This window comes from Heptranchias perlo, unplaced genomic scaffold, assembly GCF_035084215.1.
Source record: "Heptranchias perlo isolate sHepPer1 unplaced genomic scaffold, sHepPer1.hap1 HAP1_SCAFFOLD_49, whole genome shotgun sequence".
In the NCBI taxonomy this organism is placed as follows: domain Eukaryota; kingdom Metazoa; phylum Chordata; class Chondrichthyes; order Hexanchiformes; family Hexanchidae; genus Heptranchias; species Heptranchias perlo.
The window spans coordinates 1,144,895-1,289,073 of NW_027139505.1; the positions used below are offsets into that span (position 1 = coordinate 1,144,895).

The 144,179-nt window shown below is 43.4% G+C and overlaps 2 protein-coding genes and 1 pseudogene across 2 annotated transcripts; all 3 read left to right on the forward strand.

Annotated features, from left to right (window-relative positions):
* The first annotated feature begins 30,742 nt into the window (after window positions 1-30,742).
* LOC137313869 (probable G-protein coupled receptor 139) lies at window positions 30,743-43,551 on the forward strand (annotated as a pseudogene).
* Window positions 43,552-43,801: 250 nt separating this feature from the next.
* LOC137313870 (probable G-protein coupled receptor 139) lies at window positions 43,802-44,659 on the forward strand. The gene has a single exon (XM_067979607.1). It carries the CDS (start codon window positions 43,802-43,804, stop codon window positions 44,657-44,659), a length of 858 nt encoding a protein of 285 aa, XP_067835708.1.
* Window positions 44,660-45,257: 598 nt separating this feature from the next.
* Window positions 45,258-73,528, forward strand: LOC137313871 (probable G-protein coupled receptor 139). Its single transcript, XM_067979609.1, has 3 exons — window positions 45,258-45,306; window positions 50,267-50,443; window positions 72,624-73,528. The coding sequence occupies exons 1-3, from the start codon at window positions 45,258-45,260 to the stop codon at window positions 73,526-73,528; spliced, it is 1,131 nt and encodes a 376-aa protein (XP_067835710.1).
* Window positions 73,529-144,179: the final 70,651 nt, after the last annotated feature.

Genomic DNA, 144,179 nt, shown 5'->3' on the forward strand with positions numbered 1-144,179 from the left:
TTGCCTCTCCTCATTCTTCCCACCAAAATATATCACTTCACACTTCTCTGCATTAAATTTCATGTGCCATGCGTCTGCCCATTTCACCAGTCTGCCTATGTCCTCCTGAACTCTGTTATTATCCTCCGCATTGTTTACTATTTTTTCCGAGTCTCGTGTCATCTGCAAACTTTGAAATTATACCCTCTATACCCAAGTCCATGGCATTAACTTATATCAAAAAGGGCAATGGTCCAAATACTGACTCCTGGGGAACACCACTGTATACGTATCTCCAGTCTTAAAAACAACCGTTCATCGCCACTCTCTGCGCTCTGTCCTTCAGCCAATTTTGCATCCACGCTGCCACTATCCCTTGAATTCCATGAGCTTTAATTTTGCTAACAAGTCTATTATGTGGTACTTTACCAAATATCGTTTGAAAGTCCATATACACAACATCAACCGCATTATCCTCATCTAGCATCTCCGATAATTCATCAAAGAACTCAATCAAGTTAGTCAAACACGATTTTCCTTTAACATATCAGTGCGGACTTTCATTTATTGGCCCATACTTTTCCCAGTGCCAATTAATTTTGACACTGATTATTGTTTCTAAAAGTTTCTCCATCACTGACGTGAGACTGACTGGCCTGTAATTGCCGGGTTTATACCTCTCCCCTTTTTTACACAGAATTGTAACTTTTGCAAACCTTTAGTCCTCCGCCACCGGCCCCATATCTAATGAGGGTTGGAAGATTGTGGCCAAACCCTCCGCAATTCCCACTCTTACTTCACACAGTATCTAACTATCTAATCGATTCTTAAATGTTGGCAATTTCTGATACATTCTCTGATGTGACCATTTGCTGCCTTTCCAATTTGTCACAAGAAGATCGTGGTGGAACTTCTTGAACCGCTGGTTATAGTTTGATACAACTGAACAGTTTGTTAGGCCTCTTCAAGATCAGTTAACAGACAATTACGTTGATGTGGGACATAAGGCAGTTTGCCTCAGAACGGAATTTCCTTCCCGAACGGACACCAGCGAACGATTTGGAATTTTTACGAAAATCCAGCAGATTCACTTTTAATGATTCCAGCATTTTTTTTTCAATTGCAGATTTTGTTTAAAACTTAATTCAAATTCTCACACTACCTTAGTGGGATTTGAATTGACGTTCGCCAAATTATTAGTTCACACATCTGGGTTACCACTCCAGTAACAAAACTACTGCACTACTCTCCTCACTTCACAAGGGTTCTGCCTCAATCACTAAACCTGAACCTGCATTCCATGACCTCACAACTCTCTTTGCAATAAAAATTCACCTTTTCTCCCTCCTCACTCCTGAGCATTAAATCTTATATCTATGTCCTCTCATGTCATGCTCCTGAACCAAAAGGAAAATCCCATTTCTATATGCTCCGTGCAATCTTTTTTCAGAACATGAAACATCCCCATTAAATTACCCCATAGTGTGTTCTGTTCGAACGAGAACAGGCCCGATTATTCATGTCATTCTTCGTAGTTGCATTTCTTCATACCAGGCAGAATCCGAATGAATCTGTGCTGTCCCCTCTCTATTGCCTCAACATCCTTCCTATAATGTGTAACCCAAAACTGCACACATTACTCCAGCTGCGGTCTCACTAATCCTTCACGCAGATTCACCATTACATCTGTACTTTTTTTTAGTCCATAACCTCTTGCCATAAAACCCAGTAGTTCTTTAACTTTGTAATGGGTGTATCCAGTTGAGGTGATGCTTTGAAGCTCTCCTTGGAATAATCCTCTCCCCCACTCCCTCCAATCCCTCTGTTCTTTCAAATCATCCAGCTTTCCCCAACCAACGAATAATTAGCATTAATTCTTTGACAAAGATGCCAGCTTACATTTAAAGACACTAATTTCCATCTGACCCTTTCTTTCCCATTCCGCCATCTTAACAATATCCCTTTACAGCTCCCTATATTTCTCAGATTGATTTACTGTTCTTTCTATTTTAGTATCCAGCACTCTCTCAAGCTCTGTATCCAAATCACTCTGAACGATCCGGATGGACGACTTCAAGAGCGCTCCTGGCAGCACTGTGCGTCCATGGGAATGGGCATTGCTCCATGTTTTACCTTCACATCGTGATGATTGGAGTAAATCCAGTGTCAGCCCTAGCTCAGTGTAAAGCTTTCACAGCGTGATGATTGGAGTAAATAAGTGTCAGCCCTGGCTCCGTGTCGCCCTTTCGCACCGTGATGATTGGAGTAAATACAGTGTCAGTCCGGGCACAGTGTAGCCATTTCACACCATAATGATTGGAGCAAATACAGTGTCAGTCCTGGCTCAGTGTAGCTCTTTCACACCGTGATGATTGGAGCAAATACAATGTCAGTCCTGGCTCAGTGTTGCCATTTCACACCATAATGATTGGAGCAAACATTGTGTCAGTCCTGGCTCAGTGTCGCCATTTCACACTGTGTTGATCGGAGTAAATATAATGTCAGAACTAGCTCAGTGCAGCCCTTTCACACCGTGATGATTGGAGTAAACACAGTGTCAGTCCTGGCTCAGTGTAGCCCTTTCACACCGTGATGATTGGAGTAAACACTGTGTCAGTCCTGGCTCAGTGTCGCCATTTCACACTGTGATGATCGGAGAAAATATAATGTCAGACCTAGCTCAGTGTAGCCCTTTCACACCGTGATGATTGGAGTAAATGCAATGTCAGTCCTGGCTCAGTGTACCATTTCGCACCATGATGATTAGAGTATCTACAGTCAGTCCTGGCTCAGAGTCGCCCTTTCACACCGTGATGATTGGAGTAAATGCAGTGTCAGTCCTGGCTCAGTGCAGGCGTTTCACACCGTGATGATTGGAGTAAATACAGTGTCAGTCCTGGCTCAGTGTAGCTCTTTCAGACCGCGATGATTGGAGTAAATACAGTATCTTTCCTGGCTTAGTGCAGGCGTTTCTCACCGTGATGACAGGAGTAAATACAGTGTCAGTCCTGGCTCAGTGTAGCCATTTCACACCATAATGATTGGAGTAAATACAGTGTCAGTCCTGGCTCAGTGTAGCTCTTTCAGACCGCGATGATTGGAGTAAATACAGTATCTTTCCTGGCTTAGTGCAGGCGTTTCTCACCGTGATGACAGGAGTAAATACAGTGTCAGTCCTGGCTCAGTGTAGCCATTTCACACCATAATGATTGGAGTAAATACAGTGTCAGTCCTGGCTCAGTGTAGCCCTTTCAGACCGTGATGATTGGAGTAAAGGCAACGTCAGACTTGGCTCATTGTACCTCAATCACACCGTGATGATAGGAGTAAAGACAATCTCAGGCTTGGCTCAGTGTCGCCCAATCACACCGTGATGATAGGAGTAAAGACAATGTCAGGAGTGGCTCAGTGTAGCTCAATCACACCGTGATGATAAAGTAAACACAGGTCAGGCTGGGCTCAGTGTCGCCTTTTCGCCTCTATCTCAGAAGGGGGTTGGATTCAAGTCCCACTCCAGAGACTTGAGCACAAAATCTAAGCTGTTGGAGCTGCGGTTTATCCGAAGGACTTGAGACCGGCGTTAACATGAATGACATCTCGGCAGGATGTAAAGATCCCACAGCACAATGTGGAAGAAGACCACGGGTGCTCTCCCCTGCATCCCGGCCAATATTTATCCCTCAACGAACATCATTGAAGCAGATTATCTGGTTATTATCACATTGCTGTTCGTGGGAGTTGCTGAGTGCAAATTGGCAGCCGCGTTTCCTACATTACAGCAATAACTGCAATTCAAAAGCATTTAGTTGGCGGTAAAGCGCTTGGGACGTCCGGATGCCGTGAAAGGCGCTATAATGGAAGTCTTTCTTTGATACGAAAAAAATACAGAACTGCTGTGGAATTGCATCGGACGGACACGCCTTACAGTGAGCATTTAATGAATGATGATGTGAATGAGGAGAGCTGGTACACTGAGCACTGTGGAGGAGCAACCAAACAAACAGAGGAGTGATTTATGTCATCCAATCCACATGACCTTTCAGGCTCTCATACCGCAGCTGTGAAGTGAACCAGTGAGGACTGACCCTGGGTACTGACCTGACTTCTCGTCACCCCTGGTAGAAGGGTAGAATCCACCGCCGAGAGCGGGGTGGAAAGGAACCACTCAACCGAGTTCCAGAGTAAAAGGACTTGTCCAGCAGGAAATGACAGGGAAAAGTCACATTGTTCAACCTTGAGAGGTGGCGGAAGAACATATAAACAGGGAAATTCCCACAGGTAAAAAAACAACTGGTTCCTCAAGCCAGCTCCAAAATCATGATGCCTGCAGCAACCCGACTAAACACTATCTACCTCTCCGAGCCTTGTAATTTCCTGGGTCGGGCAAAATACCAGAAAAATAAACGGCCAACAAGTGGAAAAGCGCTGGAATATCCCGCCTGCACCTCCTCAAGCGATGGAAACCAGTCCAGTGGATGACATGGACCAAGCGTACATTAACTGTTAATCCAATTACCTTCCAAGTGAAGCGATCTCTTCCCCAGCCAAGAACAAGTCCAGCTCCCTATTAAAGGTGTGCCGAGAGTCAGCTCACACCGCACAAACTGGGAGCGCATTCCACAGGCTCACTACTCTCTGGGAAAAGTAGAGCCCCCGAACTTAAGCATAATGCAAATGCAAGTCCCCTAGTCCTCCCGAATCTGTCAAACTGAATTAATCTCTCACCAGGCAGGCTATCCAGTCCTTTCATTATTTGATATACCTCATTAAGGTGGCCTCGAACAATCTGGATGCTGTAGATTTAGGCAAAGCACTGGGAGGAGTAAACAAGATTTATCGGAAGCAGGATAAAGGTTAAAGAGGAGTAAAGGGCCAGGTCTTGGACTAGGAGACACTTCTTCATACTTGAGTTGAATGATACCTGAAGTGATATTTTGGGTTGGGGGTAGAGGGGAGAATGTCGAATCATTAAAGGAGCAGTCAGAGGTGGTGATGTAATTGTGGATCCCAGTGAATTGATAAGCTCGATGGACCGAATGTCCTGCCTCATCCTCACTGACCTGAGTGAACTCGGGCATCACCAGAACTCGCAGCACACAAGGGAGAGGTGGAACGTTAGCCATAGGATCACTAATTATTGCACAGGACGTTGCAGTAAACGGCTAACACGAGGTTTGATTACAACTAGTTAATGAATAAAACTGCACCTCTAAGGATTAGCCATAATTTTGATTATAGTTTGATAATAACTAGTTACTGTTTTGGACAGAGGACTGTGCTACATTAAGGATTAATACGATGTTTGTTCTAGTCACTGTGAGCCTGGGCATTGAAGAGTTAATCCTGGATTTCATTTTATCTTTTAAATTAAACACCGATAAATTAACAAAGACTTCAAATATACCTAGTTACTGAATTCGACATGACAATAAGGGGTTAATAAATGTTTGGTTACAACAAGCATTAAACAGAATATTGAGAACTGAACAACAGGTTTCGTTTCACCTGCTTCAATTAAACAGAACACAAAGCGTGTCGAACCCAGTCAGCTGCTGGAATGCGGCGCGGGGATTCATGGTCCTGTTGGACAGGGGCACTGAGGGATGAAACAGATGATATGAGCCGGCTCGCACACATGCTCTGTCACTGACACATGGATTTAAAGCTCCACCTGCTTTACCGAACGTGCCAGTATTTTGGCTTGGCCAGCTATGATCCTGCCTGTCTCAGGTCAGACTGAAGGATTCTGTGGTGCTCCCAGCACGGACAATGTCAGGAAGCCTCAGGCTGCGATCCTCTTCGAACCCCTTAGAAAGTGGGAGCCTCTCCATTAATGAGAAGGTCCTCAGGGAAGGTCACTTGCTCTACACGGACTCAAAGCACGGTAAGCGTTTTGGGGGCAGTGTTGAGATGTATTTTCAACACAAATTTACAGCGCACAATCCAGTCCCTCCCCGCGTATGTGAAAGGCAGCAACTGACAGGTTTATTTCCGTGTTGCTGAGTCATTTGACTCTCAGGTTTCAATCAGCCTGAGTTGGCACCGATTCAACTTTGAGATGTTGCTTTCAGATCTAACTCTCAGAGCTCTGTTTGGGTGACACCTTTCTCTTTCAAACATCTGTAAATATCTATAATGCTTTAGTTCCATATATATATATATATATATATATATATACATCATGTTTTATATATGTATCTATAATATACATTTGAAACCCAAGCTCACTGGTTTACTCCACCTTTAAGGATTATTTTGGCTGACACTGCACTGGCTCCCTCTGGGACAGGGACAGCAGGGCAGCAGAAAGAGGAAGGATCGGAGTGAAATTTACAGTGAGGGAATGGGAGTGAGATTTCCCGAGTGAGATAATGGGAGTGAGATTTACAGAGTGAGAGAATGTGAATGGGATTGAGATTTACAGAGTGAGTGAATAGGAGTGAGATTTGTGGAGTGAGGGAATGGGAGCTATGTTTAGAGCTTGAGAGAATGTGAACGGAAGTGAGATTCAAAGGGTGAAAGAATATGAATGGCATTGAGAGAGTGAGGAATTGGGAATTGGACTGAGTTTGACCGAGTGCGAGAATGGAAATTAAATATAATAATATGAGGGCCTGAAGGGTAGCCTTTGTGCGAGAAGGCCCAGAGGGATAAGTCACGTCACGACAGACCAGCCCACCTGTCGTTTCGTGGACCGACTTCCAGAATCACTCCTGAGATCAAAATTGACGTCAGTGGAAAAGTAAATCGGATGGAGACCGAAGCGGGCTGCTGATTCACTATCGCTCCTTTTGTGAGCGTTTTGTGACGGTGAGACAGTTGGTCGCCGCAGGGGAAACAAGGAGTTATCGCAAATGGGGATTGCTTGGTTTGGAGAAGGGTTGGAAATGTTATACTCCAGGCGGCAGTACTGGGTTCGTTTTTGCTTTCGGTGCATAGAAATGATTTGGAATTGAACATCGGGAGCACAGTCTCAAAATTTACTGATGAGACAATTCCAGCGATTTGGGAAATAGAGAAGGTACAGAATACAGGAAAGGGCACCTCATCAGAGGAATTCATTGAAACGCAGATTCCCGAGTATGATGCATTCACTATGAAGTCTTTTTTATTCGTTAATGAGTTGTGGGCGTCGTTGGCGGGGCGAGCAAATATTGCCCATCCCTAATCACCCTTGAGAAGGTGGTCGTGAGCCGACTTCTTGAACCGCTGCAGTCCGTGTGGTGAAGGTTCTCCCACAGCGCTGTTAGGAAGGGAGTTCGAAGATATTGGCCCAGTGACGATGATGGAATGGCGAGATATTTCCAAGTCGGGATGGTGTGTGACTTGGTGGGGAATGTGCAGGTGGTGTTGTTCCCATGTGCCTGCTGCCCTTGTCCTTCCAGGTTTTAGAGGTCGCGGGTTTGAGAGGTGCTGCCGAAGAAGCCTTGGCGAGTTGCTGCAGTGCATCCTGTGGATGGTACACACTGCAGCCACAGTGAGCCGGTGGTGAAGGGAGTGAATGTTTCGAGTGGTGGATGGGGTGCCAATCAAGCGGGCTGCTTGGGTGGTGTCCTGGATGGTGTCAAGCATCTTGAGTGTTGTTGGAGCTGCACTCATGCAGGCAAGTGGAGAATATTCCATCACACTCCTTCCTTGTGCCATGTAGATGGTGGAAAGGCTTTGGGGAGTCAGGAGGTAGGTCACTCGCCGCAGAATACCCAGCCTCCGACCTGATCTTGTAGCCACAGTATTTATATGGCTGGTCCAGTTCAGTTTCTCGTCAATGGTAACATACAGGATATTAATGGTGGGGGATTCGGCGATGGTAATGTCGTTGAATGTCAAGTGGATTTGGTGAGACTCTCTGTTGTTGGAGATGGTCAATGTCTGGCACGTGCCTGGCGCGAATGTTACTTGCCACTTATCAGCCCAAACCTGGATGTTGTCCAGATCTTGCTACATGCGGGGACGTACAGCTTCATTATGTGAGGGGTTGAAAATGGAACTGAACACTGTGCAATCATCAGCGAACATCCACATTTCTGACCTCATGTTGGAGGGAAGGTCATTGATGAAGCAGCTAAAGATGGTTTGGCCAATGAGACTGCCCAGAGGAACTCCTGCAGCAATGTCCTGAGGCTGAGATGATTGGCCTCCAACAACCACTACCATCTTCCTTTGTGTTTCGTATGACTCCAGCCACTGGAGAGTTTTCCACCTAATTCCCATTGACTTCAGTTTTACCAGGGCTCCTTGATGCCACACTCGGTCAATTGCTGCCTTGATATCAAGGGCAGTCGCTCTCACCACACCGATCGAATTCAGCTCTTTCGTCCATGTTTCGACCAAGGCTGCAATGAGGTCTGGTTCCGAGAGGTCCTAGCGGAATCCAAACTTAACATCGGTGAGCGGGTTATTAGTAAGTAAGTGCCGCTTCATAGCACTGTGGAGGACACCTTCCATCACTTTGCTGATGATTGAGAGTGGACTGATGAGGCGGTAATTGGCTTCATTGGATTTGCCCTGCTTTTTGTTGACAGGACATACATGGGCAATTTTTTACATTGTCGGATAGATGCCAGTGTTGTTGCTGCACTGCAGCAGTTTGGATTGAGGTGCGGCTAGTTCTGGAGCACAAGATTTCAGCACTACAGCCGGGATGTTGTCGGGGCTCATAGCCTTTGCTGTGTCCAGTGCACTCAGCCGTTTCTTGATATCACGTGGAGCAAATCGAATTGGCTGAAGACTGTCTTCTTTGATCGTGGGGATATCGGGAAGAGGCCGAGTGGGATCATCCACTCAGCACTTCTGGCTGAAGGTGGTTGCAAACGCTTCACCCTTGTCTTTTGTTCTCCCGTGCTGGACTCTGCCATCATTGAGGATGGGGATCTTTACAGAGCCTCTTCCTCCCGTTAGTTGTTTACTTGTCCATCACCATTAACGAATGGATGCGGCAGGTCTGCAGAGCTTTGAACTGATCCGTTGGTTGTAGAATCGCTTGTCTCTCTCTATAGCATGTTGCTTCCGCTCTTTAGCATGCAGAGAGCCCTGTGTTATCGCTTCACCAGTTTTGCACGTCCATGTTAGGTAAGCCTGGTGCTGCTCCTCGCATGCTCTAATAAACTCCTTGTTGAACCAGTTTTGATCCCCTGGCTTGTTGGTAATGTACAGTGAGGCCATGATGTTACAGATTGTGCTGGAATACAGTTCTGGTGCTGCTGATGGCCCACAGCGCCTCATGGCTGCCCAGTATTGAGCTGCTAGATCTGTTCTGAATCTATTCCATTTCGCAATGTGTGGGCCATACAACACGATGGATGGTATCCTCAGTGTGAAGACGTGACTCCATGTCCACAAAGACAGTAGTCACTCCTACCAATACTGTCATGGACAGATGCATCTGGGACAGGTAGATTGGTGAGGAGGAGGTCAAGTTGTTTTTTGCCTCGAGTTGGTTCGCTCACCACCTGCCGCAAGACCCAGTCTGGCAGTTATATCCTTCAGGACTCGGCAAGCTCGGTCAGTAGTGGCGCTACATTGAAGTCCCCCACCCAGAATGTATTCTGTCCGCTTGCTACCCTCAATGAGTCCTCCAAGTGGTGCTCAACATGGAGGAGGACTGATTCATCAGCTGAGGGAGTGCGGTAGATGGTAATCAGCCAGAGGTTTCCTTGCCCATGTTTGACCTGATGCCATGAGATTTCATAGGGTCCGGAGTCAATGTTGAGGACTTCCAGGGCCAGTCCCTCTTGATTGTATATCACAGTACCGCCACCTCTGGTGGGTCGGTCCTGCTGGTGGGTCAGGGCATACCCACCGATGGTGATGGAAGTTTCTGGGACTTTGGTTGTAAGGTATGATTCCGTGAGTATCGCTATGTCAGGACGTTGCTTGACGAGTGTGTGAGACAGACTCTCCCAATTCTGGCAGAAATCACCTGTTGTTGGTGAGGATGGTCGCCACGTCGACTGGGCTTGGTTTGCCTTTGTCGTGTCTGGTGCCTAGTGGTCCGATGCAAGCTGGTCCGCCCGGTTTTATTCTTATTATGACTTTTTGTCATGAGATTTGAACAACTGAGCACAATTATGAATTGGTTTGAGCGGGTTGACATCGAGAAAATGTTTGCGATTGAGGGCACATCCAAAACTAGGAGTCATAACCATAAGATAGTCACTAATAATTCCAATAGCTCGTGCAGGAGAAACTTCTTCAGAAGCTAGAATGTGGAACTTGCTGCCACATGGAGTAGTTGAGTCGATCAGCAAAGATACATTTAAGGAGACGGCTGATAAGCACCGACGACCCGTCACGACCCTGGCTCAGTGTTGGGGAAGGTCAAATCAGATATTAACCTGTCCGGAGTCAGTAAGGGCCCGTGAAGGCAGAGCAGTGGCTCAGCGGTAAATCTTCAGAATAAAGAGCGTGGGTTCAACCCCTGATCGGGCCCCTGTTAGTTTGGAATATTTAAGGTGATGATTGCGCTGCACCCCCTCCAAGGACAATATATCCTTCCTGATGTGCAGTTCCCAAAACCGAATGAAGCACTCCTGATGTGGTTTGACAGAGGCTCTACACAACCGAAGCAATGCTTTGCTCCCCAATGTGTTCCAGACCGTTTCAAATAAAGGCAAATATTCAATTACCATTTTAGACTGGGCCGCGAGCAAGTTATTCAAAAACATCAAATCGAATGAGATCCTGCAGTCCACTCACGGCATTTATTTTTAGCGACTTTAAATGAAGTTGAGTGTGTTCGTAAGTGATATTTCCACTGTGAGATTTCAATAACAGGACACGACTGCTTTTTTATTATACACAGGGCAAAGAGAGCGGCTGAGAGATTCCGAATTAAAATATTATCTAAACCACTGAAACTGTTGAATTGTAGCTGACCTTAGCATCAGCAGTTTAATTCCCCTTTACGTGTTAACAATCCTCTGGCAAACATTCAGAGGCCCCAGGAATATCCAGGACCTGAGTGTATGCGAGATATTACGGTTACTCCACGATATAACGTAAAAAATGACAAGCTGTTTCCCCTTGTCCAGAACAGTAGAACCAGAGGACACGACCTGCGCTTGAACTAATCGGCAGAAACAATGTGTCAGTGAGCGAGTGGTCGATCCATGGAACAGGCTCCTTTCCTAATCTATATAATTAAAATTAGAGGATAGTGGATTTTAGAGGAACACAGTAACTGCTTAATTAGAAATAGAGTACAGAGTAATTGAGGGGTACACGAGCTGCTTAACAATAAATGGGAATTTATGGTTGTAAAGTAACGGTTTAGTTAGAAATAGAGAACAGGGGAAGTTAGGGGAACACAGTAACTGATTAATTAGAAATAATTCACAGCGGAATTGAGGGGAATAGAGTCGCTGTTAAATTAGAAATGCACAACAAAGGAATTTAGGGGAACTCAGTAACGATTAAATCGGCAATAGAGGTCAACGGACTGAAAGTGACTATGGCAACTTTTTAATTAGAAATAGAGGAAAGAGGAGTATGGGGGAAACACAATAACTGTTCAATTAGAAATAGAATCAAGTGGGATCACAGCAACTGTTCAACTAGAAATTGAATGAAGTGAGATATAGGGGGAACACAGTAACTGTTTAATTAAAGATTAAGAACAGAGAAAATAAGGAGAATACCACAATTATTTCATTAGTAATGGGGACAAGCGGAACACAACAAACATTTATTTAGAAGTAGGCGACACGTGAAGACTGTAACTGTTTAATTAGAAATAGAGGAGACAGGAATGTCAGGGAAACACAGTAATTGTTCAATTAGAAATAGACAAATCGAGAAACTCAAGGGGGCAGTTAATCACATTTTTTTTTATTCGTGCCTGGGATGTGGGCGTCGTTGCCGACGCCGGCACTCATTGTCCATCCCTTATTGACCTTGAGAAGGTGGTGGTGAGCCGCCATCTTGAACCGCTGCAGTCCGTGTTACGAAGGGAGTTCCAGGATTTTGACCAGCGACGTGGAAGGAACGGCGATATATTTCCAAGTCGGGATGGTGTGTGACTTGGAGGGGAACGTGCAGGTGGTGTGGTTACGATGCAACTGCTGCTCTTGGCCTTCTAGATGGTAGAGGTGTTGGGTTTGGGAGGTGCTGTCGAAGAAGCCTTGGCGAGTTGATGCAGTGCCTCCTGTGGATGGTACACACTGCAGCCACTGTCCGCCGGTGGTGAAGGGAGTGAATGTTTATGGTGGTGGTTGGGGTGCCAATCAAGCGGGCTGCTTTGTCCTGGATGGTGTCGAGCTTCTTGAGTGTTGTTGGAGCTGCACTCATCCAGGCAAGTGGAGAGTATTCCATCACACTCCTGACTTGTGCCTTGTAGATGGTGGAAAGGCTTTGGGTAGTCAGGAGTTGAGTCACTCGCCGCAGAATACCCAGCCTCTGACCTGCTCTTGTAGCCACAGTATTTATATGGCTGGTCCAGTTGAGTTTCTGGTCAATGGTGACCCCCTGGAAGTTGGTGGGGGATTCGGCGATGGTAATGCCGTTGAATAGCAAGGGGATGTGGTTAGACTCTCTCTTGTTGGAGATGGTCATTGCATGGCACTTGTCTGGCGCGAAACTTACTTACCACTTATGAGCCCAAGCATGGTATAGAGGGTATATAAGGGTACAGAGTAACTGTTAAATTAGAAAAGTAAAACAAAGGAATTCAGGGGAATACAGTAAGGATTAAATCGATAATAGAGGTCAGTGGAATTTAAATTAATATGGCAACTGTTTAATTATAAATAGAGGAAAGTGGAGTATCGGGGAACGAAATAAATGTTCAATTAGAAATAGAATAAAGGGGGATCACAGTAACTGTTCAACTAGAAATAGAATCAAGTTGAATGTATGGGGAAACACAGTAACTGTTTAATTAAAGATTGAGAACTGGGAAAATAAGGAGAATACAACTATTCTTTCATTAGTAATGGGGACCAGTGGAACACAACAACCATTTATTTGGCAGTTGGCGACACGGGAAGACTGTAACTGTATAATTAGAAATAGAGGAGACAAGAATGTCAGGGAAACACAATGATTGCTCAATTAGAAAGAGAAAAAGAGAAACTCAAGGGGGCACTTAATCACAAATAATAATTGAAGGACATTCACATTTAAAGTACAAAGGCTAATGTAAGCGAAATGTTTTCAATAAGGTTCTTGAACATTAAAGTGAGGTGTCATAAGTTTATTAAGCACACAGTACATACAATAGTACTTAAACATACACTTAAAATGTTGTGCTTACAACCACACCTGATGATGGTTAGTTGGGGAAAGAACCGTTTTACAGTTCTGAGCTCAGTATCTTAGCTCTTTACGAATCCAAATACTCATTACAAACAGACGCTTTTTATACATTTTCCAACTCTCTATACCTAGAATTAATCACAATTATGGATCACATAATTATATGGAAAATAAACTACAACTCCACATAAGGAGAATGGAATTGACTTGTCCTTTATCTATAACGATAGATTTCTTTCCAAACCCAGCTCTCTTTCTATTGGGCTAACAAGTATAATTCCCTTACTTCGTTATATCATCGATAGTTTCACCCTTGTTCCATATACATGCAATTCTATCTATAACAATAAGTCCATTATTGTTTCTGTATCATTCGGACCAATTAATTTGGTTATTTATGCTCAGATGTTTTCCTTTGAAGAATTACCTGTTTTCCCACACTGTTAAGAAATGAGTAAAGTTCTCTGAAATTTATGTATTATTATGTAATGCTCCGTCTTTAATTAAGTTTCCTAATATGCAATCCCGAAACTGACCATTGCTGCACGGTCAGCCCTGGCCAAATAGACCAGTGGGACTTTAAATTGACCTCTCAATCCCTGCCAATAGGCAAAGGCTAAAGGTTAACATTAGGACAGTATAAGGAGAAACCAATACAGTATCACATTTTCACCCTTCAGGACAGTGTGATTTACCATTTCCTTGAAGTGCCCCTTTGTTGGTATTAGGGTATTTAAGGCCAACACTAAACAATATTTCATCAGCATTCTGTATCTGTCTCGCACTATTATATTGCACAAATCTCAGCCCGTTGGTTTTACATGCTGTCCAGTGCCACATTAAGCATTTCATGTAGTGGTATTGTTAGCGTTACTGACCATGTCTTGGATCCGTTCTTCAGTGCATCTTCATCACAGAATTAAATAGAATTATATCGGACACATAGCGCAGAAACAGGCTGTTCGAACCAACTGGCACATGCTGGTCTTTATGCTTCACAAAACCCCCCTTCCAACCCTCTTCGTCTTACCCTATAAGCATAACCTTCTATTCTTTTCTCCCTCATATATTTATCGAGCTTCCCTTTAAATGCATCTATGCATATCGCATGCTGGTTGCTTCACGGACAACACGTCACTTCTGTGAACACAGCGATATCCCAAGATCATGCAGCACCAGACATCGGACACAAGGCATTCCTGCCCTTCCTGGCTCTCTCTCAAAAGATCGTGGAGTCTGGAGGTGTTTGAATAGAATCTCCCCCTGCACGGTCTCAATGTTTCGGGTAGTGGGCAAACTGTCAAACACATTTTTCTCATTGTTCGGTATAAGCAAGGACTCGACCATCTCCAAGAGAAAGATATCAATTAACTATATTAACTACACTTTCCTGACTTTCATTAGATTGTCTATTGATAACAGATTGATATCTTGTGGCGAGACGTGGTCCATGTGATTTCAGCTAAAAAGGGAAGGGGCCGGATAGATAGAAGCAGACTCATCCATCAGTTGGGCAATCAGGAAATAACAGCCAAAATACCAGAATACGTGTAAGAGATTTAGAACTGAGTTTGGGCGAAACCTCTGGTGGGAGAACTCTCTCTTCATGGAGAGTTGTGAAGAGGTGGAAATTACAGAGGCAGAAATTTTGACAATATTCAAGATGGATGAATAAAATTAGGTTGAAGAGATTTTGAGACAGGGCGGATAAAGTGATTGGAACTATTTCTCCGTTGGAGGGTAAACGCCGACAAGGACTGGTTGGGTCGAATGGTCTGTTTCCCTCGTAAAGCATTCCAACATTTTGATGATCAATTGAATTTTAATAAATATCAATTAACAGAGATGCTAAACGTCACATTGACGAGTCAAGTTCCTTCTGTCGGCATTATTACATCACTTATCAGGAGACGGGTCCCGTTCTATTGGGCCAGGAGACAGTGGGGAGCGGTGTCTGACGGGGAGACCAGCGCCTGCAACATTCACACTAAGGTTACAGAATAATTACAAATAACCACGATAATAACAACCTTCATTGTTTCTGCACTAAAGAAACATTTATCTATTAATTAAACAGTTTACGCTGACGCCACATGTTCGACTCCATTGCTGAATATCAATCATGACTGTTCGCTTTGAATCTTGGGCGGGAAGTGCGCTGTTTTAGCAGGAAACAATTCTGTTCACCCTGGGAAAGCAGCAGGCATCAAACACGGGGCACCCAATGGAAGAAATGGTTTCTGATTCCTGTTCATTTCCACAACAACAATCCATTTTCGTCGTAACGGAAAGCGGGCCATTTTAACAGGAACATGGACTGTAATTGAGCTCAGGACAGGAAGCTTTGGTTTGACTTTTCATTGCTTTAACCAAAATCAGAATAAATGTCCAAGGAGATTTCACCACCTTCTTCAGCTCGTCCCTGCATTTCGTTTGGGTAGCGGCATAAATACACGTGATGTACAGGAACTCAAATACATAAGCATATTTCCGATTTCAGAGGCGATATATGCAGGAGCTGTATAATCGGGTTGGTGATACACGGCCAGTCCGCTCGCTAAAGTACTCACGGTAGCTGTCAGCCACAACATTATAAAACAGCCCGATACAGTGAACAGTAAAATAATAGATTTCCTTCTGTTCTCCATCTCTGGATCGCTCTGATTCTCACTGCTGTGACTCCGGAGGCCCCTGCGGGCTCTGCTAGCCACTAAAATGCGTCTGACTGTCAAACAATTAAACAGTAATATTAAAGCAAAAGGAATCATTGTAATTAAAATACTTTCGAACCACATGTACACTACACCTGCAGGCGATAAGAAAAAGGCCAATCTGGGGCGGAAACCCGACTGAACATTGTTAATTATTTGTTTGTGTTCAAATGCAAACCAAAAGGGAATATTTTCTGAAAAGATCAGCACAGCCACCGTTATTATAACCGCAACCGCTGTTCTCACTGTGCAATATTTTGGTTTAAACTTCTGACAACATAGTGATACAAATCGGTCAAATGTGAACGAGACTGTAAACCACACCGACATATCCAGGTTGGTACAACTCATGTACATCATGAAGTTACAAACGGCAGTGTAGGACAGGAATGAAAGTGGAAAGATTTTTCTGAAAATTTCATACTCTATAACATTGAAGATAATAACCAGCAGATCTGCAATTGCCATGGCAACCATATAGATAGATATACATTTGGAAAGGCCGCATTTTTCTCTGAAGAGAATCACAATTGTCACGAGGTTCGCTGTAAGAAAGAGGGACAAGAGGTAAGTAACGGGGATACTCAGATAAATCTCACAGCATATTGAAGGGAAATGTTCCAATGTGTTCCAACCGAGAGTTATGCACGCGGGTTCTTTTTTAATTTAGACAAGCGATGACGCAATTTTATTTTTAAAAAAGAAAACATGAAACAATCATTTTAGAGGGACATACAATCCGCCGTTCTTCCGGTATCCTTCAGTCAAACGTTGTCAAGACAGCGGAGGGAGTGTCGCTCGGAATCAGTCTGGGGAACGGTAATGCCGAGTGACCCCACTGCAACCGACACCCAGGAGCTGATGAGTCAACGGGAGATTTTGACTTTGGGCGATAGTGTAAAACAGTCGTCCGTCATACATCTCTCCCGAATGTAATTTCCATCTCTATCGCCACTAACACTAGATTGAGGTTCCACTCACGATATAACTGCGCGGTCCAAACTAACCTGCAACATCTCGTAGGGACGGTACAGGTGTTGATAAAAGTCCCTTAAAGGGAAACCTTGCATGTAGCTGCATCGGATGTCAGCAGCATTAAATATAATTTCACAGCAATTAGTGGAAACATGTGAATTCAAATCAAACATTGGGCTGAGAGAAAGCGTTTAATTTAGGTTGAAACTCTGGGCTTCTTCTGTTTATAATCGCCAGAGGGAGCTGCTCGGGAACAAAGCGGTGAAGGTTGTTTGCAGCCGAGGAGAGGGGAGCCGCTCCCTTAGCGGCAATTAGTTCTACAAATATCTTTCAAGGGCTCATGTTGGGTGAGGTGACTGCAGTCCGAAGAATTATCAACTGAAAGTAGACAGTGAACAACGGTACAAATGAGATGATGTCCACGGATACGAGGCAATATATCCTTTGGTGATCTAAGCATTGTTAGTGGGGCCGTCCTCTTCGTCCCTCAGTGTCGGGAGGAAAGTTCAGCGCTGACCAACCGATCAGAACAGCACCTCACGGCCGTGACGACTGTCGGATTCCCGCTGATATTCACCAACTTATCCCGGTGGACGTTTTCGGAATCTGTTACATGATCATTAACAGTGAGATAGTCAACAGGCTGGTGACCCTACCCTAACATTACTGGTGGTGACCCTTGTCTAACATTACTGGTGGTGACCCTTGTCTAACATTACTGGTGGTGACCTTTCTCTAACATTACTGGTGGTGACCCTTGTCTAACATTACTGGTGGCGACCCTATACTAGCATTACTGGGGGTGGGCCTGCTCCAACATTAATGGTGCTGACTCTACTCTAAAATTATTGGTGATGCATCTACGCTAACATTATCGTGATGACTCTGTATTATCATAAATAATGATGACCCTACCCTAACATTACGAGTGATGACCCTACCCTCACATTACTGGTGGTGACCCTACTCTAACATTACTGGTGGTGACCCGACTCCAACATGATTGATGGTGACACTAATCTAACATTACTGATGATGATCCTACACTAATATTACTGATTGTGAACCTACTCTAAAATTACTGGTGGTGACATTACTCCAACATTACTGTGGGTGATCCTGCTCAAAAATTGCTGCTTGCTACCCTACTCTTACATTACTAATGGTGACGCTGCTGTAAAATTAATGGCGCTGACACTGCTCCAACGTTACTGGTGCAGACACTATTCTGACATTACTGGTGGAGATACTATTCTAACATAACTGGTGGAGATCCATCAGTAACATTAATGGTGGTAACACTACTTCAACATGACTGGTGGTGACCCTCCATGAACATTACTGGTGGTAACACTGCTCCAACATGACTGGTGGTGACATGACATTAACATTACTGGTGGTGACCCTACATTATCATTACTGGTGATGACCCTACATTAACATTACTAGTGGTAACACTGCTCCAACATTAATGGTGGTGATTCTACTCTAACATTAATGGTGATGAATATACGCTAACATTACTGGAGATGATCCGACTTGAACATTATTGGTGGTGACACTACTCTAACATTACTGGTGTTGACGCTACTCTAATATTAGTGGTGGTGACTCTACTATAACATTTCTGTTGGTGACTGGACTCCAAAATCTTTGAGGGTGACCCTAATCCAGCATTACTGGTGGAGACTCTACTCGAACATTACTGGTGGTGACTCTTCTCTAACATTACTGGTGATGACTCAATTCAAACATTACTGAGGGCAGCCCTACTCTAGCATTTGTGCTGGTGACTCTACTCTCGCATTACTGATGGTGACTCTACCCTAGCATTACTGATGGTGACTCTACTCCAACATTATTGGTGCTGACCCTACTCTAATATTATTGATGCTGATCCAACTATAAAATTACTGGTGGTCACCTTACTCCAACATTATTGATGGTGAAACTAATCTAACATTAGTGATGATGATCCTAATCTGACATTTTTGATGGAAACCACCTGTAACATTACTAGTGATGACCCTACTGTAACATTAATTGTGGTGTCCTTACTCCACGTTAGTGGTGGTGACCCGACTCCAGCATTACTGATGACGATCCTACACTAACCTTACTAATGGTGACCCTAATCTAACGTTACTGCTGGTGACCTGATTTTCACATTATTGGTGGTGACGCCACTCTAACATTACTGGCGGTGACACTGTTCGAACGTTACTGCTAGTGACCCGATTCTCACATTCCTGGTGATGACCTTACTCTAGCATTACTGGCGGTTACCGGAATCTAACATTTGTGGTGGTGACCCTACTCTAACATTACTGATGGTGACCATACTGTAACATTATTGATAGAGACCAAACTGGAACATTACGAGTGACGGCAATATTCTAACATTAATGGTGGTGACAGCACACCATCGTTACTGATGGTGACCCTCCTAGAACATTAATCGTGGTGACCCTGCTCCATCATGACTGGCGGTGACCCTACTCCAGCATAACTGATGGTGATCCGACTGTATAAATATTGGTGGTGTCCATACTCCATCATTACTGGTGGTAACCCGACTCTAACATTACTGGTGGTAATTCTACTCTAACATTACTGGTGGTGAGTCTACTCTAAAATTACTGGTTGTCACCCGACACTAACATTACTGGTGGTGACCCTACTCTAAAATTACTGGTGGTCACCCGACGAGAATATTACTGGTTGTCACCCGAGGAGAATATTACTGGTTGTCACCCGACGAGAATATTACTGGTGGTGAACCTACTCTAACATTATTGGTGGTGACCCTATTCTAACATTACGGGCAATGAAAGTACTCAAACATAACTGGTGGTTACCCTACTCTCACATTAATGTTGGTGACCCTACTCCAACATTAATGATGAGATTCTACTCTAATACTACTGGCGGTGACACTTCTCTAATTTTACTGATGATGAACCGACACTAAAATAACTGCTGGTAACCCGACATTAAAATTAACGTTGGTGACCCGACTCTAACATTAATAGTGCTGATCACAGTATAACATTAATAGTGGTGATCCTACTCTAACATTAATAGTGGTGATCCTACTCTAACATTAATAGTGCTGATCACAGTATAACATTAATAGTGCTGATCACAGTATAACATTAATAGTGGTGATCACAGTATAACATTAATAGTGGTGATCACAGTATAACATTAATAGTGGTGATCCTATTCGAACATTAATGGTGGTGACCTTCCTCTAACATTTCCGATGATGATCCTTTTTTTTATTCGTTCATGGAATGTCGGCGTCGTTGGCGAGGCCGGCATTTATTGCCCATCACTAATTGCCCTTGAGAAGGTGGTGGTGAGCCGCCTTCTTCAACCGCGGCAGTCCGTTTGGTGAAGGTTCTCCCACAGTGCTGTTAGGAAGGGAGTTCCAGGAATTTGACCCAGTGACGACGAAGGAACGGCGATATATTTCCAAGTCGGGATGGTGTGTGACGTGCAGGTGGGGGTGTTCTCATGTGCCTGCTGCACTTGTCTTTCTGGGTGGTAGAGGTCGCGAGTTTGGGAGGTGCTGTCGAAGAAGCCTTGGCGAGTTGCTGCAGTGCATGCTGTGGATGGTACAGACTGCGGCCACAGTGCGCCGGTGGTGAAGGAAGTGAATGTTTAGGGTGGTGGAAGGGGTGCCAATCAAGCGGGATGCTTTGTCCTGGATGGTGTCGAGCTTCTTGAGTGTTGTTGGAGCTGCACTCATCCAGGCAAGTGGAGAGTATTCCATCACACTCCAGACTTGTGCCTTGTAGATGGTGGAAAGAATTTGGGGAGTCAGGAGATGAGTCACTCGTCGCAGAATACCCAGCCTCTGACCTGCTCTTGCAGCCACAGTATTTTTATGGTTGGTCCAGTTAAGTTTCTTGTCAATGGTGACCCCCAGGATGTTAATGATGTGGGATTCTGCGATGGTAATGCCGTTGAATGTTAAGGGGAGGTGGTTAGATTCTTTCTTGTTGGAAATGGTCATTGCCTGGCACTTGTCTGGCGAGAATGTTACTTGCCGCTTCTGAGCCCAAGCCTGGATGTTGTCCAGGTCTTGCTGCATGCGGGGTCGGACTGCTTCATTATTTGAGGTGTTACGAATGGAACGGAACACTGTGCAATCATCACCGATCATCGCCATTTCCGACCTGATGGAGGGAAGGTCATTGATGTAGCAGCTGAAGATTGTTTGGCCTAGGATCCTATCCTAACATTTCTGGTGATGACGCTGCTCCACCATTATTGGCGGAAATCCTATTCTGACATTACTGGTAATTACCCTGTTCTAACATTGATAATGGTGAAACTAGTCGAACATTACTGGTGGTGACCCAACTCCAACATTACTGGTCGTGACCCTACTGTAACATTACTGGTCGTGACCCTACTGTAACATTACTGGTGGTGACCCTACTGTAACATTACCGCTGGTGTCCCAACTCCAATATTGCTGATCGTGACCCTACTCCAACTTTACTGGCGGTGAACCTACACAAAAATATCTGGTGGTGACCCTATTTTAACATCACTGCTGGTGACCCGACACTAACATTACTGGTGGTGACCCTGCTCTAACATTAATAATGTTGATCCTACTCTAAATTTACTGGTGGTGACCCTACTCCAAGATTACTGGTTATGACCCTGCAATAATATTACTGATGGTGACGCTACTCTAAAATTACTGGACGTGAAACTGCTGTAACGCAACTGGTGGAGACACTATTTTGACATTACTGGTGGAGACACTATTCTACCATTACTGCTGACCTTACTCTTGCATTTTAGGTGGTGACCAGACTCAAACTCGACTGTTGGTGATCCTCGTCTAACATTTCTGACGTTTATCCTCCTCTAACATTGTTGGTGGTGAACCTACTCTATCATTAATGGTGGAGACCCTATTCTGACATTATTTGTAGTGACCCTACTCTAATATTATTGGTGGTGACCTTACTGTTACATCACTGCTCGCGACCCTACTCTCTGATTATTAGTGGTGACCCTACACAAACAATACTGATGGTGACCCAACACTAACATTAATGGTGTTGACCCTGCTACAACATTACTAGTGGTGACTCTACTCTAACATTATTGGCAATGAATCTACGCTAAAATTACATGTGATGATCATACTATAACAATACTGGTGGTGTCCCTACTCTAACATTACTGGTGATGATCCTACACTTACATTACTGCTGGTGATCCGACTCGAACAGTACCGGTGGTGACCCCACTCGAACGTTCCTGGTGGTGACCCTTATATAACATTACTGGTGGTGACCGTACTCCAACGTTACAGGTTATGACTCTACTATAACATTACTGGTGGTGATCCCACTCTAACATTACAGGTTGTGACTCTATTCAAATATTACTGGTGGTGACTCGACGCTAACATTACATGCGGTGACCCGATTTTAAAATTACTGCTGGTGACCCTGCTCGAACATCACTGGTAGTGACCCTACGCTAACATTCCATGTGATGACCCGACTCCAACATTACTGGTGGTGATCCGACTCCAACATTACTGGTGTTGACCCAACTTCAACATTAATGATGGTGACCCTGCTCTAACATTACTGGTGTTGTCCTTAATCAAACATTAGTGTTGGTGACCCCACTCTAATATTGCAGGTGGTGGCCATACTATAAAATTACTGGTTATGACCCTACGCTAACATTACATGCGGTGACACTACACTCAAATTACTAGTGTTGACGCTACTCTAACATCGAAAAATAGAGCAGAATTAGGCCAATCGTGCCTTCGAGCCTGCGCTGCCATTTAATATGATCATGGCTGACCCTCTATCTCAGCACCATGTTCCTGTTCCATTCCCAAACCCCTTGATGTCCTTTGTGTCTAGAAATCTGTCCAGCTCCTTGCTAAATATATTCCGTGACTTGGCCTCCACAGCCTTCTGTGGTACTGAATTCCACAGGTTCACCACCCTCTGAGTGAAGAAATTTCTCCTCTCAGAATAAATGTCCTACCACGTATCCTGAGACTGTGACCCCCTCGTTCTGGACCCCCCAGCCAGGGTAAACATCCTCCCTGCATCCAGTCTGTCCGGCCCTATCAGAGTGTTATATATTTCAGTGAGATCCCGTCTCATTCTTCGAAACTCGAGTGAATACAGGCCGAGTCGACCCAATCGCTCCTCATATGACAATCCTGCCATCCCAGGTATCAGTCTGGTGAACCTTCATTGCACTCCCTCCATGGCAAATATATCCTTTCTTAGGTAAGAAAACCAAAACTCCACGTGTGGTCTCATCAAGGCCGTGTATAACTTCAGTAAGATATCTTGCTCCTGTACTCAAATCCTCTTGCAATGAAGGCCAACATACTATTTCCCTTCCTAACTGCTTGCTGCATCTCCATGTTTGCTTTCAGTGACTGGTGTCCAAGTACACGCATGTCCCTTTGTACATCAACATTCCCCAATCTATCACCATTTACATAATGCTCTGCCTTTCTGTTTCTCTTTCCGAATTGGATAACTTCACATTTATCCACATTGTACTGCATGCATGTATTTGCCCGATCACTCAACTTGTCTAAATCGCCTTGATACCTCTTTGCATCTTCCTCAAAACTCACAATCCCACCTAGTTTTGTGTCGTCAGGAAATTTGGAAATTTTAGATTTGGTTCCCTCATCCAAATCATTGATATATATTGTGAAAGGCTTCGGCCTAAGCACGGATCTCTGCGGTACCCCACTAGTCACTGCCTGCCACCCCGAAAAAGACCCATTTATTTCTACTCTCTGTCTCCTGTCTTTTAACCAATGTTCAATCCATGCCAATATATTAACACCAATCCCATGTGATTTAATTTTTGCACACTAACCTCTTATGTGGGACTTCATCAAAGGCCTTCTAAAAATCTAAACAGACCACATCCACTGATTCTCCCTTATCTATTCTACCAGTTACATCCTCAAAAATCTCCAGTCGGTTTGTCAAACATTATTTCCCTATCATAAATCCATGTTGATTTTTTCTAATCCCGTTGATATTTTCAAAATGTCCTGTTATCACATCCTTTATAATAGATGGTAGCATTTTCCCTATGACTGATGTTAGGCTAACCGGTCTTTTGTTCCCTGTTTTCTCTCTCCCTCCTTTATTAAATATTGGGATTACATTTGCCACCCTCCAATATTCAGGATCTGTTCCATAATCTGTAGAATTTTGGAAAATGACAACTAATGCATCCACCATTTCCATGGCTACCTCTTTTAGTACTCTGGGATGCAGATTATCAGGCCCTCGGGATTTATCGGCTTTCAGTCCCATTAATTTCTTCAGCACTATTTTTTTACTCATACCAATTTCCTTTAATTCCTCTTTCTCCCTCGTTTTTTGGTTCCCCAGCATTTCTGGGAAGTTATTTGTGCTCTCTTCCGTGAAGACAAAAGAAAGGTATTTGTTTAATTGCTCTGCCATTTCCCTGTAGCCCATATCAAATTCTTCCGTTTCTGAATGTAAAGTACCTAAATTTGTCTTCTCTAATCTTTTTTTCTCTTTACATACTTGTAGAAGCTTTTGCAGTCCACTTTTATGTTCCTTGCAAGTTTACTCTCATACTCAATTTTCCCCTCTTAATCAATTTCTTGGTCCTTTTTTGCTGAATTCTAAACTGTTCCCAATCCTCAGACTTGCTACTTTTTTTTCTGGCAACTTTGTGCGACTCCTCTTTGGATCTCATACTAACCTTAATTTATTTTGTTAGCCATTGTTGCGCGGCATTTCCTTTCATTTTTTTTGCGCTAGAAAGGAATGTATAATTGTTGTAATTCATGCATTCGTTTCTTAAAAGTTAGCCATTGCCTATCTACCGTCATGCCTTTTAATAAAGCTTCACAATCTATCATAGCGAACTCACTCCTCATACCTTCGCAGTTTCCTTTGTTTAGATTTAGGACCCGACTTTCGGATTGGACGACTTCACTTTCCACCTTAATGAAGAATTCTATCATGTTATGGTCGCTCTTCCCTAAAGGACTCCGCACATCAAGATTATTAATTAACCCCTTCTTATGGCACGATACCCAATCGAGGATAGCCTGTTCCCTGGTTGGCTCATCAACGTACTGGTCTATAAAACCGTCTCGTACACACTCCAGGAATTCAACCTCCACAATATTATTGCTAATTTGGTTTGGCCAGTATAAATCCAGATTAAATTCACCCATGATTACTGTAGTACCCTTTTTACATACATCTCTAATTTCCTGTTTGATCCCATTCCATACATTACCACTACTGTTGAGAGGCCTATAGATAACTCCCACCAGTGTTTTCTGCCCATTGGTGCTTCTTAACTCCACCCAGACTGATTCTACATCTTGATTTTCTGAGCCAACGTCCTTCCTCACTATTGCTCTGATTTCAACCGTTACTAACAAGGCCACCCCGCCTTCTTTAACTTTTTTCTGTCCTTCCTAATATTGAATGTCCTTGGATATTCAGCTCTCAACCTTGGTCACGCTGCAGCTATGTCTCTGTAATTACTGTCATATCATATCAGTTTACATCTATTTGCGCTGTTAATTCGTCTAACTTATTACGAATTCTTCGTGCATTCAGATACATTGCCTTTAGATATGACATTTCAACACTTTTAGACATCTTAACCTTTTTTTTACTGTGTCCCAATTTGTCTTATTACCATTTTTTTTCTTACCTGGACCCTATTTGCTCTCTTTTGTTTGTACTCTCTGTACCTCCCTGACACAATCTGTTTTTTCTTACCCCAATCACTTTCCTGCACTGCTTCATTGTCTTTTCTCTTTAGCATTCTGGATTGCTCACCGCCGGGAACCCACCCCCACCCCACCCCGCCACACGACTTATTCAGTTTAAAGCCCGATCTACAGCCTTAGTTCTTCGATTCGCTAGAATTCTAGACCCATAATGGTTCAGTTGTAGTCAATCCAAACGGAACAGCTCTCTCCTTCCCCAGTAGCGGTGCCAGTGCCCCACGAATCGAAACTTTACTGGTGGTGACGCCACTCCAACAGTACTGGTAATGACCCTACTCTAACATTAACAGTGGTGACCATACTCTAACATTACTGGTTGTGACCCGACTCTAACATTACTGGTTGTGACCCTACTCTAACATTACTGGTGGCAACGTGGGGAGGATATACTGGCCTTGGAGGGGGTGCCGCGCAGACTGATACTGTGGCTTAGCGGGTTAAATTATGAGGACAGATTGTATAAACTAACCTAGTATTCCCGTGAGTAGAGAAGATTGAGGAGTGATATGATCGAGGTATTTAAAATGTAAAAAATATTTGATAGGACAGATACGGAGAAATACTTTCCTCTGGTGAGGGAATAAAGAACCGGGGAAGAAATCCTATAAATTACTCGGCCCTTCAGTATCGAAATAATCGGATCATAGAATCATAGAATCATAAAACACAGAAGGAGGCCATTGTCTCTCGCCATCTTAGCTGTAATATCAAACTCCACGTGTATTTGGTGGGAGGGAGAGTATTTGTGAAGTGAAGCCTGTAGAAGGCAATCAGTCTGGATGTAGGAGAGAAATGCTCTGTACAGGTAGGGATTAATGCAGAATCAAATGAAAATGTGGCTGGTGAAATGTTCCATGCCAGCCAGTGAAGGTCACTGTGTGATCCAACTCAGCAAGAGCAGGGGAAACTCAGTTGGATCAAAGATCCAGTTTCCTTTTCAAACGCTGCTTTTCATTCGAAATTCTCAATTCGGAATATCCAACAACAGCCTAAACTTGAAGCATTTCTCACTGATCTTTCCTTCTGCCTCGCAAAAATTGATCAATGCATTTAGCAAATTTGCATGGAAGTTATTCTCCTTCATATTCTGAACGCCTTGAGATAACGTGGAACATTCCGTTCGCCATTTTATTGGTTTTTATATCGATCTACCAGCTTTTCATGATTGTGTACTTGGACTCCCAAATTTCTTTGCTCCTCCACAGCTCCGAGCTTCTCACCATTTAGAAAATGTTCCGATTTATCTTAATTACTTCCGAAGTGGATAACTTCTCACTTGCTCATAATGAACTCCATTTGCCATCGTTTTGCGCACTAACTTCACCTGTCTTTGTCCCTTTGTAACTTTCCGCTCCCATTTGTAATACATACTGTCCCTCCTAACTTAGTTTCACCTTCAAACTTGGATATACAACTCTCTATTGCTCCATCCGAGTCAGCAATTGATTTGATAGAAAAGTGGAGACTCCAGTACAAATCCCTGGGGAACATCACTTGTCGCGTTTGACGCCACTGTTAACGAGCGTGTAGCTGGTGGGAGGGTGAGTATTTTTGAAGTGAAGCCTGTGGGAGGCAGTCAGCCTGAGTATGCGAGAGAAATGCGCTTTAGTGGCGGGATTACTGCAGATGGAAATGCAAAATATATCGAGGAGTGTTGGGTGATAATGTTTCATTTCAGCCAGTGAAGGTCACTGTGTGATTCACTATTGTTAGAAGCCGGATAGGTCAATAGATAGAGCGTCAGACTTTTAATCTGAGAGTCCAGGGATCAAGTTCATTCTGGGGCGATATTTTAAAATCAAGATTCTACATTCCCACTCTCCGTTCGGCATCATAAGATCGAAACATTTCTCAATAATCTTTCCTTCTGCCTCAAAAAATCAGGATCAATACATTTGGAAACAGTTCTTCTTAATTACTCTGTCAAAAAACGCATGGTGAAATCTAATGTAATTGTAAGGGTATCACTAGTACAAAAGGAGCACAGAAAATGTTTCGCACACGTGGAGGGTACCACTAGTACAGGAGGTGCACGGTCACCTCTACTGTAAGAGCAGTGTACCACCCGTTCCAGAGGAGCACACTCACATCTAGAGGAAGTGCAGTGGCATCCAGTGCCAATGTAGCATGGTTACCTCCAATGTAAGTGTAGGACCCACTACTACTGGAGGGTCACGGTCCACTCTAGTGCAAGTGTAGGGCTCCACTAGTACTGGAGGTGCACAGTCAACTGTCGAGTAAGTGTAGAGTTCCACTAGAACTGGAGGATCATGGTCACACTTAGTGTAAGTGTAGGGCCTCACGAGAAGCCCAGGATCATGGTCACATCTAGTGTAAGTGCAGGGAGCCACTGGAACCGCAGAATCATGGTCACATCTAGTACCAGTGTAGGCACCACTAGAACCGCAGGATCATGGTCACATCTAGTGTCAGTGTAGGGACCACTAGAACCACAGGATCATGGTCACATCTAGTGCCAGTGTAGGGACCATTAGAACCGCAGGATTATGGTCACATCCAGTGTAAGTGTAGGGACCACTAGTACCGAAAGATCATGCGTCACATCTAGTGTAAGTGTAGGGACCACTAGCACAGTTATCGCTAGTCTAAGTATAGGGTACGACAAGTACCGAAAGAACACGGTTATACCAGGTCTAAGTGTCGTGTACCAATAGTACACAAGGAACACGGTTAACTCTCGTCTAAATATAAGCTGCCATTAGTACCGGAGGAGTATGGTCACATCCAACGGTGAAAGACTGAGACAGTCACCAATACTGAAGGATTACGTTCAGCGCCTGTACTGGAAGAGTTGGAAGAGTTGGAGCACTCGGAGTGAGTCAAAGGCCGGGTCTGGGCAATTGCATCAAATGTAGCTGTCTCCACACATCGTATAGGAATAGTAAAGTATTCGACAGACATTTAAATAACAAAGGAAAATCAGAGTAGGGAAAGGGCCACCATTGGATCAACACGATAAACTCACAGGTAATTACAGCGAAATGGCAGAAGTAATAAATAATTGCTTTGCCTCAGTATTTATCAGGGATACTAACATGGTGGGCATGACATTAGTAGAAATGATCAAAAAAGGTATAAAGCTATTATGATAGAAAGAGGGGCGATAATTGGTAACCTAACCAAACTTAGACAGGATTAAACCTCTGATCCAGATCGATTGCCTCCGTGCGTTTCAAAAGAAGTTAGGGAAGAGATATGAAAGGCTCCATTACATCTATATCTAAATTAATTAGTAAAGGGAATAGTGCCAGAGGACTGGGGAGCAGCTAATGTGATTCCTATATTTAAAAGGGGAGATAGGATAAGTGCAGGGAACTGTGGAGCAATTCGCTGATTGTCGGTAGTAGGAACGATAATGGAATCCTTCCTTGGAGATGTAATGGAAAAATATCTCGCAACCGAAAATATCATAAAGGATAGTCAGCACGGATTCCGAAAGTGAAGGTCTTGATTGACCAACCGTATTGAGTTCTTTGAAGAACTAACATAACGGGTAAACAATTTTAATATAGTAGATGTAATGTATTTGCATTTTCAAAAGGCCTTCGATATGGTACTGAATAGTAGACTCGTTACTAAGGTCGGTGCGTGCAGAATTCGGGGACAAGTAGCAGAATGGATAGCAAGCTGTGTGCACAACAGAACAAAAGAGAGTCCTGGTTAAAGGTGGTTACTCAGACTGTCAAAAGGTGTGAAGTAGTATTCCACAAGGATCGGTGCTGGGTCCACTGTTGTTCACCGTTTACATAAACGATTGGGACTCGGGAATCGCATGTAGAATTTCAAAATTTGCGGTAGTCACCAAATTGGGGTATCGTTAATATCGAAAAGGACAGCGGCAAGATATAGGGAGACATTAATAAACTTGTAGAATGGGCGTGCAATTGGCAAATCAATATCAAAATAGATAAGTGTGATGAATTGCATTTTGGCAGGAAGAACGATGGGGTACACACTGCTTGGATAATAAGAGTCGAAAAGCGGTCGAGGAGCAGAATGATCTGGGGGTACAGATGCACAAATCACTAAAAGTTGCAATGCAGCTTAATGCATTAACAATCGCAAACCAAGCACTGAGGTTCATTTCTAGGGGGATAGAATTGAAAAATAGAGAAGTCATTGTAAATTTGTAGTGAACCTTGGTTGGAGCAAACTTGGAGAATTGTGACCGGTTCGGATCTCCATATTCTAGAAGTTATATATAGGCACAGGAGAGGGTGCAAAAAATATTTACTGGGATGATAACAGAAATGAGAGTTTATACCGAGCAGGAAAGATGGAGCATGCTGGAGATTTTTCTCTCGAAAAGAGAAGTCTCATGGGTGAATTGATAGAGGTCTTTAAGATTATGAAAGGATTTGATAGGTTAGATGTGGAGAAGATGTTTCCACTTGCGGGGGAGAGGAGAGCTCGGGGTCATAAATATGAGATAGTCACTAATAAATCCAAGAGAGTATTCACGAGAAACGTCTTTACTCAGAGAATAGTGAGAATGTGCAATTCATTCACAATGAGTAGTTGAAGTGACTAACACTAAGCTGGATAAAGACCTGGGGGCGGGAAGGAATAGAAGGATATTCTGATAGTGTGATATGAAGGATGGAGGGTGGACGCTCGTGTAATGCATAATCATGGACCTATTGGACCGAATGGCCTGTTTCTTTACTGAACATTTTAGGTAAGGAGTAGCATCAGTACTGGGAGATTCCACTTTCCATTTGTAAAGATTTTTAAAATTGTGTATTCTTTTAAACTGTCCAATAACCATTTCAACTCTTTCTCCGAATGAGATGTATCAGAAAAAAAAAACAGCTTACCTGAGTCTATTTGTTAAGTGACTGTAACTAATGTTAATTATGATGTAACCTGATTGACTCCCTGGAGGATTGATGCGTGTATAAATATAGGGATCCCTTCTTCCGCCTCAGCCGTGCGGTAGTCAGTGTCTTTCATCTCAGGCAGAATTCAACCATTCTCACAGAAAATGGGGCAAGTAACTATTCTGATGATAAAAGAGATTTACTACCCGATTCTCGCAGCCGTCGGTGTCCCAAGTGAGCCATTTTAAACTGATTGTTGTTAATCGCTGTTAACTGTCTCACTATTCTTACCGCATGTTGGACAAGGTAACTTTTTTCCCGAATGTCAGCATCACACTGTCGGCATTTACTGAAACCAACTGGTGAACAGCAGGTCCGCGTTCCCCTTAATCCGATAATTTTACTGATGTGACAGTGATATTTCAAGTTCCAACAAAGTATTTCAGTCGTTTTCCGGACCACTTGTCACTTTGCGCATAGTGAGCGCTGCAGCAGCTCATTACACTGTGTGGGTAGGTTTCCCAGGTAGTGACTCAAATATTAATCCTGCTCTCACATTACTCCGTCTTGATAATCACTCTGAATGTTAAAATGCTTTAAAAATATATCTGCATGGTTAATTCAATCAAACACTGGAGAATTATTTATCTTCTCTTTCTTTCTTACAGCCAACTTGGTGACAATTGTGATTCTCTTCCGAGGAAATTGCGGACTTTCCAAGTGTATCTCTGGCTACATGGTGGCCATGGCAACAGCGGATCTACTGGTCATGATCATCAATATAATCGTGTATTATATTTTAAGTTACCACTTCCCACTTACATTCCTCTCCCACACTCCCGTGTGCAAGTTCATTCTATACATGACTGTTGTCACCCTCGATTTGTCTGTTTGGTTCACCGTCTCCTTCATATTTGACCGTTTTGTATCTCTCTGCTGCCAGAAGTTTAAAACACGTTATTGCACGGAGAGAACTGCGGCCGCGGTTAGAACAACGGTCTCTGTTCTGGTGTTGTTAGAGGGGATCCCCTTTTTGTTTGCATATGAACCTCAGCAAATAATTAACAAAGTGCAGTGGGGCTGCCAGTCAAGTGTGACTTTTGTTCCTCCCCTCCAGGTGCAGCGTACGTCTGGTTTCACAGCGCATGGGTCGTTTGGCTTCCTTTTACTTTCATTGCCTTTTTCAATTATTTAACCGTCCGACGGATTTTAGTGGCCAATAAAGCCCGCAGGGGACTCCGGAGTCACAGCAGTGAGAATCAGAGTGATCCAGAGATGGAGAAGTGAAGACAATCCATCATTTTACTCTTCAGTATATCGGGAACTTTTGTACTGTTGTGGCTGACAGCTGCCGTGAATTTTGTGACGACCAGATTGACAAACACCGCTTATTACCGAGGCGACCGCACAGACCCGAGATATATCGCTACAGAAACTGGAGCAGTTCTGAAGCTTTTGAGCTCCTGTCAAAACACGTGTATTTATGCAGCGACCCAAAGGAAATTCAGAGAAGAGCTGATGAATGTGTTGCAATCTCCCTGGACACGAATTCAGAGATTGGTTGGAAAATGGGAATAAAAAGAATGAAGCCAAACGAGAGCTTCCTCTTGTAACTAAAGTTCCATTTCAACTCATTTTTCGGTGGAGAACAAGCGGCTTTCTGGTCATGGGAAAATGATAGATTTCTTTTGTAAACACTTCACAGTATTATATTATCATAGTAGGTACAACGCAGGTGGAGGCTATTCGGCCCACCGTGACTGATGAGGCTCTTTGAAAGTGCTATCCAATTCATCCCATTTCCCTGCTCTTTCCCAATAACCCTGTATTTTCCTCCTTTAAATATTAATCCGATTCCCTTTTGGATGTTACTATTTCTTCCACTTTGTAGCAAAGATTTGATGTCTGCTTTGCTTTCGTTTTTAATGCTTGTTTTTCTGAGAAACTTAAAAAATTCCTGGAAATTTAGCACATTTCAAGTTCAGGGATCAAATATAACAACGATGAGATTCAGCAGTGGAGCGGGACATATGAGCAACAGAGGTAAACCACCTTACACTGCAGGGATTGGGACAAATGGGCAACATAGGTAAACCGCCTTACACTGCAGGGACTGGGACATATGGGCAACCGATCGTAAACCGCCTTACCCTGGAGGGACTGGGACATATGGGCATCAGAGGTAAACCGCCTTACACTGGAGGGACTGGGACATATGAGCAACAGAGGTAAACCGCCTTACACTGCAGGGACTGGGACATACGGGCATCAGAGTTAAACCGCCTTACACTGCAGGGACTGGGACATATGGGCATCAGAGGTAAACCGCCTTACACTGCAGGGACTGGGACATATGGGCATCAGAGGTAAACCGCCTTACACTGCAGGGACTGGGACATATGGGCATCAGAGGTAAACCGCCTCACACTGCAGGGACTGGGATCAGACGCACCAGTTAAATGTTTCAGTAAAGTTTCATTTGGTGCTGAAACAACCTTGCGATCGCTGATGTTGCTAACTTTCCTGGAAGTTTGGTGTGAATATTGCAGGCGTGGGTCTCACTGTCGGACACCATTCCTCATTGACAAATTCGTGTGGGACTCTTGTCACGTGGTAAGTGTTCGAATGGAGGAAACATTCGGTATTTGGCTCATCGATGTGACGTTTCACCTCTTTTGTCCCAGATGCTTACTTAAAATCTCGATTGTACGCTGACTCGTGTCCCCAACTCACCAAAAAGTTGAAGTCTTCGCTTATTGTGTGCTATCGATAAAAGTATGATCAGTAATATCATTGATATTCTGTCTCATTCAGTCTCTCAAAAAAATGGTAAAGGAATGCAAAAATGAATTATTTTTCATAAAGTTATTAACTGTTACATTTGATGCAAGTAAGTTGCAAAAAAAACACAGCTGGAAATTCAGGTAAAATCAAACTGATCGTTAATTATTCTGTCTTTGGCTAAACATTTGCAGATGGTCAGAAACATTTTTTGATAATTATCGACTTATTATGTGATCACATATTGATCACATTGTTCATCGGTAATCTCGCCTCATTCTGCGAGGAACGACAAGGAATGGGAACAGACTCTCAATGGAAAGAAGATGTAGAGTGTAGATGAACAGTGAGCCCAAGGAATTCAAATACTTAATTCCGAAAAAGTGTGTTTGCAGGTGAATGGTTCCATGATAAAATCAACATAATTTTTGTTTTTCACTTACATGGGCATAGGTCTCAAGAATAAACAAGTGAGGATAAATCTTTAGAAAACGCTGGGAAGGCCAGCGATAGAAAACCAGGTGCAGCTTCGGTCACCTCATTTTGGAATAGACATTGAATCCAAAGAGAGCGGACAGCGTTGATATACCTGGCTGGTGCCATTGATCAGAACTATAGTTATGTTGAGGGATAAGATACTGGGACTATTTGCATTGGAGCAGTGAAAGCTAACAGGATATTAAATAAAGGTTCTTAAAAATATGAACACTTTTGGCAGACTGAAAGAGGAGAGATTATTCCATCTAGTTGGGAAGCCTGCGGCAATCATAGAATCATGGAATGGTTACAACAGAGAAGGAGGCCATTCTATCCGTCGAGTTCGTGCCAGCTCTCTGAAAGAGCAATCCAGCTAGTCCCACTCCCCCACCCTAACCTCGTAACCCTGCATTTTTTCCCTTTAAGGCCTTATCCAGTTCCCTTTTGAAAGCCACGATTGAATCAGCCTCCACCACCCCCTCAGGCAGCGCATTCTAGATAATAACCAATAAAGGGTGATCTACCTAAATTGGTCACAAGGGAATGAGCAGAGCGGTTAGCAGAAAGTTCTTTATGCAAAGAGTTGCTGGAGAATGGAATGTTTTGCCTCAGGGAATAGTTAAGGGAAAATTCGATGAATATTTGAAGCAGAATAAAATAAATATCTGTGCACAGAGATGAGGACAGTGCGAATAGCTGGTGTTTTGTGTTTCAAAGTACCCAGTACAGATTGGATGGATGAGTCACAAGATCTACGCCCGTCCAGTGAACTTCTATGGTTCTATAGTGTTACCTATGTTCGTATAATCTTTTCGCTTTTTTCTAAGATACCATCATCCCCGTTCTGATTCAATAAAACAAAACATCAACAATAAACTGGTACCAAGGATGTCGCCGGAGGTCCAATAGTCACCCGTCCCTTGCAGTCGGAGAAGTTCCCGTTTATCCATAATCCACTTTCATTATTCAATTATCTGTCTGTGCAGTGCCAGATTTCCGATCCCATCCCATCATTCCTCAGCGTTTGGATATTTGGGACCATGTCCGCTGTTTGGTGAAAATCCTACTGGATCATTCCAACTGTATTCCCTCCAACCTACAGGCCAGCGATGTATTTCAGAAACTCCAGCAGGTTAGTTGAAGATGACAAACCGTCCCTCAAACCAAGATAATTCCCATTTACATTGCTTCTTTCCCAGGTGCTCACCCATTAGATCTCTCGTGACCTTATATTAAACACTGGGATTATTTCAGCCACTGTCTGATCCTCAGGAATTTTCTCAAATTGAGGAAATTTACAGCAGTGTCCGGAAACCGCCACTCATTTCATTCCCCATTCCTTTATCTCGCGATGTCTGTGTCCCTGGATTTTATATTCCCATTTTATGTGGGTGAAAACTGTAACTACATTCAAAAAAATCCCTTTATCGCTGCCGCTCCTACAAGCACTACTTCAACACTCCACTTTTGATCGACTCCGAATATTTATTGAACGGCCTTTGTTAGTCTTTATAATCTACCTCTTAGATTTCTTGGATACTTAAAAAGTGTTTTCTCAATCCCTAATATAGCTTCCTACATAATTATATTGACCTACGGTGCCTTTCATTGTCTTTTAAATAAATAAATACATTTTAATTCCGCACTCAGTAACACTTTCAAAACGACTTCCTGCTTTTCTATTCCAGCGGTGGGATCTCCCAGACCTGCATTACTGGCGGACTCTCACACACACAGCGGGCGGATTATCGGGAAATTGCGGATGTGCTTCCTGAGCTTTCACTTCATTGACATTAACCTCCGGAATATCGCGGGCAAAGCAACCGACATAGAATCATAGAATCAGACAGTACGGACAGAGACCATTCGGCCCATCGTTCATCCGGCGGCTCTTTGAAAGGGATATACTATTAGTCAAATCCCTTGCACTTTCCCCACAGCCCAGCAAACATATTGTTTTCAAGTATACATCCAATTCCGCTTTCAAATGTACAATTTGCATCGAAGTCTCAGCGGTAGCTCGGTGAAAGCACTCGCGGCTCTCAGTCAGAAGGTTTGGGTTAAAATCCAGCCCTAGAGGCTTGGACACAAAATGGGCAGTGACAGCGTGGATACGGAATTGGTTGAGGGCGAGAAAGCAGCGAGTATTGGTGAACGGTTGGTTCTCAGACTGGATGGAAATATAGAATGATGTGCCCCACTGGTCAGTATCAGGACCACTGCTATTTATCGTATTATTAATTTCAAAGTTTCCATATGACACAAAACTCTGAAATCTAGTAATAGTGAGGAGAATAGTAGCAGAGTTCAGGAGGACATAGTCAGACTGGTGAAATGGACAGACACATGGCAGATGTAATTTAACGTAGACAAGTGTGAAATGATAAATATTGGAAGGAAGAATGAGGAGAGGCAATATACGAATACGAACATACGAATTAAGAGCAGGAGTAGGCCATTCGGCCCATCGAGCCGGCTCTGCCATTTGATAAGATCATGGCTGAACTGATTGTGACCTCAACCTACTTTCCCGCCTACCTACTATAACATTTGACTCCCTTGTTGATCGGGAATCTATCTCACTCAGCCATAAAATATTCAATGAGCCTGCCTCCACCGCTCTCTGGGGAAGGGAGTTCCACAGACTCACGACAATCTGAGAGAAAAAAAAAATCTCCTCATCTCCGTCTTAAATGGGAGACCCCTTATTTTTAATCTGTGTCCCTTTCTGGAATCTCCCACAAGGTGAAACATCCACTCAGCATCTACCCCTTCTAGTCTCCTCAGGGTCTTACATGTTCCAATAAAGATCACCCCTCATTCATCTAAACTCCAGTGTAAATAGGCCCAACTTGTCCAACCTTTCATAATATGATAACCCCCTCATCCCAGGAATCAGTCGAGTGAACCTTCTCTGAAACTACTCTGAAGCAATTATGTCCTTTCTTAAATAAGGAGGCCAAAACTGCACACAGTATTCCAGATGTGGTCTCACCAATGTCCTGTACAACTATAGCAAAACATCTCTACTTTTATATTCCATTCCCCAAGCAATAAATGACAACATTGCATCGCCTTCCTAATCACTTTCGGTACCTGCATACTAACTTTTTGTGATTCATTGACGAGGACACCCAGATCCATCTGTACCTCAGAGTTCTGCAATTTCTCTCCTTTTAAACAATATACTGATTTTCTATTCCTCCTGCCAAAGTGGGCAAGTACACATTTTCCCACATTAAATTCCATCTGCCGATTTTTGCCCACTCACTCAACTTATCTATGTCCCATGGTAGAATTCTTATGTCCTCTTCACATCTTTCATTCCTACCTACCATTGGTATCATCAAATTTAGCAACCATGCATTCGGTCCCTTCATCCAAGCCATTGACAGAAATTGTAAATAGTTGAGGCCCCAGCACTGATCCCGGTGGCACTCCATTCGTTACATCTTGCCAACCTGAAATTGACCCATTTATGCCTACTCTCTGTTGTCCTGTTAGTTAATCAATCCTTTATCGATATGTTACCGCTACACCATGAGGTCTTATTTTGCGCAGTAGCCTATGAAATGGCACCTTGTGAAAAGCCTTCTGGAAATCCAAGTACACTTTATCCACGTTGCATGTTACTTCCTCAAGGAACTCGAATAAATTGGTCAAACACTATTTCCCTTTCAATATATAATATGAACTAAAAGGTACAATTTAAATGGTGGCCATGATGTGGAGATGCCGGTGATGGACTGGGGTGGACAAATGTAAGGAGACGCACAACACCCGGTTATAATCCAACAGCTTTATTTGAAATCAAAGGCTTTCGGAGCTTTGTTCCTTCGTCAGCAAAGCTCCGAAAGCTTGTGATTTCAAATAAGCTGTTGGTCTATTACCGGGTGTTGTGCGTCTCCGTACATTTGCAATTTTAAAGGAGGTGCTGGAACAGAGAGTCCTGGGGTTTTATGTACACAAATCTTTGAAGATGGTAGAACAAGTTTATCAGGCTGTTAAAAAAAGCATACAGGATCGCTGGCTTTATAAATAGAGACATAGAGTGCAAAACCAAGGAAGTTATGCTAAAGCTTCATAAATCATATGTTAGGCCTCAGCTGGACTATTGTATCCAGTTCGGGGCACTACACTTTAGGAAGTTTGTCAAAGCCCTGGAGAGGGTCCAGGGGGGATTTCATTGAGTGGTATGAGGGATTATGGACTTCGATTCAGTAGAGAGACTAGAGAAGCTGAGATTATTCACCATCAAACAGAGAAGGCTAAGGGAAGATTAAATAGATGCGTTCAAGATGATGAATGTTTTTTTTGTGGAATAAATAAGGAGAAATGTTTCCACTGGCAGAAGGGTCGGTAATTAGATGACACAGATTTTAAGGTCATTGGCAAAAGAGCCAGAGGATACGTGAGGGCAAATTTTATTATGAAGCGATTTGTTAAGATCTGGAATGCGCTGCCTGACTGCGTAGTGGAAGCGGATTCAATACTAAGCTTCAAAAGACATTTGGAAGGGCGAATATTGCAGGGCTATGTGGAAGAACATGTTTTTTTTAAATTTATTTATTCGTTCATGGGATGTGGGCAGCGCTGGAAAGGCCGGGATTTAATGCCCATTCCTAATTGCCCTTGAGGAGGTGGTGTTGAGCCGCCTTCTTGAACCGCTGCAGTCCGTGTGGTGAAGGTTCTCCCACAGTACTGTTAGGAAGGGAGTTCCAGGATTTTGACCCAGCGACGATGAAGGAACGGCGATATATTTCCAAGTCGAGATGGTGTGTGACTTGGAGGGGAACGTGCAGGTGGTGTTGTTCCCATGTGCCTGCTGCCTTGTCCCTCTAAGTGGTAGAGGTCGCGGGTTTGGGAGATGCTGTCGAAGAAGCCTTGGCGAGTTGTTGCAGTGCATCCTGTGCATGGTACACACTGCAGCCACAGTGCGCCGATGGTAAAGCGAGTGAATGTTTAGGGTTGTGGATGGGGTGCCAATCAAGCGGGCTGCTTTGTCCTGGATGGTGTCGAGCTTCATGACAGTTGTTGGAGCTGCATTCATCCAAGCAAGTGGACAGTATTCCATCACACTCCTGACTTGTGCCTTGTAGATGGTAGAAAGGCTTTGGGGAGTCAGGAGGTGAGTCACCCGTCGCAGAATACCCAGCTCCTGACCTGCTCTTGCAGCCATAGTATTTATGTGGCTGGTCCAGTTACGTTTCTGGTCAATGACGACCCCCAGGATGTTGATGGTAGGGGTTTCGGCGATGGTAATGTCATTGAACACCATGGGGAGGTGGTTAGACTCTATCTTGTTAGAGGTGTTCATTGCCTGCCAATTGTCTGGCGCGAATTTTACTTGCCACATATCAACCCAAGCCTGGATGTCCAGGTCTTGCTCTATGCGGGCACAGACTGCTTCATTATCTGAGGGGTTGCGAATGGAACTGAACACTGTGCAATTATCAGCAAACATCCCTACTTCTGACCTTATGATGGAGGTCTGGTCATTGATGAAGCAGCTGAAGATAGTTGAGCCTCCGACACTGCCCTGAGGAATTCTTGCAGCGATGTGCTGGGACTGAGATGATTGGCCTCCAACAACTGCTATCTGCCTTTATAATATGTATGACTCCAGGCACTGGAAACTTTTCCTCCTGATTCCCATTGACTTCAATTTTACTCGGGCTCCTTGATGCCTCACTCGGTCAAATGCTGCCTTGATGTTAAGGGCAGTCACTCTCACCTCACGTCTAGAACTTAGCTCGTTTGTCCACGTTTGGACCAAGGTTGTAATGAGGTCTGGAGCCCAGTGTTCCTGGGGGAACACAAACTGAGCATCGGTGAGCAGGTTATTCGTGAGTAAGTGTCCGCTTGATTGTATTGTCGACGACACCTTCCATCGCTTTGAGAGGAGACGGATGGGCTGGTAGTTGGCCGTTTGGATTTGTCCTGCTTTTTGTGGACCGGACATACCTGGCCAATTTTCCACTTTGTCGGGTAGATGCCAGTGTTGTAACTGCACTGGATCAGCTTGGCGAGAGGCGTGGCTAGTTCTGTGATGGTTGGAATCTCGAGAGGAGGCCGAGATGGATCATCCACTCGGTACTTCTGTCTGAAGATGGTTGCAAACGCTTCAGTCTTGACTTTTGCACTCACTTGCTGGGCTCTGCCATCATTGAGGATGGGGATGTTCACGGAGTCTCCTCCTCCCATTAGTTCTTCAATTGTCCTCCACCAGTCACGACTGGATGTGGCAGGACTGCAGAGCTTTGATCTGATCCGTTGGTTGTGGAAACTCTTAGCTGTCCAAAGCATGTTGCTTCTGCTCTTTAGGATGCATGTAGTCCTATGTTTTAGCTTTACCAAATTGGCACCTCATTTTTAGGTATCCCTGGTGCTGCGCCTAGCATGCTCTTCTGCCACGGTTGATCCACTGGCTTGATGGTACTGGTGGAATGAGGTATATGCTGGGCCATGAGGTTACAGATTGTGCAGGAATACAATTCTGGTGCTGCTGATGGCCCACAGCGTCTGATGGATGCCCAGTTTTGAGCTGGAAGATCTGTTCTGAATCTAACCCATTCATCACGGAGGTAGTGCCACATATCACGATGGACGGTGTCCTCAGTGTGAAGCCGAGGCTTCATCTCCACAAGGGACTGTGCGCTGGTCATTCCTACCAATAATCTCATGGGCAGATGCATCTGCGACAGTTCAAGACTGAGATGAGGAGGAATTTCTTCACGGAGAGTGTTGTGAATTATTGAATTATGTACCCCAGAGGGCTGAGGATGTTGAATCATTGAATATGATCAAGGCTGAGATGGATAGATTTTTGGAATGTCGGGGAATCAAGGGGTATGGGGAGCGGGCAGGAAAGTGGAGTTGAGATCGAAGATCAGGCACGATCTGATTGAATGGCAGAGTAGGCTCGAGAGTCTGTATGGCCTACTCCTGCTCCTATTTCTTATGGATGCTTTTACCTCCCGCAGGCCAAGACTGGCAGCTATGTCCTTGAGGACTCGGCCAGCTCGGTCAGCAGTGCTGCAACTAAGCACCGAACACGGCAAAGGCAAATCAAGCCCAGAGGATCCTGCAAAATTCCTCCTCACTAACATCTGGGGACTTTGCCAAAATTGGGAGAGCTGTAAGTGTAGGGGTACCACTTGTACCAGAGCAGAACGGTCACCTCTCGTGTAATGTGCAGGGACACTAGTACCGGAGGAGAACTGTTACCTCGAGTGTAAGTGTAGGTGTACCACAAGTACCGGAGGAGGGCAGGCACCTCTAGTTGAAGTGTATGTGTAAGGGTTCTACACGTACAGAAGGAGCACGGTCAACTCCAATATAACTGTAGGGTACCAGTTGTACCGGAAGAGGACAATAACCTATTTTCTTCGTGCCGGGCTAACACTAGTAACGGAGGAACAAGATCACCATTTGTGCAAGTGTAGGTGTACCAGCAGTGCCGGAGGAGAACGGTCACGACTCGTGTAAGTGTACGGTAGCACGAATACTGGAGGAGAATGGTCATCCCTTGTGTAAATGTAGGGCATCACTATTACTGGAGGAGAATGGTCACCTCTAGTATAAGTGTACGGATACCGGTAGTACCGGAGCAGCACTGATACCCCTAGTGCAAGTGTAGGGCACCATTGTTACAGGAGGAGCAGGGTAACCTCTAATGTAAGTGTGGGGTATCACTAATACTGTCGGAACACGGTTACATCTAGTCTAGGTGCAGATGTACCACTCGTACTGGAAGGGCAGGAGCATCCTTCGTGTAAGTGCACGGGTACCACAAGTACCAGAGGACCAGGGTCAACCCTGGTGTAAGTGCAATTGTACCACTAATACCGGTCATCTCTAGTGTAAATGGAGGGTTACCACGAGTAGAGAAGGAGCAAGGTGACCCACGTGTAAGTGTAATGGTACCACCGGTACCAAAAGTGCACGGTCACATCTAATATGATCGTAGGGATACCACCATTATCAAAGAAGCGTGGTCACCATTAATGTAAATGGAGGGTCACCCCGAGCAGAGAAGGAAAACAGTGACCCCTAGTGTAAATGTAGGGTTACGACACGTACCAGAGCAGCACGGTCAACTCCAGTGCATGTGTAGCACATCACCAGTTCCGAAGGAACAAGGTCAGCTCCAGTGTACATTTAGGGTACCACGAGTAGCGGAGGAGCACAGTCACCCCCAGTGTAATTGTGTGATAGCACGAGTACCAGCGGAGCAAATCACCTCTCGTGTAAGTGTGGCGATACCACGAGTACCGGAGGATAACGGTCAGATATGGTGCAATGTACAGGGACCAGTAGTACCGGAGGAGAAGTTTCACCTCCAGTGTAAGTTTAGGGTTGCTCTGCTGCCGGAGGAACACAGTCAGCTCGAGTGTAAGTGTAGAGGGACCACTCGTACCAGAGGAGGAGCACGCTCACCTCTAGTGCAAGTTTAGGGTTTAAACGTGTACCAGAAGAGCACGGTCAGCGCTCGCGGAAGTGTATGAAAGCACTGGTCCTATAGCAGCAACTTACATCAAGTGTAAGAGCACGGTATCACTAGCACCGTGGTAGCATGGTCACCTCCAGTGTAAGTATTGGGTGCTACTAGAATCGAAGAAGCACAGTCACCTGTATTTTCAGTGTAGGGATAAAACCAGTATCAGAGGATCAAGGTTACATCTAGTGTAAGTGTACTGTTCCAATAGTAATAGGAGAGCAAAGTCACCTCTCGTTTAAGTGTAGTGTACCACGAGTAGTGAAGGAGCACGTTCACATCTAGTTTCAGTGTTGGGGTAGACTAGTACAGGGGGAGCACGGTCACATCTGGTGTAAATGTAGCTACGGCTAGGATCGGAAGAGTACTGTCTCCTTTATTGCAAGTGTAGGATGCCAGGAGTGCCGGAGGAGCACGTTTACTTCTAATGCTGCAAGAGTGGGGTCATCACCAATGCGGCATGATCAAGTTCAGCGCTTCTACTGGATGAGTTGGGGCACTGAGAGTGAATCAGGAGCAGTGTAAGGGCGATTATTTCAAAGGTAGCTGCCTCCACCAGTCCTGTGGCAATAGGATCATGAGCAGGACTGGGATATTCGACTTTCCATTTGTGAAGAATGTTTTATTTGTTTGTGTTTTTTTGAAACTGTCCAATACAATTTTAACTTTGTTTTTTAATCTGATGTATCATACAAGAAAACAACTTACCTGAGTCTATTTGTTCAATGACTGTAACTAATGTTCATAATGATATAACCTGATTGACTCTCTGGAGGATTGAAGTGTGTATAAATATAGGGATCCCTTCTCCCGCCTCAGCCGTGAGCAAGTCAGAGTCGTTCAGATCCGACAGAATTCATCCTTTCTCAAAGAAAATGGGGCAACTAACTATTCTACAGATAAAAGAGATTTACTACCCGATTCTCGCAGCCGTCAGTATTCCCGGTGAGCCATTGTAACCTGTTAATCCATGATAACTGCTTCACTCTTCCTTTCTCATTTTGGAGAAGGTAACCTGTTTCCCGCATGTCAACATTACACAGTCGGCATTGACCGGGACCAATTTGTGAACGGTTGGACCGCCCTTTCTACGTTCCACTTAATCTGATAATTTTACTGATATTTCAATGTTCTTTGCAGCTCGAACACATGGATTTTAGTGGATTTCCGGACCGTCTTTTCACCCCGTGCAGAGTGAGCGCTGCAACAGTTCATTAACATGTGTGGGTAGCTTGCCCTGGTAATGGCTCCAATATTAATCCTTTCGTCACACTGCTCCGTGTTAATAATCACACCGATTGGAATAAAATGCTTTTAACGGGTATTTCCATATACTGCATGCAGTTTTTCAATCAGACACTGGAATATTATGTCTCTCATCTTTCTTACAGCGAACTTGATGACAATTGTGATTCTCTCACGAAGAAACTGCGGCCTTTCCAAATGTATCTCTCTCTACATGGTGGCGATGGCAACAGCCGATCTACTGGTCATGATCATCAATATAATGGTGTATCATATTTTCAGTTATCGCTTCCCACTTTCATTCCTCTCCCACACTCCCGTGTGTATGTTCATTCTATACATGACAGCTGTCACCCTCGATTTGTCTGTATGGTTCACCGTCGCGTTCACATTTGACCGTTTTGTCGCTCTCTGCTGCCAGAAGTTCAAAACCAATTATTGCACCGAGAGAACTGCTGCCACCGTTACAACAACGGTCTCTGTACTTATCTTTTTAAAGGACATCCCCGTTTTGTTTGTATTTGCACCTGAACGAATAATTAACAAAGTGCAATGGGGCTGCCGGTCAACTGAAGCTATTCTCTCCTCTCCTCTCGTTATAGCGTACGGCTGGTTTCACGGCATCTGTCGCGTTTGGCTTCCTTTCACTTTAATTGCCTTGTTTAATTCTTTGACCATCAGACGGATTTTAGAGGCCAGTAGTGCCCGCAGGGGACTCCGGGGTCACAGCAGTGAGAATCAGTGTGATCCAGAGATGGAGAAACGAAGGAAATCCATCATTTTACTCTTCACTATATCGAGCACTTTTATACTTTTGTGGCTGACAGATGGTGTGATTTTTCTAACTAACAGACTGACAAACATCAATCAATACCGAGGCGACCGTGCTAACCCAGCATTTATCGCCACCGAAACCGGAGCTATGCTGAAGTTATTGAGTTCCTGCCCAAACACGTCTATTTATGCAGCGACACAAAGGAAATTCAGAGAAGAGCAGAAGAAGCTGCTGAAATCTCCCTGGACACTGATTTTAAGATTGGTTAAAAATGAAAGAAATGCGAGCAATAGAATTCAGTTTTAGCACCAATTCTATCTTAGACTGGGGATCTCTCCCCTAACAGCTACATAAAGGTGGTTCTTGTGAAAACTCACAGGTAGGCGAATGTATTTGTTCCTCTTTGTAGCATTTAACGCATCATTGACCGGGGGTTACCACAGTTCGTTGGCTGAGTGACGTCTGCCAAATAACAACATTCCCTTTAACTATGAAAAGGGATGAAGTGAACTTTAATATTGGAATAGAATATTTAATCAACTAGTTCAATATCACTGTGTGAGGACGGTAATTCAATTTTACCGTGTAATTGACAGGAAGGCACCAGCAGTTGGTAAAGAGTCGATCGTTTAGAACTCCTGGTGAATTTCCTTTTTCTCGGAGGTTTGATGAACACGATGCTTGGACTGACGTCAGCTGCACCGGCCGCTTCATCCCTTCTCCAGGGAATAAGGAGCGGAGCCGCTGTCTCATTCCAGTCTTGCGCGGTTTCACCATTTTTGAATATTAATTGTTGTTCCGTCGTGTTACCTGCTTTTTCTTACATACCGAATAATGAGAAATAGCTGCAGGCTGCCCAGCAACGTGAAAATAATGTTGTTATTTGTTGTTGCTAAATGTGAACATGGGGAATCTGACTGCAAATAACTTGAATCAGCAACCGGGTAAAACTGGTAAAATAGTTTAAGAATTAACAATTCACAATAACCTTAATAATCGGGACATTCCAGGCCAGGACCTGCAATCAATACTCTCTGATATTGAGATGGAATAATCCGCTCTGTGTGATGGTGCACAGACAGTAACATGTGATACCCCCTGCCCTTTTTATTAACTGGTGTTGTATGGGCATCCCCAGTGCAAGGCTGTGTATCGGAGTTCCGTCCGGTAGCACTTCAGACCTGGGTTTGAGAGCGTTTGCTCGATATAAAGGCATCAGATGACGATTTGAGGCAATTAACCAACATTTTGTCCACTCGCCAGTTTCTGTGTCTCGGAGGAAACTATTTCCCAATTGATCCTGCAGTATATTGGTTGCAGATTGTAAGATGTCGAGGAGAGGCTGCTCCTGGGACTGCTTAAATCCACCGTTCACGCTGCAGGATTTGTAAGATCATCAGAGGAGATGTGTTTGACTGCTTCTACTGTTCTATTCAGTATACCGGTTACACATGGAATACAGACAGCACTGTGTCCGCTCGACCTTTACACACTCTGTGATTGATGGGCACCACAGATATTGATTGCTGTGTTGGTTTAAATTTATTTTACATTTATTATCTTCCATGTGTTTTATTTCGGATAGCCAGTTTCGATTGTATCACGGTGCCTTCCATCTGCTGGACGTTAGTAGTTCTCCTGATGACGTTGTTTTCCGCCCAGTGCTGGAATTTCCCGACCAGAACACAAGGGGAGAAGGGGCGATGGTAGTTCATGTTACAGCTCTTACATTGCCTGTCTATAATGGGTCAGGGTCAATGAGAAGAACAATAATCGAGCTCGGAGTTTGATAAGGAGTTCCCAACAGTTACACGATTCGCCCTTGAATGGAATCTCTAACCTTCCGGTGTCCTCGGCAGGATTTATCCCTCAACAAACAGAATTAGAACAGATTGTTGGGGGCGAAATTGGACACGGGCGTTGTCGCAAAACAGGTGGAATTTCATTTTCTGACGGTTTTTGGACACGCACGATATTCTGCTCTTTTGAATTCAATGGACTGAATATCAGACCGAGCATGTAACAGGCGACAGATGGAATCCCGCCCGTTTGATGTCACCGGCAATGACCAATTTCAACCTATGTGGTCTTTTATCACATTTCTGTTTTTAGGTCCTTGCTGGGCGAAGATGGACTTCCACATTTCCTGACATTACAACAGTGACACCACTTCAAAAGTCTTTCCTTATCTGTGAGGCGCTTTCGGGCGGCCTGAGGCGATGAAAATCGTTTTATCATTTGAGGTAGTAGAAATTTATCTCGGGCAGTATTCAGTTCCATCGCCACCTGTTATAGCCATGGCCCAATATTCAGGCCCATCACCACATTTTACAGAGACGGCCCCAAATTTTAGTTCCATTACGACCTGTTATAGACCCAGTCCAATATTCGGTTACATCGCCGCCTGTTATGGGCCAGCCCCCTCTTCAGTTCCATCGCCATCTGTTTTAGGCCTGGCCAATATTTGGTTCCACCACCGCCTATTATGGACACGGTCCAATATTTGTTCCTATTGAAATAACATTGGGATAGAGGTGAAACATTCCCAGAAAAACAGCAATTTTCTGTGAGAAATGACTCCAGTAAATTTAACGCTCGCCTTGTTTCTCTATCTGGAGCCTGGACTTATATTCTGCAACAATTTTATAATCAAAGTGCTCAGTCAAGACGCAGCAGTGAAGAAATCTCGGTGAGAAACTTGGCGTGGTAATTGGGCGGGCGGTAGTGAAGGAGAATTGTAAAGGAGGGTTGGGAGGGGTGAAACCAGGTGAGATGCTAAAAGGAAGAGAAGTTGCCGAGGAGTAGAGGGACAGACCAAGGTGTGATTGGTGATAAGGGCCGCACCGCCATCATGGCGGGCCGGCCGGGGCAAGTGGGAGAAGTTAAAGCCAGGCGGGGATGCTGCATTAAGGAAGAAGGTATCATCATCTGCCATCTAGGTTTCTGTCAAGGCCATGATGTCAATACAATCATCCACACTAAGCTCCTGGATGGCAATGGAATCTGGATAGGCACTCGAGGGAGAAATGAATAGAAGGGTATGCTGATACAGTTCGATGAATTAGGGAGGGAGGAGGCTCACATGCAGACTAAACGCTGGCATAGTCCTGTTGGGTAGAATGATCTGTTTCTGTGCTTTAGTTTTATGTAACTCGATACAAATCGATGCTCCATAGAGAAACAGACTAATTAAAAAGAAGGACATTAAATTTGGATTTCTGTAATTCAGGATTGGTTTCCTTTAAGTTAACAATGAAATTGGGACAACTGAGGGCAAGAGACAAATTATATTTAACAAGAATTATGCACAGGGTTGCTGACGGTAAAAGGAGAGCTGGAGATTCATTTAAAACCACGATAAAATGGAATTCTCTAACGTTCTGTGTAATGTATTACGATTTTCTTTGTCTGTATCATGATATTTAATATTGACCAAATGAAAAATAGACAAAAAGAGCAAATCGCTCGAGAAAGGTTTGTAATGCTCGAAAGATGAGGATCTTAGATAAGGGCATGCGGAGTACCCACGAGATTACGACTGAGAAGTACAAAAGGGAACCATTTTATTTTATTACTTCTGCAGTTTGAAACCCTAATATTGAAAGACAGCAATACTTATTAAACAACGTAATGCTACAAAAAGGGAGACAGCTTCCCCTGGGAATCATGCGTGGTGGGACATGGTTTACAACATAGGTCAGCACCCATGGGCTAAAATAATAGCAATGCATTTTGTCATAGCCCAAATAATTGTCCTCATAGTTATAATTGGTACAATGTGTTGGCTCAAACGATTATTTAAGAGACTTTTAGAGAAAACCCTGAACTTGGAATTGTCTGCTTCGATTAAAGAATATGGTGCCAGGAACTGTTTCCTTGGGCATTAACTTACATTTAGATGAGGTGTTTTCAACTTATAAACTATAGAATCCATTCACGTTTCGGTTGGGCATCTTAATGCAGCAGCTTCACACGCTTGCAAACATAAGATAGCTCTGGATTGTAATATAGCAGCCAAGAATCACAAAATAGCCAAGTTAAAACCACCCAGGCTAAACAATGCAATGTTGAACGATGCTTGCAAATGTAAAGCTTGATCATCTCTGTTAAGTAGTCAAGTAATCTGAGCAACATACTTGATAAGCATGGCACGGAAGGGAGGGAAAGAGAGAGTTAGCCATTTATATTGCTGTACTCTGATCAAGGCCACGTGGATGTGTCGGGGTGATGTTACCCAGAACAATATCTCGGCCTGTGGATTCACCCAGGATTAAATAATTGTGCTGTCAGTGTTCAAATATGGAAACCTGGAGGAGAAAGACACGGATCTATGGGAAGACGTCGTTACTGTGCATCGAGATTAGTCTATGTTGACTGTCATTGCAAACTCGGTCCTGATTCCAGTGAACATTGATAACGCTACGGAAATTCAGTTGGAGATCGGTTTAAGGGAGAAAACCGAGAAGGCCGTTCTACAGTTTGGACATCCGATTCCACCACGGTCACTCTTAAACCTATACCTGTAATGCTTTGTGTAATATCCTTAATGTATGAGAAGCTACTTGAAAATTGTGCCACCGAGACGTGAGCTATGGTTATGGTGGACAGGCGAGCCTAAGAATAACAACCCTTAGGCTTTCGGATAAAGATTCTTAAAATCATCAACAAAACTGTGTCTGCGAAAATGCCAACCTTCAGCTAAAGATTGTTTATGTGACTCCATGCCTCCATTATTATGAAATGTTTATAGTGTGACATGGCATGAGAAACCTTTGGTTGCTGTTTTTGTATTGTTGTGGAATGTGTCGGATTCAACAGATTGATTGATATGCCTGCATAAAAAGGGAGGAAGTGGGGCGTGGCTGAAGGTCCTGTACGAACGAATGGGTAGTTGTAACACATCCATCTATCTATCTATCTATATATATAGAGAGAGAGAGAGCGAGAGAGAGAGAGACTTAAAGGGTAATAATTTGAATTTTCTCGGAGCCACTGAACAGCTCGATATCGCAGGGTCATTCATGTCTGATCAAACAAAATCCTTGTTCTTTCTCGAGGTTGAATTGCCACATCAAAACTTTACTATATTGTGTTGTTTAACGTCTTACCTGGTATGTTATAATTGCAACACTGCAGCTTTAACATATTTATTGCTTATCTTGTATTGGAACTCGTATTAAAGTCTTTAGCCTTTGAACAAAATATTTGCCATCCTTTTTGATTGGAGACCGAACCATAAAAAGAACTTACCAGAACAAATACAGTGTGTTGCCTCTGCTGAATCTCTGATCAGCAAAGACTGTTCTTGCTTGTTCTGTGTCTGTGCAGTAAACTTGTTCTCGGCTAAACCTCTCTGACTGAAATGCTTTTTAATTTAGACCATTCTTCTTACAGAGACTTATTTAACAGGCAAAAGCTAAAAGTTAATATTGATAATTAATTGTTTCTGTTCACATTTACGTCTTTCATGTGCTCAGGACATCCCAAAGTGGTTTACAGCCGATGATTTCCATTCAAACATATATACTGTTGTTTTGCACGCAAACACCGCAGTTAATTTGTGCAAACAAAATCCCGCAAACTGCAATTAGCTAATCCAGTGAATCTGTGTTGGTGATTTTAGTTGAGCCATAAATGCTGGCCAGGAGAATTGGGAGAATTCCCCGCTATTCTAATTGTACCATTGCATCTTTAATACCCACCTCAACAAACAGATAGATCCTCTTTTATTCATTTTGTTTGCCTCTGGCTAACAAAATAAATTAAGAATAGCATTAGATCCAAACAGGTGTCATATAAAGTTACCAGGAAAAGTAGTAAGCCTGAGGCTTGGGAGCAGTTTAGAATTCACCAAAAAAGGACCCTCCGTGTGAGTGTCCGCAGTAACTTTCATCTTCTCCATCTTTCTCACAGCAAACGTAGTTAAAATTGTGATTCTCTCCCGAGGAAATTGTGGCCTTTCCAAATGTGTCTCCGTCTACATGGTGGCGATGGCAACAGCAGATCTACTGGTGATGACCTTTGACGTTATAGTTTACCGGATGTTCAATTATCGCTTTCCGTATTCATTCATGTCCTACATTGCCGTTTGTAAGTTCATTTCTTACATTAATTTTGCCACCCTGGATATGTCCGTGTGGTTCACAGTCTCGTTCTCATTTGCCCGATTTGTCGCGATCTGCTTTCAAGGGTTTAAAGCGAAGTACTGCACCAAGAGAACGGCTACCGTGGTTATAGTAGCGGCCTCAGTCCTGGATGATTTGAAGGGCGTTCCCATGTTGTTTTCATTTGAACCTGAACGAATAATTAACAATGTGCAGTGGTGTTGCCGGCGAAAGGTGGACGAGTTTACATTACCCTCATGGGCCGCATAAAACTGGTTTCAGGCTCTGTCAATCCCATTGCTCCCCATTAGTTTCATAGTATTGTTTAACTCATTGACCGTGAGACGAATTTTAATGACCAATAGAGCCCGCATGGGACTCCGGGTTCACAGCAGTAAGAATCAGAGTGATCCAGAGATGGAGAACCGAAGGAAATCCATCATTTTACTCTTCACTATATCGGGCAGTTTTATACTCTTGTGGCTGACAGCTATCGTGAGTTTTGCAACCACACGGCTGTCAAACACCGTTGATTACAAAGGTGATTACTCAAACCCTGGATATATCGCGACTGAAAGCGGATATCTGCTCATGTATTTGAGTTCCTGAACAAATACGTGTATTTATGCAGCGACCAAGAGGAAATTCAGAGAAGAACTGAAAGCTCTACTGAAAACTCTCTGGTCACTGATTCTCAAATTGGTTAAAACATGAGAAAAAAATAATCAAACCAAAGATACTTCTCATGTCTAAAGCGGAATTTCAAATCATTGTCTATAATCGGAAAAATGGGAGATGTCGTGCAATGTTACGAAATAAAATAAAATAATGTAAAATAAAACCTGATGAAGGTAACTACAGTTCTACTATCGGGTTCCCCAGGGCAACAGCAGTATCAGCAGGGATCCGGTAGCGGAATTAGAGGAGGTTCCTAAAAGTTCATTAAAAATTAGCTGCCAGAGTGAAGTAATGCTCATTCTCATCTTCTGTCTGTTGCCACGATCGAGTAACTTCCATATCGAAGCACACGAGAACAAAGATCCACTCTTGCAATTTAGTGTGAAAGGGGAACATTCGTGTCAAGTAGGTTCTCATCCAAGACGAGAGATGAAAGCAGGAGGCAAGAGAGTCGGTTTATTGCCTTGAAGTGGGGACACCCACTGTGAGAACATTAAGATGGAATGAGAGCTGCGAACAGACTCGTTGATGTGGAAAGGGCGTCAGAGTTAACGAAGAATCTTCAGAGCTGCTGAGTTCCCAATGAGAGACGGCTGACCAGTTACACCAGAGTATGAGCTGGGCGATAAGGTGTTAGAATAGGGAGAACAGTATCAGGCTGTAGGAAGGGAAAGATCTGATTTGACACTTCCTGTGAATCAAGGATTGTGGGAACTGGAAGGCATCGAGCTGTTGAGAAATGCTGACAGTCACATACTCGTGAGGGCTGTGGTCATAGAATCATTGAATCTTACAGCACAGAAGAAGTCCATTCGGCCCCATTTGCCTGTGCCGGCTTTTTGAAAGTGCTATCTAAATTAGTGCCACAACCCAGCTTCTTCCCCATAACCCTGCAAATTAGTCAATTTCAAGTTCATGCAAGTTGCCTTTTGAAAGTTCCTACGCAACCTGCTTCCACCACCCTTTCAGGTAGTGAATTCCAGATATTAACAACCCTCAGTGTGAAAAAAAATGTCTCCTCATTTCCGCTTTAGGTCTGTTGCCAATTATTTTAAATCAATGACCTTTGGTTACCGAAACATATGCAAGAGGAAACGATTTCTCCCTATTGGATAGATCAAACCCCCTCATTATTTTGAATACCTCAATTCGGTCTCCCCTTAAACATCTCTGTTCAAAGAAGAACAATCCCAGCTTCTCCAATCTATCCACATAACTGAAGTCCCACATTCCTGGCATCATTCTGGTAAAACTCCTCTGTACCCTCTCCAAGGTTTATCCCACCATTAACGTTAGGCTGATTGCCCTGTAGTTATCAGATTGATCACTCTCTCCTTTTTTGAAAAGGGTTTAACATTTGCAATCCTCCAGTCTTCTGGCAACACTCCCATATCCAAGGAGCTGTGAATGTGAAGAGAATGTATTTCCATACACCAGCAAATCACGGTCGATATGTCGTTATGGGTGCATAGGCCGGATAGCTCCATTGGACAGCAGAAGCCTTTTACGTCGAGGGTCCAGCGTTCAAGTCCCTGTTCTGCCGTTGCATTTCTCAATTGCAATCGCATACAATTTATATTTAAATCATCGACATCAAGCGCCAGTCAAAGTCTGCAGCCAAAAAAAAATGTCACTGAGTTGCATTATTATTCACTGCACAACAGCTGACCAGCGGAGTCAGAAAGAGGGGAACTGAACGTCATTCACTCAAAAATAACGTGTTTACCAGTTTAGAAGTTCTGGAAAATCTTTGCCCATGTCCGCTTCCCTCCCCTATTCTTTCATCTTTCATTCTCTGCATTTCTCATTGTATCTGTGATTATTGATTATTTCTCATGGAGATTAAAACGGAGCATTTTAACATTGGCCCTATGGAAATAAGCCTTTGAATAGAAAAGGCAGATCATGAACCGAGTGAACAGGGGTGGGCCTTTCATCCCCTAGAGCCTATTCTACCGTTCAATTAGATCGTGGCTGATCCGTACCTCAACTTCATTCACCCGCCTTTGCTCCATGCCCCTTACCCAACAAAAATCGATCGATCTAGGTCCTGAAATTTGAATTGACCCACTGCCTATTAGTGTAAAAGGGTTATTGATTTCAACCACTCGTTGTGAGAAAAGGTACTTCCTGATTTCGCTCATAAATGCCCTTTATCGTAGTGGGCATATTGAGGAGAAGGGTTCAGATTGGGGAGAAGAGATCAGATTGGTGGAAGGGTTGACCTTGAGCAGAAGTTGTCAGGTTGCATAGAATGGGTCATGATTGAGGCAAAGGGACTAGATTGCGGCGAAGGATTCAGATTGAGGAGAGGGGGTCAGATTTAGGATAAACATAGAGATCGAGGGGAAAAGGACAGATTTGGGAGAGGGGCAGATTGAGGAGAAGGGCTCATTTTAGGGAGAAGGGGTCAGATTGTGTAGAAGGGTTCAGTTTGAGGAGAAGGGGTCAGATGGGGAGAAGATACAATTTGAGAAGAGAATGTAAAATTTGATAGCGGGAAAGACTGAGGAGAGGGGGTGAAAGTGGGGAGAAGTGGTCAGATTGAAGACAAGATGGCAGTTTATGAAACGATCAGCTTGAGGAGCAGTGGACAAATTGAGAAGGAGTCAGATTGAGGGAAAGGGCGAAATTGAGGAGAAGGGTAAGACTGAGGAGAAGGGAAAGATTGAGAAGGGGTAAGATTGAGGATATGGTTCAGTTTGGGATGAAGGGTCCAGTTGAGTTTGGAAGACACTCAGAGAGGTAGATGGTGTTTGGAGTGCGGTACGTTTGAGATGGAATGGCCTGAGAAGAGGTGTTGCATCTGAAGCAATTTTGTGACGTAATGTTTGTTGACAAGGCGGCTGTGAACGTGGTGAAGTGGGTGTAATACCCTTTAACAGCCAGTTAGGGTCGCGTTGTCGTTAGTGCTCCAACGCTCGAATCGTTCAATCCATAAACCATCAGGCTTTTCATGTGAGGCTGTCGGGTTGAAGTCCATGTTCGGGTGTTGCTTTTATGAATTGCAATCACACTCAATATACACCTTAAAGCACTGCCAATAAGCGCCAGTCAGTTTAAGTCTGCCGCCCAAAAATATAAATGTCATTCACCCGCTTTTACTCCATATCCCTTACCGAACAAAAATCGATCGATCTCAGTCCTGACATTTCAATTGACCCACAGCCTATTAGGGAAGAGAGTTACAGATTTCCACTAACTTTCCTCTGAAAAAAAGTGCTTTCTGATTTATCTGAATGGTCAAACTGAGGAGAATGCTTCCGATTGACGATGTTGTGTCAGATTGAGGTGAAGGGTTCAGGTTGAGGAGAAGGTTTGTGCTCAGGTCCGATTGATGTGCAGCCTCGCCAGTTTGTCTCATAAGCCGTTCAGCCCGCCAAACCTGCCATCCCCAGCCCGAAGTGGCAAACCTCCATCAGCAACAATAACGGAAGTGTCGAGCGACCTGATCTGCGTCGAGGAGGGGTCCGGTATTACTACTGGTTTGGGAGTTCAGAATGGAGCTGGACACTGATGCAAACCAGTTAAGGCTCCCATTAGGGATCGTTTCTGGCGTCTCTGCGTGAAAGCACTATCCGAGAGATATTGTGGGTAAATTTAACGTTCTGTCGGGATGTATCAAAGCCGATGGTGAATTTGCTGCCGATTATGCACCCAGCACGAATTTGCTTTCCAATGGAGTCAATTTGGGTGGAAGGGGTCAGATTGGGGAGAAGGGGTCAGATTGAGAAGAGGTCCGATTGAGGAGAAGGAGTCAGGTTGGGGAGATGATGTCAGATTGGGGAGTAGGGTCAGATTGAGATAGGGGTCAGATTGAAGATAAGTGGTCAGATTGAGGAGAAGGGGCGGATTGAGGAAAAGAGGTAAGATTGAGGAGATGGGCTCAGTCTTGCAGCATAGTTCAGATTGAAGAGAAGTGCTCAGTTTGAGGAGAAAGTGCAGATAGAGGAGATGTTGTCCGTTTGGGGAGAAGGGTTCTGATTGTGGAGAACGGGTCTGATTGAGGGAATGGAGTCAGATTAGGAAGAAGGGGGTTATATTGAAGAGAAGGAGTCAGATTGAGGAGTTGAGTGAGAATGAGGAGAAGATGTCAGCTGAGGTTGGAACAGACTCGGGGCAGGTTGATGCCTGTTGGAGTGCAGTGTGTTTGAGAGGAAATGGGCTGAGAAAAGGTGTTCAGCTGAAGCAATTTTATGGCGAGAGGTGTGGTCACAGGTCGGCTTTGAGAATGAAGTGAGGGAAATGTAATTCGCTACCACAACCAGAAAGGGTCGCTGTGTCGTCAAAGACAACGTTTTTACGAGTTTAAAAATGCAGGAAAAAAATTTCCCCCGTCGACTGAGTTATCCGAGCTGGACACATAAATCGACCTGGAACATAAAAGTCTCAGCAATCCTGAATGGCTGTGGCAGGCAATTACATTCCCATCAATAGACATTTACACACGCCGTGTGAACACAGGTCTCTTCCAACATAAATCTGACCCGTTCTCCTCAATCTGACCATTTCTCCCCAATCTGGTCATCCATGAAGATCCAGAGAGTGGTGTTCTGTGGTCCCACACTACAAGAAAGACAGCCAGGCAATGGAAAAATATTGAGAAACAGTGGGGGCGGAGCAAAGGTTTTTGAGAGTATCCATTGGCACAACTGTGTCAGCCAATGTGTGGCACTGTGTCAGGCAATGAGTTTGAAACGGGGCTGGACGTAAGTCAAAACGCATACCAAACTGTCTATTTTGCAATAAACAATATCTACTCAATGAGAAAAAGAGTCAGTTAAACAACGCACTACAACAAACAGTCTACAGAGTCTATTTAGCAAGAGTCTCAACGAACGACAACAAACAGAAATCATGAACGAAATTATCGCAACTTCTCCCAATAAAAGCAGGGTAATTTCTCCAGCATAATACGGTGAGTTCAGGATATTTACAAAATACAAATTGATATTTTTTCCAGTAAAATGCAGTGAGTAGAGGATGGTAACATAATAAAAATTGTTTATTTCTCCAGCAAAATGCAATGAGCAGAAGATAGTTACATGAAACAAATTGGTTATATCTGCAGTAAAATACAGTGAGTGGGGGATAGTTACATAATAAAAATTGGTTGTTTCACCAGCAAAATGCAATGAGTGGGCGAGAGTTACGGAATACAAATTGATTATTTATCCAGTAAAATGCAATGAGTGGAATTAGTTACATAATGCAAATGGATTATTTCTCCAGTAAAATGCAGGAAGTGGGTGATAGTTACATAATACCAATTGGTTATTTCTCCAGTAAAATGCAGGAAGTGGGTGATAGTTACATAATACAAATTGGTTGTATCTCCAGTAAAAATCAATGAATGGGGGAAAGTAACATTATTAAACTTGATTATTTCTCCTGTAAAATGCAGCACGTGGGGGACAGTTGCATAATACAGATTGATTATTTCTCCAGTAAAGTGGAGTGAGTGGAGGATAGTTACATCATACAAATTGATTATTTCTCCAGCAAAATGGAGTGAGTGGAGGATAGTTACATTATACAAATTAATTATTTCTCCAGCAAAATGGAGTGAGTGGAGGATAGTTACATAATACAAATTAATTATTTCTCCACTAAAATGCAGTCAGTGGAGGATGGTTTCATAATACAAATTGATTGTTTCTCCAGTAAAATGCAATGAGTGCAGGATAGTTACACAATACAAATTGATTATATTGCCAGTAATATACAGTGAGTGGGGGATAGTTACATAATACAAATTGATTATTTCTCCAGTAAAATGCAGTGAGTGGTGGATAGTTACTCAATACAAATTGATTATTTCTCCAGAAAAAGGCAGAGAGGAGGATATTTATATTGTACCAATTGATTATTAATGCAGTAAAATGCATGAATTGGGGCCTGGCGACATAATACAAATTGATTCTTTCTCCAGTAAAATGCAGTGAGTGGAGGATCGTTGCACAATACAAACTGACGATGTCTCCTGTAAAATGTAGTGAGTGGGGGATACTTACGTAATATAATTGATTATTTCTCCACTAAAATACTGTGATGGGGGATAGTTACAGAATGAAAATTGATTACTTCACCAGCAAAATGCAGTGAATGGTGGATAGTTACATAATACAAATTGATTGTTTCTCCAGTAAAATGCAGTGAGTCGGCAACAGTTACATAATAAAATTGATGATTTCGCCAGCAAATTGCAATGAGTAGGAGATAATTCCATGGTACAAATTGATTATTCTCCACTAAATTGCAGTGAGTGGAGGATAGTTACATAAAATAAATTGATTATTTCTCCAGCAAAATGCAGTGAGTGGGGGATAGTTACAAAATACAAATGAATTATTTCTCCTGTAAAATGTAGTGAGCGTGCGAGAGTTACATAATAAAAACCGACGATTTCCCTGTAAAATGTAGTGAATGCCGGATAGTTACGTAAGTCAAATTGATTATTTCACCAGCAAAATGCAGGGAGTGGGGGACAGTTACATAATACAAATTGATTATTTCTCCCTTAAAATATGGTGAGTGGCGGAAAGTTACGTTCTAAAAAAATGGTTATTTCTCCTGTAATATGCAGGAAGTGGGGAATAGTTACTTAATACCAATTGACTATTTCTCCAGGAAAATGCAGTGAGTGGGGGATAGGTCCAATTGCTTATATCTCTGGTCACCATTGACCAGAAACTTCACTGGACCTGCCATATAAATGCTGTGGCTACGAGAGCATGTCAGAGGCTGGGTATTCTGCGGCGAGTGACTCACCTCCTGACTCCCCAAAGCCTGTCCACCATCTACAAGGCACAAGTCAGGAGTGTGATGGAGTACTGTCCACTGGCCTGGATGAGTGCAGCTCCAACAACACTCAAGAAGCTCCACACCATCCAAGATAAAGCAGCCTGCTTCTTTGGCACCCCATCCACGACCCAAAACATTCACTCCCTTCACCACCGGCGCACAGTGGCTCCAGTGTGTACCATCCACAGGATGCACTGCAGCAACTCGCCAAGGCTTCATCGACAGCACCTCCCAAACCCGCGACCTCTACCACCTAAAAGGACAAGAGCAGCATGCACATGGGAACAACACCACCTGCACGTTCTCCTCCAAGTCACGCACCATCCTGACTTGGAAATATATCGCCGTTCCTTCATCGTCGCTGGGTCAAAATCCTTGAACTCCCTTCTTAACAGCGCAGTGAGAGAACCGTCACTGCACGGACTGCTGATTTTCAAGAAGGCGGCTCACCACCACCTTCTCAAGGGAAATTAGGGATGGGCAATACATGCGGCCTCGCAAGCGAAGCCGACGTCCCATGAACGAATAAAAACAAATGCAGTGAGTGGGGGATAGTTACATAATACAAAGCGCCTTAAAGGTCTAGAGAAAGGTGGAGAGGGGGTGAGGTTTTGGAATGAAATTTCAGAACTTTATGCCTCGGCAGTTGAAGGCACGGACGCCCGTCGTGGAGTGATTGAACTCAGGAATGGGCAAAAGGCCTGAATTGGAGGAGCGCTGAGATCAGAGGGTTGTAGGGCTGGAGGAGGTTACAAAGATTGGGAGGGGCGATGCCAGCTAGGGATTTGAAAAGAAGGATGAGAATTTTGAAATCGAGACATTGCCGGACCGCGATTCAATACAGATTAGTGAGCACAGGGGTGATGGGTGATTGGAACTTGTTGCGACTTACGATATTGGGCAGCAGAGTTTAGGATTTGCTCAAGTTCATGGATATTGCAAGGTGGGAGGCCGGCTTTCACATTTCGCTGCCTAAATTTTCATCTGCCATGTGTCTGCCCATTTTTCCAGTCTGTCAGTGTCCTCCTGAAGTCGACTACCATGCTCCTCACAAATGTCGCCAGAACTTTCAATCCAAGTATTGCACCGAAAGATTTAACTGCCAGGCTGCAAAACAACTCCCATTACCAAGGCGATGGCACAAGGCGCTGTATATATCTCGAGTCAATCCAGACCTATTCTGACGTAATTCCAGTCATGTACAAATACTTCAATTTTATCGTTACCAGAGTGAATCTATAGAAGAGTGAAGAATCAGTCTCTTTGGCAGTAATCCTGATATTTGTTCAAAAATGAAATGGGATGAAGTCGAACGAAAGTTCTCTTTCGAACATGATATTTCAAATTTTCTCATTTTCGAACTTTCACTGGGATATTTCCAGTTTATGATACAAAAGAATCGTTATTTAAAAATAAACACACCCAAAATCGTTCCTTGTTTTGGTAGTATCCGTTCGATTGTAGATTTTGGGGGAGCGGCAGTCAAAGTAGATCTGCAAAGCTTGGAACGACAGGTGAGCAAGACGGTGCATAATAGGATACAGGCATCAGTCTTTCCGATGAGCTGAAGTGCACAGAGTGTGCAGGATGGGAGGTCGGCCATGTGAGCGTAAAAATAATCTAGTCTAGAGGTGCAAAAGTTCAGGGAACAGTCCATAGTAGACAAGAACGGAGGCGAATGATGTTACTGGATAACGAGTAGGCGGTCTTCAAGATGGACAGTATATGGGGTGGGAAGGTCACCTCGTGGGGAAAAGGTACATTGCGTTAAAAACAGTCTAGTTCAGCCTGATATGGTGGCATAGAGAGGGTTAAATCAGTGGCAAGTGAATGGAGTTTAGTGACGGGGGGCTGAAGGCGATTACAATTGTCTTCCTTACGTTTACCTGGAGGAACTTGCGCTCTTCAAGACTTGATATGTAACAAGCAGCCTGACAACAAAGAGGTCTGGGGTGGGGGGTGATGGGGACCTGGGTTCGAGAGAGGTGGTGAATAGATAGAGCAGGTCGTCGGGGCCGGGGGATGTGGGTTCGAGAGAGTTGGTGAAGGGATAGAGCAGTTGGTGGGAGGAGCGGACTTGGGTTTGAGAGAGGTGATGAAGAGAGAGAGCAGGTAGGGGGGGAGGTGGACGTGAATTTAAGAGAGGTGGAGAAGAGAGAGAGCAGGTGGTGGGGGAGGCGGGGGACGTGGATTTGAGAGAGATGGTGAAGAGATAGAGCAGGTAGTGGGGGGAGGGGACGTGGGTTTGAGTGAGGTGGTGAAGAGATATAGCAGGTGGTGGGTGGCGGGGGACGTGGGTTTGAGTGAGGTGGTGAAGAGATAGCGCAGTTGGTGGGGGAGGGGACGTAGGTTTGAGAGCGGTGGTGACGAGATAGAGAAGGTGGTGGGGGAGGTGACGTGGGTTTGTGAGAGATGGTGAAGTGTTAGAGCAGGTGCTGGGGGGAGGGGACGTGGGTGCGAGAGAGTTGGTGTAGAGATTGAGCAGGTGGTGGGGGAGGGGACGTGGGTTTGAGAGCGGAGGTGAAGAGAGAGCAGCTGGTGGGGGAGGGGACGTGGATTTGAGAGAGGTGGTGAAGGGATAGAGCAGGTGGTTGGTGGAGGGTACGTGGGTGTGAGAGAGGTGCTGATGGGATAGAGCAGGTGGTGGGGGAGGGGACGTGGGTTTGAGAGAGGTGGTGAAGAGTTAGAGCAGGTGGTGGTGGAGGGGACGTGGGTTTGAGAGAGGTGGTGAAGAGATAGAGCAGGTGGCGGTGGAGGGGACGTGGGTTTGAGAGAGGTGGTGAAGAGTTAGAGCAGGTGGTGGGGGAGGGGACGTGGGTTTGAGAGAGGTGGTGAAGAGTTAGAGCAGGTGGTGGTGGAGGGGACGTGGGTTTGAGAGAGGTGGTGAAGAGATAGAGCAGGTGGCGGTGGAGGGGACGTGGGTTTGAGAGAGGTGGTGAAGATATAGAGCAGGTGGTGGAGGAGGCGGGGGACGTGGGTTTGAGTGAGGTGGTGAAGAGATAGAGCAGGTGGTGGGGAGAGGGGACATGGGTTTGAGAGAGGTGGTGAAGAGATAGAGCAGGTGGTGGGTGGAGGGGACGTGGGTGTGAGAGAGGTGCTGATGGGATAGAGCAGGTGGTGGGGGAGGGGATGTGGGTTTGCGTGAGGTGGTGAAGAGATAGAGCAGGTGGTGGGGGAGGGGACGTGGGTTTGAGTGAGGTGGCGAAGTTTTAGAGCAGGTGGTGGGGGAGGGGACGTGGGTCTGAGTGAGGTGGTGAAGAGATAGACAAGGAGGTGGGGGAGGGGGACGTGGGTTTGAGTGAGGTGGCGAAGTGATAGAGGAGGTGGTGGGGGAGGGGACGAGGGTCTGAGTGAGGTGGTGAAGAGATGGAGCAGGTGGTGGGGGAGGGGACGTGGGTTTGAGTGAGGTGGTGAAGAGATGGAGCAGGTGGTGGGGGAGGGGACGTGGGTTTGAGTGAGGAGGTGAAGAGATAGAGCAGGTGGTGGGGGTGGGGATGTGGGTTTGAGTGAGGTGGTGAAGAGATAGAGCACGTGTTCGGGGAGGGGACGTGTGTCTGAGAGAGGTGGTGAAGAGATAGAGGAGGTGGTGGGGGAGGGGACGTGGGTTTGAGTGAGGTGGTGAAGAGATAGAGGAGGTGGTGGGGGAGGGGACGTGGGTCTGAGTGAGGTGGTGAAGAGATAGAGCAGGTGGTGGGGGAGTGGACGTGGGTTTGAGTGAGGTGGTGAAGACATAGAGCAGGAGGTGGGGGAGGGGACGTGGGTCTGAGTGAGGTGGTGAAGAGATAGAGCAGGTGGTGGTTGGAGGGGACGTGGGTCTGAGAGAGGTGGTGAAGAGATAGAGTGGGTGGTCTGGGAGGGGACGTGGGGCTGAGTGAGGTGGTGAAGAGATAGAGGAGGTGGTGGGGGAGGGGACGTGGGTCTGAGTGAGGTGGTGAAGAGATAGATGGGGTGGTCGGGGAGGGGACGTGGGTCTGAGTGAGGTGGTGAAGAGATAGAGGGGGTGGTAGGGGAGGGGACGTGGGTCTGAGTGAGGTGGTGAAGAAATAGAGGAGGTGGTGGGGGAGGGGACGTGGGTTTGAGTGAGGTGGTGATGAGATAGAGCAGGTGGTGGGGGGAGGGGACGTGGGTCTGAGTGAGGTGGTGAAGAGATAGAGCAGGTGGTGGGGGGAGGTGACGTGGGTCTGAGTGAGGTGGTGAAGAGACGGAGCAGGTGGTGGGGGGAGGCGACGTGGGTCTGAGTGAGGTGGTGAAGAGATAGAGCAGGTGGTGGGGGGAGGGGACGTGGGTCTGAGTGAGGTGGTGAAGAGATGGAGCAGGTGGTGGGGGAGGGGACGTGGGTCTGAGTGAGGTGGTGAAGAGATAGAGCAGGTGGTGGGGGGAGGGGACGTGGGTCTGAGTGAGGTGGTGAAGAGATAGTGCAGGTGGTGGGAGGGGACGTGGGTCTGAGAGAGGTGGTGAAGAGATGGAGCACGGTGTTATTAGAGTAAATGTGGAAGGTAACCCTATGTGATTGGATGATACCACCTTGTTGAAGCGTGTAAATTTGTAAGGGACAAGTTGAGATCGCCGAGGGAGTCCAGAGATAAAGAAGTGCAGTCATTGCAAATGATGGTCAGGCTATGTAAGGGTAGAATCAAGCAAGGGAATTTCCACCGAACTGAGGAGCGGTGTTGCAAGAATGTGCTGTGCTCGACCATGCCTAAGGTCGCAATGAACTTAAGGAGGATGAGGAGCGAGAGTGCCTTATGATCATAGTAACTGAGGGTATGGAACTGGAGAGAGTCAGTGTTTGATGAGGTGGAACCGTTTGATGAGGAGCGAAAGTGCATTATGGTCACAGTAACTGAGGGGATGGAACGGGAGAGAGTCAGTGTTTGATGAGAGGAAACCGTTTACCAAGATAATGATGTTGGAGTACGAGTCATCATCAACAGGTTTAGTGTGGCGCCTCCATTAGTAATGTTAAAGCGGGGTCAACATCATTAATGTTAGAGTAGAATCACCACCTGTATAGTTAGAACAGGATCACCACCAGAAATGTAAAGAGTAGGGATGGACCAGTAATGTTGGAGAATACTCACTACAATTAATGTTAGAGTGCGGCCACCCCATATAATGTTCGAGTAAGTTTATGGTCAGTGATATTACAGTCGTGCCAACAGCAGTAATGATAGAGTAGTGACACCACCAGTCATATTGCAGCAGAGTCAATACCTGACTGGTAGCAGTAAGTATGATTTTGTATTGAGTGCTTGAAACGTTGTTAACATGTCACTGAACTAGAAATATTCAGCAGCAAGAACCTAACTCAATGTTCATGAGAGGTGTTTACTTCAGGGATCCTGGATCACGCCCAAGCGAATTACATCTGAGATTACTTTCTGTTCATTAATTTTAATGCATGGAGTTTCGTGGACTCGGGTGCATTATTTCCCAATTGGCGATCCTGAGTGCACTGAAGCGGAAAATCTGACCTTCTTTGTTAATTGACTGTAACTAATGCTATTATTTTGTTACTTGGTTTTCTCACTGGGGCACTGATTGTATATAAAAGGAGAGCATTTACAGATCTCAGATGCACTCCAGTTGGAACCAGAAAGTGTAGTCAGAATTGACCAGCTCTTCTGAAAATGGTACAACCAATAATTCTACAACTAAAGGATATTTACTACCCTGTTCTCGCAATCTTTGGTGTTCCCGGTAAGTCAGTCTTTCTGGTTACTTAATAGTTGTGGAATATCTCCCCATGTTGGTGCTTGTTAGAAAATGCATCAGCTAATGATAATATCTTATTGAAGAGTTGTTCATTCTGTGAAATAACTTTATTATTACCAGCCGTAATCCTACCGATTTGCATCGTTAGCCAGTCGCTCTTCTGGTGAGAAAATCGTGAGCACTGGGCTTTCAACATTCTATGCCTATACAGTGGGACAAATTCTCACAGCCCCGAACCCTGCAGTACGCAGCTCATTAAAGATAGTGGGGTAGAGTTACTTCTTGTTTCCATTAGTTTTGCGTGCAGATTCCAGTGTAATTGGCGTAACCTGCGCAAAAGATCGAGGAATTTTAAACATAAGTGAGTGATGGCCAAAACCACTTGCATTTATATTTTCCAAGATCTTTTCCTGTGGTTTGAGATTTAATTCACCCGTATCAGGCCCCTACCACAAAACTGGCCATGCGGCCAGATCGAAATTGTGAGATTCCTCGGATTGCTCTGTTTGGGGAATGGTCACCAAACTGCAATTATTTTCTTAGGCGCACAGGCACCAGTAGACACTTTAAAAAAAATGTAAATCAAAAATATGTATTTTACGAAGAAACTGACTAGTGTACAGCAATGAAACCAGTAAATGTTCAGTGCAATATTTTAAAGTCCTTTTTAATGATTTTAAATCAGGCTCAGGAATGGAGACTGGTATAAAAAATGATTATATTTGGTGATAAAGCCATTTTCAGCTGCATCAATATAACTGCACGAGGTTGCCTCTCTTAAAAACAATAAGGAATAATTCTTAATGGAAAAAAGAAACGATTATGTTTCATTACGCTGTCCAATTACGCTGTTTAGTGGAACATTTTACGTTTGTCGTTATTCAAATGAATTTTATTGGTAACTTGAACTGGAACATAATCAGCGCAATTTCGGGCTCATTTTGGGCACAATTTCCCGCTTGCTTGGGATCCAACAGGTGCCGCTGTCCTACCGTGCAGCGCCCTCTGGAGGATAATGGAGTATATTACCCTTGTAACTGCCAGGGCTTCACGCACCGCCGAGGCAGATTGTCAGAGGCAAATTGAGCCCGGTGTAATGTTCCACCCAAGCGTTCCTGGAAGCCCAAAGACCAAGAATTAGCCAAATATACTTTTAGATTTATTGTGTCTCCATTGCCTGGTGTAGTGAGGAGAACGGGAGAACTTCTCCCGAATCCTAAGAGGAGAGTGAGATCTCAGAAAGTGAACAGGCTTTGATGTAAATTCGAAATAATTATTGGAAGTTCATGGATCCAAACTGAAATTGCAGCGGAGAAAAAAAAATCAATTTCGGCCCTTTCCACTAAGCGGTAGATGTTCCTCTTTATTGCTTGGACATTAAGCAGCATAGAGGGGTGGACATTCATCATGGCCTAAATTGGGCGCAGAGAGGAAAATCGGACATGAAGGGTTGCAGGCCAGTTGCAACACCTGTCCAGGTGGGTTCTGTTACCCGTGCGATTGTCCCCCCAATGAAACTAAAAGAAACAAACATAATGAAACTTATGTAAAAGTTTGACCCGTTTTTTCCACTGGGCCGCAGTTGGACGTTGTTAGTTAATTCCTCCCATTATTGTCGCAACTATGGGTTGTTAATCCTTCAACAATATCTTAGCTTGATTCTAGCCTGAGTGATTATAAAATAACACATTTTATAGATTGAATTAGAACAGAGTTGCATTGCAGCTTTCTTCAACATTACATCCAACAGTATTATAGCTGCACTACGACAGTCTACAGATTATATTAAATAACAAGCAATCACACAAACTGATCTGTCCGAGAATCCAGGGTCATCAGACTTTTCCTTCGTCGACTGCCTGTAGCATTGGAGTTCCAACCGTCCCCTCTTGAGAAATCTATCTTTTGTTGGGAAGCATGTCCCATTTAATACTATTCGGCTGCGTTGTTCTGCACGTATGCACCTCTGTCCTTATCTCCTGTTTATCAATCATCCCGTTGTGCTGACTCTCAGAAACCAGCGAGGATTGTTTATAATGTGTGCTGCATAAATAGTTTGTTCCACGTCAACCTTGAACATGACTCCTGTGATGTTTATTGTTTACATAGCCTTTCACTGTTATCAGGTCTTCTTGTGTGATTTATTTTGCAACCACATGTCTTGTTTTAAAGTAATCCAACTTCTGGCGTTATCGCATCTAGAACCGTGGTATCCCTTGACGTTTGAATGTTTACTTCTGAAGATTCAGGAAAGATTTTTTTCTTTTACAAACTTTCTTTGTTTGCACACACAGAGGCATGACATCCCCCGTCACCTTCTGTTGACACCCGCTCTCTTATTAAAATGCTTCCGAGCTTTATGCGAACGATGCGAGATGGGATACTGACAATGCTTGTTTCAAACCATATTCTTAAAGACCTTTTCAAAGGACAACTTAGAAAATTGGCAGGTGGAATAGTCGTGAGCAACTTTCTAGTTTCAGTTTTCAACGACAGATCGCAATATGTAATTTCGATATGAGAGAGAATTACTTTGTTGCGTTTCAAGATTTAATGGATTATAGAACAATCCAAGCTTTCCCTTTATCTGCATATTCATTCATAACTGCACGGTTCTTGCGAAGTACTTTGGCTTGGCACGGTACTTGCCGCTAACATTTAATAGTGGTCACAATCCGGTGTCAGAACTGAATCCAACACAGATAGAAAGGGGAGTGAGATTCTCTTGAGCAGGAGGTTTCATTTTATTTCGAATCCATTCAGACTTTGAACACGATTCAAATCCCAATTTTTTCATGTTCAGAAACCGTCCCTGCTTGCAAGGACCCTAAGTTTCAGGAGATATCATTCCTTTGCATTTAAGCGTTAAATGTTTGGCAAAATAGAAAAGTCCTGGAGGAGAAGCAGAGAAGGTAAGCTCCTGACCGACTTTCTGCCTATTTAAGTTAATATCGCCGATATGGAGCCAGCAGTGTTAACTGAGCGGGTCCCTTCCCGCCTGATCATCCGAGAGAGACGACCCATTCCATGGTTTATGGAGCCAATATTACTGGTATGTGTCCCTCCCCGCCAGATCGTCATACAGTCCACCCATTCCATGTTTTAAGGGTGATGTGGAGATGCCGGTGATGAACTGGGGTGGACAAATGTAAGGAATCTTACAACACCAGGTAATAGTCCAACAATTTTATTTTAAAATCACAAGCTTTCGGAGATTATTCACCTGACGAAGGGGATAATCTCCGAAAGCTTGTGATATTAAAATAAAATTGTTGGACTATAACCTGGTGTTGTAAGATTCCTTACATATGTTTTAATGGGACAGCAGTGTGACTGGTGTGGGCAATTCAAGTGAGAAGCTCACACACAAAGTCCACCCATTCCATGGTTTATTGAGCCAGTGTTATTGTGTGGGCCCCTCCACGCCTGAACTTAACACAGGGGAGTCCACCTACTTCATGGTTTATGGAGGTTAACTGAAAAAGAAAATGAGAGGGGCAAAGAGGGTTTATGAGAATCGACTAGCGGCTAACATCAAAGGGAACACAAAATCTTCACTAAAGAAGAGGATGCTGTCAATGTCACAGTAAAGGAGGAGGTAGAAGAGAAATTCAATAGGATAATCATAGATTGAGAGTAGGTATTAAAATGTTGGCAGCCCTCAAAGTAGAAAAGTCACTCGGTCGGGCTGGGATGCATCCTCGTTTGCTGAGGGAAGTAAGGGTGGAAATTGCAGAGGCTCAGGCCACAATGTTCCAATCCTCTTTAGATATGAGAGTGGTGCCAGAGGACTGGAGGATTGCAAATGTTACACCCTTGTTCAAAAAATGGGAGATGAATAATCCCAGCAATTACAGGCCAGCCAGCCTAACGTCGCTGGTGTGGACACTTTTAGAGAGAATAAGCCGGGACAAAGTTAAATGGAACTTAGTAAACATATGGGTCAATAAAATAGAGCCAGCAAGGATTTGTTAAAGGCAAATCATGTTTGACTCACATGTTTGAGTTCTTCGATGAAGTAACGGAGAAGGTTTATGAATGTAGTGCGGACGATGTTGTGATATGGACTTTCAAAAGACGTTTGATAAAGTACCAAATAATAGAATTGTTAGCAAAATTGAAACCCATGGGGTGAAAGGGACAGTTGCTGCGAAATTCCCTGCAGTTCAGATGAATGAGAGATGATCTGATTGAAATGTATTACATTTTTACAGGGCTCGACAGGGTCGAAGCTGATAGTTTGCTTCCCCTGGCGGGAGAGACGAGAACTAGGGGTCTTAGTATCAGGACCAGGGGTCGACCAGTTATCACAGCACCATTTGATCATAGAATCGTTAAAAGTAGAAAAACCCCATTTGGCCCATCGAGCCCATGCCGGATCTTGGTACGAGCATTCCAGATAGTCCCATTCCCACGGTCTTTGCGATGAGACCTTCAATTTTTTTCCTTTCATGTAATTAACCAATTCCTTTTTGAAAGCCACGATTGAATCTGCTTCCACAGCCATTTCTGACAGTGCATTACAGATCATAACTACGCACTGCCTAAAAAAAGTTTTTCCTCATATCGTCTTTGATTCTTTTGCCAATCACCTTAATACTGTGCACTCTATTTCTCGACCCTTTCGACAATGTGAACAGTTTGCCTTTATTTACTTTATCTGAACGTTTCATGATTTTGAACACTTCCAGCAAATCTCCTCCCAACTTTCTGTACTCTAAGGAAAACAACTCAAGCTTCTCCTGTCTATCTGCACAACTGAAGTCCCTCATCGCTGGAACCATTCTAGTAAACATTTTCTGCATCCTCTCGAAGGTCTTCACATCGTATAATGCGGTGCCCAAAATTGGAGCCCATACTCCAGTTGTGGCTGAACCAGTTTTGTTTTGTAGATGTTCAAAATAACTTCCTTGCTTTTGCACTCTATGCCTGTATTTATTACGCCCAGGATCCCGTATGCGTTTTTAAGCGCTTTCTCAAACTCTTCTGCCACCTTCAAAGATTTGTGCATATATGCCGACAGGTCTCTCTGTTCCTGCAACCCCTTTAGGTTTGTACCATTTAGTTTATATTGTCTCTGTAGGGCTGAGATGAGGAAAAACTTCTTCACTCAGAGAGTTGTAAATCCTTTGAATTCTCTCGTCCAGACGGCTGTTGATGCTCAGTCGGTGAGTATAATTAAACCTGAATTCGATAGTTTTTTTCACCAAGCCAATCAAGGGATATGGGGATATGGTGGGAAAGTGGAATTCAGATCGAAGATATATTGAATGGTGGTGCAGTTTCGAGTGGCTGTGTGGCCCACTTCTGCTCTTATGTTCTTATGTAAAAATGAGCGTTTGCAATATAAAGTAAATTGGACAATTTAAAAAGAGATGCAACACCAGAGACCTGGGGGTGTAGATACGCAAGCCTTTGAAGTTGGATGGACAAGTTGAGAAGGCTGTTAAAACGGCATACGGGTTCCTCGGTTTTAAAAATAGAGGCAAGGAGAAAAGCAAGGAAGTCGTCCTGAACAGTTATCGAAGACTGGTTAGACCCCAGCTATAATGCTGTTTCCAATTCTGGACACCAAACTTTAGAAAGGATATCAAGGCCTCATATAGGTTGTAGAGGAGATTTACGAGAATGGTACAGCAACAACTTGCATTTCTATAGCGCCTTAAACCTACAAACACGTACCATGTTGCTTCACAAGAGCGTTATCGAACAAAATTTTACACAGAGCCATATGAGGAGAAATTAGGATAGCTGACCAAAAGCTTGGACAAAGAGGTAGGTTATGAGAGGCGTCTTAATGGAGGAGAGTGAGGTTGAGAGGCGGAGTGGTTCAAGGGTGGAATTGCAGAGCTGAGGACATAGGCAGCTGAAGGCACAGCCACCAATGCTGGAGCGATTAAAACCGGGGATACGCACGAGGCCAAAATTTGAGGAGCCCAGAGATCTGAGAGGATTGTAGGGTTGGACGAGTTCACAGAGATAAGGAGGAGTGAGGCCACAAATGGATTTGAAAACAAGGATGAGATTTTTAAGATCGAGGCGTTGCCGGACCGGGAGCCAATGTAGTTCAGCGAGCACAGGGGGCTGATGGGTGAATGGTACTTGGTGCGAGTTAGGATAAGGACAGCAGTGTTTTGGTTTAACTCAAGCTTATGGTGAGTGGAAGATGGGAGGCCGACGTGGAGAGCATTGAAATAGTGAAGTCTACGTTTAACAAATGAATGGATGAGGTTTTCAGCAGCAGATGTGCTGAGGTAATGGTGGAGGCGTACGATGTTGCGGACATGGAAGTAGGCGGTCTTTAGATTGGATGATAGACTTCAGTTACGCGGTTGCCCCGAGCTCCCGTCCCCTCCGAAAACTCCCAGCGGGACAGAGAATTTTACATTTTCCCTGTTGAATGCTTTCTTTCTTTTTAAAAGTTCTTATCAACATTACTGATCAAAGCAGCCCGTGTACATCAACGTAAGTATCATCACAGCTCAACATGGAAAACATGTTGTGAAATGAACCTGTGAGTATCCCCGTGTAATTCCACTTGTCAATCTTTCAGTGAAATGTACCTTTGAGTGTCCCCGTGTAATTCCTCTTCTCCCTCTTTCAGTGAAATGTACCTGTGAGTATCCCCGTGTAATTCCTCTTCTCCCTCTTTCAGTGAAATGTACCTGTGCGTGTCCCCGTGTAATTCCTCTTCTCCCTCTTTCAGTGAAATTTACCTGTGAGTATCCCCGTGTAATTCCTCTTCTCCCTCTTTCAGTGAAATGTACCTGTGAGTGTCCCCGTGTAATTCCTCTTATCTCTCTTTCAGTGAAATGTACCTGTGAGTATCCCCGTGTAATTCCTCTTCTCTCTCTTTCAGGGAAATGTACCAATGAGTGTCCCCGTGTAATTCCTCTCCTCTCTCTTTCAGTGAAACGTACCGGTGATTGTCCCCGTGTAATTCCTCTTCTCTCTCTTTCAAAGAAATGTACCTGTGAGTGTCCCCGTGTAATTCCTCTCCTCTCCCTTTCAGTGAAATGTACCTTTGGGTGTCCCCGTGTAATTCCTCTTCTCCCTCTTTCAAAGAAATGTACCTGTGAGTGTCCCCGTGTAATTCCTCTCCTATCTCTTTCAGTGAAATGTACCTGTGGGTGTCCCCGTGTAATTCATCTTCTCCCTCTTTCAGTGAAATGTACCTGTGAGTGTCCCCGTATAATTCCTCTTCTCCCTCTTTCTGGGAAATATACCTGTGAGTGTCCCCGTGTAATTCCTCTTCTCTCTCTTTCAGTGACATGTACCTGTGATTGAACCCGTGTAATTCCTCTCCTCCCCTAAGGTCTTCACATCGTATAATGCGGTGCCCAGAATTGGAGAACATACTCCAGTTGTGGCTGAACCAGTTTTGTTTTGTAGATGTTCAAAATAACTTCCTTCCTTTTGCACTCTATGCCTGTATTTATAACGCCCAGAATCCCGTATGCATTATTAAGCGCTTTCTCAAACTCTTCTGCCACCTTCAAAGATTTGTGCACAAATGCCACCAGGTCTCTCTGTTCCTGCAACCTCTTTCGGTTTGTACCATTTAGTTTATATTGTCTCTGGAGGGCTGAGATGAGGAAAAACGTCTTCACTCAGAGAGTTGTAAATCCTTTGAATTCTCTCCTCCAGAGGGCTTATGATGCTCAGTCGGGAAGTATATTTAAACCTGAATTCGATAGCTTTTTATCACCAAGGCAATCAAGGGATATGAGGATATGGTGGGAAAGTGGAATTCAGATTGACGATCAGCCATGCTCTTTTTGAATGGTGGTGCAGGCTCGAGTGGCTGTGTGGCCCACTCCTGCTCTTATGTTCTTATGTAAAAATGAGCGAAGGCAATATAAAGTAAATTGTACAATTTTTCAAGAGATGCAACACCAGAGACCTGGGGGTGTACATACGCAAGCCTTTGAAGTTGGATGGACAGGTTGAGAAGGCTGTTCAAAAGGCATACGTGTTACTCGGTTTTACAAATAGAGGCAAGGTGAAAAGGAAGGAAGTCGTGCTGAACAGTGAGAAAAGACAAGTTAGGGCCCAGCTAGACTGCTGTGTCCAATTCTGGACACCAAACTTTAGAAAGGATGTCAAGGCCTCAGAGAGGTTGTAGAGGAGATTTACAGGAACGGAACAGCAACAACGTGCATTTACATAGCGCCTTTAACGTCCAAACACTTACCAAGGTGCTTCACAAGAGCGTTATCGAAAGAAATTTGACAGAGCCATACAAGGAGAAATTAGGATAGCTGAGCAAAAGCTTGGACAACGAGGTAGGTTATGAGAGGCGTCTTAATGGAGGAGAGTGAGGTTGAGAGGTGGAGTGGTTTATGGATGGAATTGCAGAGCTTCGGACATAGGCAGCTGAAGGCACAGCCACCAATGGTGGAGCGATTTAAAACGGGGATGCGCACGAGGTCAGAATTGGAGGAGCAGCAGATGAGCTGAGGTAGGGATGGAGGCGGACGATGTTGCGGACATGGAAGTAGGTGGTCTTTCGATAGGATAATAGACATCAGTTCCGTGGTTGCCCCGAACTCCCGTCCCCTCCGAAAACTCCCAGCGGGACAGAGAAATTTACATTTTCCCTGTTGAATGCTTTCTTTCTTCTTAAACGTTCTTTTCAACACTCACTGATCAAAGCATCCCGTGTACATCAACGTAAGTAACATCACAGCTCAACATGGAAAACATGCTGTGAAATGTACCTGTGAGTGTTCCCGTGTAATTCCTCTTCTCCCTCTTTCAGTGAAATGTACCCTTGAGTGCCCCCGTGTAATTCCTTTTCTCCCTCTTTCAGTGAAATGTACCTGTGAGTGTCCCCGTGTAATTCATATTCTCTCTCTTTCAGTGAAATGTACCTGTGAGTGTCCCCGTGTAATTCCTCTTCTCCCTCTTTCAAATAAATGTACCTGTGAGTGTCCCCGTGTAATTCCTCTTCTCTCTCTTTCTTTCAGCAAACTTAGTGTCCATTGTGATTCTTTCCCGAGGAAATTGCAGCCTCTCCAAATGTATCTCTGTCTACATGGTGTCCATGGCAACAGCAGATCTACTGGTCATCATCTTCAATGTGATAGTGTCTCACATTCTCAATTATCAATTTCCAAATTCATTCCTGTCCTTCACTTCCGTTTGTAAGTTCACTCAATACATGAATTCTGCTACCCTGGAAACATCGGTCTGGTTCACAGTCTTGTTTACATTTGACCGATTTGTAGTGATCTGCTGGGAGAGGCTCAAAACAAAATATTGCACCAAGAGAACTGCGAGCGCGGTGATAATAACCGTCTCTGTCCTGATCTGTTTGAAGAATATTCCCATTTCGTTTTCATATGAACCTGAACGAATAATTAACAATGAGCTGTGGGGTTGTCTGATGACTGTGGACTTTCTTACATTACCCGCGTGGGCCGTATACAATTTGATCCGCAGTATCACAGTCCCATGGCTTCCCTTCATGTTAATGGCACTACTTAATTCTTTGACAGTCAGACGTATTTTATTGGCCAGTAGAGCCCGCAGGGCGATCCGGGGTAAGGACAGTGAGAATCAGGCTGATTCAGAGATGGAGAACCGAAGAAAATCCATCATTTTACTCTTCACTATATCGGGCAGTTTTATACTCTTGTGGACCACAGCTGCTGTGACTTTTTTAACTACCAGGGTGATAACCACCGTTTATTATCATGGCGACTACACCAGCCCTGCATATATCGCCACTGAAACTGGACTAATGCTCATGTATTTGAGTTCCTGTACAAACACCTGTATTTATGCAGCTACCCAGAGGAAATTCAGAGAAGAGCTGAAGATTATGGTGAACTATCCATGGACACTAATTCTGAGATCATTTAAACAATGAAAAGGCATTAAATCAAACGAAAGCTTCCTTTTATAATCTGAGCTCAATTTCAGCCCCTCTTGCAGCTGAGAGGGGACATTTTTCTCGATATAACAAAATGGGATTGCTCTTGTGAAAGCGAACAGATATCAGGAAACACTTCTTCTGCTTTGTAGTGGTCATTTGATGTCTGCTTTTCCCCGCTTTTTATTTCTCGCTTCTTTCCTTGAGTGAATTTAACCTGTTCCTGGTAAATCAGCACCTTTCGAGGTGAAGAGTGAAAGCGGATAGTCATGATTGAGCTTCAGCAATGGAGTAGAACATGTGGGCGTCATCGTTAACTGCCTGACACCGCAGGTACTGGGATAAGACGCGTCAGTTTAAGACATAAATAAAACTTCTATTCGAAACAATCAGGAGTCTTTCAACCGTGGTTATTTGTAATTCTTCTGCAATTTCGGTGTGAGTGTTGCAGGCGCTTCTTTACCCATAGACATCGACCCCCATTGTCTCCTGGTCCAATCGAACGGGGCTCTTGTCTCCTCATGTTTCTTCGAATTTCATCGAGTTATATCGAGTCCCCAGCACTGAAACAGGCCATTCGGCCCAACTTGTCAATGTCGGCGTTTATGTCCCACACGAGCCTCGTCCCTCCCTAATTGATCTAACCCTATCAGCATGCTTCTTGTGGTAGCGCGTTCCACATTCTCAGCACTCTTTTGCTAAGGAAGCATCCCCTGAATTCCCTATTGGGTTTATTAGTGACTATTTTATATATATGACTAGATTTCGACTCCCCACAAGTGGAAACATTTTCTCTACGTTTACCCTTTCAAACCTTTCATTATCTTAAAGACCTCTATCAGGTCGTTCCCCATCCTTGTCTTTACTCGAGAAAAGAGCCTCAACCCGTTCAGCCTTTCCTGATAAGGACATCCTCCCAGATCTCGTCTCATCCTTTTGAATCTTTTCTGCATCTTCTAAATGCCTCTGCATACATTGTTTTGATAATATGGAGACCAGAAAAGTGCAAAATGCTTCAAGTGCGGTCCAACAAAGATTCTGTACAAGTTTAGTATAACTTCTCTGCTTTTCAATTCTAACCCTCCAGGATTGATCCCCAGTACTCGGTTTGGCCTTCTTCATGGCCTTATTAACCTGTTTCGCTATTTTACTGATTCATTTGTCTGACAGTTCCATCCCTTTGCTTCTCTAACCAATTCAGACCCTTATTATCCAAGCAGAATGTGCCTTCTTTATTCTTCCTACCAAAATGCACCACCTCACATTATCTATATTCAAATTCATTTACCAATGGCATGCCCATTCTACAATTATATTAATTTCATCTTGCATTTTGACACATTCTTCCCTTGTATTAACTACACCCCGGAATTTGATGTCATCCACAAATTTTGAAATTGTCCTTCAAATCGTTGCAAACAACAATGATCCCCGCACCGATCCCTCTGGAACACCACTGCCCATCATTTGCCTGTCTGAATAGTTACCCTTAACATCTATTCTCTGCTTTCTGTTTTGCAGCCTGCTTGCTATCCATTCTGCTACCTGTCCCCGGACACCACATGCCCTGACAATAATACCACATAAGGCCATGTGGTACAATATCGACGGCCTATTCAAAATCCAAATATATGACATCTATTGCATTACCCTTGTCTAATATTTCTGTTACTTCTTCAAAGAATTCAGTAGGTTGGTCAAGCATGTCTTTCCCATTTTGAATCCGTGCTGAGTACTCTTTATTATATTTTCGTTTCCTAGATATTTTTCAATTGCATCTTTGAGTAAATATTCCATTACCTTTCCGACCACTGACATTAAGCAAACTGGTGTATATTTCACTGGACTTGCTCCATCGCCCTTTTCTTTGGCATTATTCCATTTGTGATTTGTTTTATAGTTATGTGCCTCTGCTATCTCTTCCATAAATATTTTAATTTGAGTGGATGCAATCGATCCGGACCAGAAGTTGCATCCTTTCAAAGTTTGATTAGTTTATCAAAGATCTACCCACTTTCTATCTTAAAAGTCTTTATATCTTTTTAGATTTCATGTCCATCTTGTTAGTCTCCTTGGTGTCGAGTTAGGCACTGTAACCATTCAGTATTTGCAACAATTCACTGTCATTACCTGGGAGTTGATCTTTTGCCTCCCTTCGTGACCCTATCCCTATTCTTTCTTTTTGTTATTTACGTGTCTGTAGAAAACTTTACTATATATTTTCATATTCCTTGATAATTTAATTTCGTAGTTCCTTTTTGCTTTCCTAATTGTTATGACTTCTTTCCGAACCTGTTCGTATTCCGTTTTGTCATCCTCTCCTTTATTATTTATCTATTTAGAGTATGCCTTTATCTTTAGTTTGAATATTACCCTTATCTCTTTATTCATCAATGGTGTTTCATTATTTGCAAGTTTGTTCTTATTTTGGAGAGGAATCAATTTCTCCTGAACTCTATGGATCACCATTTATATATTTCCCACCGCTCTTCTATCTCTTTTTCAGTGAAAAGTGTTTTCCAGTTTACCTTCCCTTGTTCCATTCTCTTTCCCTCAAAATTACCTTTTTCATATCCATTATTTTGTACTGTGTTTTACTTATGTCTTTCTCAATCATTATTTTAAACCTTATTATGTTATCATCGCTATTGCTTAGATGTCCCAATATGCTTATTTCTATTATCTGCTTCATTTGCTTATCTGGTTCATTTCCCATTACTAGATCCAGCAGTGATTTCTCTCTTGTTGGTCTTCTCACATACTCGGTGAGAAAAGAGTCATGTACACACTTTAAAAACTCCATTCCCCTTTCCCTACATTTTCTTGCCAGTTTATTTGGGGGTTGTTGAAATCTCCACGGATTATTATTCGATGATTTTCCTCATTTCATAGATTCGCTTACATATTTCTTCCTCCACTTCCCCTCAACGAATAGGTGGCCTGTCGAACACTCCTATTCACGTGATCGATTGCTTCTTATCCATATGGATTCTGTTTCTAACTTAATATCACTTATGTCCCCTTTTTCTATTGCCATTATGCTCTTTGTAATTATTACAGCTATTCAACCCACGTTCTTCTTACCCTATCCTTTCAAATTACGTAATATCCTGCAATATTTAACTGCCTGTTCTTTACGTAGCCATGTTTCAGTTATCCCTAATACATCTGCCTCCTCGTTACGAATTATTGCCTCCAGTCCCACCGTTTTGTTTTGGATGTTGTTAACATTGCTGTACAGGCAATTTAATTTGTTTTCAATAATTGTTCCCCTCACTTGATTTTAACAGCCATTTTCTACTTATGACCTGTAAATGTATTTGTTCCCTGATTGTTTTTGTTACGCTTATTACTTACCTTAATCATACCTTTACTCTCATCCCCTATTTCTTTTATCTTAAGATTTGTATTATTTTCACTAAATCCCTCCCCCCGTCTTCCTAGTTTAAAATCCTATCCACAGTTTATATTTTCCTCTTGGACATTGGTCCCATTCCATTTCAGGTGAAGCCCGTCCAGCGGTACAGCTCCTTCCTGTTCCAGGACTGGTGCCAGCGTCCCATGAAATGGAACCCTACCTTACCACATCAATCTTTCAGCCACGTAATCAGTTTCCTTTTCTGTCCATCCCATTCTCAATTAGTACGTGGCTCGGGTAGTAATCCCGAGATTACCACTTGTGAGTTCCTTTTTAAAAAAAAATAGTTCCTCGCTTCTAATATTCTCTTAGCAGCATCTCCTCCCCTTTTCTTCCCTATATCATTGGTCCCATCATGGACCACGAGAACTCGATCTTCGCCTTCCCTTTCCAAATTGCTCTCCAGTTGCTCCGGGATTTCCTTTACCCTTGCACCAGGTAGAAAACCCACCTGGACTCTAGGACGCGAATGCAGAAGATGCTATTAATCCACCTAATTATGGAATTTATTCAATACAATTCGGAACCGTTTAATGTTTGTGTCCTCTATTTAGTTAATTTTAATATTGTCCCGTTTGATCTAATTAATTATGCTGACTATTTATATAATTACTTGTTTCTGGTTTTACTTGGTTTAAATTACTGAACATCTCTTCCCACTCTCAGCAAATTCCCGTCATCACTTTTCACCAAGTCACTCCGTTTAGTCGATTCACTCAACTCTTTCAATCTCTGTTGTTAAATCTATATTTAACTCCGGTCTATTCACAGTCTGTCCTTCTCTCAGTGTACACTATACAATAGATAACCTGCCCAAGCGCTGACACAATAACAGTGGAACTTCTGTTAAGGGACGGAGAGGTTTAGGGAAGGAATTTCAGAGCTTAGGGACCAGAAAGCTGAAGACAGGGCCAGCAATGATGGAGCGATGAAAATCGACGATGTGCAAGAGGACCGAACTGGAGGAGCGCAGAGATCTGAGGGTTTTTAGGGCTGGAGGCGTTTCCAGCGATAGGAAGGGGGGATGGAGGGATTTGAAAACAAGTGTGAGAATTTAAAATCGAGACGTTGCCGGATCGGAAGCCGGTATTGGTCAGCGAGCACAGTGGTGATGTGAGAACGGGACTTGGCTCGAGTTTGGATACGGACAGCAGAGTTTTGGGTCAGCTCAAGTTTACGGAGGGTGCAAAGTGAAAGACCGAATTGTGAGCATTGGAATAGTCGAATCTGGAGGTCACAAAGTCATTGATGAGTTGTTCAGCAGAGTAGGGGCAGATACGAGCGATATTACTGAGGTGGAATAGGTGGTCTTGCTCACATAGAGGATACGGGGTCCGAAGCTCATCTCGGGGTTAAATAGGACGCCGAGTGGATCTTCTGTCCCTCGCCTAGTGCTACCCCATAACCCAGATAACCTGCCCACGGCCTGATAAAATAATAGTGGGACTTGTGTCCATTCACAGCCTATCCCTCTGCCAGTGCCCACAATTACCCAGATAACCTGTCGAAGGCCTGATACAGTGACAGTGGAATTTCTGCCAATTAACAGTCTGTCCCTCTCCCAGTGCACACAATACCCCAGATAACATGTCCGAGATAATGCTTCCCGCGCCTGATACAATAACAGTGGAGTTCCTCTCCAAATATAGACTGTCCCTTCCCCAGTGCACATAATACCGCAGATAATCTTCCCAAGGCCTGAAACAATAACAGTGGAATTTTGTCCATTCGCAGCCTGTTCCTCTCCCAGTGTACACAACATCCCCAATAAATTGCCCACGGCCTTAAACAATAATCGTGGATCATTGGCAATTCAGAGTTTGTCGCTCTCCCAGTGTACACCAGATAATCAGCCCAAAGTCCGGTACAATGACGGTGCGACCCCTGACCATTTACAGTATATCCCCCTCCCACTGATATCCAATACCCTATTTCCCATTTCCGCAGCCGGTAAACACCACCGAGGATTTCATAAAATGATCCACTAGAACCTCTGCTGCCGTTTATCGAGGATCATGTGCGGATTTGCAAAGAGATGGCTTTAGTACAGGGCAGGGCTGAGAGTATTAACCATCAGAGGAAAAATACCACCTTTATAGAAATCTCCATGTTCAGTAAATATTAGCATCAAGTGAGGATTTGAAACTTTTCTCAGCCATTAACCAAGAAGATAGATGAGGGCTGTGCAGTAGACATGGTCCACATGGACTTCAGCAAAGCCTTTGACAAGGTACCGCATGGTACGTTGTTACATAAGGTTAAATCTCATGGGATCCAAGGTGAGGTAGCCAATTGGATACAAAATTGGATTGACGACAGAAGACAGAGGGTGGTTGTAGATTGTTGTTTTTCAAACTGGATGCCTGTGTCCAGCGGTGTGACTCAGGGATCGGTGCTGGGTCCGCTGTTATTTGTTATTTATATTAATGATTTGGATGAGAATTTAGGAGGCATGGTTAGTAAGTTTGCAGACGACACCAAGATTGGTGGCATTGTGGACAGTGAAGAATGTTATCTAGGATTGCAACGGGATCTTGATAAATTGGACCAGTGGGCCGATGAATGGCAGATGGAGTTTAATTTAGATAAATGTGAGGTGATACATTTTGGAAGATCGAATCGGGCCAGGACCTCCTCCGTTAATGGTAGGGCGTTGGGGAGAGTTATAGAACAAAGAGATCTAGGAGAACAGGTTCATAGCTCCTTGAAAGTGGAGTCACAGGTGGATCGGGTGGTGAAGACGGCATTCGGCATGCTTGGTTTCATTGGTCAGAACATTGAATGCAGGAGTTGGGATGTCTTGTTGAAGTTGTACAGGGCATTGGTGAGGCCACACTTGGAGTACTGTGTACAGTTCTGGTCACCCTATTATAGAAAGGATATTATTAAACGAGAAAAAGTGCAGAAAATATTTAATAGGATGCTACCGGGACTTGATGGTTTTACTTATAGGGAGAGGTTAGACAGACTGGGACTTTTTTCCCTGGAGAGTATGAGGTTAAGGGGTGATCTTATAGAAGTCCATAAAATAATGAGGGGCATAGATAAGGTAGATAGTCAAAATCTTTTCCCAAAGGTAGGGGAGTCTATAACGAGGGGGCATAGATTTAAGGTGAGAGGGGAGAGATACAAAATGGTCCAGAGGGGCAATTTTTTCACTCAAAGGGTGGTGAGTGTCTGGAACGAGCTTCCAGAGGCAATAGTAGAGGCGGGTACAATTTTATCTTTTAAATAGCATTTGGACAGTTACATGGGTAAGATGGGTATGGAGGGATATGGGCCAAATGCAGGCAATTGGGACTAGCTTAGTGGTATAAACTGGGCGACATGGACATGTTGGGCCGAAGGGCCTGTTTCCATGTTGTAACTTCTATGATTCTATGATTCTATGATTCATTGTTCATATTCATGCGAGGTTTCCATTAAAGGAGTTTGAATTTCGACACGTATCTCTATTAAAGTTGTGAATTAATTCTTGCAACATTTTACTGGTCAGTCGAATTGTTTTTATGTCAATAAAACTAACATTGAGAACGACTTTCTCTCTGTTCTAATTGAAGATGTTCAACAGAAACACAAGGAATCACTCCGGGTCCAAACTGAAAAAAACTGAGAGTGAACACGATCCTAACAAAGGGGAAGGTTCAGATTTTCCAGCTGGCTGATCGATGCGCTGAACTAATGGTCATTTCTAATGTTCGAGATCGGAAACTTGTGGAATATGAACTGCTGGCAAGAGGCAGAGACCATGAAGAGTGGAGAAAGAAATATCTCTGGAGAGAACTGAAAAAATCCGAACTTATCAATTGTTCCAGAGCAGTTTTTCCCGGTGAGAATCCAATTCTGGGAGTTCAGCAGCAGTGAGCTGAATCCCGGAGATTGGAAAAACAACAATGGGACAAAAGATTGTTTATGACTGGGCCACTGGGAAAATATACCCACACTTTCAATTTGTTTTTAGTTTTAAATTCAGCCAGTTAAACGCTATTAACTGTAGAATAAACCTGTGGAACCTGATAGTAATTTTCTATCCTTATTTGAGGAATATTCTGAGAGAGCTCTGGAAGAACCCAGAGGGATTACTGTTTAAATTTGAAGGCTTAGAAGAATTGAAGGACAGTATCGATTTTGCTGACAATCGTAAAAATACAGAACCTCAGCAAATGCACACAGATCCCGAATGCCGGTGTAAAATCTCTGACATTGTGTACAGTTTAATACAGCACAAGCTGCTCCCAGGATGTTCAGTACTGGTGACCAGCCTTTCCTCTGTATTATATTTATTGGAATAGGCTGATGTCAGCGTCTGGGCTGAAATCCTTGGATTCGTTGGTGAGGAACGGAAGAAATATTTCAACATTTTTTTTCAAGATCGGGTGGTGGCTGCAGCTGTTTGCAAACATGTGGAGGAGAACGAGATCCTGTACACCATGTGTTACAACCCTTCCGACTGCTGGATCCTCGGCCTGGCACTGGGTTCCTTCTTCACACAAAGCGACAGGAAAAAGTAGCAAGTTCCAAAGACCATCACCCAACTATATTCCGACTATATTCACAACATTCTGAAAAACCACGGCCGAGGAACTGAAAGCCCCCATGATGTGTTACTGAAGATCGGTGAGATGGCCTTCACTGGTTTCTCCGAGAAGAAGTTTAGAAATGGAGATTTGATCAAGTACAAACTGCATCCTTTTCAGTTCCTGTCTGGCTTCATGCTGGAACTTTTGGAGAGAGATGATTCTGCCCAGACCGTGGTGTACACATTCCCGCACCTCACTATCCAAGAGTTTGTCGCCGCACTCGCAGAATTCCTGACTCCAGATCACGGAAACATCCGGGAACTCCTCAGTGAGGCCCACAGCAAGGAAGATGTGCGATTTGAGATATTTCTCCGTTTTTTTGCTGGTCTCTCCTACTCAGTCAACTCGGCCCCTGGAGGAGTTTCTGGGTGAATATCTTCATCAAACAATCTGCGGAGTGATTGACTGGGTGATGGAGAAGATTGAAGGACAGATTGGAAACACAGAGGGTGAAACTGGTAAAAAGGACCTCCTGAACACATTCCACTATCTGTTTGAGTCTCAGAATAAAGCACTTGCACAGGCCACAGTGGGGTCTATGGAAATACTTAAATTTGCCGGATTGACACTGACCCCGATTGACTGTGCATTGCTGTCTCATGTCATTGGAATCTGTACTGAAATAAAACAACTCAACATGAAGAGCTGCTGCATTCAGTGTGAAGGACTCCAGCGGCTGGAACTCGCACTGTACAAATGCCAAGTGTTGGGGTAACTGTATGTGTCTCTAACGGTTAAGTGATCAGTTGAAAAGTCAATGATTGTGCTGTTGCTTTGTATTAGTTGAAAAACTCTCCAATTAATCTGGAGAAAGAGCGAGCCAGCAAAAATACACCAGTAAAAGGAGAACAGGGGATTTAATTCCCTAAGGAGTGTAAAATTGGTCCTTGAGAGCAAGAGGAATGTTGCACTCTTTATTGTTCAACACATGCCGGGCACTAAAAGAGGAAGCTAATTAAATTATAATAAATCATACTGAATAAGACTGGGCAGGATTGCAAACATGATATAAACTGACAGAGCAGATGGAATTAATTTAAAATAATTTATACATCTACGAGATCAAACTGAAACGAGACAGAAACATGGGTGAACATAATTAACAGTTAATGACGATATTTAGCTCAATTCCATGCAGTGTTTTTTTGTCGAAGAGGCAAGAATGTTAAGTATAGTAGACGAACAGTTAATGTTTCGTGTTATTTACAGTCCCGCAAATGAAGTAAATAATAGTATTTTAGGAATTTCAATCCACCGTTAAAAAGGCTGAAATCCATCGGGTTGTGGGGTATTAGCCCAGGAGTACAGACAGAGGTGAGCCTGGTACACAACGGGAGGCTCCTGGGTAAACCAGGGGCATTGAACCCGGGAATTACCCTGTAATCCGTTCCCGTGTGTGAGGATCCGCTCGGAGAGGAAGCTTCCCAAAATTCCCCAAAAAACTATCGGACTAGTTACAACTGAAATAAATGTAGATCCAGTTTTATGGGCAATAAACTGAGAGACTCCCCTCCCCTATAAACTGGGAGTGCATGGGCATTTCAAACTTGTAACTGGAAATAATATACTCTTCTTGTCACATTAAATCCTGTGGGATGGATTTTACAGCAGCTGTTAGCGCCGTTTCACAGCATCACTCATCCCAAGATATTATACAGATTAATAGAACGCACAGAGTATAAAAGTTCAGGAAATCGCCGCTTTATCGTTTAAAATAGGCCCATTCCCATAAAATCTGGAATTCAAGGAGTAGCAAAAATGAGACAAGTTTCCCCAAACATGACGGGACGGTTCACTGTCCTTCAGGAAGATAATTTTGATCATCAGCCAGTATTAAATTTAATAAATGCATTTACTGACAGTCCTGAATATATGGGAAGTTGGAACGGAGTGAGAGTAATTGTCAGTGAGAGGAAAATCTGTTTATTAATTTCCTGAACATTTTTCAGTGTTTGCTCTAATATTCGAGTCAAAGATTATACCTGATTTATGATTTGATTCAATTTGTTTTTAACTCTCTGTCTTTGTGTTTTGACTGAGTCACAATGAAATGGGAGATTCAGGTCTGAAATTACTGTCTGCGGCTCTGAGGAACTCAAACTGTTAAATACAGAAACGGCGGTAAGTGTCAGACTATGTGAGATTGTGTTTCTATTAACCGGATGTCTGACACTGTACATTATTAATGTCAATAATAGTGTCATTAATAAACGCTGTATTTTATCAGCAATAGTCCTTTAAATAAACACTCTACGATTTTTTGTATCAGTAAAAATAAATGCCGAGAATATACTCTGATTCCTTTATCTCTGCTCGTCCCTCTGACTCTCTGTTTACCCCTGTCTCTCTGATCTCCAGGTTGGATAATAACGATTTCGCAGATTCTTGTGCTGAGGATCTCACCTCAGCTCTCAGTACAAACCAGTCACTGACGGAACTGAATCTGGGTAATAATAAACTGGGTGATTCTTGAGTGAAAGTACTGTCTGCGACTCTGAGGGACCCGGATAATAAAATACAGAAACTGCGGTAAGAGTCAGACTGTGTGAGAAAGTGTTTATAATAACTGGATGTCCAACAATGTACATTATTAGTAACAGTAATAGTGTCATTAATATACATTGCATTATTATTAGCATCGGTAGGTGTTACTAATAATATATTCTGTCTATTAATAACACTTACCGATACTAATAATGTAATGCTTATTAATAACACTATTACTGATACTAATAATGTACTGTTTATTAATAATCTTATTAATAAACGCACGACATTATTATTAGTATCAGTAACAGTGTTACTAATAATCAAATGTTTATTGATATCAGTAATAGTCTTATTAATAAACAGACGACATTATTATTAGTATCTGTAATAGTGTTACTCATAATGTAATGTTCATTAATATCAGTAATAATTTGATGAATAAACACATGCCAGTATTATTAGTATCAGTAATATTGGTACTAATAATGTAGTATTCATTAATATCAGTAACAGTGTTGTTAATGAACAATGTACATTATTATCAGCAAGTGTTATTGATAAATATTGCGGATTTCCCCTGATTCCTGTTAACTCTCTCTGATCCCCGGGCTTATTGCTGCCGATCTCACAGATTCTTGTGCCGAGGATCTCGCCTCCGCTCTCGGTGCAAACCGGACATTGACTGAGCTGAACCTGCGATTAAACTCCTTCACAGACCGATCTGTCCCTGCTCTCTGCCGCCTCATAAAGACCTGCAGGAGTCTGCATTGGATCGGGTGAGTGTTTGTGTTAATGTTTAATGTAATAAACAAAATAGCAATAAAATTTAGTCACTTTTATGAGTGGTATTTTTTATTATTATTGAAATATTAACTCCAGTCTCCCTGTTATTTACACGGTTTTGTAATCGCTTTATGTCCTTTTTATTTCTTAATCTGTTTCCGGCTGTTGGGGAATGGGTTCAGTTCAACTGGACAGAATCAGCTGCAGGCCTCCGGGAATCCAGACCCCGGCTGAGAGTGAGAGTGTGAAAATCGCAATTGATGAACATTATCAGTTTCATGATATGAACGTTTTTGGCCGAATTTCTGTCCTTCCCCTTTAAACGGCCAATGGGGCACTGGGTAAATTCACAGACAGGAAGGGCCAAGGGTGCGGTTCAGTCTGGGCTGCAGTGGGACTCACTGGGAAAATGCACAGACTGGAAAGGCACAGGCTGGGACTCAGACTGGTCTGCAGTGGACTCAGTGGGAAAATACACAGACAGGAAGGCTCAGGGTGGGGCTCAGTCAGGGCTGCAGTGGGACTCACTGGGTAAATCAACAGACAAGAAGGGCCCCGGGTGGGACTCAGTCTGGGCTACAGTGTGACTCACTGTGTAAATGAACAGACAGGAGGAGCCCAGGTTTGGACTCAGTCTGGGCTGCAGTGGGTCTCACTGCGTAAGTGTACAGACAGGAGTGGCCCAGGCTGGGCCTCAGTCTGGGCTGCAGTGGGACTCACTGGGTAAATGCAGACAGGAAGGGCCCAGGGTGGGGCTCAGTCTGGGCTGAAAAGCAACTTCTCAAAATGTGACAAGTTTTGAAAATCTAGTGAAACCGTGGAAAATACTTTGCAGTAACTGAACAGGACCAATATAGGGCCCGAAATCTGAACCATTCTCGGTCTAAAAACAAGAAGAAATGTTTTAAATACGGAGCAGGATCGTCAGTATTTGAGCGCAGTAAAGTCAGGTTGACGTGAATTCAAATGGCAGGTTCAAAACTTCAATTGAGTTCAACAGAAACTGGACCTTTTACGAAAAAAAACTGGTATCAGTGACCATTCAACTGTCCGAATTTCGTTTAAAAACATTGAAATATAGGAACGGGGGTAGGACCTTCTGCCCCTCGAGCAAGTTCTGCCTTTCAATTAGATCATATCTGATCTGTATCTTAACATTATCTACCCGCCTTGATTCTGTCACCTAACAAAAACTCTCAATCTCAGTTTTGAGATTTTCAATTGACCCAGACTCAACTGCGGAACACTGGAGAAACTCCATCTCTTCTTACATCAGTGCTGTTGGATTTGTTCGGTCACTGAAACAGACAGAGGAGGCCCTGGATTAACATCTCATTGGGAAACGCAACAACAAATAGTGAAGTAAATCGTGGTGGAGTGCAAAACGGGCTGTCGATTCACTATCGCCCGTTTTACACGAACGCCCACGGTATATTTATACTCTAATCCATTCAGTACTCCAGCGATCAAATGCGGTCAATTTGTCAGCTATCAAATGAGTCAATCCTAAATTAATCTCAGTAGTCTGCAGTAATCTTAGACGCTGACCTCAACTCTAACATGATAATGAGAGACCCAGCTAATGCTGAATTATGGTGATACACTGAGCTGTTTATACAATTTCTGTTAATCATTTCGTTAAATAACTGCCCATTAATTATAAGCTTTTAAAATTGCTTGGCAACCCTGTCTTCAACTATTTTTATTTGCTAATTATTGGCCAACTCAATGTTTACGGTTATGGAATGGTGATTATGTTTCTGAAATTAATAAATTATCGTGCAAGATTTGCTGTCTGACTTCTTTGAAGATTTGGCAAGAAAGAGTTAATTCATTCACTCGGTAGCGTGTGGGGGGTCCTAATTGAGGGTCAGTGAGGTGAACTCATATACAATCTGAACTGGGAGATTTAAGACAGTTCAGCGAGCAATATTAGACATCATTCACTTCTGGGTGTAGGCTGGGAGGTGAAACCCAGACGGTTCCTTAGTGAGGAAGTAAGGTGAAGGGGTTAAATGTTCATCCGATCCCTTAACATGTATTTGTTGGGACACTGAATGTCAGTGTTCTAATAGGGACTTATAACACACAACCTTCTGGTTCAGATTTATGCTACCACTGAGCCGCTAGTGTGGAATGAAATATTAATCCATCTGTATGAATGAACAATGCTACATATATCAAGATATGAAATGGATTGAAGGTACAATGTACGTGAAGATCTCAGAGTGATCGCATTTGGTCTCGGTGAATTCAGGAGAACCTTCTTCACCCAGAGAGCGGTAAGAGTGTGGAACACGCTTCCACAAGGAGCAGTTGAGGAGACGAGCATATATACATTTAAGGGAAGCTAAATAAACACATGAAGGAGAAGGGAATAGAAGGATGTGTTGATACGGTTAGATGAAGAAGGGTGGGAGGAGGCTCACGTGGAGCATGAACACTGGCATGAACCTGTTGGGCCGAATGGCCTGTTTCAGTGCTGTACATTATTTGTATTCTTGGTAATTCTTTGTAAATGTTCAGTCAGAAATAGATAAAGTAGAGTAGTGGAAAACAGTAACTGTTTAATTAGAAATAGGGGACACGGGAAGACAGTAACTTTTTGCTTAGAAATTGATGAACTGAAGGGATCACATCAACTGCATGATTGGAAACAGGGGGCGGGGACTAACAACCGTAAGACATTGAATTTCACACGGTAATGTAATAGTTAACTTGATCATGCCTTTGCTTTCTCTTTTACCTGTTGTCATTGGATGATGTGGTTGATTACACATCGTCTTCTCACGATTGCAAGTGGGTGCTGACCGATGTAATTGAAACCTCTGCCGACTGCCTGACTCGAATGGTAAATAATGCTGGCCGTCTGAATCCAGTTAAATGAGAATGTACCAGTTACACAGAACTGCCGCAACTGATCACCACTTCCCCCAGACGCTGGATGCCAGCAGGATTGGTAGAGACGAGTCTCCACCGGCACATGAAAACAATTGGAGTTTGGATTTTGGAGAAGCTGAGGAAAAAGTGGAATGTTATAGAGTGACGGGTAAAAAGGGCACTTAATCACAGTTAATAATTGAAGGCCTATTCATAATTAAAGTACTAAGACTATTGTTAGCGTGAGGTTTTCAATAAGGTTCTTGAACAATGAAGTGAGGTGTCAGATGTTTATTAAGCACACAATACATGCAAAATACTTAAACATATAGTTGAAACAGAGCTGGAGAATCAAACGTGTTCCAGTTCTGAGCTCAGTATCTCAGGAGTTGCGTAAACCGAATAGTCATTACAAACTGCCAGTTTTCATGCATTTTTCTCACACCTTGTAAGTGACAATCCATGCAATTTTGCATTACATAATTATATAAAAGTTACCCCATATAAAGAGAAATTAATTGAATTATCTTATTGATAGTTTCACAATTGATGCATATAATTGCAATTCGACCAAGTTAAATATTTAATTATAATATCTCTGTTTCTGTACCATTTTTATCAATTAAATTGGTTATGTATGCCCAGATGTTTTCCTTGGCAGAACTAACTGCTTCCCAACACTGTTATAAAATGATTAAAGTTTTCTGAAATTTATGACTCAGCGTGCAATGGTCCGTCTTTAATTACGTTTCTTATTACGTCATCCTGAAACTGACCATTGCTGCAGGTTCAGCCCTGGCCGAACAGTCCATTGGTAATTTAAATTTACTGACATTCCTCTGATTAACAGGCAAAGGCTAAAGATTATCGTTACTAGAATATAACGAGAAATCAAGACATTAGATTACTTCAGGACAGTTTGATTAAACCTTTCTTTACAATACCCCCTTCGTTGGTGTTAGCTTGTTTCAGGCGAACACTAAACAATATCTCATCAGCATCATATATCTATCTCGATCGATTCTATTGCACAGATCTCTACCTATCGGTTTGACATACTGTATGTTCTCACTCTCCAGAGCCACATTAACCATTTCATGTAGTGGGATGTCAGTGTGACTACCATGAGGACTCTCTGTAATCTTCTCCAGCCCGACAACCCATCGAGATCTCTGCGCTCCTCCAATTCTGGCATCTTGCGCATCCCTGTTTTTAATCGCTCCAATAATGGCGACCGTGCCTTCAGTTGCCTCGGCCGTAAGCTGTGGAATTCCATCCCTAAACATCTCCACTCTTACTCCTCTCTCGTTCTTTAAGACGCTCCTTCAAACCTGTCTCTTTGACCAAGTTATTGGTCACCTGTCCTAATATCTCCTTATGTTGATCGGTGTCAGATTTTGTTTGATAATCGCTCCCGTGAAGCGCCTTGGCACGTTTCATACGCGAAAGGCGCTGTATCAATAAAAGTAGTTGCTGTTCTTCTTCTTGTGGAGACAGAGGGCATGGCTGAGGTACAGGATGAGGACTTTGCGTCTGTTGTCACAAAAGCAGAGGATAAAGTTAATGTCGCAGTAGAGTAGGGGGGAGCAGAGATATTCGATAGGATCAATTTAGAAAGGAGGTGCAAAATAGCTTGGCTTCGCACAAGGTTAACAAGTCACCCGGTCCAGATGGGATGCAACCTCGGTTGCTGAAGAAAGCTGGGGGGGGGGGGGGGGGGCGGTGGCGGGAGATTGGGAACGTCTGATTACAATCTTTCAATTCCCCTGGAATGGTGCCAGAGGACTGGATGATTGCAAATCTTACTCCCCTGTTCAAGAAAGGGGAGAGGAATAAATCTCTCCAGGCCAATCAGTGTAACGTCAGTGGTGGGGAAAGTACTGGAGACTATTGTCAAGGACAACATTAATTCTCACTTGTAGAAGCATGGGTGAATAAAGGAAGGACAGCACGGATTAATTGAAGGCAAATCGCGTCTCACTAACGTGACTGAGTTCTTTGATGAAGCAATAGGGAGGGTTGATGAAGATAGCGTAGGGGATCTAAACATGTCCTTTCAAAAGACTTTTGATAAAGTACCATATAACAGACGTATTGGGAAAATAGAAGCAAATGATATTAAAGGGGCGGTGGTAACTTGGGGAAGTAATTGGCTGCTGCATAGGAGGCAGAGGGTAGTGGTGAACAAATTTTTTTTTTCCAGTAAATGTAACCCCGCTACTCAAGAGGGAGAGGGAAAAGAGGTAACGATAGGCCAGTTAGCCTGACATCAGTCGTCGGGAAAAAGCTGGAATCCGTTATTAAGGAAATGTTGACAGGGCACTGGAAAATAATAGTATGATTGGCCAGAGTCAACATGGTTTTATGAAAGGTAAATCGCGCTTGACACATTATTAGATTTTTCTGAGGATGTAATTAGCAGGGTAGATAAAGGAGAACCGGTGGACGTACTATATTTGGATTTTCAAAAGGCATTCAATAAGTTGCCACATAAAAGGTTGTTATGCAAGATAAGGGCTTATGGGCTTGGGGATAATATATCAGCATGGATAGAGGATTGGTTACCGGACAGAGAACTGAGAGTAGGGATAAATGGGTCATTTTCAGGTTGGCAGGCTGCAACTCGCGGAATGCGGTGAGGATCAGTGCTTGGGCCTCAGCTGTTTACAATCTATATTAATGATTTAGATGAAGGGACCGAGTGTAATGCATCCAACATTGCTGGCAATACAAATCGAGGTGGGAAAGTAAGCTGTGAGGAGAACACAAAGAGTCTGCAAATGGACATAAACAGGATAGGTGAGTGGGCAAGTAGGTGGCAGATGGAGGATAATGTGGGGAAATGTGAGGTTATTCACTTTGGTAGAAAAAAAATAGAAAAACAGAACATTTTTTCAATGGTGAGAAACTATTACATGTTGTTGTTCAGAGAGATTTGGTTCTCCTCGTACAAGAAACACTAAGAGTTAGCATGCAGGCACAGCAAGCAAATAGGAAGGCAAATGGCATGTTGGCCTTTTGGAAGCAAATTGGAGTACAAGCGGAAGAAACCCTTGCTACAATTGTACAGGGCTTTGGCGAGACCTCACCTCCAGTGCTGCGTACATTTTTGGTCTCCTTTTCGAAGGAAGGATATACTTGCCATTAGCCGGTGCAACAAAGGTTCACTAGATTGATTTCTGGGATGAGAGGGATATCCTATGAGGAGAGATTGAGTGGAATGGGCCGATACTCTCTGGAGTTTAGAAGAATAAGAGGTGATCTCATTTAAACATACAAGTTGGCTTGACAGGTTGGTTGCTGAGAGGTTGTTTCCACTAGTGGGAGAGTCTAGAACTAGGGGGCATAGGTTCAGGATAAGGGTTCGGCCATTTACGACTGAGATGCGGGGGAATTTCTTCACTCAGAGGGTTGTGAAACTTTGGCATTCACTACCCCAGATGAATGTGGATGCTAAGTAGTTGAATATATTCTCGGCTGAGATTGATACATTTTTAGACTCTTGGCGAATCAAGGTATATGGGAATCGGACAGTAAAGTGGAGTCGAGGTGGAAGATCAGCCATCATCTTATTGAATGGCGGAGCAGGCTCGCGGGGCCGTTTGGCCAACTCCTGCTCCTTTTCCTTGTGTTTCTTCTGACTGGAGAGAAGTATGCATTAGGGTCACCATGGGTCGATATTAGGACCATTGCTTTTCTTGTTATAAATTCATATCCAGGACTTGGGTCTCGGGAGTATAATTTTGAAGTTTATGGATGATAAAAAAAAACTTGCAATGCAGTAAATAATGAGCAGGATAATAGCAGACTTCAGGAGGATGTAGACACACTGGTAAAATGGGCAGACACATGGAAGGCACAATTTAATGTTGATAATTGTGAAGTGATGCACTTTGGGAGGAACAAAATGGAGACGCAGTATAATATAAATGGTACTATTTTGAGGGGGTGCAAGAGCAGAGGGACCCACTGGTGTATATTCACAAATCTTTGAAGGTGGCAGGGCAAATTGATAAGGCGGTTAAGGAAGCATATGGGATATTTGGCTTTGTAAATAGGGACATTTAATACAAAAACAAGGAAGTCATGCTAAACCTTTACAAATCACTGGTTCGTCCTCAACTGGAGTAATGAGCACAATTCTGGGCACCTCACGTTAGGAAGGATATCAAGGCTTTGGAGAGGATACAGAGGAGGTTTACCAGAGTGATACCAGGGATGAGGGACTCGAGTTTTGTAGAGAGAATGGAGAAGCTGTGATTGTTCTCCTCAGAGGACAGAATGTTTAGGGGAGATCAAACAGAAGTATTGAAAATTATGAGACGTTTTGATAGAGCAAGTCGGGAGAAAGTGTTTCCTCTGGCAAGTGGGCCGGTAACCAAATATCATATATTTAAAATAATTGGTTAAAAAACCAGAGGGGAAACGAAGAGACTCCTTTTCACAGACAGGGTTGTTAAGATCTGGGACAAACTGCCTAAAATGTCGGTGCAATCAGATTGCATTGGAACTGTCAAAAGGCAATTGGACATGTGCTTGAAGTGAACAAATGTGTAGGTTTATGGGGAAGGAGCTGGGGTGTTGGACTAAATTGTACAGATCTTACAAAGAGCCGGCACAGTCACGACGGGCCGAATGACCTCCTCCTGCACTGTAAGATTCGATGATTCTTCTTCAGTTCATCTTCGTCATGCATATCGGACGCAGGATGCTTCACGCACAACACGTCACTTCTGTAACCTCTGCGATATCCCAAGATCATGCAGCAGGAGACATCCGATACAAGCCATTCCTGCCCGTTTTGCTGATCTACCAATTGGTCATGGGGTCTGGAGGTGTTTGATTGGAATCTCCCCCTGCACGGTCCCGATGTTTCGGGTAGTGGCTAAGCATCAAATACATTCTTCTTATTCATAATAAGCAAGGGCACAACCATCTCCAAGAGAAAGACATCAATTAACTATCTTAACTACACTTTCCTGACTTACACCATATTGTGTATTGATACCGGATTGATATATGATGTTGAGTCTGCCCAGGGGATTCAAGTTAAGAAGGGATGGGACAGGATAGATAAAAGAAGACTGCTTCCCTCAGGTGACGAAACAAGAACTAATGGCCATAGATTATAGAATAAATGTAAGAGATTTAGAAATGAAGGTAGATGAAACCTCTTTACATGGAGAGTTGTAAGGCTGCAGAATACACAGAGGCAGTAATGACGTATATATCCAAGCTTCAATTGGATAGATCGATGAATAACAATAGGTTGGAGGGATGTTGAGAGGGGGCGGGTAAAATGAATGGAACTATTTACTCGGGTGGAGGGTGAACGCCGACAAGGACTGTGCATCGAATGGTCTGTTCCTATGTTAAAACATTCCAACATTTTGATGAGCAGTTGAGACTTTAAGCAAATATCTATAAACAAAGATGCCTGAAGTCAAATTGACGAGTCACATTCCTACTGTCTCCATCATTAGTCACTTCTCAGGAAACAGGACCACGTCTTCTTGGCCAGAATACAATGGGGAGTGGTGTCTGATGGAGAGACCGGCGTCGGCAACATTCACACCAAGATTACAGAATAATTACAAATAACCAGGATTATAACACCCTCATTGCTGCTACACTAAAGAAAGCTTCATCATTTAATTAAACGACTGCGTCTCATTCCAGTACCCACGGTGTATCCAGTGCACTCAGCCGTTTCTTGATACCACGTGGAGTGAATCGAATTTGCTGATGAGCGGCTTCTGTGATGGTGGGAATATCGGGAGGAGGTCGGGATGGATCATCCACTCGGCACTTCTGTGTGAAGGTGGTTGCAAACGTTTCAGCCTTGTCTTTTGCAGTCACGTGCTGGACTCGGCCATCATTGAGGATGGCGATGTTAACAGAGTTTCCTCCTCTCGTTAGTTGTTTAATTTTCCACCACCATTCTTGACTGGATGTGCCAGGAATTCAGAGTTTTGTTCTGATCCGTTGGTTGTGGAATCGCTTAGCGCTGTCTACAGCATGTTGCTTCCCCTGTTCAGCATGCATGTAGTCCTGCATTTTAGCTTCACCAGGTTGGCACCTCATTTTTAGGTAGGCCTGGTGCTGCTCCTGGCATGCTCTTCTACACTCGATATTGAACCAGGGTTGATCCCCTGGCTTATTGGTACTGGTAGAATGAGGAACATGCTGGGCCATGAGGTTACAGATTGTGCTGGAATACAATTCTTCTGCTGCTGATGGCCCACAGAGCCTCGTGGATGCCAAGATTTAAGCTGCAAGATCTGATCTAATCTATCCCATTTAGCACGGTGATAGTGCCACAAAACATGTTGGATGGTGTCCTCAGTGCGAAGGCGAGGACTGCTGTGGTCACCCCCACCAATACTGTCATGGGCAGTTGCATTTGCGACAGGTTGATTGGTGAGGACGAGGTCTCACCACCTGTCGCAGGCCCAGACTGACAGCTATGTCCTTCAGGACTCGGCCAGCTTGGAAAGTAGTGGTGCCACCGAGCCACACTTGGTGATGGATATTGAAGTCCCCCACCCAGAGTACATTAACTGCCCTGGCTACCCTCAGTGCTTCCTCCAAGTGGTGCTCAACATGGAGGAGGACTGATTCATCAGCTGAGGGAGGCCGGTTGGTGGTGATCAGAAGGAGGTTTCCTTGCCCATGCTTGACCTGATGCCATGAGATTTCATGGGGTCCGGAGTCAATTTTGAGGACTCGCAGGACCACTACATCCCGATTGTATATCAATTACTGCCACCTCTGGTGAGTCTGTCCCACCGGTGGGACAGGACATACCCAGGGATTGTAATGGAAGATTCTGGGACATTGGCTGAAAGGTATGATTCTGTGAGTAGTGCTATGTCATGTTGTTGCTCGACTAGTCTGTGGGACTGCTCTCCCAATGTTGGCACAAGTCCCCAGGTGCTGGTGTGGAGGAATTCTCAGGGTGAGTGGGCTTGGTGTGCCTTTGTCGTGTCCGGTGCCTAGTGGTCCGATACGTATATTCCGCCCGGTATTATTCTTATGATGACATTTGTAGCGTGATTGTACAACTGAGTGCAATTATGAAGGGGTTTGATCGGGTCGACATGCAGAAAATGTTTCCGATTGTGGGTATATCAAAAACTACGGACTATAAACATAAGATAGTCTCTAATAAGTCCAATTGAAAATTCAGAGAAACCTCTCCAAAAGTGAGAATGTGGAACTTGCTACCACATGGAGTAGTTAAGGCAAATAACATAGATTCATTTAAGGAGATGCTAGCTAAGTACTGACTACCTGCCACGACACTCGCTCCATGTGGGGGAAGGTCAAATCAGATATTAACATTGAAAAATGTTTAACAGCTGGAGTGACATATCCGGAGACAGCAAGGGCAATTGCAGGCAACCACTGATTGCACTTCTTTTAGTTTTGAATATTTAATGCGATGAATACGCTGTACCCCCTCCAAGGTCAATATATCCCTTTTAGGTGCAGTACCCAAAACCGAATGAAGTACTCCTGATGTGGTCTGATCAAAGGCTCTATACAACTGAAGCAAAACATGTTCCCCATTGTATTCCAGACCGCTTGAGATAATGGCCAATATTCAATTCGCCTTTTTGACTGGGCCACCACCAAGTTTCTCAAGAAACAATGAATCGAATGGGATCCGGCAGGCCATTCACCGCGTTTATTTTTCGCGACTTTCTAATGAAGTAGAGTTTGTTCCGAAGGGAGATTTCCATGGTGAGATTTCACGAACAAGACTAGGCTGTTTTTCAAATATATACAGGACTGAGATAGTGGCTGACAGATTCCGAATTAAAATATTATCTAAACCACTGAAACTGTCGCTGGTCTTTGCATCAGCAGTTTAACTCCCCTTTTCGTGTTAACAATCATCTGACAAACATTCAGAGGCCACGGGAATATCCAAGAACTGAGTGTATGCGAGGCAGTACTGTTAAACGTCTGGAAAAAGTGAAAAACAACAGGTTTCCCCTTGTTTTGAACAGTAGAAACAGAGGACACGGCCTGCGCTTGAAGGGGTTAAATTCAAAACTAATCTGCAGAAACATGATTTCATTGAGCGAGTGGTCGATCTATGGAACATGCTCCTTTCCTAATCTGTATAATTAAAATTCGAGGAAAGGGGAATTTAGGGGAACACGAGCTGCTTAACATTAAATGGGAATTTATGGGGGTAAAGTAACGGTTTAGTTAGAAATAGAGAACAGGGGAAGTTAGTGGAACACAGTAACTGATTAATTGGAAATAATGTACAGTAGAATTTAAGGGTATAGATTACACGTTAAATTAGAAAAGTACAACAAAGGAATTCACGTGAATACAGTAAGGATTAAATCGATAATAGAGGTCAGCGGAATTTAAGTGAATATGGGAACTGTTTAATTGGTAATAGAGGAAAGTGGAGTATGGGGGAACGCAATAACTGTTCAATTGGAAATATAATAAATGGGGAACACAGTAACTCTTCAACTAGAAATAGAATAAAGTGGAATATAGGGGGAACACAGACATAAGGAGAAGACATCAATTCTTTAATGAGTAATGGGTACCAGCGGAACACAACAACCATTTATTTAGCAGTTAGCGACACGGGAAGACTGTAACTGTTTGATTAGAAAGAGAGGAGACAGGAATGTCAGGGAAACACAGTAATTGTTCAATTAGAAATAGAGAAATTAAGAAAATCACAATTTAAATACTAAGGCTATTGTTAGCAAAATGTTTTCAATAATGTTCTTGAACATTGAAGTGAGGTGTCATAAGTTTATTGACTGCATAGTGCAAGCAATAGTACTTAAACATACACTTAAAAGGTTGTACTTCCGACCACACCTGAAGATGGTTAGTTGGGGATTCAAACGTTTTACAGTTCTGAGCTCAGTATCTTAGCACTTTAATAAACCGAATACTCTTTACAATCTGACAGTTTTTATACATTTTTCTTACTCTCTTTACCTGAAAATAAACACAATTGTAGATCACATAATGATATGGAAGTTAAAATACAACTCTACAAAAGGAGAATGGAATTGACTTATCCTTTATCTATAACGATAGGTTTCTTTACAAACTTATTCTGTTGGGCTAACAACTATAATTCCCTTACTTCCGTATAACATCGATAGTTTCACCCTTGATCCATACACATGCAATTCTACCTCTAATAATAAGTCCATTCTTGAATCTGTATCACTCGCACCAATTAAATTGGTTATACATGCCCAGATACGACCTGTTTTCCCACACTGTTAACAAATAATTACAGTTCTGTGAAATTTGTGAATCAGTATGCAATGGTCCGTCTTTAAATAAGTTTGCTATTATGTCATCCTGAAACGGATCATAGCTGCAGGGTCAGCCCTGGCCAAATAGTCCAGTGGGACTTTAAATTGATGTATACTTCCCTGTTTAATAGGCCAAAATTAAAGGTTATCATTACTACAATATAAGGATAAACCAATACGGTATCACATTAGCACTCTTCAGGACAGTGTGATTTACCATTTCCTTGTAGTGCCCCCTTTGTTGGAGTTACAGTATTTAAGGCCAACACGAACCAATATCTCATCAGCATTGAGCATCTGTCTCGGTCTATTCTATTGTACAGATCTCTACCTATTGGTTTTACAAACTGTCCAGTGCCACATTAACCATTTTATGTAGTGGTGTTAGCGTGACGGACCATGTCTTGGATTTGTTATTCAGTGCAGCTTCATTATAGAATTACAGAGAATTAAATAGAATGTACAGCGCAGAAACAGGCTATTCGACCTAAATGGCACATGCCGGTCTTTATGATTCACACGACCGTCCTTCCACCCCACTTCATCTCACCCTATCAGCATAGCCTTCTATTCTTTTCTCCCTCACGGGTTTATCGAGCTTCCCTTTTAATGCATCTCTGCATATCGCATGCTTGTTGCTTCACGAGCAATACTTCACTTCTGTAGACACACCGATATCCCAAGATCATACAGCACCAGACATCCGACACAAGCCATTCCGGCCCTTTCTGGCTCTCTCTCAAAAGATTATGGGCTCTGGAAGTGTTTGATTAGAATCTCCCCATGCACAGTCCCGATGTTTTGGATATGGGGCAAACTATCTAATACATTCATCTCAATGTTCATTATAAGCAAAGACACAACCATATGCAAGAGAAAGTTATCAATTAACTATATTAACCACACTTTCCTGACTTTAATTTGATTGTGTATTGTTACCACATTGATATCTTGTGGCGAGTCGTGTCCAGGTGATTTAAAATAAGAAGGGAGGAGCCCGGATAGATAGAAGCAGACTGCGTCCATAAGTTGGGCAATCAAGAAGCAACAGCCAAAATACTAGAATAAATGTAAGAGATTTAGAACTGAGGGTGGGAGAAACCTCTCGCGGGAGAACCTTCTTTACATGTAGAGTTGTGAAACTGTGGAAATTACAGATTCAGAAATTATGTCAATATTCAAGATGGATGAACAAAAATTGGTTGAAGAGATTTTGAGACAGGGCGGATAATGTGATTGGAACTATATTCTCGGGTGGAGGGTAAACGCCGATAAGGACTGGTTGGGTCGAATGGTCTGTTTCCCTGTTAAAGCATTCCAACATTTTGATAATCAATTGATATTTTAATAAATATCTATTAACAGAGATGCTTAATGTCACATTGACGAGTCAAGTTCCTTCTGTCTCCATGATTACATCACTTATCAGGAGACGGGGCCCCGTTCTATTGGGCCAGGAGACAGTGGGGAGCGGTGTCTGATGGGGAGACCAGCGCCTGCAACATTCACACCAAGATTACAGACTAATTACAAATAACCACGATAATAACAACCTTCATTGTTTCTGCACTAAAGATAACTTTATTTATCAATTGAACAGTTAACGCTGACGCCACATGTTATACTCCACTGCTGAATCTCAATCATGGCTGTTCGCTTTGAATCTTCAGGGGCAAGTGCGCTGTTTTAACAGGAAACGATTCTGTTCACCCTGAGAAAGCAGCAGACTTCAAACACGGGGCACTCAATGGAAGAAAGGTTTTCAGATCCCTGTTTATTTCCACAACAACATTCCATTTTCGTCGTAACAGAAAGAAGGCCATTTTAAATGGAACGCGGACTGTAATTGAGCTCTAGTCAGGACAGGAAGCTTTGGTTTGACTTTTCATTGCTTTAACCAAAATCAGAATAAATGTCCAAGGAGATTTCACCACCTTCTTCAGCTCGTCCCTGAATTTAGTTTGGGTAACTCCATAAATACACGTGTTTGTACAGGAACTCATATACATAAGCATGTATCCGATTTCAGAGGCGATATAAGCAGGAGCTGTATAATCGGGTTGGTGATGCACGGCCAGTCCGCTAGCTAAAGTACTCACGGTAGCTGTCAGCCACAACATTATAAAACAGCCCGAAACAGTGAACACTAAAATAATAGATTTCCTTCGGTTCTCCATCTCTGGATCACTCTGATTCTCAGTGCTGTGACTCCGGAGGCCCCTGCGGGCTCTGCTGGCCACTAAAATGCGTCTGACTGTCAAACAATTAAACAGGAATATTAAAGCAAAAGGAATAAATGTAACTAAAATACTTTGCAACCACATGTACACCACACCTGCAGGCGATAAGAAAAAGGCCAATTTGGGGCGGAAACCCCACTGAACATTGTTAATTATTTGTTTATGCTCATATGCAAACCAAAAGGGAATGTTCTCTGAATAGATCAGCACAGAGAACGTTATTATAACCGCAGACGCTGTTCTCACTGTGCAATATTTTGTTTTTAACTTCTGACAACATATCGATACAAATCGGTCAAATGTGAACGAGACTGTAAACCACACCGACATATCCAGGTTGGTGCAATTAATGTACATCATGAACTTACAAACTGCAGTGTAGGACATGAATGAAAGCGGAAAGAGTTTACTGAAAATGTTATACCCTATTACATTGAAGATAATGACCAGCAGATCTGCTATTGCCATGGCAACGATATAGATAGAGATACATTTGGAAAGGCCGCACTTTCCTCTGAAGAGAATCACAATTGTCACCAGGTTCGCTGTAAGAAAGACGGACAAGAGGTAAGTAACGGGGATACTCAGATAAATCTCACAACATATTGTGGGGAAATGTTCCAATGTGTTCCCACTGAGAGTTATGCACGCGGGTTCTTTTTTAGTTTAGACAAGCGATGACGCCATTTTATTATAAAAAAGAAAACATGAAACAATCAATTTAGAGGGACTGAAAATCCGCCGTCCTTCCAGCATCCTTCAGTCAAACGTTGTCAAGACAGCGGAGGGAGTGTCGCTCGGAATCTGTCTGGGGAATGGTGATGTCGAGCGACCCCACGACTACCGACATCCAGGGGCTGATGAGTCAACGGGAGATTTTGACTTTGGGCGATAGTGTAAAACAGCCGTCCGTCATATATCTCTCCTGAATTTCATTTCCATCTCTATCGCCACTAACACTAGATTGAGGTTCCACTCACAATAATACTGTGCGGTCCAAACTAACCTGCAACATCTCGTAGGGACGGTACAGGTGCAGATTAAAGCGCCCAGATGTCAGCAGCATTTAATATAATTTCACAGCATTTACTGGAAAAATGTGAATTCAAATCAAACATTGGGCTGAGAGAAAGCATTTAATTTCGGTTGAAACTCTGGGCTTATTCTATTTATAATCGCCAGAGGGAGCTGCTCGGTAACAAAGCGGAAATTGGTGCAAACGCGAAGTTTGTTTGCAGCCGGGGAGAGGGGAACAGCTGAGCGGCAATTAATTCCACAAATATCTTTCAAGGGCCCCTGTTGGGTGAGGTGACTGCAGTCCGGAGAATTATCAACTGAAAGTAGACAGTGAACAACGGTACAAATGAGATGATGTCCACAGATACGAGGCAATGCATCCATTGGTGATCTCTGCACTGAAAGAGGGCCGTCCTCCTCCTCCCTCAGTGTCGGGAGGAAAGTTGATCGCCTACCAACCGATCAGAACAGCACCTCACGGCCGCGAGGACTGCAGGATTCCCGATGATGATCACAAACTTATCCCGATGGAAGTTTTCGGAATCTGTCACATGATCATTAACAGTGAGACAGTCAACAGCCATTAAACAACAGGATACAATAACTTACCGGGAACACCAATGGCTGCGAGACAAGGGTAGTAAATGGTCGTTATCTGTGATATTGTTGGCAGTTCCATTTTTTAGATTAATGGCTGAATTCTGTCCGGTCTCACGGTTCCGATTGGAGTGTATCTGAGATCCGTAAATATTCCCCCTTTATAGAACAATCAGTGCCCCGGTGAGAAAATTAGTTTGCACAATGATTGGCGTTAGTTACAGTCGCTGAACAAACAAGGCGCGATTTTCCGGTTCAGTGCACCCGGGACGCAAATGGGAAAATTGTAGACCTCACTCCATGAACATCCCTCCAGGACACTGTGTTCGGTTCTTGATGCCTCAAAAAATTCAGTAAAATCTTCACTCATCCATTAAATAATTAAAATGTGTTTTGCATTGTGATAATCATTAGTGAGGACTCGGCTCTAACGTTAGGTCAACGTACACTATCATTACTGTTGGTGAATCTACTCTTAAATAATGACGGTGATCCGACTCTAACCTTACTGGTGGTGACTCTATTCTAACCTTACAGGTGGTGACCCTACTCTAACATTACTGGTGGTGACCCTACTCTAACATTACTGTTGTTGAACCTGCTCTATCATTACTGTTGGTGACTGTACAAAAAATAAAACTGACGGTGACCTTACTTTAATCTTACTGATACTGACCCTACTCTAATATTACTGTTATTGAACCTACTCTAACATGACTGTTGGTGACTCTACTCTAATAAAACTGACGGTGACCCTACTTTAATGTGACTGTTAGTGACGCTAGTCTAACATTACTGTTGGTGACAATACTTCAACGTTACTGATGCTGACTCTAATCTAACATTACTGGTGTTGACCCTACTCTAACATTACTGATGGTGATCCGACACTAACATTACTGGTTGTGAGTCCACATTAACATTACTCTTGGTGACACTACTCCAACATTAATGGTGGTGACACGACTCTAACATTTATTGTGATGACTCGACTCTAACATTTCTGGTGGTGACACTGCTCCACCATTACCGATGGAGACTCTATTCTGACATTAATGATGGTGATCCGACTCCAAAATTACCGGTGGTGACCCGACTCCAACATTACTTGTGGTGACCCTACTCTAACGTTACTGGTGTTGATCCTACTCTAACATTACTGATGATGATCCTGGAATAACATTGCTGATGGTGAGCAAACTGAAACATCACTGGTCGTGACCCTGCTCTAATGTTACCATTGGTGATCCTACTTCAACATCGCTGATGGTGACGCTACTCTAACGTTATCGGCGGTGACACTGCTCTAACGTTACTGATGGAGACACTGTTCTGACATTACTCATGCAGATACCATTCTAACATTACTGGTGATGACGTTACTCTAGCACTAATTGTGGTGACCCGACTCAAACGTTGCTGGTAATGATCCTACTCGAACATTACTGCTGGTGACCCTACCCTAAAATGACTGGTGGTGACCCTTCTCTAACATTACTGTTGGCGACCCTACACTAGCTTTACTGGTGGCTGGCTTGCTCCAACATGAATGGTGGTGACCCTACTCTAAAATTATTGGTGATGAATCAACGCTAACATTATAGTGATGACCATGTTCTATCATGACTAATGATGACCCCACCCTAACATTACTACTGATGAACCTACCCTCACATTACTGCTGGTGACACTAATCTAACATTACTGATGATGATCTTACACTAATATTAATGATTGTGACCCTTTTGTAAAATTACTAGTGGTGACATTACTCCAACATTCCCGGTAGTGATCGTGCTCTGACATTAATGCTTGCGACCCTACTCTAACATTACTAATGGTGACGCTACTCTAAAATAAATGGCGGTAACACTGCTCCAACGTTACTGGTGCAGGCACTATTCTGACATTACTGGTGGTGATCCAACTGTAACATTACTGGTGGTAACGCTACTTTAACATTACTGGTGGTGATTCTACTCCAACATTAATGGTGATGAATATACGCTAACATTACTGGAGATGACCCGACTCTAACATTACTGGTGGTGTACCTACTTTAACATTACTGGTGGTGACCCTACTCTAACATTACTGATGTTGACGCTACTCTAATATTAGTGGTGGTGACTCTATTCTAACAATACTGTTGGTGACTCGACTCCAGAATCACTGCGGGTGACCCTAATCCAATATTACTGAGTGTAGTCATACTATATCATTACTGGTGGTGACTCTGGTCTAGCATTACTGACGGTGACTCGACTCCAACATTACTGGTGGTGATCCTATTCTAATATTATTCATGGTGATCCAACTCTAAAATTACTGGTGCTGACCATACACCAACATTACTGATGTTGACACTAATCTAACATTACTGATGATAATCCTACTCCAGCATTTTTGATGGAGACCAAACTGTAACATTACTAGTGATGACCCTGCTCTAACATTGATGGTGGTGACCTTACTCCACGTTACTGGTGGTGACCCTACTCCAGCATTACTGATGCTGATCCTACTCTAACATATCTGATGGCGATCCTATTCTTAGAATACTGGTGGTGACCGAACTCTCACATTACTGGCGGTGATTCTGCTTCAAAATACTTTTGCTGTTGTACTCTAACCTTACTGATGGTTATCCAGGTCTAACATTACTGGTGGTGACCCAACTTTAGCATTAGTGATGGTGATCCTACTGTATAAATACTGGTGGTGTCCATACTCCATCATTACTGGTGGTGACCCCGCTCCAAAATTACTGGTGGTTACACTCCTCTAACATTACTGGTGGTGAACCTACTCTAAAATTACTGGTGGTCACCTAACTCTAACATGACTGATGGTGACCCTACACCAACATTACTGGTGGTGACACGACTCTAAAATTAATGGTGATCACCCTACGAGAACATTATGGTTGGTCACCCAACTCTATCATTACTGGTGGTGATCCTACTCTAACATTATTAGTGGTGACCCAATTCTAACATTACTGGTAAGGAAAGCATTCAAACATAAATGGTAGTCACCCTACTCCAACATTATTGATGAGATTCTACTCGAAAACTACTGGCGGTAAAACTACTCCAACCTTACAGATGGTGATCCTACACTAACATAACTGATGGTAACCTTACATTAACATGAACGTTGGTGACCCTACTCTAACATTAATAGTGGTCATCAAAGTCTTACATTCATGTCGGTGACCCTACTCTAACATTAAAAGTGGTGATCCTAATCTAACATTAATGGTGGTGATCCTAATCTAACATTCATGGTGGTGATACTACTCTAACATTAATGGTGGTGAGCTTCCTCTAACATTTCCGGTGATGATCTTTTTTTTCTTATTGGTTCATGGAATGTGGGCGTCGCTGCCCATCCCTAATTACCCTTGAGAAGGTGGTGATGAGCTGCCTTCTTGAACCTCTGCAGTCCGTTTGGTGAAGGTTCTCACACAGTGCTGTTAGGAACGTAGTTCCAGGATTTTGACCCAGCGACGATGAAGGAACGGCGATATATTTCCAAGTCGGGATGGTGTGTGACTTGGAGGGGAACGTGCAGGTGGTGTTGTTCCCATGTGCCTGCTGTTCTTTTCCTTCTAGGTGGAAGAGTTCGCGGGTTTGGGAGGTGCTGCCGATGAAGCCTTGGCGAGTTGCTGCAGTGCATGCTGTGGATGGTACACTCTGTGGACACAGTGCGCCGGTGGTGAAGTGAGTGAATGTTTAGGGTGGTGGAAGTGGTGCCAATCAAGCGGGCTGCTTTGTCCTGGATTGTGTGGAGCTTCTTGAGTGTTGTTGGAGCTGCACTCATTCAGGCAAGTGGAGAGTATTCCATCAAATTCCTGACTTATGCCTTGTAGATGGTGGAAAGGCTTTGGTGAGTCAGGAGGTGTGACACTTGCCGCAGAATACCCAGCCTCTGACCTGCTCTTGTAGCCACAGTATTTATAAGGCTGTTGCAGTTAAGTTTCTGGTCAATAGTGACCCCCAGGATGTTGATGGTTGGGGATTCGGCGTTGGTAATGCCGTTGAATGTTAAGGGGAGGTGGTTAGATTCTCTCTTGTCTGGCACGAATGTTACTTGCCACTTAGCTGGCCAAGCCTGGATGTTGTCCAAGTCTTGCTGCATGCGGGTTCGGACCGCTTCATTATTTGAGCGGTTGCGAATGCAACTAAACACTGCGTAATCATCAGCGAACATCACCATTTCTGACCTCATGTTGGAGGGAAGGTCATTGATGAAGCAGCTGAAGATGGATGGGCCTCCGACACTGCCCAGATGAAATCCTGCAGCAATGTCTTGGGGCTGAGATGATTGACCGCCAAGAACCACTACCATCTTCCTTTGTGCTAGGTATGACTCCAGCCACTGGAGGGTCTTTGCCCCTGATTCCCAGTAACTTCAATTTTACTCGGGCTCCTTGGTGCCACACTCGGTCAAATGCTGCCTTGATATCAGGGGCAGTAACTCTCACCTCACCTCTGAAATTCAGCTCTTTGGTCCAAGTTTGGACCAAGGCTGTATGAGGTCTGAGGCGTGTTGTCCTGGCGGAACCCAAACTGGGCATCGGTGAGCAGGTTATTGGTGAGTGAGTGCCGCTTGATAGCTCTGTCGACCACACCTTCATCACTTTGCTGATGATTGAGAGTCGACTGATGGGGCGGTAATTGGCCGGATTGGATTTGTCCTGTTTTTTTATGGTCAGGACATACCTGGGCAATTTTCAACATTGTTGGGTTGATGCCAGTGCTGCAGCTGCATTGGAACAGCTTGGCTGGAGGCGCAGCTTGTTCTGGAGCACAAGTCTTCAGTACTACAGCCGGGATGTTGTCGCGGCCCATGGCCTTTGCTGTATCCAATGCAGTCAGGAGACAAGTACCAGAATTGATAGTAAACTCGCTGCAAAATAGAAAAACTGAGAGTGGGATTAAAGGTGGTTACTCAAACTGGCGGAAGGTCGAAAGTAGTGTTCCACAACGATCTGTGCTGGGACCACTGTTGTTCATCTTTTACACAAATTATTTGGACTTGATAATCGGAAGTACTGAATCAAAATTTGCGGTTGACACCAAATTGTTGGATGAATTGGGGAATAGTTAATACTGAGGAAGACGGCAACAAAATACAAGAAGACTTTCACAAACTTGCAGAATGTAAATGTAAATGGCCAATGAATTTCAACATAAATAAGCGTGAGGTGTTGTGTTTTGGTTGGAGAAGTGCGGAGGCCACATACTCCTGCAGAGAAGTTACATTAAACAATATAGAACATTAGTTAGACCAAACTTACAGTACTGAGCACAGTTCTGGTCTCAATATATATTTTGTGTAAAGTATATTGAGACATTGATATGACGCAAACAATATTTAGGAGGATGATACCAGGACTGAGAGGTTATAACTAGCAGGAAAGATTGAAGAGGATGGGGCTCTTCTCTCCAGAAAAGAAAAGGCTGCGGTGTGAACTGATGGAGCTCTTTATAATTATGAAGGTGTTTGAGCGGGTAGACGTGGAGAAAATGTTTCTGATTGTGGGGCCATCCAAAACTAGGGGACATAAACATAAGATAGTCATTAAGAAGTCCAATAGGGAACTCAGGAGAAACTTCTTTCGAAGTTAGAATGTGGAACTTGCTACCACATGGAGTAGTTGAAGCGAATAGCATAGATCCATTTAAGGAGACGCAACATAAGTACCGACTACCCGTCTGTACCACGGCTCCGTGTGGGGGAAGGTCAATTCAGATACTAACATTGATAAAATGCTTAACAGCTGGAGTGTCATGTCCGGAGTCACCAAAGGCACGTGGAGGTAGCGCAGTTGCCAAGCGGTAATTCCTCAGTATTGTAAAATGAAAGAGCGTGAGTTCCAACCCTGATCGCGCTTCTGTTAGTTTTGAATATTAAAAGCGAATAATGTGCTGCACCCCCTCCAAGGCCAATGTATGCTTCCTGACGTGCAGTTCCCAAAACCGAATGAAGTAATCCTGATGTCGTCTGACCAAGGTTCCATACAACTGAAGGATAACTTGCTCCCCATTGTATTCCAGACCGGTTCAGATAAAGGCCAATATTCCATTCGCATTTTTGACTCGGCCGCTCTCAAGTTACTCAACAACATTAAATCGAATGGGATACTGCAGGCCACTCACCGCCTTTATTTTTAGCGACTTTGCAATCAAGTAGAATGTGTTAGTGAGTGAGATTTCCATGGTGAGATTTTACAAACAGGACAAGTCTGCTTTTAATTATTTACAGGGCTAAGATCGTGACTCATAGATTCCGAATTGAAATATCATCCGAACCACTGAAACTGTTGAATTGCAGCTGAGCTCAGCACCAGTAGTTTAATTATCGTTTTCGTTTTAACAAATCTATGACTAACATACAGAGGCCCCAGGAATATGGAGGACCCGAGTGTTTGCGAGAGAGTACGGTTACTCCATTAGATAATGTAAAAAATGACAAGCTGTTTCACCATATCCAGAAGAGTAGAACCAGAGGACACGGCCTGCGGTTGAAAACTGATCTGCAGAGACATTATTTCACTGAGCGAGTAGTCGATATTTTGAACAAGCTCCTTTCCCAATCTGTATTATTAAAACTGGAGATAGTTGGATTTCGAGCAACACAATAACTGCTTAATTAGAAATCGAGGGCAGAGTAATCTAGGGGAACAGGAGCTGCTTAATTAGAAATAAAATAAAGTGGAATTCATGGGGTTAGAGTAACTTTAATTATGAATAGAAAAGGGGGTAATTTAGGGGAACACAGTAATTGATGAATTGGTAATAATGTTCAGGGGAAATTAGAGGAATAGAATAACTGTTAAAATAGTGATGGGAACAAAGGAATTCAGGGGAATACCGTGACCATTTAATTAGAAATAGAGGACGGTGGAATTTCAGTGAATTGCAACTGTTTCATTAGATCGAGAGGAAAGAGGAATTTAGCGGAAGATAGTAACTGTTCAATTGGAAAGAGAATAAAGTGGAATATAGGGAAGCAGAATAAATGTTTAATTAAAGACTGAGAACAGGAAAAATTAGAAGAATACAGCAACTCTTTCATTAGAAATGGAACCAGCAGAACACAACAACCATTTATTTGCACGGAGGAGACACGGGAAGACTGTAACTGTTTAATTAGAAATAGAGGAGACAGGAATGTCAGGGAAACACACTAACTCTTCAACTAGAAAGAGAGGAACTCAAGGGAAAACAAGTTCCGAATCAAAGAACAGTTTGATTAGAAACAGGGGGCGGGGAATCACAACATTATGGGATTGAATTTGACTCGGAAATGCAATGGTTTACTTGATCATGACTTTGCTTTCTCGTTTACCTGTTGATTTTGGATGATGTGGCTGATTGCACATCGGCTTCTCCCGATTGTAATTGGTTGCAGATACATCGCTGGTCGATGGAATTCAAACCTCTGCCGGCTGCCTGACTTGTGCCTTAAATACCGTTGGTCGTCTGAATTCAGTAAAATGGAATGTGCCGAGTGCACGGAACTGCCCATAACCCAGCGCCACTTTCCCAAAAGAGCGAATCCAGCCGGATAGGCTCAGCCTGTGGTCCACGGGGATCTGCAACAATGTGGAGTTTGGCTTTTGGAGAATCTCAGGATTAAGTGGAACGTTAAAGAGTGACGGGTGAAGGGGGCACTTAATCACAATTAATAAATGAAGGCCATTCACAATTAAAGTATTAAGGCTATTGTGAGTGAAAGGTTTGCAACAAGGTTATTGAACATTGAAGTGACGTGTCATAAGTTTATTAAGCACACAGGACATGCAATACTACTTAAACATACACTTAAAAGGTTGTACTTACAATCACACCTGATGATGGTTAGTTGGGGATTCAACGGTTTTACAGTTCTGAGCTCACTATCTTAGCACTTTACGAATCCGAATACTCATTACAAACAGACAGCTTTTGTACATTTATCTTACTCTCTGTAGCTGGAAATACACATAATTATGGATCACATAATTATATGGAAGGTAAAATACAACTCCACATAAGGAGAATAGAATTGACTTATCCTTCATCAATAACGATAGGCATCTTTACAAACCGAGCCCTTTTTCCATTCGGCTAACAGGTATAATAACCTTATTTCGTTACATCATCAATAGTTTCACCCTTGATTGACACACATGCAATTCTACCTCGAATAATAAGTCCAGTCTTGTTTCTGTATCTGTAGTACCAATTAAATTGGTTATTTATGCCCAGATGTGTTCCTTTGAAGAACTACCTGTTTTCCCACACTGTTAAAAAATGATTGAAGTTCTCTGAAATTTATGAATCAGTGTGTAATGGTCCGTCATTAATTAAGTTTATTTTCACTTCATCCTGAAACTGACCATTGCTGCAAGGTCAGCCCTCTCCAAACAGTCGAGTGGGACTTTTAATTGACTGATGCTTCCCTGCTTAATAGGCAAACGCTGAAGGTTAACGTTTCTACAATATAAGGAGAAACCGATACAGTATCACATTCGCACTCTTCAGGACAGTGTGATTGGCGATTTCCTTGCAGTGCATTCTTTTTTGGCGTTAGAGTATTTAAGGCGAACACTGGACAATATCTCATCGTCATTATGTATCTTTCTCGGTCTATTCTATTGCACAGATCTTTACCCATTGGTTGTACATACTGTCCAGTGCCACATTAACCATTTCATGTTGTGGTGCTGTCAGCGTGACTGACCATGCGTCGATCCGTTGTTGATTTCAACTTCATCACAGAATTACACAGAATTATATAGAATATACAGCACAAAAACAGGCCATTCGCCTCAACTGGCACGTGTCTGTCTTTACACTTCACACGAGCCTCCTTCCACCGCTCTTCATCTAACCCTATCAGCATAACCTTCTATACTTTTCTCACTCATGTGTTCATCGAGATTCCCTTTAAATGCAGCGATGCATATCGCATGCTGGTTGCTTCATATGCAACACGTCATTTCTGCAAACACAGCGATATCCCAAGATCATGCAGCACGAGACATCCGATGCAAGCCATTCCTGCCCTTTATGGGTCTCTCTCAAAGGATCGTGGGCTCTGGAGGTGTTTGATTAGAATCTCCCCCTGCACGGTCCCGATGTTTCGGGCAGTGGCCAAGCATCAAATACATTCTTCCTGTTGTTCCGTACAAACAAGGACAAACAATCTCCAAGAGAAAGATATCAATTAACTATCTGAACTTCACCTTCCTGACTTTCATTCGATTTTGTATTGATACCAGATTGATATCTTTTGGCGAGTTGTGACCAGCTGATTTAACATAAGAAGTGATGACACAGGATAGATAGAAACGGACTGCTTCCATTACTTTTGGGAGCAGGAACTAAAAGCCAAAGATAATAGAATAAATTTAAGCAATTTAGAGCTGAGATTCGGAGAAACCGCTTTACACGGAGAGCTGTGAAGCTGCCGAAATTATCGAGGCAGAAATTACGTCAATATTCAAGATGAAATTGGATAGATGGATGAATGAAATAGTTTGAGGGGATTTTGAGAAATGGCGGGTAAAGTGATTGGATCTATTTTCTTGGCTGGAGGGTAAAGGCTGACAAGGACTGGTGGGGTCGAATGGTCTGTTTCCCTATTAAAGCATTCCAACATTTTGATGATCAATTGAGATTTAAAGCAATTATCTGTTAAAGGAGATGCATAACGTGACAGTGACGAGTCAAGTTTCTACTGTCTTCATCATTAGACACTCATCAGGAGACAGTGCCCCATTCTTTTGGGCCAGGAGACAATGGGGAGCGGAGACCACCGCCTCCAACATTCACATCAAGATTACACAACAATTAAAAATAACCATGATTTTAACACCGTTCATTCGTACTAAACACAAGAAAACTTTATCTATAATTTACACTGGTGTGTCTCATTCCACTAACTGCGGTATTAAACAGTTAACGCTGACGCGACATGTTCCACTCCACTGCTGAATCTCAATCATGACTGTTCGCTTTGAATCTTGGGCGGGAAATGCGCTGTTTAAGACGGAAACGATCCTGTTCACCCTGGGAAAGCAGCAGCTATAAACCACGGGGCACACAATGGAAGAAATGTTTTCTGATCCCCAATCATTTCCACAACAACAAACCATTTTCATCGGAGCAGAAAGACGGCCATTTTAAAATGGATCACGGAATGTAATTCAGCTCAACCGAGGATAGGAAGCGGTGTTTTTTTTCATTTTTTTAACCAATGTCAGAATTAATATCCAAGGAAATGTCATTGCCTGCTTCAGCTCTTCCCTGAACTTGGTTTGGGTAGCTGCATAAATACACGTGTTTGTACAGGAGCTCAAACACATAAGCATTTATCCAGTTTGAATGGCGATGTACGCAGGAGCTGCATAATCGGGTCGGCAATGCACGGCCGGACCACGAGTTAAATTACTCACAATAACTGTCAGCCATAACAGTGTGAAACTGCCCGATACAGTGAACAGTAAAATGATGGATTTCCTTCGCTTCTCCATCTCTGGATCGTTCTGATTCTCAATGCTGTGACTCCGGAGTCCCCGGCGGGCTCGACTGGCGAATAAAATGCGTCCAACTGTCAAACAATTAAACAGTAATATCAGAACAAAAGGAATCCATCTCATTAAAATACTTACCAACCACGAGTACGCTTCTCCTACAGGCGATGAAAAGAAGTCCCGTTTGGGGCTTAAACCCCAGTGAATATTGTTAATTATTAGTTTATGCTCAAATGCAAAACAAAAGGGGATGTTCAGTAAACCGATCAGAACAGACCCAGTTGTTATAACCGCCGACGCAGTTCTCACTGTGCAATACTTCGCTTTAAACGTCTGACAACATATAGCTACAAATCGGTCAAAGGTGAACGAGACTGTAAACAACACCGAAATACCCAGGGTGTTACATTGCATGTAAACAATGAACTTACAAACGGCAGTGTAAGATAGGAATGAATGTGGAAAGAGTTTACTGAATATTTGATAGACTGTTACATTGAAGATGATGACCAGGAGATCTGCTGTTGCCATGGCCACCATATAGACAGAGATACATTTGGAAAGGCGCAATTTCCTCTGGAGAGAATCACGATTGTCATCAGGTTCGCTGTAAGAAAGAGGGAAAAGAGGGACATTCAGATAAATCTCACAGCATATTTGTGAGGATATGTTCAGATGTGTTTCTATTGGGGTGATGCAAACGGATTATTTTTTTTATTATACGGGCGAGCGTTGACGATATTTTAATTTAAAATAAAGAAAACATTAAACAATCAAAATGGAGGGATTGAAAATCCTCCGTCGTTCCAGCACCCTTCAGTCAGATGTCGTGAAATAATAATAGTAATTTCGCAGCAATTACTGGAAAGATATCAATTCAAATCAAACATTGAGCTATGTCAAAATCAATCAATAACGGTCAAAACGCTGTCAATTTTCAATTTATAATCGGCTCGAGGAAGCTGCTCTGTAACAGAGCGGGAGCTGGTGGAACCGCGAAGGTTCTTTGCAGCCGAGGGGAGGGGAGCAGCTCCCTGAGCGGCAATTATTTCTCCAAATGTCTCTCAAACCCACTTTTCGCTGTAGGTGGCTGCAGTGCGAGGGATGATTAACTGGAAGTTGACAGAGAACAAGGGTACAAATCAAATGATGTCCATGGAAACTAAGAAATACATTCTTCAGTGAACTATGTAATGTTGGACGGGCCGGAGAATCAGCCTCGTCCTCCCTCGTTATGGGAGGAAAGTTGATCGCCCGGTGCCCACGATCCACCGATCAGAGGTGCCCCTCACCGGCGGCGCGGACTGCTCGGATTGCAGCTAATATTCACCGACTTATCCCGGTGGACAAGTGACTCTGTAATGAGGACATTCTCGGAATCTGTTACATAATCATTAAAAATGAGATGGTGAACAGCTATTAAACAACAGGATAAATTGACTTACCGGGTAGACCAAAGCATGCGAGAACAGGGTAGTAGATGTGCATGATCTGCAGAATTGTTGGCCGTTCCATTGTTCAGAAGAATGTGTGAGTTCTGTCCGGCTTTACGGTTCCGATTTGAGTGCATCTATGATCCGTAAATCCTCCCCCTTTATAGAACAATCGGTGTCCGGTGAGGAAATCAGGTTACACAATAATTGGCTTTAGTTACAGTCACTTAACAAACAAAGCGATATTTTTCTCTTCAACACCAATTGGGAAATTGTACAGTTCAGTCCATGAAACGTGTTCCATTGAAATTAATGAATGGAAAGCAATCCCAGAGAGAATAAGCTCTGCGCGCCCTCTGTCATCTCTGAAGGGAACGTCCCTCCCGGGGACTGCGTTTGGTTCTTGGGGAATCATTTTAATTCGGTGAAACCTTCATTAATCCATTAAATAATTCAAATTTGTTTTGTGCTATGATGTTGAATGGTGATGACTCGGCTGTAACATTAATGGTGGTGACTCAGCTCTCAATTACTGGTGATGACACGGCTCCAACATTACTGCTGATGACTCGGCTCTAACATTACTGGTGATGACTCGGCTCTAACATTACTGCTGATGACTCGGCTCTAACATTACTGGTGATGACTCGACTCTAACATTACTTGTAATGACTCGGCTCTAACATTACTGCTTATGACTCGACTCCAACATTATGCTGATGACTCGGCTCTAACATTGCTGGTGATGACTCGGCTCTAACATTGAAGGTGGTGACCGGACTATAACATTAATAACAGTGCACATTCTCTACCATTACTGGTGGTCACCCTGCCCTAACATTACTGATATTGAGACTTCACTAATATTATTGGTGATGACACTGCACTAAAATTACTCGTTGTGACCCTACTCTAACATTGTTTGCCGGAACGATACTCGAACGTTATTGTTCGTGACCCGACTCTAACATTATTTTGCTGACCCTACGCTAACATTACTGGCGGTGACTGTATGCTAACTTCACTGGTGCTTACTCCACTCTAACATTATATGTGGTGAACCTAGTCTAACATTACCGGTGGTGAACATATGCTAACTTCACTGGTGGTGACCCTACTCTAGCATTACCGGTGGTGAACCCATGCTAACTTCACTGGTGTTGACCCTTGTCTAGCATTATCGGTGGTGAACCTATGCTAACTTCACTGGTGGTGACCCTACTCTAGCATTACCGGTGGTGAACCCATGCTAACTTCACTGGTGTTGACCCTTGTCTAACATTATCGGTGGTGAACCTATGCTAACTTCACTGGTGGTGACCCTACTCTACAATTACCGGTGGTGAACTATGCTAACTTCACTGGTGGTGAACCGACTCTAACATTACCGGTGGTGAAACTATGCTGACTTCACTGGTGCTTACTCCGCTCTAACATTATATGTGGTGACCCTAGTCGAACATTACCGGTGGTGAACCTCAGCTAACTTCACTGGTTGTGAACCTACTCCAACATTATGATGGTAATTGCACTCTGACATTACTGCTCATTATTCTGCATTCCTACAAACGGGTGATGACGCTACCGCTGCGGGTAAAGATATATATTTTCCAGACCTCGTGATGAGTCATCAGCTTTGACCACACCCTAAAGTTCAGGCCTCCGTCATGACTCCAACCCCTGCCCAAACAGTGCCTCAGGCTGAACCATGTTGATCTCAACCTTTGTGTCCTGATCCTCAGTCAATATCTCAGGCTGATCCAGGTTCTTTCCACCTTGGGTTCCTGTTCAAATCCGAGTTGAGGTTCTGATCCTACATCTTCTCCATCACAGAGACAGCCGACCACTGCACCCATATCATCTCCAACTACTGCAACTGTTCAATACATCCGGAACTGAAACACTCACAATTGCATTTATTGCCACCATACTCGATTACCCCAAAGATGTTTTCGCCAGCAGCCCACCCGCCATGAATTCCAGTTTTTCAGAATTACTGCTACTTGTAACCTATTGTGGGGAAAGTGTTGTTCGCCCTTCTCTCTCATCCTTGTTGAATTACATTAGTTTCCGAGATACAACAGCTTTTAAGACAGATGTCGATCGCATTTTATTCGCTGAGATTATTAAGGTACATGGAACAAAGGCGGTAAATGGAGTTGAGGTGCAGATTAGCGGTGACCTCACGAATTGGCGGAACAAACTTGATATATTGAATGGCCGACATCTGTTCCTTTGTTTCCTGTTTCCTGTGTTTCCTGTTTCCTCTTTTCTATGTTTACTATTTCCTATGTTCATTGTTTCCGACGTTTCCTATTTCCTAACTTTCCTGTTTACTATGTTTCCTCTTTCCTATCTGCCCTACGTTTAATCTTTCCTCTGTTTCCTGTTCCCTTTATTTCCTGTTTCCTATGTATTCTTTTTCATATTTTTCCCGTTCCCTATGTATCATTCTACCTGTGCTCCCTTTGTTTCCTATTTACTGTGTTTACGGTTTCCCTGTGTTCACTCTTTCCTACATCTCCTATTTACTGTGTTTACTCTTTCCAATATCTCCTTTTCCCCATACCTCCTGTTTCCGATCTCTCCTGTTTCATATATCTCCTGTCTCCTATTTCTCCTGTTTGCCCTTTTTCCCCTTTTCGATATCTCCCGTTTCTGATATCTCTTGTATGCGACGTCTCCTCTTTGTTCTGTTTCCCCTTTCCAATACCTCCTGTTTCCGATATATCCTGTTTCCTATATCACCTGGGATAGGCCATTTTACCCAACCAGCCCGTATTGTTGATCCATAACCAGTAGTCCTGATCACATGTGCACACCGTGTTCCCTTATCCCCCTACCCACCTTCCTTGAACCACCTATCATAGTATCATAGCGTCATAGAACGTACAGCACAAGAGGAGGGCATCGGGCTCATCGTGCAATGTGCAGGATCGATGAAAGAGCTATCCAGTTAGTCCCATCCCTTCCTCTTTCCACATATCCCTATAAATGTTTTCCCTTCAAGTATTTATCCAATTCCCTTTTGAAAGTTACTGTTGAACCACTTTCTTGCACACTTTCAGGCAGTGCATTCCAGAATATTAGAACTCGCTGCATTAAAAAAATGTTCCCTCATGTCGCCTCTGGCTCTTTTGCCGATTAACTTAATTCTGTGTCCTCTGGTTACCGACACTTCTGCCACTGGAAACAGATTCGCCTTATTTACGCTCTCAAAAGTGTTCAAGCTTTTGAACACCTGTATCAAAACTCTCCTTAACCTTCTCTATTCGAAAGAGAACAGTCCCAGCTTCTCCATTCTCTCCACATAACTGAAATCCTTCATCCCTGGAGCAATTCTAGTAAATCCCCAAAGTCTTGACATCCTTCCTAAAGTGTGGTGCCCAGACTTGAATATAATACTCCAGCTGAGGCCTGAGCAGTGTTTTATAAAAGTTTAGCACAACTTCCTTGCTGTTGTACTCTATGCCTCTATTAATGAAGCCCAGGATCCCATATGCTTTTTAACAGCATTCTCAACTTGTCCTGCCACCATCAAAGATTTATATCTGTGCACCCCCATGTCTCTGTGTTCCTGCACCTCATTTAAATTTGTTCCATTTAGTTTATATTGTCTCTCCTCATTCTTCTTACCAAAATATATCACTTCACATTTCTCTGCGTTAAGTTTCATGTGCCATGCATCTGCCCATTTCACCAGTCTGCCTATGTCCTCCTGAAGTCTATTATTATCCTCAACATTGTTTATTACTTTTCCGAGTCTCGTGTCATCTGCAAACTTTGAAATTATACCCTCTATACCCAAGTCCAGGGCATTAATTTATATCAAAGAGGGCAATGGTCCTAATACTGACTCCTGGGGAACACCACTGTATACTTATCTCCAGTCTGAAAAACAACCGTTCATCGCCACTCTCTGCTTTCTGTCCTTTATCCAATTTTGCATCCACGCTGCCACTGTCCCTTTAATTCCATGGGTTATAATTTTGCTAACAAGTCTATTATGTGGTACTTCAACAAATGCCGTTTGAAAGTCCATACACACAACATCAACCGCATTAACCTCACCTACCCTCTCCAAAGAACACAATGAAGTTAGTCAAACACGATTTCCCTTTACCATATCCGTGCGGACCTTCATTTATGAGCCCATACTTTTCCAAGTGCCAATTAATTTTGTCACTGATTATTGTTTCTAAAAGCTTCACCATCACTGACGTTACTCTGACTGGCTCGTAATTGCCGGGTTTATACCTCTCCCCTTTTTTCCACAGAGTTGCAACTTTTGCAACCGTTTAGTCTTCCCCCACAGGCCCCATATCCAATGAGGGTTGGAAGATTGTGGCCAGTCCCTCCACAATTCCCACTTTTAATTCCCTCAGTATCTAACTTTCTAATCGATTCTTAAATTATGGCAATTTTTGATTCATTCTCTGATGTGACCATTTGCTGCCTTTCCAATTTGTCACGAGAAGATGGTGTGGACCATTTTGAACCACTTGTAATAGTTTGATACAACTGAACATTTTGTTCGGCCTCTTCAAGATCAGTTAACAGTCAATTACGTTGATGTGGGACATAAGGTAGTTTGACCAAGAACGGACTTTCCTTCCCTAACGGACACCAGTGAACCAATTGGAATCTTAACGAAAATCCAGCAGATTCACTTTTACTGATTGCAGCATTTTTGTTTTGTCAATTGCAGATTTTGTTTAAAACTGAATTCAAATTCTCACACGACATTGGTGGGATTTGAATTGACATTCGCCAAATTATTAGTTCACGCATCTGGGTTACCATTCCAGTAACAAAACCACTTCACTACTATACTCACTGCACACGGGTTCTGCCTCAATCACCAAACGTGATCCTGCGTTCCATGACCTCACAACTCTCTTTGCAATAAAATTTCTCCAGGTCTCTCTCCTAACTCTTTAGCATTTAATCTTATATCTCTGTACTCTCAAGTCATGCTCCTGAACAAAAAGGAAAATCCCATTGCTCTGTGCAATCCTTTTTTTCAGAACATGAAATATCTCCATTAAATTACCCCATAATTTGTTCTGTTCTAACGAAAACTGGCCCGATTATTCATGTCATTCTTCCTGGTTGCATTTCTTCATACCAGGCAGTATCCGAATGAATCTGTGCTGTGCCCTCTCGATTGCCTTAACATTCTTCCTATAATGTGTAACCCAAAACTGCACACGTTACTCCAGCTGTGGTCTCACTAATACTTCACGCAGATTCACCATTACATCTGTACTTTTTTTTAGTCTATAACCTCTTGCCATAAAACCCAGTAGTTCTTTAACTTTGTAATGGGTGTAACCAATTGAGGTGATGCTTTGAAGCTCTCCTGGGAAAAATCCTCTCCCTCACTCCCTCCAATCCCACTGTTCTTTCACATCATCCAGCTTTCCCCAAGCAACGACAAATCCGTATCAATTCTTTGACAAAGATGCCCGCTTACATTTACAGACACTGATTTCCATTCGACTCTTTCTTTCACATTCCGCCATCTTATCAATATCCCTTTACAGCTCCCTATATTTCTCAGAATGATTTATTGTTCTTTCTATATTAGTATCCAGCACTCTCTCCAGCTCCATATCCAAATCACTCTGAAAGATCCGGAGGGACGGCTTTAACAGAACTCCTGGGAGCAAGGTGGGTCTGTGGGAATGGGCATTGCTCCGTGTTTTACCTTCACACCGTGATGATTGGACTAAGTACAGTCAGTCCTGGCTCAGTGTATCCCTTCCACACCGTCATGATTGGAGTAAATACAGTTTCAGTCCTGGCTCGGTGTAGCCCTTTCACACCGTGATGATTGGAGTAAATACAGTGTCAGTCCTGGCTCAGTGTAGCACTTTCACACCGTGATGATTGGAGTAAATACAGTGTCAATCCTGGCTCAGTGCAGGCGTTTCACACCGTGATGATTGGAGTAAATACAGTGTCAGTGCTGGCTCAGTGAAGACATTTCACATCGTGATGATTGGAGTAAATGCAGTGTCAGTCCTGGCTCAGTGCAGCACTTTCACACCGTGATGATTGGAGTAAATGCAGTGTCAGTCCTGGCTCAGTGCAGCACTTTCACACCGTGATGATTGGAGTAAATACAGTGTCAGTCCTGGCTCATTGTAGCCATTTCACATCGTTATGATTGGAGTAAATACAGTGTCAGTCCGGGCTCAGTGTAGCCCTTTCAGACCGTAATGATTGGAATAAATACAGTGTCAGTCCTGGCTCAGTGTAGGCCTTTCACACCGTGATGATTGGAGTAAATACAGTGTCAGTCCTGGCTCAGTGTTGCCCTTTCAGACCGTGAAGATTGGAGTAAATAAAGTGTCAGTCCTGGCTCAGTGTAGCCCTTTCACACCGTGATGATCGGGGATAATACAGTGTCAGTCCTGGCTCAGTGTAGCACTTTATCATCGTGATGATTGGAGTAAATACAGTGTCAGTCCTGGCTCAGTGTCGCCCTTTCACACCGTGATGATCGGGGATAATGCAGTGTCAGGCCTGGCTCATTGTAGCACTTTCACACCGTGATGATTGTAGTAAATCATCTTAATTCCCACAGTGCTGTTAGGAAGGGAGTTGCAGGATTTTGACCCAGTGACGATGAAGGAACGGCGGCATATTTCCAAGTCGGGATGATGTGTGACTTGGAGGGGAACGTGCAGGTGGTGTTGTTCCCATGTGCCTGCTGCTCTTGTCCTTCTCGGTGGTAGAGGTCGCGGGTTTGGGAGGTGCTGTCGAAGAAGCCTTGGCTAGTAGCTGCAGTACATCCTGTGGATGGTACACACTGCAGCCACTGTGCGCCGATGATGAAGGCAGTGAATGTTTAGGGTGGTGCATGGGGTGCCAATCAAGCGGGCAGCTTTGTCCTGGGTGATGTCGAGCTTCTTGAACGTTGTTGGAGCTGCACTCATTCAAGCATTTAAATAATTATCTGTTTAAAAAGATGCCCAACGTCACATTGACGAGTAAAGTTTCTACTGTCTCCATCATTAGACACTGATCAGGAGACACTGCCCCGTTCTATTTTGCCAGGAGACATTGGGGAGCCCAGACGACCGCCTCCAACACTCACATCAAGTTTAGAAAACAATTTCAAATAACCATGATTTATCACCTTTCATTGTTACTGAACACAAAAAAACTGTATCCACAATTTACACTGATGCGTCTCATTCCAATAACTGCGGTATTAAACAGTTAACGCTGACGCCACATGTTCTACTCCACTGCTGAATCTCAATCGTGACTGTTCTCTTTGAATCTTGAGCGGGAAGTGCGCTGTTTTAGCAGGAAACTATTCTGTTCACCCTGGGTAGGCAGCCGATTTAATCCACAGGGCACAAAATGGAAGAAATGTTTTATGATCTTTAATTATTTTCACAACAATACACCATTTTCGCCGTAACAGAAAGACAGCCATTTTACAATGGAACACGGACGGTATTTCAGCTTTAGTTAAGATGGAAGGCTGAGTTTTTAAATTTTTTTAACCAATGTCAGAATTAACATCCAAGGAAATTTCATTGCCTGCTTCAGCTCTTCCCTGAATTTGGTTTGGGTAGCTGCATAAATACACGTGTTTGTACAGGAGCTCAAACACATAAGCATATTTCCAGTTTCAATGGCGATGTACGCAGGAGCTGCGTAATCGGGTCGGTAATGCACGGCCGGACCACCAGTTAAATTACTCACAATAACTGTCAGCCATAACAGTATAAAACTACCCGATGCAGTGAATAGTAAAATGATGGATTTCCTTCGGTTCTCCATCTCTGGATCGTTCTGATTCTCACTGCTGCGACTTCGGAGTCCCCTGCGGGCTCTCTTTGCCACTAAAATGCGTCTAACTGTCAAACAATTAAACAGTAATATCAAAGCAAACGGAATCCATTTCATTAAAATAGTTAGTAACCACGAGTACGCTGCACCTCCAGTCGATGAAAAGAAGTCCAGTTTGGGGCTTAAACCCCAGGGAATATTGTTAATTATTAGTTTATGCTTAAATGCAAAACAAATTGGGATGTTCAGTAAACAGATCAAAACAGGCACTGTTATTATAACCGCTGACGCAGTTCTCACTGTGCAATACTTCACTTTAATACGTCTGACAACATATAGCTACAAATCGGTCAAAGGTGAACGAGACCGTAAACAACACCGAAATACCCACGTTGTTACATTGCATGTACACAATGAACTTACAAACGGCAGTGTAATATAGGAATGAACGTGGAAAGAGTTTTCTGAATATTTGATATACTATTTCGTTGAATATGACGACCAGTAGATCTGCTGTTGCCATGGCCTCCATATAGATAGTGATACATTGGAAAGGCCGCAATTTCCTCTGGAAAGAATCACGATTGTCACCAGGTTCGCTGTAAGAAAGAGGGACAAGAGGGACACTCAGATAAATCTCACAGCATATTGTGAGGATATGTTCAGATGTGTTCCTAATTAGATTTATGAAAACGGATTATTTTTTATTGGACAGGCGAGCGTTCACGACATTTTATTTTAAAAGAAAGTAAATATTAAAACTTCAATATAGAGGGAGTGAAAATCCTCCGTCCTTCCAGCATCCTTCAGTCAGACGTCATGAAATATTAAATGTAATTTCGCATCAATTACTGGAAAGTTATCAATTCAAATCAAACATTGAGCTGAGACACAATCATTCAATTCCGGTCAAAACTCTGCCCTTTTTCTATTTATAATCGCCCCGAGGGAGCTGCTCGGTAACAGTTGGGAGCTGATGGAACCGCGAAGGTTCTTTGCAGCCGAGGCGACGGAAGCAGTTCCCTGAGCGGCAATTGTTTCTCCAAATGACTCTCAAACCCACTTTTCGGTGGAGGTGGCTGCAGTGCTCGGAATTCTCAACTGAAAGTAGACAGTGAACAAGGGTACAAGTCAGATGATGTCCATGGAAACTAAGAAATACATTCTTTAGTGAACTATGTAATGTTGGACGGACCGGGGAATCAGCCGCGTCCTCCCTCGTTGTAGGGAGGAAAGTTGATCGCCCGGTGCCCACGAACTATCGATCAGAGCAGCGCCTCACCGGCGGTGCGGACTGCTCGGATTCCCATTGATATTCACCAACTTATCACGGGGGACAAGTGACTCTGTAATGAGGACATTCTCGGAATCCGTTAATTAAACATTAACAATGAGATAATGAACAGGTGTTAAACAACAGGATAAACTGACTTACCGGGTAGACCGGGTAGACTTACCTTCTGCGAGAACAGAGTAGTAGATGTGCATGATCTGTAGAATTGTTGGCCGTTCCATTGTTTAGAAGAATGTGTGAGTTCTGTCCGGCTTCACGGTTCCGACTGGAGTGCATCTGAGATCCGTAATGCTCCCCCTTTATAGAACAATCGGTGTCCGGTGAGAAAATCAGGTTACACAATAATTGACGTTAGTTGCAGTCACTTTAAAAACAAGGCGATATTTTTCTCTTCAACACCAATGGGGAAATTGTACAGTTCAGTCCATGAAAGCAATCCCAGAGAGAATAAGCTCTGCGCACCCTCTGTCATCTCTGAAGAGAACGTCTCTCCCGGGGACTGCATTCGGTTCTTGGGGCCTGATATTAATTCGGTGCAATCTTCATTAATCCATTACACAATTCAAATTTGTTTTGTACTTTGATGATGAATGGCTGGTGGTGACTCGGCTCTAACATTACTGGTGGTGACTCGGCTCCAACATTACTGGTGATGACTCGGCTCTAACATTACTGGTGGTGACTCGGCTCTAACATTACTGGTGGTGACTCGGCTCTAACATTACTGGTGGTGACTCGGCTCTAACATTACTGGTGATGACTCTGCTCTAACATTACCGGTGGTGACTCGGTTCTAACATTAAATGTGGTGACCCTAGTCTAATATTACTGGTGGTGATCCTACTCTAACATTACTGGTGGTGATCCTAATCTATCATTATTGTTGGTGATCCTGCTCTAACATTACTGGTGGTGATCCTAATCTATCATTATTGTTGGTGATCCTGCTCTAACATTACTGGTAGTGATCCTAATCTATCATTACTGGTGGTGATCCTGCTCTAACATTACTGGTGGTGATCCTAATCTATCATTATTGTTGGTGATCCTGCTCTAACATTACTGGTGGTGATCCTAATCTATCATTACTGGTGGAGACCCTTCTCCAACATTAATGGTGGTGACTCGGCCCTATCATTGCTGGTAATGACTCGGCTCTAACATTAAATGTGCTGACCCTATTCTAACACTAAAGGTGGAGACCTACTCTAACATTACTATGGTGACTCTATTCTAACATTACTGGTGGTGATCCTACTCAAACATTACTCTGGTTACTCTTCTATTTTTTATTCGTTCATGGGATGTGGGCGTCGTTGGCGAGGCCGGCATTTATTGCCCATCCCTAATTGCCCTTGAGAAGGTTTTGGTGAGCCGCCTTCTTGAACCGCTGCAGTCCGTGTGCTGAAGATTCTCCAACAGTGCTGTTAGGAAGTGAGTTCCAGGATTTTGACCCAAGTCAGGATGGTGTGTGACTTGGAGGGGAACGTGCAGGTGGTGTTGTTCCCATATGCCCGCTGCTCTTGTCCTTATAGATGGTAGAGGTGGCGGGTTTGGGAGGTGCTGTCGAAGAAGCCTTGGCATCTGTGGATGGTACACACTGCAGCCACTGTGCGGCGGTGGTGAAAGGAGCGAATGTTTCAGGTGGAGGATGGGGTGCCAATCAAGCGAAATGCTTTGTCCTGGATGGTGTCGAGCTTCTTGAGTGTTGTTGGAGCTGCACTCATCCAGGCAAGTGAAGAATATTCCATCACACTCCTGACTTGTGCCTTGGAGATGGTGGAAAGGCTTTGGGGAGTTAACACTCAGTTACGTTGGTGTTCGATGTCGGTCAGACTGGGCAAGGACGGAATTTCCATCCCTAACCCACATCAGTGAATCAATTGAATTTTATAACCAAAATCTAATTTAATTTTTACTGACACCGGCTTTTTAAAATTAATTGCAGATGTTGTAAAAACTGAACTCAAATTTTCAAACTGCCATACGTTTGGTTTACTGTTCCCACTAATATAACCACTGCACTCCTACACCCACTGCGCAGCGGCTATGCTTCAAACAGTAAATCTGCTCTTGCATTCCACAGCCTCACAACTCTAATCAATATTTTTTCTCCAGCTCACTCACCTAACTCCTGGGCATTCAATCTTACAACTATGTCCTCGCGTTCCAGTCTGCTGCACCAAATATAAAATCCAATTTCTACCTGCTCTGTGCAATCCTTTTACATAATATGAAGCATCTCCATTAAATTACCCCTAATCTGTTCGGTTCTAACTAAAACAGGCCGATGATTCATGTCGCTCTTCGGAGTTGAATTTTTTCATACCAATGTAAGGAATCTTACAACACCAGGTTATAGTCCAACAAATTTATTTTAAAATCACAAGCTTTCGGAGATTATCCCCTTCGTCAGGTGAATGAGTGAAAGGTTCTCAAATCGCATATCTTATATTAGGCTGGGACACCATCACAACAATCAAAAGGTGTCGTTGGTGTTCAGAAAGATTAGCCACGGAGAACAGTACGTTCCAGTACACTGAATATACATTGTGTCAAATTACACAGACAGAGAGAAAGAGACCCAAATGGCAGAGAGAGAGAGAGAGAGAATATTAAAAACAGATAAGTTTTCCCCCCCTTGCTGGTGGGTTTACGTTTAGCGTGACATGAACCCAAGATCCCGGTTGAGGCCGTCCTCATGGGTGCGGAACTTGGCTATCAATTTCTGCTCGACGATTTTGCGTTGTCGTGTGTCTCGAAGGCCGCCTTGGAGAACGCTTACCCGAAGATCGGTGGCTGAATGTCCTTGACTGCTAAAGTGTTCCCCGTCTGGGAGGGAACCCTCCACATCACTTCTTCATACCAGGCAGTATCCGAATGAATCTGTGCTTTACCCTATCTATTGCATCAACAGCCTTCCTGTAATGTGCAAACCAAAATTGCACACATTACTCCAGCTGTGGCCTCACTGATGCTTCACGCAGATTCACCATTACATCTGGACTTTTATAGTCTATAACCTCTTGCCATAAAACCCAATAGTTCTTTAAGTTTTGAATGGGTGTATCCAGCTGAGGTGCTACTTTGAAGGTCTTATGGGCAGAATACTCCCCCGCCCCCTCAATCCCTCTGTTCTTTCACAACATCCAGCTTTCCCCAAACAACGAATAATTAGTAATAATTCTTTGACTAAGATTCCAACTTAAATTAACACACACTGCTTTCCACCTGACCCTTTCTTTCCCATTCTGCCATCTTATCAATATCCATTTACAGCTCCCTATATTTCTCAGAATGATTTACTGTTCTTTCTATTTTAGTATCCAGCACTCTCTCCAGCTCTATATCCAAATCACTCAGAAAGATACATATGGACGGCTTTAAGAGCGCTACTGGGAGCAATGTGTGTCTATGGGAATGGGCATTGTTCCATGTTTTACCTTCACACCGTGATGATTGTAGTAAATACAGTGTCAGTCCTGGATTAGTGTAGCCCTTTCACACCGTGATGATTGGAGTAAATACAATGTCAGCCCTGGCTCAGTGTAGCCGTTTCACACCTTGATGATTGGACTAAATACAGTGTCAATCCTGGCTCAGTGTAGCCCTTTCGCACCGTGATGATCGGAGTAAATACGGTGTCAGGCTTGGCTCAGTGTAGCCCAAACACACCGTGCTTATAGGATAAAATACAATGTCAGGCTTGGCTCAGTGTAGACTTTTCGACTCTAACTCAGAAGGGTGCGGATTCAAGTCCGACTCCAAGGACTTGAGCACAATATCTCGGCTGTTGGAGGTGCTGTTTTTCCTAAAAACATTAAACATTAAACCGACGTTAAGATGTCTGAACTCTCGGGAGGAAACGTACTCGTTCAGAAGGTTATCTCAACACATTTCAAAGATTCCTCCCCCTCTGTGCCCCTTATGTTATTGTTGTTATCCCAGTCTATGTTAGAACAGTTGAATTCCCCAGTTATCATTACTCTATAGTTATTGCTCCTTTCTGTAATTTCCTTGCAAATTTGTTCATCTATATTCTTCCCATTAGTTGGTGGCCTATAGAATTCACCAGTAGTGTAATAACACCTATATAAACAAATAGATTCTATCCTTGACCCCTCCAGGACATCTTGTCTCTCTCCAGTACTGCAACATTGTCCTTGATCCAGACTGCCACCCCTCCCCAACTTTATTTCCTTCCCTAACGTTTCTGAACACCTTGTATCCCGGAATATTTAGTACCCAATCCTGCCTTTTTTGAGCCAGGTCTCCATTATCGCAACGACATCGTATTTCCATGTGGCCTTTTGCGCCTGCAGCTCATCAACCTTGTTTACCATGCTTCGTGCGTTTACACAAATGGATTGCAATCCAGTCTTAGACTTTCTTGTGCTGTCTCTTAGTCTGATCCCACCCAATAGTGTCCTATTACATGCTCTAGTGCTATCTTTGTCTCCCGTTCCTTATCTTTCCCTGTGGTCACAGTGTCCTTGTGTGGAACCTTATCAAATGCCATTTGAATAATGGCACGATTATCAACATGGATTGAAGAACAAATGGAATGAATAAAAGATGAACGTTTGGGACTGTCATATTTCTGGATTTCTTGATCACTTATTCCACCAGAAATGATTTGATAAAGAAGTTCCATTTGTGCTTGGGAGTCTCAATAGCATTGCATATTCTCACTCGATTTTTGTTAACAGAAGGGTTTGACGAAAGGTGGTTAATGTGCTCATTGGAAGTTACTTCTCCCATAAACCAAACAATGATCAATTGTTTAGTTGGTCTGGGTATTTGGGAAGAGGCCTCTCACACAATGAGTTAGAAAACCCTTTGATATCCATCAGAAAGGGACGGGCTTTTTCCACAGTGAGATTGGCTTTTAAAAATCAGGATACTGGGAAGAAAATGGTAATTTGGTGCTTGGAAAAAAAGAGGCTGCGAGGATAGTAAAGGAAGAGAAGGCTTGGAATGGAGAAAGGCGGAATTGAGAGCGGCTATACTTTACATTATGTAAGACAACCCACCAAAGTGGGATGGCGTGGTGTATTCTTTATTTATTATCGTTCCATGAATCTAAGTTGCATTGATTGAGCTAAAGGGCTCTGATCATCCTCTTTGCTCTGTATGTTTCACCTTGCTTTGGAAAAGAACAGTTTACTATTCGAACCAATTGAAATTCACAACCAAATCGCACGATTACGCAGCTCATATCTTAGTTGGGTTCTATTGTTACTCCCTTGGTTTCTGGTATCTTACGAGGAGATATCGAGCAGTGTGAGCCAACGCCCACCAAAGTGAAACATTCGGAACAGTGATGGCACTGAACCTGGGAAGGATCTACCGCTGGCCCGAATCTGCTGCATGGATTGAAAACACCAAATGACACCGACATTACAAGTCTGAAGCATTACATGACTTAATTATCAGAGAGCTTCTATTTTCAATAGATTACCAATCCTGCTATATCTGATTTATGCGGCATGGCAGCGCACCTGCCTCGCCATTCCTGAATTATGGCTCTGCCACGGTTCACATTTCTCAATGTGTTGTCTGATTCCTTGCACTATTGGGAATTCATTCATTTTCTGAGCCAATCAAACCTAAATGGTCTCTGGTTGCATTCATCATCTGTTTCGACACATGCATGATCTCAACTGGGTCTATAACCAATAGGCCCCCGTAGACTGGAAAAGGGAAAATGTAACGGGTCCGTGTTTCTGATCGCCATCCTGATCTAAAAGTGCGGGTAAATACACGTTGTGTGGGGATAGTATGTGGATTGATTGTGATGCCGCCCATGACTGAATGGCTTGCCGACCGTCCCTGTGTTCAGAAATGAAGCAGTAATGAGATACTAGAAAGTTCGATCATTCCACAGTGTGAGGCAAAACCTTGAGGAAAGAAAAAGGGAAAATTTGAACAAAATTACGCAGCGTGTTGTAATGATCTGAAATTCACTGCCTGAAAGGGTGTTGGAAGCAGATTCAATCGTGGCTTTCACCAACAGTAATGTTAGAGTGCAGTCACAAGCAGCAATTTTAGATTAAGGTCACCACGTTTATGTTGGAGTTGAGTCACCACCGTGAATGTCAGAGTGGAGTGACTTCCAGTAATGTTAGAGTAGGTACATCACCAATAATGTTACAGAAGCTTCGCCATGTTGTAGCAGGAACACCCTCAGTTGTGTTACGAAGGATCACCACCAGTAATGATAGACAAGGGTCGCCACCAGCAATGCTCCAGTTGGATCACCAAAAGCAATGTTAGAATCGCTTCACACAATGTGTTCCCCTCTACAGTGGGGAGATTAAACACAGACTGGGTGATCGCTTTGCTGAACATCTCCGCTCTGTCTGCAAGTTTGACCCTGACCTGCCGGTCGCTTGCCATTTTAATTCCCAGTCCCACTTCCACCCTGGGCTCTCTGTCCTTGGCCTCTTACACTGTTCCAATGAAGCTCAATGTAAGCTGGAGGAACAGCAGCTCATCTTCCTTGAAAGCACTTTACAACCTTCCAGACTCAACATTGATTTCAATAACTTCAGATCATGCTCCCATTTATTCGGACAGCTGGTGATGGTTCTGATGTTACCATGTACAGCTCCCATTCATTCGGACAGCTAGTGCTGGTGATGGTTCTGATGTTACCATGTACAGCTCCCATTTATTCGGACATCTCGTGCTGGTGATGATTCTGATGTTACCATGTACAGCTCCCATTTATTCGGACAGCCAGTGCTGGCGATGGTTCTGGTGTTTCCATTTACCGCTCCCATTTATTCGAACAGCCAGTGCTATGGATGGTTATGATGTTGCCATTTACAGCTACTCCTGACCAATCTTTTGTTTCTTAACCTGTCCATTTTCCACGTCTCTTGTAATGCACCATCATCCCTTTTGTCATTTAATCTCCCTTGCCATCTACCCTGTCACAGAACTTCCTTTTTTTGCTTTCCCTCCCTCCCCGTCCCCCACAACACCCCCACTTTCCCTGTCTCTATACTTGCTTAAAAAAATAACTCTTTTAGCATCTTCCAGTTCTGTCGAAAGGCCTTTGACCTGAAACGTTAACTCTGTTTCTTTCCCTTCAGATGCTGCTTGACTTGCTGAGCTTCTCCAGGATTTTCTGTTTTTATTTCAGGTTTCCAGCATCTGCAGTATTTTGTTTTTGATGCAATCTTAAAGAAGGGTAACCAGCAGTAATATTAGTTTAGTGTCACCAGCTGTAATTATAGAGTCGGGATACCGACTCCATGTAATGTTCGATTGAGATCACCGCCATTAATGTTAGATTAATGTCACCATAGATACGTTAACGTAGAATCACCAACGGTATTATTAGAGTGGGGTCACCACCAGCAACGTAAGAGTAGTTATCGACTGTAACGTTGATTAAGGTAACCTCCATTTATGTTCGAGTAGAGTTACCACCAGTAATGTTAGAGTAGGTTCACCATTATATATGTTAGATTGCGGTCATCACAAGTAAAGGTAAGAGATGATTCACCAGCAATAATGTCAGAGGCGTGTCACCACCAGTAATGTCAGAGTAGAATCACTACTAGTAATGATATAGTCGGATCACCACCAATAATTTTAGAGTAGGGTAATCACCAATAATATTAGAGCAGGGCCATCATAAGTAACATTAGACTAAGGTCTCCATCAGTAATGTTATAGCCAAGTCACCACCAATAAGCATCGAGTAGGTTCAACATAAGTAATGATATAATAGGATCACCACCAGTAACGAGACAGTATGATCAGCGCCAGTAATGTTAGAATAGAATCGCCACCAGTCATGTTAGAGCAGGGTAATCACAAGTAATGTTAGGGTAGGGTCATCACCAGTAATATTAGAGTAGGGTCATCAAAAGTAATGTTAGAGCCGACTCACCACAATTAATGTTAGAGTAGGGTCACCACCTGTAAGGTTTCAGTCGAGTCAGGTAGGTTAGGATCACCACCAATTATGTTAGAGTAATGCCACCACCGTTAACGTAAGGTTAGGGTGACTATCAGTAATGTTAGAGTCGGGTCACTACCATTAATATTAGAGTCTGGTCACCACCACTAATGTTACAGTAGGACCACCACCAGTAATGTTAGAGTCGGGCTACCACCAGTAATGTTAGAGTCGGGTCACCACCAGTAATGTTAGAGTAGCGTCACCATCAGTAACGTTAGAATAGAGTCACCACCAGTAATGTTAGAGTAGGTTCATCACCGGTAATGTTAGAGTAGGGTCACCACCATTAATGTTAGAATAGTGACACCATCAGTAATGTGAGAGTAAAATCACCATCAGTAATATTTGAGTGGGGTCATAACCAGTATTATCGTAGGGTCGCCATCAGATATGTTTAGAAGGGTAGCCACTGGTAATTATATAACTGGGTCGTCACCAGTAATGTTTGACAAGGGTCGACAGCAGTACGTGCAGCGTAGGGTCACCACCACCAGTGTTAGAATGGTATCACCACTAGCAATCTTACAGTAAGGGTTCCAGCAGGAATATTAGAATAGGATCACCACCCATATGTTAGATTATGGTCACCACCAATTATGATATGTTAGTTTCACCACCGTTAATGTTAGAGTACGGAGACTACCATTATTGTTAGAGTAGTATCAGTACCACTAATGTTTTAGATGTTTTGCCACTATTAATGTTATCGTAGGATCACGACCAGTAATGATAGAGTAAAGTTATCACCAGTAATGTTAGAACCGAGTCACCGGCACTAATGTTAGAGCCGGGTCATCAACAAAAATGTTACTGGCTTGTGATCACCAGGCATCAACACAGAACAAAACACATTTATTTATGTAATGGAAGACTGAAGATTTCACCGATTTAATATGAGGCACCCTGAACCTATTGCTGTATACATGAGGGATGCTCCCTTCATGGATGAAGGGGCATGCACAGAAAAAATTCCTTCTGAGATTAATTTTCATCTGCCACGTGCCCGGCCATTCCACCAGCCTGTCTATGTCCTCTTGAAGTCTATTACTATCCTCCTCTCTGTTTAATGCATTTCCAAGTTTTGTGTCATCTTGCCAAATTTGAAATTGTGCCCTGTGCACCCAAATCAAAGTTATTAATATGTATCAAAAAAACAGTGGTCCTAACACCAGCCCCTGGGAAACACCACAGTACACCTTCCTCAAGTCCGAAAAACAATCATTCACCACTACTCTCTGTTTCCCGTTACTTTGTCAATTTTGTATCCGTGCTGCCACTGCGCCTTTTATTCAATCGGCGTCCATTTTGCTGACAAGCCTATTATGTGGCACTTTATCAAACTATAGTTGAGAAAGTTGATGTCTCCCATTATGACAACTCTGGTTCTTGCACCTCTCCATATTTTCCCTGCAAATTTGCTCCCCGATACCCTTCCCACTAGTTAGTCGCCTACAGGATACACCCAGTCGTGTAATGGCACATCTATTGCTTCTTAACTCTAACCAATTAGATTCTGTCGTTGACCCCCACCCAAAAGTCGAGAACCCATAATCCAGGTTTATATTACAGTGTGGTACTGAGGGAGTGCTGCATTGTCGACGGTGCCGCCTTTTGGATGAAATGTTAAACCGAGGCCCGGTCAATCCTTTCAGGTCCATGTTAAATTTCCCGTGACAATATTTGGAAGAAGAGCAGGGGAGTGCTTCCCGTATCCAGCCTAATAAGTATCTCTCAACCAACATTACGAAAACTGATTATCTGGTCTTCCTCACTTAGTTCTAATGCGCTTTGGCACGTCCCGAGGTCGTCAAAGGCGCTATATAAATGCAAGTCTTTATTTATTTTCTAACTTCTTGATGGAAAACAAAGCGCACAGAAATTAAAGGGTCATTTCCTTCACGGGATCGAATAAACGAAGCTTTTGGTTCCACAAAAAGTGCGGCTTGATTGTTATTTTGTGCATTATCATAATTGTACTGTTTCTTTCTCTCTTTATTCTAATTATCCTAGTGGCGATCGCCATCCTGAGCCGAGGAAAGTGCGGTATCTCCAAATGTATCATTCGCTACCTGTTGGCGATGGCAGTAGCCGATCTAATGGTGGTGATCATTCAAGTCCAATTTTACCAGTTAATAGAACATATCAGATGTTCCCATCACTGGAATACGCTCCGTTCTGTCTTGTCCATTATGACCTGGGTCACGTTGCCTTGGATTGTTCTGTTCGGCTCACGGTCGCTTTCACTTTCGATCGCTTTGTAGCCATTTGCTGCATGAAGTTTAAGTCCCATATTGCACCCCGAAAATTGCGGCTGTAGTCATTGTCACAATATGTCTGGGGTTCTGTTTAAAGAACATTCCCTTTTATTTCTTGTATATGGAAACATCTGATTTTTATGTTCGCGAGAATCTGATGTGTTGGTGGAAACGAGCCATTCCGATACCGGGAACATGGGAGGGGTTTTCCTGGTTTGACCGTCTGTTGAACCCGCTGCTTCCTTTCTTTCTCATTTTGCTCCTTAATGCTCTGACCGTCAGACAGATTATAGCGGCGGGTAAAGTCCGCAGGGGACTCAAAGGCGGGAGTAATGGCGAGAAGCAGAAAGATCCAGAGATGGAGAACCGGAGACAATCCATCATTCTGCTCTTCACCCTGTCGGGCAGTTTTCTCCTGTGTTGGATGACAACTGCTCTGGTGTACCCTTTTACTATCCTTGTGAAATTGTGAAATTAATTAGATAATGTGTACCACACAAATCAATGTGTCAGTTAATGGCCTAAATTAATTAGACAATGTATACCGCAAAAATTAATGTGTTAGTTAATGGTCTAATTTAATTAGATAATGTGTACCGCAAAAATTAATGTGTTAGTTAATGGTCTAAATTAATTAGATAATGTGTACCGCACCAATCAATGTGTCAGTTAATGATCTAAATTAATTCGATAATGTGTACCGCACAAATTAATGTGTCAGTTAATGGTCTAAATTAATTAGATAATGTGTACCGCACAAATTAATGTGTCAGTTAATGGTCTCAATTAATTCGATAATATGTACCGCACCAATCAATGTGTCAGTTCATGGTCTAAATTAATTAGATAATGAATGCCGCACAAATCACTGTGTCAGTTAATGGTTTAAATTAATTAGATAATGTGTACCGCACCAATCAATGTGTCAGTTCATGGTCTAAATTAATTAGGTAATGCATGCCGCACAAATCAATGTGTCAGTTCATGGTCTAAATTAATTAGGTAATGCATGCCGCACAAATCAATGTGTCAGTTAATGGTTTAAATTAATTAGATAATGTATACCGCACAAATCACTGTGTCAGTTAATGGTCTAAATTAATTGGATAATGTGTACAGCACAAATCAACGCATCAGTTAATGGTCTAAATTAATTCGATAATGTGTACCACACCATTCAATGTTTCAGTTCATGGTCTAAATTAATTAGATAATGTATGCCGCACAAATCACTGTGTCAGTTAATGGTCTAAATTAATTAGATAATGTTTACCGCAAAAATCACTGTGTCAGTTCATGTTCCAATATTGTAACAGAGCGGTAATGTCCGGAAAACTCGCTGAACAAGACGATAATCCATCTGCTGCTGTGTAATCTGGTGAAGGTATCTCTTCTGACTTGTATCAGCTGTGGTTCAGTTGGTAGCCCTCTCGCTATTGATTTTAGAAAGTTGTGGGTTCAAGTCCCACTCCAGCGACTGGAACACACAATCAAGTCTGACACTTCCAGAAAAACCATACGAGACAATAATCCGAGGCCTGATCCCCCCTCTCAGGTGAATAAGAAAATCTCATGGTGTCCTGGCCGATGTTTATCACTCAACGAACCTCACTAAAACAGATTAGCTGGTCAATATCACATTCCTGGTTGTAGGATCATGCTGTGCACAAATTGGCTCCCTTGTTTTCAGCAATATAACACTTCAAAAGTACTTCATCGTTTTTAAAGCGCTTTGGGACATCTTGAGGTCGTGAAAGGCGCTATATGAATGCAAGTCTTGGTTTTCTAGAGGGGTCATTGACCCTCCTCTCAAACGCTCCATTGTTTTCTTTTTCTGTGTCGGGGTGCTTGCCTGTTTTATAAATCTATTTACAGTTAGGCCTGATTTTCCTTCGTCGATATCGGATATTGTAGTTTAACCCCATTGTCGTTATATGGAGATATTATCGGATAATGTCACATAATCATATTGTCCTTATGTGGAGATATTATAGGATATTGTAATTTAACCTTTTTTGTCCTTATATGGAGATATTATAGGACATTGTGAAACACCCTTTACCACAAATGCAAGTTCGAGGATTAGGAAACACGGAATCGTCTGGTTAATACTTTTCATTAAATCAAGTCAAAGATATAACACAGCACAACCCTAACATGTAGTGTATATGAGATTTCGGTCCCGATAATAAAATTATAACTCTGAAACCGAGGACTTCTTCAGGTGATCGCAAGCATGTCGCCTTGACTATTTACGCTGGCCTCAACAATCCTCGAATGAAAGTCCCCAAGGATGTTTATTTTTTGTATTTCTCCTTCCGCCTGTTTAATATACCTTCAACGAGTGCACAATAACACCAGTTACTTGTACATTGTACTCACTAATGAGAGACCATGGGCATCAGTAATGGCCTTCCTTTCTTATCTCTTCCCAGTACACCCATAACACAAGCTTATTCATACCTTTGCTTCCCTACAGTCTATTTGACTGATTTCCTACATACCCACTGTATTTCGTATGTCTCCTCATGGATCGTTTACGAGGTAATGTCTCCACTATCGGGCCTGACCCTGTATCGCATTGCAGAATGAGTACTAATATTTAATATATTTTTAAACTTACTCATTCTATTCCACCTGGTACACAGATACTTACATTTCCCCACCTCCCGACTCTAAAAGAACCATCATTTTTCGGGCCTCGAAGACTAATTTCTGGTCAGAGTCAACATTTCCACTTTATTATTTCTTATCTTAACTTGTTTCAGGATTTTCTTAACCAAACAAATCATCACTGCCACGGCAATCCGCATGAGTAACTTTATTGCTAGAGGAAGGCAGGCAGAGGCCGTTCTTACCCAGGGATGCTCCATACCACTTCCCACAATTCATGGTTGTACAGGCTGACAACACACTGCTCAATGTTATAGTTTGTTTTTTGCACGTGTACTGAATGATGTTGCGAGGTACCAGAGTGATGTAATACAGATTTATGGATCAAAGGAAAGGGCGGAGTTGGATGTCCCAAATTTACAACTGCTCGCAGTGCTTCTGCCTGGAGGAGAATGTTTACTTGAAGTTCTGTAAGGCTGTGGGCCCCAAAAGGTACCAATACTTTATCCCCAATTTTAACCATATCGGTTGGTGTAAGGCAAAATGTTGAGCGCCCTATCGGACATGGAGCGTCTCCTTGTGTGTCGTGTTTTTCATTAGTTGTAACAAAATACCTTCATATCTCCGAATAAACCACGTTGGAACTCTTACAATCCGATCGAGCAATTTCAATAGTATAATTCAGGTTGAAACCACAGGCTGGCGGTGCGCTTTGTAAAACCTCACATCTCGCTAACCAGGCCTCACTTCTCCTGGAACAGGAAATCACAGGTGCTTTCCAGACCTTCTTTGTACCTCTAATATCTATGTACAATTTATTAATCCCTTATGTAGATCACCCTCCAACAAGCCGATCTATTACAATTTCAATAATCCCATCGGTCTGACATCAACAGATCAGAACATAAGAAATAGGAGCAGGAGTGGGACATACGACCACGCGAGCCTGCTCTGCCATTCAATAAGCTCATGGCTGATAGTCTACCTCAAGTCCAATTTCCCGCCCGAACCCCAGATGCATTGATTCCCTTCGAGTCCAAAAATATATCGATCTCAGCCTTGAATATACTCAACCCCGCAGCATCCATAGGCCTCCTGGGTAGATAATTCCAAAGATTAACACCCATCTGTGTGAAGAAATTCCTCCTCATTTCAGTCTTAAATGGCCGGTCCGTTATCCTGAGACTATGCCCCCTCGTTCTTGACTATCCAGCCAGGGGAAACGACCTCTCAGCCTCTAAGCCCCCTCAGAACCATATATGTTTCAATGAAATCACCTTTCATTCTTCTTAACTTCAGAGAGTATAGGCCCATTCTACTCAACATCTCCTCATAGGACAACCCTCTCATCCCAGAAATTAATCTAGTGAACCTTCGTTGCACACCCTCTAAGGCAAGTATATCTTTCCTTAGATAAGAGGATCAAAACTATACACTGTACTCCAGGTGAGATCTCACCATAGCCCTGTACAATTATAGCAAGATTTCTTTACTCTTGCACACCAGCCCCCTTGTAAAAAAGGCCAACATGCCATTTCCTTTCCTAATTGCTTGCTGTACCTGCATGCTAACTTTTTGTGTTTCATGTACCAGGACACCCAAGTCTCTCTGGACACTAACATTTAATAGTTTCTCACCATTTCAAATATATTCAGTTTTTTAATTCTTCTTACCATAGCGAATGACCTCACATCTCCCCACTTTATTCTCCATCTGCCACCTGCTTGCCCAATCACTTAAACAGTCTTTATCCCTTTGCAGACTCTTTGTGTGAGGCCCAAGCACCGATCCTTGCGGTGCCCCACGAGTTACAGCCTGCCAACATGAAAATAACCCGTTTATCGGTACTCCGGTCTCTCTCCGTCAACCAATCCTCCATCCATGCTAATATATTACCGCCAACCCCATGAGCCTTTATCTTGCGTAACATCTTTTAATATGACACCTTATCGAATGCCTTTTGAAAATCCAAATATATTACATCCACTGGTTCCCCTTTATCTACCCTGCTAGTTACATCCACAACACACTCTAATCAATTTGTCAATCATGATTTCCCTTTCAAAAAACCATATTGACTCTGCTTAATCATATTATGATGTTCTACGTGCCCTGTTGCCACTTTATTAACGATGCATTCCAGCATTTTCCCGACCACTGATGTCAGGCGAACTGGCCTGCAGTTCCGTGTTTTTTCTGTCCCTTTCTTCAATAGTGCGAATTACATTTGTTTCCGTCGAATCCATTGGGACCGTTCTAGAATCTAGGGATTTCTGGAAGGTTATAACCAATGCATCCACTATCACTGCAGCCACCTCTTTTAGAACCCTCGGATGTTGGCTATCAGGCCCACGAGATTTATCGGATTTTAATCCCATTAGTTTCTCAGGTACTCTTTCTCTACTGATTACAATTACTTCACGTTCCTCACTCTCATTAGCCCCTTTGTTCACCAGGTTTTTTTTATTCGTTCATTGGATGTTGGCGTCGCTGGCGATGCCAAAATGTATTGCCCATCCGTAATTGCCCTTGAGAAGATGGTGGTGAACTGCCTTCTTGAACCGCTGCAGTTCGTTTGGTGAAGGTTCTCCAACTTCGATGTTACGGAGGGAGTTCCAGGATTTTGACCCAGTGACGATGAAGGAACGACGATATATTTACCAGTCGGGATGATTTGTCACTTGGAGGAGAACGTGCAGGTGGTGTTGTTCCCTTGTGCCTGCTGCTCTTGTCCTTCTAGGTGGTAGAGGTCGCGGGTTTGGGAGGTGCTGTCGAAGAAGCCTTGGCGAGTTGTTGTAGTGCATCCTGTGGATGGTACACACTGCAGCCACAGTGCGCCGGTGGTGAAGGGAGTGAATGATTCGGGCGGTGGATTGTGACAATCAAGCGGGCTGCTTTGTCCTGGATGGTGTCGAGCTTCTTGAGTGTTGTTGGAGCTGCACTCATCCAAGCAAGTTGAGAGTATTCCATCACACGGTGTTCGGATACACAGTGTGAACTGAGAGTTTGGTACGTGTGGGAGTTTAAGGGTAAATCACTTGTGGGAGTTTAAGGGTTAATCTCTTTAAAATCTAGTACATATTGCTTTCAACTGTTTAAGTTCAATTGGTATAAACGGTTTAAGTTCAATTTTGAAGTTTACATTTTTAAGTTTCTGTCAGGCTTCAGCAGACAGAGCTGCTGTCGCAAGTTAATTGATTAGCAAGATTAAACTGGTACTTGAAGGTGGGGCAGGCCTGACTCATCTGAGTCTCAAACTGTAGAAATACAGGCGCCTGTCAGTGCGAACAGCACGGTGTGCGGATACACAGTGTGAACTGAGAGTTTGGTTCGTGTGGGAGTTAGGTGAAGTGGGGGAAGGAGGTGCTGCTTTGCCTTGGTTTTACAAACTTTTTCCCCAGAGCGGCAGTGAACCAGAGAGTAGAAGACTGAGATTGGGGAATAAAAGCAGCAGCGGACCTGCAACAAGAGACAACTGCTGTGCGACGTCACAGGTGAGGCAGGAGAGTCCGAGAGGTGAGCACAGTATAAAAGGAGAGACCGAGAGCGGGAGGAGTGTCTGAGAGTCTAAGGCAAGTCATGGCAGCAGTGCTCGCACCCGTGATATGCCCATCCTGCACTATGTGGGAATTGATGGACACTACCAGTGTCCCTGGCGACCGTGTGTGCAGGACGTGTGTCGATCTGCAGCTACTGGCGAACCGTCTTTCGGAGCTGGAGCTGCGGGTGGATTCGCTGTGGAGCATCCGCGATGCTGGGACTATCGTGGATAGCACGTTCAGTGAGGTGGTCACAACGCAGGTAAAGATTACGCAGGCAGAAAGGAAATGGTTGACTGCCAGGCAGAGTAAAATGACTAGACAGGTAGAGCAGGAGTCCCCTGGGGCCATCTCCCTCTCAAACAGGTATTCTGCTGTCGACACTGTTGGGGGTGATGGCTTATCAGGGGATTGCAGCAAGAGCCAGGTTCGGGGCACCACGGGTGGCTCTGCTGCACAGGAGGGGAGGAAGAAGAGTGTCAGGGCTATAGTGATCGGGGATTCGATTGTAAGGGGAAGAGATAGGCGTTTCTGCGGGGGCAAACGTGACTCCAGGATGGTATGTTGCCTCCCTGGTGCTCGGGTCAAGGATGTCATCGAGCTGCAGGGCATTCTGGAGGGGGAGGGTGATCAGCCAGTAGTCGTGGTCCATATTGGTACCAACGACATAGGTAAAAAAAGGGATGAGGTCCTGCAAGGCGAATTTAAGGAGTTAGGAGATAAATTAAAAAGCAGGACTTCAAAGGTAGTGATCTCAGGATTACTACCGGTGCCACGTGCTAATGAGTATAGGAACAGGAGAATAGACAGGATGAATGCGTGGCTGCAGGGATGGTGCAGGAGGGAGGGATTTCGATTCCTGGGACATTGGGACCGGATCTGGGGAAGGTGGGACCTGTACAAGCGTAACGGGTTACACCCGAGCAGGACCGGGACCAATGTCCTCGCGGGGGTGTTTGCTAGTGCTGTTGGGGAAGGTTCAAACTAGAGTGGTAGGGGGATGGGAACCTGAGCGGGGTATCACAAGTGAATAAAGTTGACAGCAGCTGGAAATGGGAAGACACAGGGGAAATCTACAATACAAATAGTACAAACAGTTGTTCAAGAACAAGTGAGAGGGGAAAGCGCAGAGCAGCGGAAAGAAAGTGTACTTTAGGCACGACAGATAAATTAAAAACGAGAAGGCGTAAGGCGATTAACCCAGCATCAAAGCTGTGCAGGGGGTTGGGCACCTGAGCAGGGAAAGAGAGGAAAGCGTGTCAGGAAGGGACAGAAGGTATGGAGGAAAAAGATAAAGTGTTAAAAAAGGAAAAAGCAGGAACTAAGTGTCACAAAACATATTTGAAAATTCTTTATCTGAATGCATGTCGCATTCGTAAAAAGTGGACGAGTTAACGGCACAAATAACTACGTATGGGTATGATCTTGTGGCCATTACAGAAACATGGCTGCAGGGTGACAACGACTGGGAATTAAATATGCCAGGGTATTTAACAATCGGGACAGACAGGAAGGAAGGGGAGGTGGTGTGGCCATGTTAATAAACGAAGGAATCACTGTAATACAGAGAAATAATATTGGGACAAAGGATCAGGATAATGAAACAGTTTGGTTCGAGATAAGGAATAATAATGTGAAAAGAAAAAAATTGTGGGCGTAGTATATAGGCCTCCTAATAGTTGCAACTCTGCTGGAAGAAGTATTAATCAGGAAATAGTCGGGGCATGTAATAAGGGAACAGCTATAATTATGGGGGATTTTAAATATCATATTAACTGGACAAATCAAATTGGGCAGGGCAGCCTTGAGGAAGAGTTTATTGAGTGTATTGGGGATGGATTTCTTGAGCAGTGTGTAACTGATCCTACAAGGGGGCAAGCAACCTTGGACCTGGTCCTGTGTAATCAGCCAGGATTAATTAATAATGTCCTCGTTCAGGATCCTCTTTCAATGAGTGACCATAACATGGTTACATTCCATATCCAATTAGAGGGTGAGAAGGTTGGTTCTCAAACAAGTGTACTGAGCTTGAATAAAGGAGACTATGATGGTATGAGAGCGGAATTGATTAAAGTGGACTGGGAAAATAGATTAAAGGGTAAGACGGTTGATGAGCACATGGTCATTCAAGGAGTTATTCTACAACTTTCAAAAAAAAAATATTCCACTGATGAAAGAAGGGTGTAAAAGAAATGACAGCCATCCGTGGCTAAGTAAAGAAATTAAGGACAGTATCCGACTAAAAACAATGACATATAAGGTAGCCAAACTTAGTGGGAGGATAGAAGATTGGGAAGTCTTCAAAAGACAGCAAAAAGTAACTGAAGGATTGATTAAGAAAGGGAAGATTGATTATGAAAATAAATTAGCAAAAAATATAAAAACAGATAACAAGAGTTTCTATAGTTATATAAAAAGAAAAAGGTTGGCTAAGGCAAACGAAGGCCCCGAAGAGGATGAGACCGGGAAATTAATGGTGGGAAACATGGAGATGGCAAAAATGCTGAACAAGTATTTTGTTTCAGTCTTTATGGTAGAGGACACTAAGAATATCCCAAAACTGGACAAACAGGGGGCTCGAGGGGGGAGGAGCTAAATACGAATAAAATCACTGAGGAATTGGTACTCAGTAAAATAGTGGGATTCAAGGCGGATAAATCCCCTGGACCTTATGGCTTACATCCGAGGGTCTTGAGGGAAGTGGCAGTATGGATTGTGGATGCTTTGGTAATAATTTTGCAAAATTCTCTGGACTCGGCAAAGGTCCCGGCAAATTGGAGAACTGCTAATGCAACACCCTTATTCAAAAAGGGTAGCAGGCAGAAGGCTGGTGGGGGAGGGGACGTGGGCTTGAGTGAGGTGGCGAAGTGATAGAGCAGGTGGTGGGGGAGGGGACATGGGTTTGAGTGAGGTGGCGAAGTGATAGAGCAGGTGGTGGGGGAGGGGACGTGGGTCTGAGTGAGGTGGTGAAGAGATAGAGGAGGTGTTGGGGGAGGGGACGTGGGTCTGAGTGAGGTGGTGAAGAGATAGAGCAGTTGGTGGGGGAGGGGACGTGGGTCTGAGTGAGGTGGTGAAGAGATGGAGCAGGTGGTGGGGGAGGGGACGTGGGTTTGAGTGAGGTTTTGAAGAGATGGAGCAGGTGGTGGGGGAGGGGACGTGGGTTTGAGTGAGGTGGTGAAGAGATGGAGCAGGTGGTGGGGGAGGGGACGTGGGTTTGAGTGAGGAGGTGAAGAGATAGAGCAGGTGGTGGGGAAGGGGACGTGGGTCTGAGTGAGGTGGTGAAGAGATAGAGCAGGTGGTGGGGGAGGGGACGTAGGTTTGAGTGAGGTGGTGAAGAGATAGAGCAGGTGGTGGGAGGGGACTTGGGTCTGAGAGAGGTGGTGAAGAGATAGATCAGGTGGTGGGGGAGGGGACGTGGGTCTGAGTGAGGTGGTGAAGAGATAGAGCAGGTGGTGGGGGGAGGGGACGTGGGTCTGAGTGAGGTGGTGAAGAGATGGAGCAGGTGGTGGGGGAGGGGACATGGGCCTGAGTGAGGTGGTGAAGAGATAGAGCAGGTGGTGGGGGAGGGGACGTGGGTCTGAGAGAGGTGGTGAAGAGATAGAGCAGGTGGTGGGGGGAGGGGACGTGGGTCTGAGAGAGGTGGTGAAGAGATAGAGCAGGTGGTGGGGGGAGGGGACGTGGGTCTGAGAGAGGTGGTGAAGAGATAGAGGAGGTGGTGGGGGGAGGGGACGTGGGTCTGAGTGAGGTGGTGAAGAGATAGAGCAGGTGGTGGGGGAGGGGACGTGGGTCTGAGTGAGGTGGTGAAGAGATAGTGCAGGTGATGGGAGGGGACGTGGGTCTGAGAGAGGTGGTGAAGAGATGGAGCACGGTGTTATCAGAGTGAATGTGGAAGGTAACCCTATGTGATTGGATGATACCACCTTGTTGAAGCGTGTAAATTTGTAAGGGACAAGTTGAGATCGCCGAGGGCGTCCAGAGATAAAGAAGTGCAGTCATTGCAAATGATGGTCAGGCTATGTAAGGGTAGAATCAAGCAAGGGAATTTCCACCGAACTGAGGAGCGGTGTTGCAAGAATATGCTGTGCTCGACCATGCCTAAGGTCGCAATGAACTTAAGGAGGATGAGGAGCGAGAGTGCCTTATGATCATACTAACTGAGGTTATGGAACGCGAGAGAGTCAGTGTTTGATGAGGTGGAACCGTTTGATGAGGAGCGAAAGTGCATTATGGTCACAGTAACTGAGGGGATGGAACGGGATAGTGTCAGTGTTTGAAGAGAGGAAACCGTTTACCAAGATAATGATGTTGGAGTACGAGTCATCATCAACAGATTTAGTGTGGCGCCTCCATTAGTAATATTAAAGCGGGGTCAACATAATTAATGTCAGACTAGAAATACCACCTATATAGTTAGAACAGGATCACCACCAGAAATGTAAAGATTAGGGATGGACCAGTAATTCTGGAGAATACTCACTACAATTTATGTTGGAGTGCGGCCACCCCATATAATGTTCGAGTAAGTTTATGGTCAGTAATATTACAGTCGTGCCAACAGCAGTAATGATAGAGTAGAGACACCACCAGTCATATTGCAGCAGAGTCAATACCTGACTGGAAGCAGTAAGTATGATTTTGTATTGAGTGCTTGAATCGTTGTAAACATGTCACTGAATTAGAAATATTCAGCAGCAAGAACCTAACTCAATGTTCATGAGAGATGTTTACTTCAGGGATCCTGGATCACGCCCAAGCGAATTACATCTGAGATTACTTTCTGTTCATTAATTTTAATGCATGGAGTTTCGTGGACTCGGGTGCATTATTTCCCAATTGGCGATCCTGAGTGCATTGAAGCGGAAAATCTGACCTTCTTTGTTAATTGACTGTAACTAATGCTATTATTTTGTAACTTGGTTTTCTCACTGGGGCATTGATTGTATATAAAAGGAGAGCATTTACAGATCTCAGATGCACTCCAGTTGGAACCAGAAAGTGTAGTCAGAATTGACCAGCTCTTCTGAAAATGGTACAACCAATAATTCTACAACTAAAGGATATTTACTACCCTGTTCTCGCAATCTTTGGTGTTCCGGGTAAGTCAGTCTTTCTGGTTACTTAATAGTTGTGGAATATCTCCCCATGTTGGTGCTTGTTAGAAAATGCATCAGCTAATGATAATATCTTATTGAAGAGTAGTTCATTCTGTGAAATAACTTTATTATTACCAGCCGTAATCCTACCGATTTGCATCGCTAGCCAGTCGCTCTTCTGGTGAGAAAATCGTGAGCACTGGGCTTTCAACATTCTATGCCTATACAGTGGGACAAATTCTCACAGCCCCGAACCCTGCAGTACGCAGCTCATTAAAGATAGTGGGGTAGAGATACTTCTTGTTTCCATTAGTTTTGCATGCAGATTCCAGTGTAATTGGCGGAACCTGCGCAAAAGATCAAGGAATTTTAAACATAAGTGAGTGATGGCCAAAGCCACTTGCATTTATATTTTCCAAGATATTTTCCTGTGGTTTAAGATTTAATTCACCCGCATCAGGCCCCTACCACAAAACTGGCCATGCGGCCAGATCGAAATTGTGAGATTCCTCGGATTGCTCTGTTTGGGGAATGGTCACCAAACTGCAAGTATTTTCTTAGGCGCAGAGGCACCAGTAGACACTTTTAAAAAAAATGTAAATCAAAAATATGTTATTTACGAAGAAACTGACTAGTGTACAGCAATGAAACCAGTAAATGTTCAGTGCAATATTTTAAAGTCCTTTTTAATGATTTTAAATCAGGTTCAGGAATGGACACTGGTATAAAAAATGATTATATTTGTTGATAAAGCCATTTTCAGCTGCATCACTATAACTGC

Coding starts and splice junctions, on each gene's coding strand:
- LOC137313870 (XM_067979607.1), top strand. CDS start 43,802: ATGGCAACAGCCGATCTACTGGTCATGATCATCAATATAATGGTGTAT.
- LOC137313871 (XM_067979609.1), top strand. CDS start 45,258: ATGGGGAATCTGACTGCAAATAACTTGAATCAGCAACCGGGTAAAACT. Junction 45,307..50,266: donor TCAGCAACCGGGTAAAACTG/GTAAAATAGTTT, acceptor TCTTTCTCACAG/CAAACGTAGTTAAAATTGTG. Junction 50,444..72,623: donor CATGTCCTACATTGCCGTTT/GTAAGTTCATTT, acceptor TCTTTCTTTCAG/CAAACTTAGTGTCCATTGTG.